General features: G+C 41.9%; 2 protein-coding genes across 5 annotated transcripts; one reads left to right on the top strand and one right to left on the bottom strand.

The window, feature by feature from the left end:
- Positions 1 to 24703: 24703 nt before the first annotated feature.
- Positions 24704 to 65534, bottom strand: LOC148038831 (Protein kinase superfamily protein). 4 transcript variants are annotated; one of them, XM_087674717.1, is made up of 8 exons: positions 65167 to 65528; positions 64962 to 65053; positions 64282 to 64376; positions 64020 to 64178; positions 51074 to 51412; positions 50626 to 50877; positions 50396 to 50529; positions 24705 to 25627 (listed from the first exon to the last, which is right to left on the bottom strand). In XM_087674717.1, the coding sequence occupies exons 3-8, from the start codon at positions 64337 to 64339 to the stop codon at positions 25409 to 25411; spliced, it is 1161 nt and encodes a 386-aa protein (XP_087530843.1). In that variant the 5' UTR covers positions 64340 to 64376; positions 64962 to 65053; positions 65167 to 65528; the 3' UTR covers positions 24705 to 25408. The 4 variants fall into 4 exon arrangements, with proteins under 4 accessions (XP_087530844.1, XP_087530843.1, XP_087530842.1 ...); XM_087674719.1 differs by adding an exon at positions 27265 to 27399 and having other exon boundaries at positions 25491 to 25627; positions 64962 to 65534; XM_087674718.1 differs by having other exon boundaries at positions 24704 to 25627; positions 64914 to 65529.
- Positions 65535 to 123521: 57987 nt separating this feature from the next.
- LOC148038830 (D111/G-patch domain-containing protein) lies at positions 123522 to 128865 on the top strand. Its single transcript, XM_087674715.1, has 8 exons — positions 123522 to 123987; positions 124347 to 124483; positions 124579 to 125617; positions 126968 to 127059; positions 127200 to 127274; positions 127352 to 127413; positions 127744 to 127813; positions 127907 to 128865. The coding sequence occupies exons 1-8, from the start codon at positions 123747 to 123749 to the stop codon at positions 128450 to 128452; spliced, it is 2262 nt and encodes a 753-aa protein (XP_087530841.1). The 5' UTR covers positions 123522 to 123746; the 3' UTR covers positions 128453 to 128865.
- The last annotated feature ends 15314 nt before the right edge of the window (positions 128866 to 144179 follow it).

Genomic DNA, 144179 nt, shown 5'->3' with positions numbered 1-144179 from the left:
ACAAGTGGCTCAAACATGCCATCAATGTCCTTGGGGTTATTTTGGAATTGCAACCCTTGATGATGCCACCGCACCCATACCACTTAATGTGATGACTAGGGCACAAGCCAAACAAGTCGAGATGTCAATACTTGGACCTAGCAATGTGGATGTTTCTTCTGTTGGCAAGAAGAACACAAGAAGAAGAAGAAGAAGAAGAAGAAGAAAAGAGTGCAAAAGAAGATTAATTTGAAGAGTGATAGCACTACAACACTAATATTTGGAAGGTAAGTACTTGATGTAGAAGTTGACACCTCAACTCCAAAAAGTAAGAAGAAGGGAAGCGTTAAGATAGGGGAATACCATGATCCAACTGAGAAGAAGGGAAGTGCTAAGATAGGATAATATCTTGTCCCAAGACACCAAATAGAGATCATAGAAAAGGTAAGGGGATGGGTCAAAGAAGCTCAAGCACATCTTGGACAATATATACCGAAACATGAGAATCATGGCATGTCCACCCTCCTCGGAAACTTACATATGACCAACATCTAGTCAAGGATATGAACCTCACATCCATCCAAAGGATCCACCTTGCCTCAACTAGACCTAGAGATGGACACTCAACCATGTAGTAGGAATGTAACCAACGCAATTGATGCAAGATTGCTAGCAGCTCTTGTATCAATATAAAAGCCGTTGCCTTTAGAGCAACTAATGAGACAAAACTAAGGGTTGTGGAGTACGTTTAAGGCATGGGTTGAGAGGAAAGAGAGAACTAAAACAACAAGGGAATTGGATATTGACACTCACTTTCCAAGTGTAACACCCTCTTCTGTGACAAGGTCACTACAAATCAATACATTCTAGGAAGGGACTAATATGCATACAATCTTATGCATTGTGGCATTGGGACATGTGACACGAAAAGGCATTGTAGACATAGGGGTGAGAGTAAGCGTTCTTAGCTACACAATGTTACAAGCATGGGGAAGTCCACCCATCGAAATTGCTAGATTCAATGTGACCCTTGCTAATGGCATAAAGCTTTGCTCATTTGGAGTATTAAAGGATCAGCTAATTAGGATAGCGATTCTAGTTTTCAATAAACTTCATTGTGGTGAAAGGCATGGATTATGATATCTTATTGGTGGGAAGACCCTGGATGTGAAGTGCCCATGTGATAAAGGATTGGGGTAATGGACTAATGTTTTTCGAAAATAGAAAGGAGGTAGTTCAAGTGGAGATGGGCACTTGGAAGACATCACTAGTCAACCTTGAGGCTATTTTTGACATGCTCAAAGGACAATCACAGAGCAAGCCCAACTAGAATCCATTAAGCAAATACATTCCCTATGATGAGGACAGCATGATTGGATGCATGTGCTAGCAACCATTGACTTGCTGTTCTCTGACAATGAGGATGATTACAAGAGGGATATGGAAAAGGCAAGCACCTTTAACAAAGAGGCTAAGGCCTTTGCATCCAAGAGTGATATCTTACCTATGGTACCTTTGTACATGATGGCATGAAGCTCAAGCAACAAACCGTTGTCTATGACATGCCACATTCCAACAAACTAATTGGAACTACACTGGATCCTTGAGTATTTGACAAGGAAATCAGTGTGCGACCCTACATTGGTTAAGGTGCTACATAGTTAGTCAAGGGATGCTTAGGCCAAGGGATGGGAACTACATATTAGTTAGGGGATGCTTGGTTCAAGAATTACCTAGTCAAGGAATGCTTGGGTTGGAGATGGGAACTACCTTATTAGTCAATGGAAGTTTGGTTCAGGAACTACCTAGTAAGTCAGGGGATGCTTACTACCTAGGTCATGGGGTGCTTGTTTTAGGAACTATGTAGTTAGTTAGGGAATGCTTTGTTAGTAGGTAGTCAAGGAACACTTTATTAGTAGGTAGTCAAGGGATGCTTAGGTCAAGAAATATGTTTGAAGAACTACCTAGGTAGTTAAGGGATGTTTTGTAAGTAGCTAGTCAGGGGTAGCTTGTTTCAAGAACTACCTAGTTAGCCATGGGATGCTCAAGTCAAGGATGCTTGGTTAAGGTAATACCTAATTAGTTAGGGGATTCTTAGGTTAGGGGATGGGAACTACATATTTAGTCAAGAGATTCTTAAGTTAAAGATGCTTGTTTCACAAACTTCCTAGTTAGCCAAGGGATGCTTTATCAGTAGCTAGTCAAGGGATGCTTAGGTTAGGAACTACCTAGTTAGTCAAGGAATGCTTTGTCAATGGCTAGTCAAGGGAAGCTTCTTTCAAAACCCTAGTTAGTTAAGGGATTCTTGGTTATAGTTAGGGAATGCTTCAAGCAAGGAATGATGATTATATAGTTAGTCAAAGGATGTTTGGTTCAAGAACTACCTAGTTACTTAGGAGATTCTTAAGTCAAGGGTACTTATTTCAAGAACTACTTAGTTATTTAGGGGATGCTTTGTCACTTAGCTATTTAGGGGATGCTTAGGTTAGAAACTACCTAGTTAGTTAGGGGATGCTTAGGTCAAGAACTATGTTTCAAGAACTACCTAGTTAGTCAGGTTATTCTTTGTCTCAGTAGCTAGTTAGGGGAAGCTTGTTTCAAGAACCTAGTTAGTTAGAGGATGCTCACCAAAACACATTGAGAACTTACTAATGGCACCTATATTGTCACATCGTGTTAGGATTTGCATGGGTCTAGTAGGGAATGTATGTCCTAGGTACATTGCACCATTGTGTCAAAAGCCAAAGCAAGAAGTAGGAAGCACATTTCATTCCAAATAGAAGCTTGCATCATTTATACCTTTTTTTACTATGATTGTGACTCCATATACAAATAATAGTAAATATGAATTTTGGAATCTTCTTACTCCATGCAGTACTATCTAGATATCAATCAAGGGTAGAATTTGCTAGTTATAAGTTGACATATCACTAGCATTAGCATATTATAGAAGCAGCACTATGCATAATTATGATATAGTAGAACTTGATGTCAAAGCACAATGTATCATGGATATTAGTAGCCAATTTGAAGTTGCCATTTCTTATAGAACTCATTTGTTATCTAATATGTACTTAATATTTGATATGTTTTCTATTGTGTTTTGAGAATGTATACACTTTTTTCACATGTAGTCTTCTCATCTAAAATTTTCATCATTTTCCTTGAGTATTTTATACAATTTAAAAGGGAACATCTAAAGGTCCTTATATAGTAGAGTAGTTTCAAAAAGTTGAAGCTTTATTTTGTGCACAAGTTGAAGGATAGAAATACATACTATTGCATTCAACATGTCCAAATTTTGTACTTGAGAGATGCTTTTAGCCAGCTATGTTTGTTGTGAATAGGCTCCATGGGAAACAATGCCACTAGCAATTGTCAAATATGAAAATTTACTAAGATTGGTACTTGTAGTGTACACACTCAAATTCAACTCAGTGTCACCCAAATATGGGAAAACTTGCTTTGTGCTCAAGCAAAAAACTCCACTTACCACGCGTTGAAGTGCTTGCAAGGCAAATGTTTAGAATGTGATATATGGGTGAATGAAGAATCAAAATGCATCACAATTAAAATATTTGAAGATGTTGATGTTAGGGTTGAAAAGAAGGGAAAGAAAAAGAAGACAATATTTCTTAATTTTAAGGAGATGAGCTATAGTCGATTGATGATAACATTATACAAAATGCACTTGTAGAAGTTTATTGTTCACAACCTCACTATCAAGTGGCAGTTAGATTAGTTCAAATTGTGTGTGCAGACGTTCAACAAGGAGGTACTTGTGTCTGTCATAGACTTTGTAGAGAATTACACTTTCCAAGAACAAAATGAGATATAGTTGATGCATTGGTCCTCTAGCCAAGTTACAATTTTGGATCTCACTACATACTTTCAAAGGGTTAGTAAAGTTCAAAGGCTCTTCATTCTTTTATCTCAAATGATAAGACCCACGATACACTCTTTGTTCAATATTACTTTATGATGCATCATGGTTGGGTGATAGAGCAAGGCTTGTAATCGGAAGAGCACTGGGTCTAGTTAGATGGGCCCACATCTCAATTCAAAGCAAAAAGACTATTTTATTTCATGTTTGGGTACAAAGTAATGACAAATTTAAACATGACACACCACTTCTTTGGATTCGAGCATGGGAAAGGAGAACATGATGGAGTCGGTGACATTGACTCATGAGAAGATTAAACAAGATGGACCAAAGCTACAATGTGCTACTGATGTTGTAAGATAACACAGCAAGGCAAGATGTTGTATCTTCTGCTAAGAAAGACCATGGGAGCATAGCTTTTTGAGATAACACATGAATGCAAGGTGGGATGCCGTGTCTATTGCTAAAAAAGACCATGTGAACAAAGTATTTTGAAAAGTAAAACTTGCTGAGGTTGACATAACTAAATCATGGGATTGTAAACCCATTCTAGGGGCATGCTCCTTGCATGCTATTTGTAGATATTCAAGTAGCACAAAACTAAGAACAAGAAATTTGGCATGCTTTTGTGGTGCTTGTGTGCAAAGCAAGTGGAGATAATGCACGAATAGCTCGCATGTTGAAGCATGGATATATCATGTGCTTGAGCCTTTGCTAGAAGACAACGAGGCTAGATTTGAGGATGATGATGAGCCACTGTATGAAGGAGAAAATGACATCCTTTTTTATGCTTTGAAAATTAGAGACAACTTTGTAGTTGTTGAAGAGGAGAACAATGGGAAAGACATGGAGTTTTATGTGTTGAAATGCATCTCATCAAAGGAGCATATCCCTAATGTATTTATAGACAACTGGAAAAACAAGATTATTGCAAGTACTTATGTGATTAGAGGACACTAGTACAAATAAGTGGACAAGGTCTCTTTCAGGATAATGGATTGGCATGAAGAAGCTTTGATGTACACATATATAGTACATGCCATCAAGTTTCCAATGGAATTCATTAATGCAAGGATGAAGTACTACAAGATGTCTACTAATGTATATGAAGAAATTTATAACAGTTTGCCATATGATGAGTGCTTCTCATTGTGAATTGTGACGACACTGATGCATGATAATGTTGTGCAAAGGCATGTGTTCCCAATGTTCCAATAGCTCTCATTTTCATTAATTGGCTTTCTAATGAAACATGACTTTGCATAATAGCTCTCACTTTCATTAATTTTTACATATAGTTGTATTCACTTGACATATTTGCTAATGAAAAGTTTACATCACACGAGCCCAGACTATAGTAAGTTGACACACCAAAAAAAAGTAGACAATGCTATCTGATACCAATACATATGAGAAAATAAATAACACAAAAAGGGAGACTAAATTTTGTGTAAAGTTCATGTGTTTTCCTGCTCTTTTTCTTCATTTAATTATATCAATATATACATGTAAATACATTCTTCAAAAAGGGGGTGACTATTAGCCCATGATGATGGAGCAATTGCGGGATTAATTTAATGGAAACTGAATGGGAGTAAAAAATTTAATTAATGCACAACAATACTTGATCTCATGAATGAAAAGCAATGTATAATGAGTGACTGAAAATTTTAATTAATGCACAACAATACTTGATCTCATGAATGAAAGACAATGTATAATGAGTGAGAGAGAGTACAATGCTCAAGGTGAACACACTAAATAATGCCAACTTATGTGCTAATGAGGCACAAAGTGTCTATTTATAATAAAATGAAACCCTAATAACTTAACCATCATAGGAAACCCTAAAATAAAACCTAACCATGGGATCACTTAGTGCCTAGGACACTCAGGGAAACAAATGCATTTAACAACAATTTAAATGCCTAGAGAGCTTGGATCGTGGATCAAAGCGCATCGATGCATAGCCCACAAGATGGCTTGCAAATTGAACTTCATGAAATGGGCAAACTAATCTAGGAATATTAACAAAATCCTAGAAAAAATGATATTTGTGGCCATGGTTGCACATGTTCATCTTGATGGAAATAGCAACCTATGACAATATAATGAATGACAGATCATGTTTTAAAAGGTATTGTGACTAGAAATGGCTCAATAGCTTGAAACTCTAACTGACAAATAGCCTTCATAAAAAGATCTATCAAAATGTCTTTTACATAAACAACCCAATCGCAATCCATAAATTCATGCATAAGTGAAGAAATTGCCTTGAAGAAAAGGCTTAAATTGTCCTTGAGGTAAGTGAAGACACCCTTCACTATTTGCCAATGATTCACAAGAGAGCTATCAACTATGATTCTTGATTGACCAATTGAATACTTTATTGGTGATGGAAATATGCCCCCCTCAATGCTGACAAATTGGAAAGCCATAGGTGGGGGAAGAACACCAACATAAATGACAACAAATGGTTGCTAAAAATAATGTTGTAATGCTACAATTCAAACAATATTGATCCCAATAATAAGAAAATCATCAATACATGGAATAAAAATCAACAAATTAGAAATATATGGCACTGAAGAAACATGTGCCATAAAAAGATTACTCATTGAAGAAGCATGATCAAGAGAAATTTCACCATGATGTTGATCGTAAGTATCAAGAGAATGAAGTCTTAATGTAGAGTGCCAATCAATACAAGAGAAGAAAGTAACCGATCATTATAAACCACACAGTGAGGGCCATCAAAGAGGACATGAAAGCATGAAGTAGCAATGGTTGAGATGGAAAGAAGATTCTTCTTAATGCTTGGCAAATAGAAGACATTCTGTAATGTCATGGAAGTGCCCAAAATAGTCTTAGCTTGCATAGTACCAATGCCTTCAATTTCATAAGAGGTGTCGTTTGCCCACATGACTATGCCCCCCTTAAGTATATGAGAAATGGATGAGAATAATTATCGACGACAAGTGATGTGTGTTGAACACCACTATCAAAATACCAAGAAGAAGTTACATTTGTGATAAGAGAACAAGCATCATGTATAGAAGGTTTATATTGACATTCAATGAAGAAAGTATATTCCTTATGCTTAGTGAGTTTGGCAATCTCATTGGTATCAATGAGACCAAACTCCTTTTTCTTCTTTGATACAGTGTACTTACAACATTCAGTGATGCCGTGCCATGTCTTTTGACAATAATTACATCAATTGGGTTTGTTGACTGTATACACCCTTTAAAGGATTGGACCAACATGGAAGGATATACTTGATGAAAAAGGGGTGGATGTAGAAGAATGAGAAATATGAAAGCTTGTTGATTTTTTAGTAGCAGCCTTGTTTTTTACCTTTGATTTAGGTTTTGCATGATGATGGATGGAAATGTCTTGTTTGGTCGCCCAAAAGGTAGAGCTCGAGTGGAAGCACACAAGTGGAAGCAAGAGTAAAGCAAAAGCTATGGAAAATGGAGCAAGAGAGCAAGAGAGAGAGAGACACTGTATGTGGGAACTCCAATAGTCACAATGTGTGACTAGCCTTCCCTTATTCAATATTCACTGAAAGAATAAATAATAAAGTGATAGTAATGGACATCCGCATCTATAGTGTATAGGTGTGCAATCATGGTATGTGAAGTAAATACAGGGCAGCATAGACACATGTGCCTTTATCCCTAGCAACCTCCCACTTAAAGACAAATGTGTCTCTAGAGAGGAGAGAATAAGAAAAAAGTGACAAAATGCAAATATACATAAGTACAACAGGATGAGGAATAGATGTCAGTCTCATCCTATGCCCATCATCTTCCCAAGGAAAAGTAAAGTGTTCCATTGAGAGGCATTTAGTGAGAAGATTTGCATGAGTGTAGGAGTAATAGTAATACCAAGGTCGGCCTAACTATAGGGCCTCCTTGCAAAGCCTCAATGGCTACAACATACTTTGTCTCAGTATAGTAGATAAGGATATGCAATTCTACCCCTAGACATCCAAGAAACAATACCTCCAACTAAAATAAAACATACCCAGAGGTGGATTTCCTACAATCTGCATGTCCTGCATAGTCAAAGTTAGTGTAACCCACGATTGTAGTATCATGACCAACATAGAAAGTACACAGATATGCAATGCCTTTCAGGTACCTCATGATACCCTTCACGATATCCCAATGTCATCGATCCAAGTGTAGCTATATAACATACCACGACTCCCACTGCAAGTGCTATGTTAGGGTAAGTGGCTATCATGGTATATATTAAACTGCCCATCACAGATGCATGAGGGATCTTGGCGATCTTGGCCTTATTCTCATCTAACTGGGGACAATTTTCCTAACTAACCTTTATATGGGAAGGTAAAGAACAACCAATAGGCCTAACAACTTGTATATAAAAATGCTCAAGGACCTTTTGTATATACCCCTTCTATGACAAGTAAAGGAGTCCTTGAGAGCAATTACATGTGATGTATATCCCAAGAATATGTGAGGTCTATCCCATGTGCTTCATCTCAAAGCTCTTCTTGAGATGAGTTTTCAAAGCATCCAGCTCATCATGAACTCTCCTAGCAATCAACATGTCATCCACACAAAGTACCAAGATAATAAGAGTGCCATCATAAGCCTTCTTTGTGTAGAGACAGAGATCCATATCATTGTGGAAGTAAGATTGTGACCACACAAATGCATAAAAATTTTGATAATATTCCCTAGGTACCTAGTTAAGACCATAAAGGCTCTTTCTTAACTTGCACACTAGGCATTCCTTGCCATTTTCTTGAAAGCCCTTAGGTTGCTACATATAAATCTTATCATGCAAGTCCCATGTAAGAAAGCCATCATAAAATCAATTTGATAGAGCTCCAAATCTAATTGAAAAACTAAGGCCAACATCAAGCGTAGGGTAGTCATCTTGACTATAAGAGAAAAGACCTCATCAAAGTCAACACTATGCTCTTTCTTAAAACCTTATGCAACCAATCTCACCTTATATGTTGCCTTGGGGCATCCAGGGGGACTCTTCAACTTGTACACCCACTTGCATGACAATGTATGTTTCTCATTGCACAAAGGAATCAAATCCCATGTATAGTTTTTCTACAATGAGTCATACTCTAACTACATGGCCCTCTCCTAAGAGTAGTTATCACCTCTCCACATGGCTTCCTCATAACTAAGAAGCTCACCAAAATTTGTCACCATAACATAGTCCATGGAGGGCTCAAACCGATCAGGTTGATGTCTATTTCCAATAAAATCTCAAAACAGGTTGTGGGGCTCGTACATTCTATCCAACATCATGATCATGGGCCACTAGAACATCAACTATAGATTGTCTACCCCGTTGTATGGTGACAGAAGGCTCCTCTTGAAATATCACCCTATGTACCTCAACTACCTACTCAGGTTGCTTATGTATCTTCTCCTCATGGAAAACAATATCATGGCTACGGATAACCTTCCTAGCTTGCGGATCTCATAGGTGATAGCCCATCTCATCTATATTCCCATAACCAAGGAAGATGCATTTTAATGATTTAGGGTCCATCTTATTGCATTTGTCCTTCACAAACATGGCCAAAATCCTCACATCCAAAGACATGCAAATGAGTATATGATGGAGGTTCTCCAAACCATACCTCCTCTGTTACATGACAACCAGTGGTAGTGAATGGGGATCTATTTATTAAGTGTACAGTAGTAGTAACTACCTTAGCCCAAAAATGTAGTGGTAAGCCTGCTTAGCTAAGCATACTACTAACTCTCTCTCCTGAATCATCCTATTCATGCACTTTGCAATACCATTTTGGGGTGGGATGTAAGGGACAATCAACTGGCACTTAGTACCTCACTCAAGTATATTATGCAAGACAAAAGTAATATTTGAAACAAACTACAATTTAACATCACCAATATCAATAATATCCAATGCCAAGTCATTTCCCAGTCTCGTACAACCCCTCATGTTGCAATAAGAAACCAATCCCTATGTGGGGGATAACATGGAAAAAACCCTCAAGACAAGCAGCCAACATTGAGAAAAAGTGGATGAGGCATAAGCCAACTAATTAGCGTTAAGAGAAGAAGCTGTCAAGATGTAATCATCATCAAACTTAGGCTCCAAGGAATTTATCTCCTCAATTTTTACATTGGACTTATTAGGAACAATGATGCAATCACTAGACTTATTATGTACTTTGTCCTTATCTTTCTCCTTGCACTTATCATTCTGCATCTTATGGCACTGTAGTCTAATATGATGCTACTTCCCACAATATTGATAGACTTACTACGAGACCATCTACGAGACTAAGATCTCTATGAGTCTCTACTAGGGCAATCATTACCACTCTTACTATCATATTTTCCCCTAACGGTCAATGCATGAGAAGTACATGCTACATCAATATTTTTTCTATTTATCTCCTCTGTGAGTAAGGCACCCTCAACATTCTAGAGTTTCAAATCATCCTTAGGCATATTAGCACACATCACACTACGAAAAGTTTCCCATGACTCACAAAATTGTCACAAGAAATAACAAGGGAGGAAGATCTTCAAACTCAATGCTCTACAAATTCAACTCACTAAAAATTGAGTGAAAATCATTCCAATGTGCGGAGACACTAGTCCCTTCCTTCATGCAAAGGTCCATGAGTTGTTTCAACCAATACATCTATGAAGTAGGATATTGCATGTCATGAAGATTGGATAACTTTTTCCATAACTGCCAAACATTGAAATAAACTTGTTTAGACAATGATAATCTAAGAGTGGATTTACATATCTCATCCATCATCCCAAATATTATGATCAATGCCTTTGGGCTTTACACTCTTGATTTTCAAACACCTAATATGCTTGTTTAGACAATGACAATATAAAAGTGGATTCACATACCTAATCTAACTCATCCTAAATATCATGATCAATGCCCTTGGGCTTTACACTCTCAGTTTTCAAATGCCTAACCTGCTTCATTTGAAGCAATACGTGCCATATCTATATCTTTTAATAGGTGAAATTTGTGCCATTAACTTTTTAATATTAAAAATAGCACTGTCATTTGAAGAATCAGACATAATGGCAGTATGCTAATGTAAAACCTAAGAGAATGGACTATTGTAAATGGCTAAAATCAACTCGTAAAACTCAATCAAAAGAGGAGAAAATACCAAAGTATAGAGCTATCCATCAACTACAAGCAATAGACTGCCAAAGTACAATGCCTGCTCTTTAAAAGAATGCTAAAATTTATAATTATAGCAATGCTAAAATAGAGATAACAATATATATCAATCCAAATATGGAAAAATAGCCAAGAAAGCAAGCTCCCACTACCAAGGATATCCAAGTAGCAATCAAGATATAAAGAATGCAACTATCAGCACCACGAGGAGTTCACTCATAATAAAGAAGGCATGTCACCTGCGTGCAAGGACTTCTAAAAAAAACCCTATTTATGAAGCTTGTAAGACTAATATATCCCCCTATTTAAGCTTATAAGATATATACATGTATGACTTTTTATGTATCCCCTTTCTTAAATGTAAGTCTTCATAGAACATATACTAACTTTCTTTTTAAAAGTTGGAATTATCCTGAGCAATTAAAAGTATCAAAATGGTCATATCACAAAGTGATTTATGTAGTGGCACTTGGATACCATCAAAGTATGTGTCTCAATATTTTTGAGTGCCCGTGCCCCCTTACCACATGAGGAGAGAGAGAAGGGGAATTGAACCCCTTTATACTTAAAGTGACTACACCAAGCGGACACCAAGCTCTCTTTGGAAGAAGGGGAGTTGAATCGCTCTACCAAAACCATGGGAGAGTACCAACTCCCCCCCTCCCACACTATGATTAATTCAATAACCCTACTATGTGAGGGTTTAGGGTTTTAACCTTACTTGTCAAGGTCTCTTATATTCCATGGAGAAACCAATCTATGGAGAGAGGTGATCAAATGCATCCCCCCCTTCTTTTTTCCCTCTATACCCTCCTTAAATTTAAGTTCAATATAGGAAATTAAGAGGGATCTACCTCTAATGTATACAGTTAAGTGTCCCTTTCCAAAAACCCCCTCCCTTACACTCACGTGATACCATACAACATCTATAGTGAACCCCCCAGGACTATTGGTAGTACCAAAGACTATCATGAACTCAATTTGTCAATAAGTCATACATCCCATAAGATTATACATCACTGATAAACTGATAACAAAGGCAAGTGCCAGTGTCCAAAGCATGCATAACTAAATCAGCCCACAAGCGGAGGTAATTACGTCCAATAGTATACAAGAGACTCATATACATGAACCAAGAGTCCCACTGTCTCAAAGAACCAAGCTCTACTGTGAGTAAGTATAAGCATCTCCTATTATAAGAAAATTGAAAATGCAAATTGAGTAAGGCAAAGCTCACGATATTACATCAAAGCATCCAGGAATCCCAATTGTATCATAAATACATCTGAGAGCATAAATGTCCAATGAAACTTCAATATCCATGAGTGAGTAAGCATAAAAGCTCAAATCAACTGACTAAAATCCAAGTACATCAAATGTAACTTAAATGCAAGTTGCAAAGTATATCATAACCATATTTGAGCTCATACATTAATGCTAGATATCAACGTAGACATGTAGCATATCCAAAATATGAGATGTAGACCCTGAGTGAAAGCACATGAGAAAAAGTAAGAGTAAAGTAAGAGCTATGGTGAATGCAACAAGAGAGCAAGAGAGAGATACATTGCATATGCAAACTCCAATAATCACAATGTGCGATCAACTTTTCATTATTCAATAGTCATTAAAAGAATAAAGAATAAAGAATAAAGAATAAAGTGATGGTGACGGGCATCTGCACTTGTAGTGTACAAGTGTGTGGTCATGGTGTGTGAAGTAAATACAAGGTGGCACACGTGCCTTTACCCCCAACATTGCCATGCCATAGCATTGCAGTTGAGTTGGCTTTATTCTTCCTAAAAAAAAAGATACTAGCTGATCGAAACTATAGGTAACTTAGTTACCCATAGTTATCAACCACAAAGTGGGTACAAAACCTTGATATGACTCTAGTAGACCATTAAGAGTAATAGAAATAGGTTGATTATTTGGGACTTCTTTAGAAATATTTAATAATTGTTCAATAAGATCTTTGATACTGGTGAGATAGGCATCCATGCTGCCTCTTTCTTCCATGCGAACATCTTCCAATTGCTTATGTAGGTAAGCAATGTGTGCTTCATTGCACACTTGATATAATGATGTAAGCTTTTGCCATGTATCCTTGGTTTTCATACATGATCTAATGTGTGGAATGATACCTCTCTTCATGGATAAAGCAATTAAGACATTTGTTTGGGTGTCATAGCCACCCCATTATATCCGATCTTGCGTAGTAGGCATTGTTGAAGGAGGAGATGATTTGGCATCATGAGAGCCACCTAGTGATGTAGAGGAGAGAGGTGGTGCCAACATTGGAGAAGCTAGCCTTCACATGGTGTCGTTCACAATATGCCATATTCTTCATGATAAAAACATATCCCATCATGTAAGTCCACATTGGGTCATTGGTGCCGTTGAGCTTGTCTATGATGCTAAGCATGCAGAAGAAATCATTATTATTGCTAGCTATGAGTGAAAATCAACAAGAAAATAATATTTTTTAGGTAAAGAGAGAGAAAATAGATGCTTGAATAATAGTAAATCACTAATAAAAAGATGTTGCTCACCTCTATGAAATCAAATAATATGAACAATAATAAATTGTCATGTTATTTTTCTCTAAGGAGAGAGAAATATATGCAAAACTAATTGTTTTTAAAAATAAAATATTATCAAATCTAGTCAATAATCAACAATATGATGAAATGAGATGTTAATTACTGAAAGTGCTCCAATAATGCAAGCATACCAAGGATGAACTAAAGGCCTTATACATTTACTTTAACAATCCTAAGAAGGATTTTCATCATTTCCAAGGGAAAGGGGGTAAAGTGGTAGGTGAATGAAAAACCGAAATAGGGGTTGAACTTCAAAAGAAAAGGATGAATTGAATTTTCTTCTTCTTTTAGTAAAAAATCTCCATGAAGTTATTGCAGGGAATGTATGGATTGATTCATGTGGACATTTTCATTTCGTGGGTTATACATTTCACCATTTAATAGTGTTTCTATCTAATTACTTTACTTTCTATGCAAGAAATGTCACTCAAGGAGAACTCATTGTGGATTGTTGTGCAATGATAGGAACCCAAATTGTAGGGCAACAAGATAAAATCAACAAGCTCCCATTCTCGAAGGAAGAACACAAAACATGTAGCTTAGCCATGGAGACATGAACCTTCAATCATCTAAAATATTGTAGCATCCATAACCTGAAGGTGTTGGTGACATGTGAAGAGACAGTCATGCAGATAATAGAATAGTGAAAGCTTGCTAAATACCTAGAGAAGGTGGGCCAAGACATAGATCATAGAAAATGCACCGAGTTTCTAAAAACTTTTGGTGTCTAGAAAAACAGTGGCATGGTGACAATAAGACAAAGAGATGCCACTAGGAGTGGAAGTCAAACTTAGCTCGGCGGAAGTTATGGAGAAGGGCTTCGGGTTAGTGAACAAGCCAAAAAAGAGGCCAAATAGAGATGTCTATGGGATGTTATGAATGGATAAGAAGAAAGTTCATATGAATTATGGAACTAGCTTGGTTGATATTTCTGAGCCCACCATTAGACTTCAAGCGAAGATGGTCCACACTCTCTTCTTGAGTCAAAGATATAACATCCTTATGAACAAAATAGGAGTCCCCTTACTTGAAAGCCTTGAAGCAAATGCACAGGATGAGGTAAATTGGAATGCTTATGTTAGAAAATCAATCCAAGCATTAGCAAAGGTGCTAGCAACAGCACCAAGGGAAATAGGAGTAGAGTCTTCAACTATAACAATAGAGTCAAAGAGAAAAAAACTAGTATCCAAGGCATCAACCATAGGGTTCGGAGGGGTGCTAATGGCCATAATATAGGAAGCCATTGGGGAGATGGAAAGAGAAAAAGTAGTGAAGGAGACCCCTAAATGATCACTTAGGAAGAGCATCGCTCTCCCACTCTAGTGAGCCCTCCCACTTCATTCTTAACAATGAATTTGGGAGGGAAAAATTTCAATAGAGTTCAGCAGAGGCAAGAGGACGCAAAATAGGCTACTAAGAATAGAAAAGGCAACTGTCCCACTCAACAGCAAGAGACCTCAAGAAAAATGATGGTCAACAAAGAGGGGGGCTTAGCGCTATCAAGCCAAGGAGAAAGAAGAAGAATCACACTAAAAATTCCTATCATGAGAACCATGGCCACCACCGAAGAAAACAGATAATTGCATAGGGTTAAAGAAGAATCCAAGAAACTCCAAGAGGAGCACAAAAAGAGACAAGAGAAAGAGGAAGAAAAATTGAGATAAAAGGAGAAGCAACATATAGCTCTTGCCATTAGAAGATCAGTGGAGAAACTCTCCCGATCTTAGGAGTTAGCCATCATGAGCCCCACACATGAGGATGTGCCAAGCACAAGTGATGCCGCAGAAGAGGTGGAACAAAGGTTTGTGGTAGTTGGCAAGGGAAAGGTTGCCATGCATCCACCCCCACCAATCATGGTAACCACAACCACTTCAATGTAAGGAACCACCAAGGGGACAGTAAATGAAAGTAACGTCATGGCTTGGGTGTAGTATCTTGTAAGCAAAGTGCAAGAGCTTACATTTGCACCAAGCAAAGGAGCTCCATTCATAGGAACCAAAAGGCCAATAGCAACAGCTCTTGCAAAATCACGCTAAGGGCCGAAGGTCCCCCACCTTGAAATATCTACTACTTCAGTGTCCTCAGCAATGCATAACACAGAAGAGTACGATGAGCTGGTGAAACAACTTTAGAACCAGCATGACAAGATGAATATAGAAAGAAAGGCTACACTTACTGATCTAGATGAAGAAATGAATGCCTTTGCAATCTATCGGCTAGGAAAAATGAGGTAAATGACCATAATAACTAGGGAAGTGATGGCATTAAAAGAGGCCTTAAAGAAAAGGCAGGGTGAATAGAGCTTGAAAGACCTGTATGATAAAGAAATGGATAGTTGCATTGCTCTAGAGGCACAGTGTACTCTCATATCTAAGGGCAAGCAACACCTTGAGGAAGAGATCAATAAACTTGAAGAAACAAAGAGAACAGCTATCCAAAGAACTACAAGAGGCAAAGGCACAAGGTGAGCAAGAAGCAAGGAGAAAGATAGTGGAACTACATAACCAACTTCACGCAACTCTCCATGAGCAAGCTATTCTAAGGGAATAGTAGGTGGAGAGCTGGGCTAAGAAACGGAACAGATGAATACATTATGACGAGAGCAAGAGTAAGTAATCACTACCCTAGCCGAATATCAAAACCAAGGATTGGAGCAAATGAAAAGGAAGGTGGAAGAATGGGTATCTAAGAATGAGGACAAGATTAAAGACTTAGCTTACCACCTGACACATTCAAAGAGTGAATGCATTATGGCAGAAAGCAGAGCTAAAGATGTGGAGACAAGGATGCTTGAGCAACAAAAAGTCTTCTTAAAAATGGTATTGAATGTCGCTCAAACAAGAGAGGAAGAGACAATTGATGAACTCAAAATGAAATTAAAGCTGGCAAGCAGAGCACTTAAATGTGGACTCTATACCAAGGCACCCAAACCTAGCACTAGCTTAGGAGTGGAGGAACAAATAGCTCATTTGATCACGGCTGGATTATCCATGCAAGAACTTCAACTGCTAAGGTTTGGGAAGCATAAACAGAAAAGTAAGGTGAGGGAACCATACCCCCTAAGAGGATGGTGGAAATGAGGCACAAGAAGAGAGAATAAGTAGAGCTAGCACGAAGAAAACTCCAATTCAAGCCACAACAAGTTCCTAATGTGGCCATTCCTCAAGGAGAGGAGTGCGATCCTATAAACTAGAACTAGCAACTTGTAGTATGGGAGTAGTGGGAGAATCGCAGTCAACCCATTGAATTTGCCTTCACTTTCCCTCAAATACTAGGTAGAGTATTATCTCCAAGGGTAGTGGAGGAAGTGATAAAGCTCTCGGCAAGGATGGGAAAGAGATGGATGGAGGAGAGAATTAGACACCCCATAAGGTGGCAACATGAGCCTACAGATTATTGGGAGGATAAAGTGATAGAGGTGCCCAGGAAAGTGGAGGGGTATGAAGCATAACCAAAGTAGCAAAGAAACATCTGGGTCTCTAACTTAGATGCCTAGATGGCATTCTATAACACACTACCCTACGAGAGGAATGATCCTATCTACATGCCCTACCCATAGAGAATTGGAGTTGATTTCAAACATGAGGTGCATGGTAGGCACGATTTTCCTAATATCTATAATGTGAATATCGTATCTTCGGAGGAATGCTAAACCTTCACAGAGAGGAACCTCCACCCATCCATAGCAAGTCTCCTCAAGGACTTCTCTTCTTGCCCAAATTTGCCTTCATCACCACTTAAAATTATCTCCGCCTCTTGAGAATATTACTAAAAAAAAAGCCTATTATAGAGGAAGACCGATTACCACCCCTCTTTTTTGACATTAATGTAGGGATAGATATATCCACAATGGCCTGCCTCATGTTGAGACCCACCCTATTGCAACATTTTGTATATGAGCTTATTAGAATATATGAGTGATAGTATATTTATTGGGTGCAACCACCTGTTTTTGTCCACCACACCCCTCAATGTAAGAATTAACTTGAAGGGATTTATGCAAAGCAGATCTTTTCCAAGCAAATCCCTCAAGCCTCCCCGTAGCTTTTGATCCCTGCTTATGAAGGAAATGCCACTTAACGTATTCCATTGTAATGTAAATTATATATATATATAAGAAAAGAAGTGAAAAATGAAAGAAAATAAAAATGAAATTCCTCCATTTGTACTCTATGAGTGTCACAACCACTACATCTAGGGATCATCCTAGCCTCTACCCCACTTCATGACTTAAAACACATCAAGGATAGGACATTTTGATAGACATGTCTCCCTAAGTCATGCACAACACCTTTTTTTACACAAACTGGGCACTCCCAATTCCACCATCTCTTACATTGTGCATAGTATGATAAGGTAGACACGTCCCCTAGGAAGTGTACTCATTTTTCTTTTCAAGTACATTGTGCAATGGTACAATAAGCCAACAATTGCGAAGGCCTTCTCCAACCACCGATCTATCTTCAACATCAACAACCTTAAAGCTTGCTTGACATAATTCCCAGCATGACCAACCTCCCAAAAGGCTTTAAGAACCATTCCACACCAACCCTCAACATTTTCAGTCCGTATCATCAAGTGCCATGGGACTGACACTTAGCTAGGAGGGGGATAACATTAATCCTCAGAAGACCAAGACGAAAAAAATCTAGAAAATTGGAAGTAGAAGACACTCCCAAGGCAAGAGGAAGACAGAGGACAAAGGTGCACTAAGGAAAATTTGAAGACACAAAATGCAGGAAGAAATTATAAATATAAGAAGAAGGTGCACAAGAATAAGCACACCTTAATGTTTTTACAAAAAGGGCACCATGAACATTGTATTTTATAAAAGAGCACCAGGCTCTCTCATGTGCAAGTTGTAACAAATAAGAGGCATGGATTAAGATCATAGGAAAGGAGGAAAAAGAGTGGAGGAATAGACAAAGGCTAGACCAAAAAGGAGATGGCTAGCCAAGGAGGGAGAGCATGCATAAAAGTCAAAAAGTAAATGAAGAAGCTCATTCTTGGTGTGTGGCCAAACTTTCTCTCTTCTTGTTTCTTGCTTCTTGCTTCATTCTTGTGTATGAGAGAGGGAGAGAGGGAGAGTACGTGTGTGTGGTGAGAGTGAGGGACCATGGAGAAGCTCTTCTTCTCCTCTCTTCCTCTTCTCCTTCTTCTCTTCTCTTTTCTCGTGCACGTGGCTATGGAGCTTGAAGCTTGGAGCTTGGAGATGGATCTTGCTTGAAAGCACATCTTGGATCATGGAGCCACCGATGGCAGATTCGTGAGAGAAGGCAACTTGATCGAATTCAAAGATAAGCTTACTACACTTTTGTGTGTGAGAGTGAGCACGGCTATGTGAGAGGTAGCCATAAATCTCGACTTGAAATGCTTGAAGCAATAAGCAATCTATGGGTCTTGGCAATGTGCTCGCGAGGGCACCAACAAGTATGATCAACATTTAAGGAAATATAGTACTTACAACTACTCAAAATTGTTGTCTTTGTGGAACCCTACACATCAAAATGTATCAATTTAAGTGGCTTCTTACATACATGCTTTCCATATACGTATGCATGCCTTGCTTGCTTTCCAAATGGACATGCTTAACATACCTTGTGCATCCCATCAACTTTAAACTCGGTCAACTATCAACAACATGTTTTAACTATATGTCTTTCAGTCATCACTGCACATTCATATGACCAATTCTCTTATACCAAATTTCAAAATCAGCCACAACACATGAACCTTGTGCAAGCATGGTAGCATCCATTTTAAGCAAACTTGTATCAATAGTAAACAATGTGCCAGCAGGTTTTCCTTTTGCATTCAACCTGCAATCATTTTTTAGATCTACATAACTACCATGAGATATGAACCGACCTTGCAATCCGTGTTCTACTATCTAAACAACAAAAAACAAGTTTTTTTTAATATTCAATACATGCAACTGTTATGAAGCGGAACATGTGGCAAATCTAGCAAATCAAATCTCAATCAGAAACAACTTTATGACACACATAATAGAACTTAGTGGAAAAATCTAACAAATCAAACATCTCAACTATTAAATACAAGGAACATTACAATACATAAGAGAATTTGAATAACTCAATAGATTGAGAAAGACAAGAGAAAAAGAAATGCATGATTGGACCCAACCTCCCCCATGGCAAAAGCCATGGTTTGCCATCCATAATTATATATTATAGTTTTACATAGATATTTACATTCATGTCTTACATAAATTTACAAAGAAAGTACAAATATCAATTGAAATACAAAGTTTTAAGAGTCAAGAGGTATCCTGTAACATGCAACACATCAGCCAAGTACTTAGTTCTATCTTGTGTACTCAAAGAAACATTTCCAACATGAGTAATGTAGTGAGCTATATCATCCCATGTCTCCGCACAACCCAGAGACTCTAGACTGCACATCTCTCTAAACCACTCTCCGTGAGAAGTCATATGGTTAGAGAAACCTGAGTCTACATACTATACATCATTCTTTGATGAACCATCGATAGTCGTAGTATTCATAAAGTGTTGCATAACAAAAAATTATTCACTTCTATCCTCTCTACTGTTAGATACATGATTGCATCGCAAGTTTTTTCCATTTCTAATTTCAACCTCCTTTTTAAAAGCAGTTTTTAGAAATGTGGCCTATTGACCACAATGGTAGTACTCCCTACTATCTCCAGAATTCTATTTCCTATTAGAATTTGTAACTTGGTCTCTTTAACTCCTCCTTCCTCAGGATTATCCTCCTCTATTCTATTGTGAATCATAACTTTGACTACAGCCACCATTTTGGCCTCTACTATGACCTTTATCTCTTCTAGTATAGTAAAATACATATTCAAACTTATTCTTACTTTGAGAAGAAGAGGAATCCAAGCCAAGGTTCTTCTCCTCAAGTATCAATATAGAAATCAAATCTACAAAATCAAGGATATCATCCCTCATATTCATAGATGGCCTGAAGCTCTTGTATTCATCTCCAAATCTATGTAAGCATGCATGGACAAGATCATCATCATCAACTACCACACTAATAGATCTATAAGCTTCCACAATACTCTTGATCTTCAAGGCATGATCATGGACATGTTTCCTCTTTTCACTTGGTTCAGCTTTGACAGAGTTTTCTAGCCTTTGTGTTTACTTCGAATAGCCTTGCCAAATTCTTCCATGCAACAATGGGGGTATCTAATTCTTGCATATAGCCCATCATGTGTGATACTGACAGATAGCCAATACATGACTTTACTCTATGTTTCCTCCCAATCTTTATTAGCTTTTAACTATTTTGTAGTAGCATTTCACATAGGAACTTTGAGCGCTACTACCATGTCCGCTTCAATGTAATTTCAAACAACTTTGCCCTTCAAGAAATTTCTCATTTTGAACTTCCATGAATGATAATTGTTTCTTATCAAGCTTCTTACTAACAATTTGGTTGAAGATCTCAGACATTTTAACAAAACAACAACCTGGAAAAAGTTGCAATCTATAAGCAAGCTAATATCAAGTGTACCACAACTAAACATGCAACCTTTTTCATTGACTGCACAACAATAACTGCAATCTGCAATCCGTAATGCAGATGTCTTTTTTGTTTGCAACCCAACAAATACATAAAACTTTTCAGATTCAAAATCTATAACATGTGCACATGTAAGCGGTCAACTCAGCTGAAGCTATAGTATACCCAAAAAATAATTGTCGGGACTACTTATAGGTTTAGACTGGAGATCAAAATGACCTCAAATGCCAAAAACCACAATGGAAAAGTATTAAAGGCCCAACCTATAGTATAAATGTTATTCTTCCTGCTCACTATGTTTCATTATAATCAAGAGCCTCTTGCGAGTATAACCCAAGGCAAATCAAGCAAGGTGGAAGAGCTTTTTATCCATTGCTTGTTTGCTTTCATACTCCAACGTCTTGACATGATCCTTCAATCAAGCTCCACGTAGCCGTGGGACAACTCTGATGCCATGAAAATAAAGAAGAGAAGTGAGAGGTAAAGGACCCAATATCACACACACAAAAGCAATGGAGACTTGAGAGCATAGAGAAATAGGATTGAAATCTTCTTCTTCTTCTTCTTCCACGCAGAGAACTAAGTTCACAGCATGATAAAATACTAATATGAAAGTACCACGACATATGTACACATGATCACTGAGTGTGAACCCACTAAGGTAGGAAGAGGTGGTAGTATGAATATGCCACAACCAAGAATGGACTACATGGGTGCCAACTGTAGAATCATTGGCATATCCTCATGTCAGTCACCCAACATGCCAGTGAATAATATCTTGCCACATCACCAAGTCATATAATGGATGCCAACTCATATAGAGCTAATCATCCTAATACTAAATATAAAAAAGTCATGTTTCAAATTTGGTGTCTTGAGTGTGAATGCTCGTATAGGCAAGGAGGGCTTGATAGCATATCCAACTTTATACACTTACGCATTAATATAATAGCTCATTGACATCGATTTGGCATATATGAGAAAAAACATCAACATGATAGTCAAAATATTGAGCTTACAAAAGAGAAACTTATGATTAAAAAAAAGAGAAGGTTGATGAAGGTAAGTGTTTCTAGCTTTGAAGCAAAGAACAAGGTGATCTTTGATCTGGTTTCTAAGAGTCTTAGAGACTATGGAAATTTATCAAGGATATTTGTAAAAAGTACTTTGGATGGCTGATGGATATTTTTATATTTCCAAAGACAAGATACTCCATCAATGTATGATTGAACACATGAGATCAAAGCTTCATTCATATCAAGGCTAGGAATGGACTAAATGAAAGAACTATAAAGGTTGGTCATCCAAGTAAAGCATCTATTGAAGATAACAAGCAAATTAACTTACTTGGCTTCTTCAAACCAACTACAAGCAAGAAACTTACTAACACTAGTGAGTATAAGACATTTGTCTTATTTGTACGATGACACATTACTAATATAGTAATATCTTAAATATATTTTTCTTTGACTTTATACATAGGCTCTTGTAACAATGCCATTCTGAGGTATATCACAAAATCTACCAAGTAGCATACCACATGCTTTTTCCATATGACCTTAATTTTATTATCTTTAATTTAACCCATAAAACTTAAAAAGAGAGATTGTATGCTTATTATATATATTTATATATGCAAAAGACAATTTGATTATTGCTATTTTTTAGGAATATTGGCAATATATATATAAAGTTGAAGGCACAATGATCGACTTGAAGCCCTTTTTAAACAACTATAAAGGAGATGTAAGTTGAAATCGTGAGCCAAATACCATGACAACATTCATGTTTGGAAAGAGGTTATAGAAGTTTATAAAACATCCCAACATAAGGAGTGGTATGAGAGTGAATGCTCATGGAGTTCCCTTCAATAAATTTGAATGTTCAAAGTGTGCTACCATTTCCAAGGAGCAAGACTTTCGCATGAACTTGTATAAATAAAATAGAACCAACGAAAGTAAAGGTTCTCAAGATACTAGTGGTGGTAGGAAATTGGATTTCATGACCCACTCCGAAATACTAGACATTTCAAGATCCAACAAAATAAGGGCACAAAAACTGAAGACGAAGATATGTCTTATGAAGGCTAGATTTACAATTTTGAGTATCAAGGTTCAAAGTCTTCACGAAAGCGTGTTTGAAGCCATGGAAAGACGTGTGAAAAAGTTTTCCCGTGACATTGCGAATGCCCACAAGTTTGGTTTATTTGAAGGTAAGAAAGCATTATGGAACTTCCTTGTTGATATTTTTTAAAATATTGGAAGGAAAGATACAGATAAGAGGTATTTTGGGTCAACAAAGAATATTTATGTAGCAGTAAAGTTTTGGGGAGATATGCGACTACACAAGTTTCTATCTTTAAATCTTGATGATCTACATTTGTAAACTACAATGAGAGCCACATGACAAGCTCGTTATTACTGCACTGGTCTTAGAGAGGGCACATTCAAGCATGTTGCAAAAAACTATACTCATCACATGATAAAAGATGGGTTTTGTATTGCAAAAGATGAGATTATGATTTTCATGGATCAAGGATCCAAGCAGTGTCCCTTAGAATACGTAATTAGGCAAGACTACTAAACATTGCTTCCTTGATTTTTCAAGGGGGTAGGTCTCAAAGATTCCATCCTTGTCAACTCTACAAGATACCAAAATAAAGAAAGAAACGTTTTCCAATAGTTCAAAGCTAGAGGTTAGGAATGTAGCTCAACTAGTAAGAGCTCACGACTGCGAGCATGGGTGTGCATACTTGATTCCCAACTATTGTGAAATATCAAGCTATTTGAACATGCCAAAAGGCATATTCAAAAATACCTAGAAAAAAAGTTTGGCACAGCATGAGTGCTACTTTGGATCTGAGGGCGTGTCAACGCCATGTGGTAAATGCATCCCCAAGTAAGGGGCCTTCCCATGGCAGGTACATGTACGAGCCACACAAAGGATACTAAGTGGAGCACACAACATCCTAGTTGCAAAACAACTCTTTTCTTCTCGTTGAATGCCTTTGGGTCCTATTGCATCCTCTCTGAACCCTCCATATTCTCACCAGCAATAGTGTATCAATCTCTATCTCGTCGCCGTGCATCTAATGCTTCATGCCCTCACTTAGAGGTCCATCGTTGCTTAATGGAACCACCCCCCCCCCCCCCCCCCCCCCGAAAAAAAAAACATACAAGCATACAAGAGGAAGGGGATGCCATCAGAATAATAAGGGCTTCATTCAACCTATCACCTCCAATAAGATGTATTTGGAGATGTAACACTTGTTATTATGCACACACGAACATTTCAATATTGACCACCACTTTCCAAAGCATATTTCTCAAGAACCTAAGGAAGCCTTTTAGGTGGTATACATATTTTTTGTCCATAACATTATCTATGCATTATAGTAAATACTGTTTTATTGAAGGGTATTTACTTTTCCAAAGTTCAATTTACAATAGACCCTCTCACTCTCACTCTTTTTATGAAACCTTCATTTAAAACTAGGGCTACTTGATAAAAATCTCAAAATGCCCCAATGTTTTTCGTTTGAGCTTCATATGGCACAAATAATTTAACTATTAAAAAATACATATGAAACTCACTTGGGAAAAAAGTTTTAATGGAGGATTGCTAGATGATACTCTGTCGGCCCGTTTACCCTAATCCCCAAGTTCAACCTTTCAATCTTTCATGGTTACTTGCTCTGCAGATATACATACAATGATATACAATACAAACGTGCTGAGATCACTTAACTTTCTCAGACAAAGTACAGGGATATGTCAATTTGCAAACACCTCGTCACCATGGCACTCTGAACTTGACTTTGAAGCTGCCATGAAAATTTGAAGGAGCGTGCTCACCATTACAATGGTTACACAGGTCTGCACACTCTTGCTTGGATGGTCTTCAGTCAACTCACAGCGACCAGAAAGAGACCCTTCAGCGGTAAAGAAGAGCTCGCACCAGATATAATTTGCAGCTTTGCAAATGAGAAGCTCCATCTTGATACTGACAAGCAGGCAGCGTATGTCCTCAGCATGTAGGCACTTAATGTGTATTCCATAGCAAAGCAACTGGCAGGTGTGTATACTCCGCAGATCTGTGATAGAGGCCCTTCGGTTCCCAGCAGATATCAACGTATATTTCTTTGCAAAGCAGCTGGCAAGTATGGATATTCTGCATATTTGTTTGCTGAGGCATAATGAGCATTCATGGAGGACATTCACCAGGTTGCACTTCTTTCACTGTTCTCATCAAAATCATCAATCAGCCTTTCTAGCATTTTAACTACTTGTGGCATTGTTGGCCTGTGTTGTGGGTTTGGATCTACACATTGACAAGCAATATAAAATGCTTCTTTTAAATCTTCCTCAGAGCAAGACAGCTTCAATTCTTTATCGAACGCATCTGTCACTTGCCCATTTTCCAGCAGTTTTCTGACCTGAAAGGAAAACAATCATGAAAAGAACATGAACAACTTGAACTTGATATAAGTCGACTCAACACCTGTTCAAAGCTCCATAGCCTCCGTGAGGGCTCACATACTATCTCTGACCACCATTCAACAGACAGGTTTGTGGGCTAAGCCACAAGTTCTTTAGTACAAAATTCTAGTTGTGGATTGATACTGTGGAATTGTGTCATGAGACTGAATCATTGAAGAGATGTGCAGTGACTTTAGACTTGAGGCACAAATCTATGAATAGAGGATTTGATGTCTCATCTAGAAAACACGTGGTAGGTCCAATATGGAAGTTCAAGTATGAGTACCTTTTCAAATTCAATGGTTTTTGATGCTCAAACAAAGAAACAACCTACATGAATGCGATTGACAAAAATGGCACACCACATGGACACACATGGTATCTGGAAAGAGCACTCTCAAATTAGTATACAACATATTTTATGAAGATTTACTGCTGTATGGATTTTAAATCTTATCTCTATATAGTTTACAAAATGGGCACACGTGTCTCACTTCAAAGGGTGGTACCCATGCCGCATGTCCTAGATGCAAGAGTATGGCCAAATGCACATAAGGTGAAACATTGTCTTCTTGGGGATTTTTGATCAATTTGGTTGCTATATAATGAGGATTTGAAGCACCAAAGGTTCTCAAATGGAAGCTAAAATCATGTATAGTGAGAAGGAATGTAGAGATGAGGCTCTCTACTAGTGAGCCCCAAAAGAAGATATTTCTGCAACTAGTTTTATTTATCTACATTCCTTCTCGAGGCCAATGCTCTTGGCAAAGGTCTTCTCTTTCTAAACACAAGATTCCAACCCAAAGGAAATAGCAATGGCCTGTCAATGCAACCATTGAGAAGTTGCAGCCATGATTTCTTCTCATCCCTCTGGCAAAGACCAAAACTCTTGGTCTCTAATTACTTGGTACAGAAAACTCTAGTTTTCTTACCTCCTAAGTCGTGAGAAGTTACATCGAATGTACCCCCGTTTATGGCCCACAAAACTATCGCGAGCATTGGATATTTGGAAGAAGGCAAGGGTCTTTGAATTCAAGCACATTTTTCGTGCTAATACTCTTGGAATATTCACTATCGCTTATGATAGGTTTTGGGACAGCATACCAGGTCGGACAAACCTCCACAGCATGTTGAGTACAAAAGCCAAAATTATATGGGCCTGATTAATTCTCACAAATCTGTTGGATCTTCTTTGACTACAAATCTTGTGTACAAAGACTGGCAATGTTTGTACAAATCTTTTGTGCTCATTCCAATTAATAAAGTGCAGGTGCTTGGGGGGCATTCCCGATAATGGGGCCGTTTGAATGGTGTCGGTAGTGGCTTCTCTTGCATGTTTTTATGTTACATCATCGTAATCCGATAGTTTCCATGTATATTCCAAATGATAAATAATTTACACTTTTCCATGTTGAGTCGTTTCTTAATAATAACCAGTTGGATACTTCCTATAGCTGAAGCAATTTCAACGAACAACTTCACAAAAAAGGCAAAGTAAGTAGCCAATGACAAAGCCGATAGACCAGCTAATGCTATAAAATGGAGAAAGTAGTGTCTCAATTAAAAAGTAGATCATTTTGTGGCTAGAACTTACTATTAGTTGTTGAGATGAAAGGTTTGCATAGGGTCATTCATTCAACTTGGTGCATGCTCGTACACTTTGCAGCTCTTTGTTGAGTTTGAAGAAACAACCACCGGTGGATACCTCTTCCATTGTGAAACCACTATCCTAGTACATTAAATTTGCAATGGAGGAGTTCACCAAATGATGATCATTCTTTATATATTAACAATTAGATGCAATGGAATCACACAAATATTGTGCTCCTAATTTATTTGCTGGCAGCTGTAGTTCTAGTTTATCACAAGAATATTGTCACAAAGCATGCAAGATTCAATAGCATGTCTGTACCAACAAAATTGCATTCTCTATCACAACAGCTTCAAAAAAGCTGGAATTTTCTGCAGCGATGACATCCAGGAGTTGTATCAGGCCCGTTCCATGATAGAATACACCAAACAAAAGGGGACAAAAGACCTATAATATGTAACTAGTCTCAAAGACATGATCACAAGAATTTCCTAAGAAGTTTGAAGGATAGATGTATGCTTATGAATATTGCTACCTAAATTTTAGATTGATCCTATAATGAGAGCTTCCTTGAGTATCAATTTGGTCAACTACATGGACCACTTACAAAGCATTGCTTCTTGTAAAGCATGGATAGGGCATAAGTCCACTCTCTGCATGCGCACTCTTGAATATCTAGCCTACACATCTTCCTAAACAGTAGTGTCATAAACTTCACGGTAAGGCAATCAAATGCATTTTAGTAGGGTGTAATAGATGAAACAAAGGAATTTGGGAATCATGTAACAAGCCTTTCTTTAGTGGATGGGTGGTAGTGTCCTAATTACAACTTAATTACAACAATAAGAATTTCTTGCAAGACTGAAAATACAAATTTACCTATTAATCTTTGGACAATGGACACCTGATTGGCCCCAAAACTAGCACCCCTTTCAAAATTCCTTTAGCTTCATTGAAGTAGAAGTTGATTTACAATGGGATTCCCCTGATCCCCCTTCACAATCCAAACTCCCCTTGATGTCCAAAGTGGCCAGCACTAGCGCCCCTTTCAAAATTCCTTTAGCTTCATTGAAGTAGAAGTTGATTTACAATGGGATTCCCCCGATCCCCCTTCACAATCCAAACTCCCCTTGATGTCCAAAGTGACCAAGTCTTCAATCTGATTTGCCCCTTAATTCGGGCAATCAATTGGCCTTCCCCACTTCGAGAAGAGTGGAAATGCCCCAAATTTTATGGCTAGCTAATCCTCCACCAAATTTCAGCTTAAAATCACCTTCAACCTTGAATAATCCAGATCTTAGAGTCTTCAATGGCTGGCACACTTCCCTAGCCAGCTACTAACCCTAATTTTTGCTGAGTTAACAGAAAAGAAAATTGAAATTCCTCACCCTCCAAGGGTCCCTTTAGCGTGGGGTTTTCACCCAGCTGCCTAGGTTCTCATGCAACTGTCAATTGCTCAAAATCTGCAAACACCTGTTGGTAATGGCTGAAACTCGGCTCACAGCGGCTGCTCTAGCTCCTCATGATGTGTTCCCAGCAAGAATGAATGATCCTCTCTCTCTCTCTAAGCCTTCCTTTTTTATCTCCTAGTCTTCCCCACATTTTTGCTAGCGTCCCTTTAGAAAATTTAACAAGTGGTAGCCTTTCCAAATGAATTTCTAGCATTATCTACATTGTTATGTTAATTTTCAATCTAAAATTATTAAAAATTAATTTAATTATTTTGGTGCCCAAAAAAATAGTTCGACCAGCCAGTAATTAAATTGGCAAGGCCACTTCATCTCTGGAGCGTCTAGTCCATTTTTTACCATCAAATTAGCATTGAGTATCATTAAACAACACATCTCTAATATCACCAACTAACAACAAACACTAGGTGGTGTCTAGTGCAAGTTATTGGCCTAAGTCATTTATTTGGCCATAATTTGCTCTCCCAATCTTCCCCACATTTTTCTCAGTCTCTCTTTAGAAAATTTAAAAAGTGGTAGCCTTTCCAAATGAATTTCCAGCATGACCCACATTAGTATATTAGTTTCAGTCTAAATTTACTAAAAATAAATATAATAATTATTTCGATATCCAAAAAAATAGTTTGACCAACCAATAATTAAATTGGCTAGTCTGCTTCATCTCCCAAGTGTCCCTTTTCATTTTTGACCATCAAATTGATGTTAAGTACCATTAACTGCCACATCTCTAGTATCACAACTAATGCTTACGGCCAAATAAATGACTTTGGCCAATTACTAGCACCAAATACCACCTGGTATCTATGCAAAATAACTAGCTGCAACTTTGCCTTTGACATCCACTGATTCCCTCCGGTCTCGGGCTCATTAATTTACACTAACCTCAATTGCACTCCACATGTGGAATATTTACTTAAATATGTGATTATAAATTAATCCATATGTTAAGTGGGGCTTGCAAAAATACATGCCCTCATGACAATCATCAATATCAGCCCATCCTAGCCATGTAATGTTAGTAGCATACAATTCTAAAGCTGCAACTTAATTTTGCAAAATGTGATAGGGAGCTCATTTGAAGATATTTTGGATTTCATTAATTCTTTGTTTACACCCTACATTATCGAGTATAACATGCAATGAAGAGCCCATGGTTTGAAGATACCCTCAATGATAGGCACAAGGTGGCAACATTTAGAGTTCTAGACTATACATGAAAATGGGACAAATCAACTTTGTGATTTAACCAAAGGCATGCCAAAAGACAAACATGCCAATGGTATAAAGTGGCTTTCTAAGCTCAAATGTAAGGATAATTGATTGTTACAAACCTCAATAAGGTCCCAAGGGGTATTCTCAAAAACAACAATTTGCAGCCACTTCTACTAGCACAATTATTGCTTTAACCGAAATTTGCAAATGGCAGTGCATCATTTGGATATCTGAATTACCCCCATCCAAAGTGCTCCATCTTACATTAACACAATACCAATGCATGGGTGATACTAAAGGTTATGCTCAAACAAAATGCTATGCACACTGCAATGGTACCACTTGAGTAGTGGCCTCGAAGGAAAATTGTTCACTTGTTTGAGTGCCCTTTTACAAGTATAATCATTAAGATGCAAATGGATGACGATACAAAGATATCAACAAATCCACACAATGACCAAGATAGACGCCCTCTCTCCCCAATTCTTGAAAAGCCCATTCATTAAGTTCATTTCTTTTCTTGAATTTCTTCTAGTTTTACTCTTACAGCCCCAAAAAGGGTTGGGCACCCACATTCTAGGGTGTCACTCGAGACGGCCAATGTCTATAAATAAGGCACAGACTTCGTTCTACGCATTCATTCACTAACTCTCTCCATTAGATTACTCTCTTTCATCAATCTCCTCTCTATTCCTCAACCTCGAGGACATCTCAATTCGTGGACTATCCGGCGTAGCTGTCTGTGCTCAGTGCCCTATTCCACACATATTAAGCTAGGTTTACAGGTTAAGTGTTGCCACCCAGCTAGTCTACATCATCTAGCTATTAGGTGTCAACAAGACTGCCACAAGCAACATCTTTTTCATCATCCAAGATTTGCATTTTGTAGTCTTGCACCTTTCCGGCATTTGACTCATCTCCAAAAAGCAATTTGCACCCCCAATGGGTTGCATTTCGCTACTGTTGGATTCTCTATTGCTGCATTTCAGCGAGAGGCAAGCCACCCCTTGGTCCTTTTGACTCCGAGTGCGATGGTTGCTCGTTATCTTCTTCCTTCTCTCTGACGGCTCCTGAGGGTTGCATTCCACCCCCTCTATAACTTTCCTTCACCATTCAGCATTTACTTCTATACCCTACTACCCAGAGGACTGCATTTCACTCCCTTCACTGTGTAGATTCCCTACAAGTGTTGCCACCTGATCAGCCAAGACAATGTTGTCATCTTAGAGCTTTGCTCCATTGTATGAGCATGATTCAATGTTCGTCGTTCTTTACTCTTCTTTTGAGTTTTCTTCCCTCAATGTATGTTGTACACTTAGTATTTCTCCCCCACAAACCCTACAATCTATCTGCTATGGTACAAGTGCTTACTATCCTATTACTTTTCTTGACACCAACATGTTTATGTCAAAGAGGGGAAGTGAAGTACGCAAAGAAGAAGGACGATGAGAATGTCAAGTTGAAAACCTATGAAATGAATGGCCTCCATGGTAGCCTCAAGGAAGGTTGTAACTACACTTCAGGAGAAAAAGCCTCCATGCTCGTGTGCAATGTGAAGCCCAACCAAAGAGGGGCAACCAAGATAGAAAGTGCTAAACAATCCAAGTCTCCAGTCCAACCAAAATGGTAGGTCCGGTAGGGGTTAGTTGCAAACTAAAAACACAAGGCGCATAAGTAACACATGAAATCATTGAGCACCCATATCTCAACTTCAATGAAAGAGGCGCATAAGTAACACATGAAATCATTGAGCACCCATATCTCAACTTCAATGAAAGTGCTTCTAGAAGCTCTTATGGATATGTGTGTTTTGTGTTTTTAGAATTTAGTGTAAGAAGATACTCCACTTCCAAAGGGGAGGCAAGCCAAAAATATTAGGGTAAAGACAAGACACAATAAAGTGAGCCCTAAAAGAGGGAAGAGTGGTAGTGGCTTGATCAATGCCATGGGAGAATTGGCAGACCAATTAGAAAACCCCTTAGGTATAACACAGGCAGGCTAAGGAGGCGGTCCCTGTGACTAACATGTCAACATCGCTTAGTGCAGGTATTTTGTTGATGTGGATAGACCATCCGCCAGTTTGGGGCAGCCTTCCCTATTGAGGCAACCCCCCACACACTTGGCAGCATTCAGCTTTTGCAGGTATAGCACTCTTTCCTTCAGCTGGTGCATTCTTCCATGATTTGCCAAATCTAAAGCCCTCACTAACACTTCAGGCTGCATGCACGAAGGACTAATCACTCCACATTGTATTCAGCATTTCATTTCAAATCAGTGCAGATTTCTCCTTCTATTTTCTGTGTTCATATCAGTATCTCTTCCATTCTCCCTCCAAATTCTTGTTCTTCCATGTGCAGTCTCACATGTATGAGAGCTACACATGCATAAACAAAAGTGTCCTAACTCTAGCGAAGAACCCCATGTTTCATGCCTACACAAAACACATAGAGATTTGGTAACATTATGTTTTGTAACAAACCTTTTCTATATCAATTGTTACCAAGACATATTGACTCAATGATTCCAAATCAATTTGATGCCCATGCACTTTGAAAGGCGATTTGTATTAATGAAGTATTTAAAGATATGATTACATGCTCATATTTCTATTTAAGGGTGGCCAATGGCCAGAACGCCCTATAATTATTCTTGGGTCATCATTGACAAGATGCCCAAGAGAAATTAAAAGTTTTAGTCAAGCGGTCAATTTGATCAAAAAGCTCAGATGACTAAGACTTTTACACTCAGATAGTGACAGTGACTAAAAGCCTATATAATGAGTGTTAGCCAGTCATTTCCTGGACAATGCGGATATTAGTGCCACGTCAGCACCTGCAGTCGGACAGGTTGCTGCAGTCGGACAGTATTTACTGCAGTCGGCTGCATTTAATGCAGCCGACCTGTTGCAATTAATTCCTATTTTTTGGCTATTTATAGCCGGTTTTGTGGCATACTTCAGTATTCATTATTCAGATTCTGATCTTGAGATCTGTTGGTTGAGATAGACTGTACTCGGGCTGATGGAGATCGAGGTCATCAAGTCCGAGACATACGCAGATATTTCCTCTGTCCCCTTGTGTATTTCTACACTCTTAAACAGCATACTACACCGCAGATTTTCTACGTTTACACTATCTCCTTTTCTCTCTTTCTCTCTCTCTCTCTCCCTCTCTCTCTCTCTTCTCTCTATGTTCACTCTCTCTCAGTCTTTGTCCTACGCTTCTACATCGCTGCACTCTGACATGGTATCAGAGCGGTGAAGATGGACTGACTGAGGGCTAAACCTATCTGAAGAGGAGATTTCAGCGCGACACAAGGCTGCGTTTCTAGGTTTCGAGGGCGAGCGGATGGGCTGTGCATCAGATCAAGGCTGAAGCGAGCATGGGCGTGCGGGAAAGGAGTCTAATCGGTGAATTTCCTGCAAGTTATCGCTGTTCGAAGGGAAGGAAGGCTGCGTTTGAGGCCTTCGATTGCAGATTTTACCTTTTCATCACCTCCGGCGGGTGAAGAAGGTTTGGGCAGCGGAGGAATCAGTCCTAGAAGCCTGCGTTTTCACAGTTAGAGGGGGCTGCTTTTGCGTTTATGCAGGTATTGCAGGTTAACATGTCTACATAGACTGATTTGGAGTTCCAGGCGATCATGGACAGGAAGGTACCTGTCCTACTACCGGCTCTTCCAACGGATCAAAAGCTTGATGGTGACAATTACCGCATCTGGTGGGTGATGATGTTGGCCATTTTAGAGTCTTATGATTTGGCGGAACTGGTGATGAAGGAGATTAACAGGCCCTCGATGAGGGATGAGTCCCAACTCTCTTCCAATGCTCGTGCGGGGTTGACCAAGACGCAGTCTCATTGGGAGAAACTAAATGCCAGGATTCGATCTTTTCTGTTTCTGTCTTGCACCACAGCGTGATAGCTCACATCGAGCACTTGACGGTGGCTCATGAGATATGGCTAAAGCTCGACCAGATTTACAACCGGATGACCCTGATGAATAGGGTTTCTTTGGAGATGCAAATGCGGACTTTGTCCGTGAATAAGTCTTCTTCGCTTCGGAAACACATCAACAAGCTTCGGTAGCTTCAGATGCAGGTTCAAAATGCAGGGAAGTCTATTTCCTCCGAACACATGGCGATCACTTTGCTATCCCAGTTGCCGCCACGATTCAGTACTTTTTATTCCGCTCTTATTGCTTCAAAGCAGGAGTTGACTCTTTGGTGGAAAGAGTTAATTCTTATGGTCTTGGACCAGGAGGAACAATTGAAGGGACAGAATGCTTCCAAATCGAGGCATTGGCTGGTCAAGCCTCTTAGAAGAAGGGAAAGGACCAAAAGAAAAAGGAGGACAACAAATCCAAGAAGGACAAGGAAAAAGAATCAACTTGCCATATTTGTGGCAAGACCGGTCACTAGAAGAAGAATTGCCCCGACAAAGACAAGAAGGATACCAAGAAGAAGGACACGAAGGACTCTGGAGTTGTAGCTGCACCCTCATCAGCTGCTTTTCTATGCTTAGCAGTCATGAAGGACTCTACACCGACAACTTCTGATGCTGCGCTGACAGCTCCCCAGACTCGAGAGCGGATTGTGGACAGTGGTGCCTTAGGGCACATGATTTCTTCTTCCATTGGTGTTCCCCATTTGCGAAATTCGCGTGGGTAGATTCTCATTGGAGACAGCTCTTCTGTATCTATTGCTACGCAAGGTGAGATGCAGCTTATTCCAGATGGACGTGGTGGTACCCACACCTCTGAGGTGTTGCATGTGCCAGGATTGGGATATCATTTACTTTCGGTGCATAAGATTTGTGCTCTTGGCCTTTTGGTGGAGTTTAACAGTGATACTGTTCGAGTCCTTGATCGTGGATCGAGGAAGGTTCTCTTTGCAGGGCATGAGGAGAATGGAGTCTACAAAGGCGTCACGAGGGTACTTTGTCCGAGGCTTGCCGGACATAGTGGTGTGCCATTAGCCATGTGTCTCTTGTATTCGTGGGAAACTACATCAGGATGCGATTCCTGACAAAGCTTCTAGGCAATCTACTTCACCCATGGAGCTTGTATCTACAGATCTTTATGGCCCGATGAGGACCGAGTCCCTGAAGGGGAGCTTGTACTTCATGTTGATCGTAGATGACTATAGCAGGATGACTTGGGCCTATTTCTTGACTTTGAAATTGGAGGCTTTCTCTCATTTCAAGGATTGGCTTCTTTTTAGGAGAACCGTTTTGGCCGGCGACTGAAGACCTTGCGTTCAGACAAGAGAGGTGAATTTATGTCTAATAAGTTTGCTCGTTTTTGTGCAGATAGGGGCATTCATCTGGAGTTTGCTAACACCAACACTCCCCAAGAGAATGGCATTTTGGAGCGGAAGAACCGAAGTGTGATCAAAATGGCACGCACCATGATGGAGTACCGACAGACATCTCAGTTTCTGTGGGCCGAGGCAGTGGCTACCGCAGTTCACATCCTTAATCGATCTCCTACTTTGGCCATTGACAGGATGACACCTTTTAAGGCTTACTTCAGGACTAAGCCTGATGTCTCTTATTTCAGGATCTTTGGGTGTAACGCCTATGTGCACATTCCGAAGACTCAGCGTGATAAGTTCGAGGCGACTTCCCGACGATAGGTTTTTGTTGGCTATAGCTCCCAATCCCAAGGTTATCGTTTGTTTGATCCCGTTAAGCGGGATGTCTATATGAGCCGAGATGTGCGGTTCGTGGAAGTACCGGCCATAAAGGGGGGTGAGGAGCACCCCGTCCTTGGAGATCCAGGGGAGATTGGGATCCCGAGACAGTTTCTTTGGAGCTAGAGCCTCCTGATGGAGATTCTTCTTCGGATTCAGAGTCTTCTCTTCCACCGGCCACCCTCAAGGAGCCTCCGCCAGTGGATGTTCCTGAGTCTTCAGCAAAGGGAGAGCGACGGTCCTCCTCGTTGGACCCGTGACACCCTCCGAGAATCAAGGATCGAGGGGGTCCCTGAGAAGTGGGAACCACAGGATGGACCGCGGAGGTCACGGAGGAACCAGGCACATTCTTTGGAGCTTGTTTGCTCCAACTATTGTTTATTGACCTGTGTTATGCAAGATCAAGAGCCCACTTCAATGAAGGAGGCTTTGCAGTCTGATCATTGGCGGAAGGCCATGGAAGCCGAGTTGGAGACTATTGAGAGGAATGGCACCTGGCCTCTTGTGCCTCGTCCCTCTCACAAGAAGATGATTGGTGCCAAGTGGGTCTTCAAATCCGAGTATCTTAGCGATGGTTCTTTGGACAAGCACAAGGCTCGCCTTGTTACTAAAGGTTTTGCTCACCGCCCAGGCATTGATTTCCATGATACTTTTGCCCCCACTGCTCATATAGCGACTATTCGAGCTGTTCTTGCCTTGGCTGGCCATAGGAGATGGCATGTTTATCAGTTGGATGTGAAGTCGGCCTTTCTGAATGGTGACTTGCAGGAGAAGATCTATGTTGAGCAGCCTCTTGGATTTATATCCTCGGATGGGAAAGTTTACAAGTTGAAGAAGGCCTTGTATGGCCTCAAGTAGGCTCCGTCTGCATGGAACGAGAAGATTGACTCGTTTCTTTAGTCGAAGTTGGGATATCGGCGCTCCAAGGCCGATCCGCAGCTTTATGTACACACCTCCGAGGTTGGTCATGTGTTGTTCGTGTTATATGTTGCTGATTTGATTTTGACAGGGGATCATGCACAGAAAGTCTGAGAGACCAAGACAGCTTTACATCAGGCATTCGAGATGACGGATTTGAGGCTTCTTTATTTATTCTTGGGTCACGAGATTTATTAGTCTCATAGGGTGATTTTCATCTCTCAACAGAGGTACATTCAGGAGCTCTTGGTGACTTTTGAGATGAAGACTTGTCGGCCCATTACTGCTCCTATGGATCTGAATTGGAAGGCCACTTCACACTCAGATTCTCCCGTGATGCATGCTTCACGCTACTGTCAGTTGATTGGATCCTTGATTTGGCTTCTCAACACTCGTGTTGATCTTTGTTTTGCTGTGGGTCTTTTGGCAGGGTTCATGAAGGAACCCAAACAAGTGCATTGGCAGGCTGTCCTATTCGGTATTTGAGGGAGACCTCTGACTTAGGGATTTCTTATCCCGCAGGTACAGATGCTTCTGATCCGGTTCTTGCAGGTTGGAGTGACTCGGATTGGGCTGGAGATGTGGACCACCGACGGTCTACTACAGGCTATTGTTTTATCTTAGGTACAGGTGTTATCTCTTGGAGTAGCAAGAAGCAATCCATGGTAGCCCTTTCTTCTATTGAGGCGGAGTATCGGACTGCGTCTTCCACCACATGTGAGGTTGTGTGGCTTCGGAGATTGTTGAAGGAGCTTGGCTGCCTCCAAACTCGTCCTACTCTTCTGCAGTGTGACAATGAGAGTTGCATTGCCTTGGTACGGAATCCAGTATTCCATGCCCGGACGAAGCACATTGAGATCCAGTATCACTTCATTCGGGAGAAGCTTTTGGATGGGACCATTTATGTGCAGTACTGCAAGACTAAGGATAATCTTGCAGATTTGTTCACGAAGGAGCTTCCCCAAGCTCTTCTTTGGCAGCATTCCAGGTCCCTCAGTCTTTTCACCTGTCCAGGATTTGAGAGGGAGTGTTATCCAGTCATTTCCTGGACAATGCGGATATCAGTGCCACGTCAGTAGGTACCGCACACTTCAGTATTCATTATTCAGATTCTGGTCTTGAGATCTGTTGGCTGAGACAGGCTGTACTCGGGCTGACAGAGATCGAGGTCATCAAGTCGGAGACATACGCAGATATTTTCTCTGCCCCCTTGTGTATTTCTACACTCTTATACAGCATACTACACCGCAGATTTTCTACGTTTACACTGTCTCCTTTTCTCTCTCTCTTTCTCCTCTCTGTGTTCACTCTCTCTCAGTCTTTGTCCTATGCTTCCGCATCGCTGCACTCTGACAATGAGTGGTTTCAGAAAGTGAAGCCAGATGCTCATGATCGAAGAAACTAACCATGAACCAATAAACCTATATAATGAAGCTCTCCAAAAGCTAAACGTGACAACTCCAAAAAATTAGGAGGTTACTATTTTTTAAAGTTGCTCAAATGGAAATTCTGTTCACGTCAAAGGCTTTGGAATTTCACAAGGAACAATTTTATCTGCAATAGCTATCTCAAATTCTTAACCATTTGAGAGATTTTTGGAGTAGAAGGTTTGGAAGCTTCTCTCTAGAAAAGTAACATGGGGCATCTAGAAGAGAACATGTGTCATTTTGAAGAGACAAGTGTCCCTACACTTATCATTTTCAACAAATACTTGTCATTTATACCCTCTACTTTCCACGTTTGAGCACCCAACCCCTATATATTAAAGGACTCTCTTTTCATTTGAAACAAGCTCTCGTGCTGAAATTTCAGCCATATGCTTTATACTCTCCTATCCATCTCTCATCCAAGAAACACTTTCTACTTAGCTTGATCTAATTCAAGCACTAAAGAAGAGAATCAACTTGTTACCCAGAGTTTGCAAAAATTAGGGTTTCAAAACCCTAGTTTTCAAAATTGCAACAAATCAGTCCTTTTGTATATGGTTCAGGCACTTGGTGCCCATGGTTTTGTTTCAATAAATTCCTGAAAAGGGGGAGGGGGACCGGTTTCCCCTTTGCATGAAATATTACATGTGGTAACCTCATTTTGACTAGAAGTACCAAGGTTGACAACCTATATCCCTTACTTGTATCTAGTTTTGTTCATCATGTTTTTGTCATGACCAATCTTCCACATGTGTCTCTTAGAAGTGCATGTGTCCCTTAAAGGAATGAAGTCTTGACTTGTTTGTAGTATATACCACTCTTGAATACTTATGTTTTGATTCATGTGATCTTTGTGTACATGGTAAGTAGAGTCATAATTGGCATAAAAAGTTTGGCTCTATGCGTGTGGGTGAGCTATTGACTATTATGTATTCAAGCATTTGTGGTCCTGTGCCCTAGTAATCATTAGATGGTGTAAAAAAATGTTTTGTCAAGTTCATTAATGATGACTATTTGCATAAGGTTTGGGCCTATCCCATAAAGTAGAAGTTAAAGGTTCACGTGTTGTCGACTCTCTCTCTCTCTCTCTCTCGCTTTCTCTCTCTCTCTCTCTCTCTCCTAATTTTTCATGGTGATAATTGATTAAGTTCAAAGTATTGTCACTTTCACGTTTTTTCCCGCACTTATATATTCAAGAGCAGATTGTGAATTCCAAGCAAGCAGTAATCTACGGTCCCATAGAGGACAATGCAGCAAATCTCATCATAAAGCCTTTGTCTTACGCTTCTATGCTTCATCATATGAGGTGTTGTGAAGGTATGGTCGCGTGAGCTGAGCTGAAAACGAAGATGCGGAGAGTTGAGAGCAGTAGAGTGAGAGAGTGAGCACGACACTTGATGTTCAATACAATGACTAGTATACCACATTTTAGGTTTTGAATATATATAAAGTACAAAGTGTAAGGGTGCGTTCACACCTGAACACAATAAAAGGCACGGTGACCCTTTATTCCCAACAACCTCCCACCTAAAGGCAACGTGGCTGAAGATAGAGGAAAGAATCAACTAAATCTTGTCAGAAGTGGTGCAGCAATGGAAGCGTAAACATGTGCTGAAGTAAACTGTTGAACACAAGACAAAAGAAAAGAAAGAGAGAACACAATACAGATGAGAACTCAGATGTATGCTCGGGAAATGGAATCCATATACAAAGACATGAGACAGTACGGAAGGAATGTGAGTCACCGGCTGCGGAGGCACTGACATCTGCTCCCTCTCCCCAAAAACTGTCAAGTGATAAAAATGAATGTGGAGAAGGGAGGCTGATAATAAATAGGCCAAAATAAATGCCTAAAATATGACAGGTCGGCCAGTATTAAATGATGGCCGACTAGCTGCAAATAATGCCTAAACCACAATAAACAATGGCAAATAAAATGCCTAAATACTCTCTGACCTTGTCAAGTCCTTGATGAAGTGATACTTTACCTCCACTTGAATAGGCTAAAAACAGCTTCAGCCTTGTTGAATCCAAGTCTTGGAGCTTCCAATTTCTGGCACGCTTCCTAAGGCTGCTGCTAAACCCTAATTTCTGTTGCATATTAGGATTTACAGTAGAGAAATCTGAAATTTCTCAGCCTCCAACGGTCTAAATGTTGAGATCTTCGGAGCAAGGCTGTGAAATAGCTGTAGAGAGAGAAAATTCAGAGTTTTATCGCGAAGAATGACTGAAAATCAATCAAATGCAGCTGTTGCCCTGCCACAACAGCTTGTAGATGCAAAGAACTGAAGAAAATCAATCATTTACTGCTGCTGCCCTCTCTCAACAGCCTGTAGATGCTGTCTTCTGTTGTTGATTGGTCTTCTCCTGCCCTTGGTAGCCTCAGAAGATCTTCCAATGGCTGGAAATCAGACCAGCAGCCTCCCCTCCCTCTCTCTTGCAGCCCATCTAGTCCGCCTGCCTCTTCTGCACATGCCAAACATTGACAGTTGATGCCTGAAGTTCCTGCTCGCCTATCACGCGGCCTGACGCATGTCACTAGCTTTGGGAAACGTGCACAACCTGTGTGCTCTGTTACCAATTTGTTGTGAAGGTATGGTCGCGTGAGCTGAGTTGAAAACGAAGATACAGAGAGTTGAGAGTAGTAGAGTGAGAGACTGAGCACGACACTTGATGTTCGGTACAATGACTAGTGAAACACATTTTAGGTTTTGAATATATATAAAGTACAAAGTGTAAGGGTGCATTCACATCCGAACACAATAAAAGGCACGGTGACCGGATGTACCAATAGGACAGCAAAGAATGCTTGTTAGACAACAGCAAATATATGCTGCAAATGTCCTTGAAAATGTAGGGAATGATGCTATAAATGATCAACAGGATCTTGCCCATGATGTCCCACAAATTCAACAAGAACATGTACACCTAGAATAACCTGAACTAATTATACAGCAAGCTGTACCTGCAGAACAGCAAGCTGTTAATGCAGATTTACAAGTTGAACAACCAGCAAATATTAACCACTAGGTCCGTAGGTCGACTAGAGTGTGAAACAACCAAATAGATTTGTTCCTGGAGTAAACTATGTGGCTGATTACTTCATGTTAACAGATTGTGGTGGTAAACTGTTATGCTTCCAGGAAGCAATGCACAGACAAGATAGTAAAAAATGGCAAAACGCAATGCTTTCAGAAATGGAATCTCTTATGAAAAATGGCACTTGGGATTTGGTATATTTACCAAAAGGACAAAAAGTGCTACCCTGCAAATGGGTTCACAAAATGAAAGTCACTTCTGGTTCTTTGCCAAAGTACAAGGTACACTTGGTTTCTAAAGGGTACAAGCAAGAACATGGAATTTATTTAAATGAAATCTTTTCTCCTATAGTCAAAATGACTACTTTGCAAACCATCTTGGACTTGGTTACACCTGAGGACATGAAACTCAAACAAATGGATGTAAAAACTGCATTCTTACATGGTGATCTGCATGAGGAAATCTATATGCAACAGCCTGACAGTTTTGTTGCAAAGGAAAAAGAGCACATGGTATATAAACTCAACAAGAGTCTATATGGGCTAAAGCAAGCACCAGGAGAATGGTATCACAAATTTGATACATTCATGCAATCGCATGGATTTCATCGTTCTCAAGTTGATCACTACTTATATACCAAGAAGACAGCAGACGACAGTCTTATTCTCTTGGTTTTGTATGTGGATGACATGCTAATAGCAAGCAAGGATGTTCATGTATTGGACTCCTTGAAGCAGAGTCTACACAACAGCTTTGATATGAAATATCTTGGTGAGGCAAATCACACTCTGTAATATTTTCACGCAATAAAAGTTAGTTGGTTAGTTCGAAAGTTAGTTAGTCAATTAATAAGTTAGTAAGATTACTAAATAAAGACTAACTAAGGTAAAAATTGACTAGCATTAATAGCTAATAATTTTCATTCAATTAAAAATATATTTTAAAAAATCGAGTCATAAATCTGACATTTTTCCCGGATTGATAAGGACCGTAGCCACACTTCACGAAAAGTACAATGTGAACGGGACTTATGAGCCATATTAATCACTAGTATTAATGTGTATAGTTTGAATAGTCCAAAAATATTAGATTCTTGGGGGGGGGGGGGGGGGGAAATGAAACTATTATATTTTAGATATTATCCTAAAAAGATAGAACTAAAAGTCATTTTTAAAAAAAGACAAGTGATATTTTAGTTAGTTTTGGAGATTTTATAAAAAGAGAAATAAAGAAAAGTGACTGGCAAAATCGCGCGCGCCACGATCGTAGTCTACAGGTAGTAGACAACACTTCGAACAAAGAAAAGAAGGAGTGAACCAAGACGCTTTCTAACCAAGGGTCTTGGCGTTTTACCCCCCTTTTGAAGCCAATGCAACCATCAGATTTATGATCTGAGCATCAGATCACTGAGTCTTCTAAGAGCCCCTCCACTCTTGTTCTCAGACTTATCCCCTCCTCTCTAATTCATTATAAATATGAGGCATGGGGAGGCACAAGGGAGCATAAGGAGACCTCGAAAGGCTGCAAGAGAGAGAAAGAGAGAGAGTATACCTCTCCAAGAGATTGTGAGAGAGAGCTTGAGTGAGAGAGAGTAAGAGAGAAGAGTTAACCCGAGAGGCTGCACAATTTCCCTCTATCTCAATCCTCGATTTAACCATCTTCTCTTTCGCTCTTCCATCTTGAATCTATTCCACCTTCTTAATCTCTTGAGTCTACTTACGGACGATGGCCTCCAAGCGAAGAATGTCGCGTGCGGATGACAATCCTACAACCAGCAACAGAGCTTCGGACGAAGGTATCACTATCAATCCAATACATTGGAATGATAGGACTTACGTCATGTATAGTATTGGAACCTTTAGCATATGCCTTAGGCTAAAGGAGGGAATATTAAGTAAATTCTACTCTTTGGTCCCAAGGGGGAGAGCGAATATGCGATGGAATTATTGTTGCGTCTATTATTGTATTGTTTGGGAAAAAATACAATTAGTTTTGTTGGTTGATTGAACAACACCCTAAATGTTTTTCTTTCAATCAAAGGATTGTTGCATTGTGATTTGGATAAATATTCCAAAGCTTGTGTTGATGGCAAATGCATGGCAGGGGTCTGTAATGACAAACTGCCATGGGAATAAAGAAATGTTTTTCTAGAATATTATATTAGGGCTGATTGCTTTGATTATGCTTGAATTTTAATTGGATTAATTAAGAAATGATATTTTGCACACGTGAATCATCTCCAAGATCACATTGCGGATTATCCCGAGATTGCACTGCTCGATTCACAAGCCGATGGTCGAGTGGTGAAAAGGCCAACCATGGAAATGGCATCTCACTCCTAGACCGCTTGTGGGTCAGGTGGAGCTCTGGACACCCCTTGCCTATCCAGAATGGAGTTGGAGATTCCCATGAGTCCAACGTCTGGGACGTTGGAAGATCCTATTCTAGATAAAGGATGGAAATTTCGGTGCCATGAGATTTGGACCGGGTACTTCTATTGGACAGAAGGGATACATAATTCTCCTGTATGGACAGGAGACAAAGGTTAACTTAAAGATAAGTTAAGGAACTTGTTTAATAAAAGGACTACTTGTTTTGTTTTGGTGTATGTGTTGTAAATTACGTGAACGAACTCTGTGCCCTAAAAGGCTTAATTAATGAAGCTGATTTTAAATGTTGCACATAAATGTGGTAAGACCTAATTAGACAACTAAAGCTATCGAGGAAAGTGCGATGGACGTGACTTGGGTCCGTCCTACGGAAGGGTGGTCCCGGTTAGCTGGAAACTTTTCTCAAAAGACGTAATAACGAAACTGTGAAGACCTAGAGTCAGTAGAGTTAAAATCCCGATTTATGTTGTTTTAGGGGAGCGGAATGGTACTATGCCTTATGGGCAGAGAGGTTGAGCTTCACATCCCTCTCGTTTCCCATTCTCCATGAACCAAGTGCAGCATAAATCCGCTTCGACTCTGTTGTTCCTACGCAAAGTGGTTCATCTGGAGCTCGACGCTAGTTACTTCCTAGAGACTTGACTGATAGGAAAAAAACCCTGACTTCGGGTCGGTCCTAAGTGGGAACGGCCGGATACTTCCGCTTCGGGGCAGACTCAGGAAGACCTAGATTGCAAACCCTGTGATATTCCTTGTGAGTGCCAGGTGGCGCTTTCTAGACTCCCCTCCCGATGGGCTGCTAAGACGTATCCCACAAGTGGACAAGCGGACACGTTACACATTCTTGGTATGGGTATACTCAGAGACAGATCAAAGGGTCTTCTTTATCTGTCACAACAAGAGTATATTACGAAAGTTCTGCAATGTTTCAATATGGAGGGGGGAAAGCTCTCAGTGTACCATTGCCTCCATATGTAAAACTTATTGCACATGACAGCCCTACATCAAAAGATAGAAAGGCTGAAATGGTCAAGATACCTTATGCTTAAGCTGTTGATAGCTTGATGTATGCTATGGTTGCTATACGTCCTGACATTGCATTTGCAGTGGGAGTGGTTAGCAGATACATGGCATAGCTTGGCAAAAAGCATTGGAAAGCAGCAAAGGGTATCATGAGATACCTCAAGGACACATAGGATTTGTGTATCTGCTTTGGTAAGCAAAAGTCATTTGTTGTTGGTTTCACGGATACAGACTATGCTAGCCATCCTGACTACAGAAAGTCTACTTCAAGCTATGTGTTTATGTTCACAAGAGGAGCAATCTCTTGGATATCTAGGCTGCAAAAGTATATTGCACTTTCTACTACAAAGGCAGAATATGTGGCTGTCATAGAGGCATGCAAGGAAGCTTTATGGCTTTTACATCTGGTGATAGAGATTGGGATTATAGAGGATCCATCCTATCCTCCACTATGACAGTCAGAGTCCTATCACGCTAGCACGGAATCCTAACTTTCACGCAAAGACAAAGCATATACAGGTAAAGTATCACTTTATCAGGGTGTACTTGATAGCAAAAGCATTGAGCTTGTCAAGGTACATACAGATGATAATCCTGCAGACCTTCTTACGAAGGGTCTTCCTGTTGAGCGGTTTGTTCATTGCCGCTAGATGATGGGGGTTGGATAGTATATGTATCTTTCAACTTTGTACATACATAGACTTAGCTGATTCTTTCCTCTACCTTCAGGCATGTTGCCTTTAGGTGGAAGGTTGTTGAGAATAAAGGCTCAAAGTGCCTTTTACCGTGTTCGGGTGTGAACGCACCCTTTCATTTGTTGTACTTTATATATATTCAAAACCTAAAATGTGGTACACTAGTCTTTTGTACCAAACATCAAGTGTCGTGCTCAGTCTCTCACTCTACTACTCTCAACTCTCTGCACCTTCACTCTTAGCTCAAGAACAGACTTCACAACAATAACTGCCCTGATTGCAATCAGCCCATTTATGGACAATCAACTTGTTCCATGCAATAATTGGCCACTTGATAGCTCAGCCAGTTTGGGGCTGCCTTGCCTATTTAAGACACCCCCCATCCCCAAAGTCGAGAGATTAAAGTATGCTCTAATACCATGTCGAGAAATGGTAGGGTTTGCAAGGAGAAACACAAAGTGTACGGAAAAGACTGAGACAAAGAAACTCAAAAACATTGACAAAGATGATGAAATGTTGATTCATGCTAATACAATGGAGTGGGGCTCGCATATAACTGGACTATTCTGGTAGCTGATCAAGTGGCAGCACCTTGAAGGAATCTACATTGTGAAGGCAGCCTAATGCAATCCTTCTCACAAAGGTGCTGATGGCGAGGAAATGGGCTGCTCTATGGAGGGAGTGAAACATAGTCCTCAAGGCAATGCAATGACAAAGGATGCACTAGAGATGAAGAACAATGGTGGAGAAAGTGAAATGTAGTTCTCAGAGGCTATCAGAGATGAAGATCAAACCTGTATCAGTAAAAATGCAGACCTGGCTGAGATGCAATAGTGACCAGCAGCCTAAGAATGCTCCAGAAAATTGGCAAACAGCAGGGTGGGCTGAAAAATGAACACGTAGACAGCTGAGATGGCCTGATTCCAGCAGCAAACACACGGAGCTGCTGGTGATGACAACAGTCCCTAGGAGGCTTCTGAGGGCAAGGCCATCAGTGTAGGCAGCAAACACAAGTGCACTGTTGCTGGAACAGAAAACGAAAGTGGGGCAGCAACCACTAGTCAAGGCAGCAGCTACCTGATCAAGGCAGCAGCTCCAAATAGTGTGGATGGCAGCAAACAACCCTAGAAGGCAGCATAGGAGCCACTCCAGATGGAACCGTCCACAAGGCAACGGAGAGTTGAAGGGATCAGCAATTGCTGAAGAGGGATGACCGAAAAAGAATGAAAGTGAGATTTATGTAGTAAATGGATGAATGCCCATGCCCTATTTATAGGCACACAAGTCACTGAACTGTCTAGGGTGGTGCCCCAGTGCAACCTCTGTCTCTCAATGGAGCAAACTGCAGAGCAGATGGCCATGGAAGCCATTGGACCTAAAAGTAGATGGGGGGAAACTCTATAGCACATTACAATGGTGTCCATGAGGGCTCATCGCCTCATGGGGTCTTAGAGCCTCCTTTTGCTCGCAAGGGCTTAGTGTGCATCGCATGCATCTTATTGCCTTGAGCATACAAAAGCATAGGTCAATGAATGAAGAGGATCTTTAGCTATCTGAGCACCTCTATTCTAATACCATGTTGAGAGACAAAATGGTATGCTCTAATACCACGTCCAGAAACGGTAGGGTTTGCAAGGAGAAACACAGAGGGTACTGCAAACACCCGAGACAAAGAAACTCAAAATCATTGAAGAAGATGGCGAATGAAGAATATTGAATGCTGAATCATCTTGAATGAGTCATGTTGATACAATAGAGTGGACCTCGAATATATTTGCAGTGTCCTAGTTGATTAGGCGGCAACACTTGGAAGGAATTTGCAATATGAAGGCAATGAGCGTAGCCCTTTACACAGAGGTGCCAATGACAAAGAAAAGGGCTGCTCTATGGAGGGAGCGAAACACAGTCCTCATGGCAATGGAATGACAAAGTATGCACTAAGATATGAAGGACATAGTGAACAGAGAGAAACATAGTCCTCAAGGGCTGTCAAAGATGAAGATCAAACCTGATTCAGTGAAAATGCAGATCTGACTGAGATGCGATAGTGACCAGCAGCCTAAGAATGCTCCAGACAATTGGCAAACAGCAAGGCGGCTTGCTGAGCTGAAAAACGCACACATAGACAGCTGAGATGACGTGCTAGCAACAAACGTAGGTAGCTACTCATGATGGCAATGAGATAGGATGGAAATAAGGGGCTTGATATGCACAGGTGGGATACCCTTGCCTATAATCCCCCATAGGCACATGGTTTGGAAGTGAAGCTCCTACCACCGTTGCACTAAGACGGCCCGGTTGTGGGACATGAATGTGACCTATGGGATACATCCCTAGTGGTGGTGGTGTACCCCCTAATGTGCATTATTGTGGAATGGGTGAGTATGTATATGTAACAATATGTAACAAAGGATTTCGTGAAATGGGTGGGATGGGTAGAAATTGAAATCGTAATTGATTTTGATTTAGAGATCATGAAGCACCAAAAGCAAATTCATTATAGTAAGCATCAAAGACAAAGGTATTACTTAATCTCTTTCAATAATCTCCTCTTCTTGCATTTAGATATTGGTAAAGAATTCGGATCTTCACGATAACTTTCACCCATTACACATGCTTCAAAAAGAGCAATAAAAGGAAAACTTGTAAATTTTGAACCATACATACCTTGCAGTGCTTCAACATAAAGCATTGCATCTCCACCTCTCTCTTCTCTTGTTTCCCTTTTTGGGCTTGAGAGGGGGTGTTGAGAAACCCTTCACCCGCAGTTTGAGTTTTTGCGTTTTGCATTTAGGGTTTGAAGCCCCAAAAAGGGACGCCATCCTCGACTGACTATGCCTATTTATAGGCCACTCTCTCATTCATTCCTCACGGCTGATTCATTCAGTCTATCACCTCTTCTCTCCAATCTCTCCACTACCCTCACACCCCTTCAGGAGGACATTGCGGTTCGTGGTTCGCAGCTGTCTTCATCATCTTCCTTATGCTACGGCACCCATTTGTTCCCTTGTATCATATCTACTCCATGATTCAGAACTTCATCATTCCATTCATCAGAGTTTCGTCTCTCTTCTCTTCTCTTCTCTTCTCTTCTCCATGTTTGCCGAGTTCACTCCATGTTCCTCCCCGCAAACCCTACTGTCTCGCTAGTATGTCATCTTTTGACAATATGTTGAAGGTGTTGTGTGAGGTGGCTTAAGAGTGACCGAGCTCACTCCAACTCGATCTTTCCCAATTATATGCATCAAAACTCTCATATATTTTTTACAAAGGACCCTAGATATCCCAGATTGAGAATATCAATTCTTCAAATCTGGTGTGGTAACTGGTCATAAACTCTGAAGCAGACAATTGAAGGTACCAATCCCTTTCACCCTTATCACAAAGGCCCAACTTCATTCTTCAGAGGGGATAGACCCTTTAGCCCTTGGAGCACCACCTCTACTCTGATACCTTGTAAAGAAATGGTATGGAGAATATAGAAACACAGAAGTGTACAACAACACGAAGAACACAGTCTATAGAATGTTGAATGCTAATGAATAAATATGAAGACGATACATGTTGGGAATAAAGGCCTCGTGCCTTTAAATGTGCTCGGGTGTGAACACACCCTTAGCAGTTGTACTTACACATATATATCTATCTAAAAACCTAAAGGTACACACTCGTCATTGTACTTAAAAACGTGCTTACTCTCTACTCTGCTCTCTCTCACACTCTCTATCTCTTCGCAACTAAGGAACACCAACTGTCTCAATCTTCGTGCCTAACCCGTCACTACAAACTGGACTGAGGAGATCCGTAGGGTTGTATTCCGGGAAAAAATACCTTTTGGACAGCAAAATGCGCCCGCTGTACAGCAACAAATACCTACTCTAAATGAACTTGTAAATGCAGAAAATGATGTTGGAAATGACCGACCAGCTATTGCCTATGATAATGAACAACCACATGTGCAGGAACAACCAAGACAGCAAGCTGTTAATGCTGATTTGCAGGCTGAAATGCCAAGACAGCATGCTGAAAATGGAAATTTGCAGAAACAGCCAGCAAACAATGATCATTGGGTTAGGAGATCGTCTAGAGCTACTAGACAACCTGACAGATTTGTTCCTGGTGCAAACAATGTGGCTAATTATGTAATGTTGATTGACTGTAGTGAACCGTCTTGCTTCAAGGAAGCAATGGACAGATAGGACAGCAAGAAATTGTATAAAGCCATGTTGTTAAAGATGGAATCTCTTGAGAAAAATGGCACTTGGAACTTGGTGCAGTTGCCTAAAGGGCAGAAAATACTTCCATGCAAATGGGTTTACAAGATGAAGGTCACTTCTGGTTCCTCACCAAAGTACAAAGCAAGATTGGTTGCAAAGGGATACAAGTAGAAGCATGGAATTGACTTTGATGAGACCCTGTAGTCAAGATGACTACATTGAGAACCATTTTGGGCTTGGTTACAGTTGAAGATATGGAACTCATACAAATGGATGTAAAGACTGCATTTTTACAAGGTGTTCTGCATGAAGACATATATATGCAACAGCCTGAAGGGTTTCTTGAACAAGGGAAAGAGAGATGGTATGTAAACTCAAAAGGAGTTTGTATGGGCTGAAACAAGCACCAAGAGAATGATATCATAAGTTTGATACATTCATGCAGTCTCAAGGCTTAGCAGTGGGCCATGAGAGGGCTGAAGGTGTGGCTGGCTGGAATGAGGGAACAAGGAAGCCAAAAACACGAGACTCCCATTTAGATAAAAAGCCTGTAAATCCACTCATTACCGATCTAGTATCTGATCTCTCAAGACTACTCACTGCTTATTACCAAGCTGCTGTAGCCCTAGTAAAAGTCTCTTGAAGGTAAAACAACTTTTGCATTTCCCTGTTACTTTTAAGCCTTTTCCTCAGAGAGTCTTGGACCCATCTGATGATTTTATATTAACAGATTTTACAGATAGTTCTACGTTTCAATGACCATCAGTCCCTATGTGATTGTGACTTAAAGTGGATGGCCAGGTAATCTTGCTGCAAATTACACTTAAAACAATGAATAAGAAATCCAGCTGTGGCTGAGCTGTCTTAGTGATGAAACAGTAATGCAACATTCTTTTATAGGAATCTTGTATCAGACAGACCAAGTATATGAAACAGCAGTTTTACAAAAAAGAAAAAAATTGTGTGCAGATAACATGCACAGACGCACAATGTGTGTGTGCACGTGTATGTGTGGAGAGAAGCCGCCACTTGGGGGAGAGGGAGGGGAGAGAGCAGACCCATATGACAAGATTGATTCCCTGATCAGCAAAGAACTCATCAGTCGGACGCTTCCCAGTCACGAGCTCCAGAAGTACAACACCAAAACTGAAAACATCACCTTGCCTCGTTGCTTTTCCGGTTTCCATGTACTCTGCAGTTTCAATCTAGATGTTAACTTACTGAATTCATAAGATCTTGTTTTGAACTGCTTTAAAAATTGATTAACGGTAACCATATTTCAATTCACCTGGAGCCAGATATCCAAGAGTGCCTGCAACTATAGTTGTGGCATGTGTTTTGTTCACCTCCAAAAGATTTGCAAGTCCAAAGTCTGAAACGCGTGGCTCAAAATTTTCATCCAGTAATATATTGCTGGACTTAATATCCCGATGAATAATGTAAGGGATACAGTCATGATGAAGATACGCAATGCCACGAGCAGTACCCAATGCAATATTAAGCCGAATTGGCCAGTCAAGCTGGTGGTCACTCAATTTATCTGAAAGGGCAGAAAAGTGATTGAGCAATGATAACCTTGCTCTAGCTAGCCACATACAGTACATAAAAGCAAGACTGCTACCTTGACACACAAGCCATTTAAAATGCACAAATCGAGTTAATTTATCTTAGCATATGCACACGGAGTTTGAGGATATTCTCTTGATAACAGAATCATGATACAATATTGAACTTACCATGTAAGACTGTTTCCAAGCTGCCATTAATCATCAATTCATATATCAAAACGTTGACATGAGATGCTGTATAATATCCACGAAGAGTCACCACATTCCGATGTTTTATATCACTTAAAGCCTCCAACTCTCGCTCAAAACCACGCTCCTGATCTACGCTTCCCCTTGAAAGCTTCTTCAATGCAAAAGCAGTATTTTCATCCACAATCAATCTATAGACAACACCATAGCCACCACTTCCGATAATGTCATCGTTTGTTAGGCTCTGTGCTTTCCTTAAGATGACCTTAGTTGATGGTGTGACATTCCCAGATGACTTAAATAGCACCATCTTCCCACCTGAAAGAATTATAGCAAGAATAAATAATTACAACACAGGGACATAGCTAACAACAGAGGCAGTATTGTGTCTCCTTAAAAATACGAAACAGCCAACTATGTAATAATGTGGTGCTTGATGAAAGCATTTGAGCAAGCTATAACTTCACATTACTTAACCAGGATCCAGCATATATTGTAAGACAACATAAAAAGGATGAGCTTTGCTGCAATGGATGCTACTTTACAAAGAAGGAAAAGAAAAAAAATGTATAAAAATGAATAAGGAGTAGAAAGGGGGATTTTGTGTGTGTGTGTGTTGTGTCTCTTTGTTTTTTGTTGGGGGCGGTTTTTGGTTGGGGGGGTGCTATGGGGGTGGGGGTGTTGGGGGGTTTAGGTTTGGGTTTTCATCCATGGCCAAAATTATCTAATAAGATATGTAACAATAACATATTGTCCATGGGATAGGACCTTGTTATGACAATTTGAAAATGTAACTGAAAAAATGTTATTACTAATATCTATAGACGGCCAAGTTATAGATTGGAAGTGTCATGGACTCCAGAGAGGTTATTTTTCAGGTTTTTTTGCTCTTTGATGTTGGGTGTGTGGGTGTGGGTGTGGTAGAGAGAGAGAGAGAGAGAAAGAAAGAAAGAAAGTTATATTAACGTCTTCTAAAGACCAAAACTGGCCTATGAGACAAACTATGATACAACTGATGAGGTCCAGCTATCCAAAATAAAAGTGTTGAATGAAAAGCTAAAAACTGGAAACTGAAAATACGGTGCTGTGAGTGTGATAAGTGTCGTATATGTGTATGTGCGTATGTAGCTCTAGAGAGAGAGAGAGAGAGAGAGAAGATTTACGAAAAAAAAAAAAAGAGAGAGAGAGAGAAGAGATGAGACTTAAGAGAGTCACATACTCTATAGATTGCTATTGGGTTCCTTTGGGAGGACACTCATTGTGAGTCCTCTACGCTCTTCTTTACGTCAGTCTCTCTTTTTTTTTTTTTTAAGTAAATGATTGCAGAGCCAAATCTCTAGAATTGGCCGTTTTGAATTTACTTGGCAAGCCATCCACACAAGAGAATTCACCTGAGCATCTTGCGAAGGTACAATCTCATCATCACATGAAAACTAGTATGTTATGCAATTGCAAAGTAGGAAAAGTATATGCATTATCCTATAAAATGGTAGGAAGCTTTTGTTGCTAGCACTCCCCGATTGCAACAACTTGCCTTTCAACTTCTATCTCAAGGGAGTTGTGCATCCCCTTGCAAAAGGAATTGGAGCACTTTTGCACTTATACACACAAAGAGAAGGAATAAGCTAAAGCCTTCGCATACAAAAAAGTTGGTCTACATACATACTAACGCGAGACTTGTGACAAACATAAAGGAGAGGCTTCTCACAGGCCCTTTTCTATAGGGGCAAACGCACAGAGCTGCAGCTACTCCACATGGGCAAAGCACATGATCAAGATGGCCTTGTGGCAGAACATTTTGCACATCCATGTTATGAATTGGCCCCTATCTTGTCAAATATCTTCAATAGAGTTGTACGTGAGGGGTTTCCAGCAAGTTGGTGTGATGACCACACAACAATGCCGATTTTTAAGAGCGGAGATCCATTGGTCGCTAACAACTACCGCACTATTATGATTGGCCATATCCTAACAAAGATATATGCCTCTATTATGGAGCATAAGTTGAGTTGGTGGGCTGAAACAAAGGGGATACTGTCTACAAGACAAGCTAGCTTCCGCCAAGGATACAATACATTAGAATGTATATTCACACTGAGGGCCTTGATTGAGGAGGGGCAATCACAAAGGCAAAAAATCTATTATTCTTTCATGGATTTCTGCAAAGCTTTTGATATGGTACCACGTGCAAGACTCATGCAGAGGTTGTGAAAAATTGGGGTCCCAAAGGATATGCAGTGGTGTATTTATACATTATATGAGACAGTGACAAGTAGAGTACGAGTGCCTACAGGCACAACAAACTCAGTGTCTAGCACGGTTGGTGTAAAGCAAGGTTGTCCGCTCTCTCCTTTCCTGTTTGGATTGTACATTGACGAGATTTCAGATTACATACAAAGATGGAGTGGTATGGGAGCTAGTTTGCCTGGGGTATTGGTACCAATTTTCTTGTATGCAGACAATATTGTGCTCATCTCAAATTCACTTGAGGGGCTACAGTGACATCTGGATGCATTGCATCTGGTTTGTGAAGAGAAAGGCCTCAAGGTTAATCTTGGAAAGACTAAAATTATGGTCTTTAACACCTCAGTAGCTTGGGTGACACACTCAGAGCATCACTTTATGTATGACGGTCAATCTGTGGAAATGGTTAGACAACATGTATACCTTGGGGTCACTTTCAAAGGGCTACAATTTTCATGGAAGGAGACTTCAGAGGCTACGCTTGCACGGGCATATGTAGCTTTGGGCACTCTAGAGCGACAATGTGCACACATTGTTTGAGGAGCCCCGTACCAAATTGTGGCTCTTTGACACTTTAGTTATGTCCACACTACTCTATGGAGTAGCCATTTGGGGCCCAAGTCTTTATCATACTAGATAGGTGCCTCTCATGGACTATAATGGACCTAAAGCACAACACTATGATGGCTGGGAGACCACTGGTCATGATGATAGTACGTATGACAAGGGCAAAAGCTGCAATACCACAAGAGATCATCTGAGCAAAGTTGACCCACTGGGGGCACTATTCCAGGCAATCACCTTCCTCCTCCAAAGGATATGACAACTCCCTAAAGATGAATACCCTAAGCTACCTCTGGAGTCTTCAAGACAGCTTGCAGCAGAGGGAGATAGACAGTGTTGGTATGCACATTTGAGCATGTGCCTAAACTTGCATGGCATGAATATAGACACGGTGCCACCGTTCAATTACAACCTTGATTGTCCCACTTTGAGTCTCAATCGTTCAAAGTTGAATAGAGTGATTAGAGCAGACATCACTAAAGTGGAGACAGAGAGGACTTGGTCCAAGTCTCCCTTTCCCATTAGGCACAAAGATGGCACAATACCAATGTCACTTCTTGTAGCTTTCCCATGATGGTTTCATAGTGAGGCTGAGATATATGGATGCTTAACTTTCTCACGGGCTTCGAGTTGCTATTGGACAGATCCGTACCTCATCACATCAGCTGATGATTGAGACAAGTCAATAGAGCCATGTTACAACAAATGAGAAAATGTGCTAGCTTTGTGGATGGGAGCCAAAGACAGAGGAATATTACATTTGTAGATGCATTGTATACTATGATATCTGAGGCTACTACCATTCCCTCTTTAAGGAGGGCTTTGGACCACTAAAACGGGTGATGGACTATGAGGACCAAAGATGTTTGGGCCTCTTCTTATTAGAGCTCCAATGACGCAAAGCAACACTGTTACAGGATCGGAGGCAACCCCAACCACATCCACCCCTCTAGAGAGCAGTTACTGACTTTTTCAGTATAGCTGACCCCCTGATCACTGCCACCTTAGAACTACATCTCCTATTGACAAGTGTCATCGAGGGACATCATCAAGTGGCATCATAGTAGACAGAGCTATAGCATTATGCAAAGCACAACGCCCTAGAGTGCTTGCTCGGCAACATAGACATGCTCATATGCGACACATTCGCGTCATGATTGCTCGTTACAGATGAAGATTACCACGACGACTCAATCAGAGGTAGCTTGCAAAGTCTTGGTGGATTCCATGCGTTGAGAGGCAAATACTCTATACTCTTTCCAATTTTTCAGTTTTCCATATTTTTTAGTTTCCATTTCAATTTATCATGTAGACCTGGATATAATTCTATTTTCTTCTCTAATGAGAGATGATAATACCAGTTGTATAAGTTATGGTCTCATAGGCCATTCTAGCCTTCTAGAGATGTTAATAGATCTCTCTCTCTCTCTCTCTTTTTCGTAAAATCTCTCTCTCTCTCTCTCTCTCTCTCTCTCTCCCCCCCAATGAGCAATTATATTAATCACAAGAAAAATAGATAAGCAAAGGCAGCATTATAGTCTATGACACTTTAAGGCACACATGAAAAGACCATGCATTAGATTTCCAATAAATTAGCTTCTGGCTTCTAAGCAATCCATTGCAACCATTGTCTAGGCTAAACGTCAACACCCAAAGGGTAACCTAGATGCCGCACAAGATTACCCCGTAGAACCACTTTACCCTACCACCCCAAGGCCCACAAATTTGATATATTGCAAGTAATGAGAAAATATTTAGTAGCATTAATATGGAGGTCCGAAGCTTTGACTAAACAAGTCCCAAACATCTAATGCCTTGTGGAGGTTATCCCAATCAACACTCAATATCATGAAAGTGTCATCAGCCCATGCCTACCCAACAAAATGTTGATTCAATGGGAGGGATAAACCAGCCAGCTGCCCACTCTCAACTAGATATGGCAATATGGTGAGAACCAAATGGGTAGCAAGAGCAAAAAATAAGGGGCTTAGAGGTTAGCCTTATCTACCCAACTATGCAAGGGTAAAGGGCTCAATAACACCACCATTCAACATGACACGCGAAGAAGCATCGCTACTAATAGCAAGTATCAACTAACACAACTCCACAAGAAAAGACCATTCCAAATAGTCAAAGGCCTTTTCCAAATCCAACTAGACAAGTAACTCTTGGTCAAAGTGATGCAAATAATCAAAAGGTATCTACCTCGAACCAAGAAGATCCAAAAATTATTGTCTATACATATAAGCAATGGACTCGGGATTCGTGACCATCCGACCATCAACATTTTGCAGCCTCACCATATTCTCCCAAGTAGAGGATGCATGCAACCCATGAAAGAATTTGTGAGACTCAAAGGAGTTATCCTACAAACCCTCTGTCAAGGCTTTCAGCTTGGCTTGCTAATAAGAGCGTAGTTGAAGGTGATTAGCAAGATTTAGCCAAGCGTATAGGCAATGGAGCCAAAAAAGCATCATCGGAAGACTCAACCAACCAGGAACAAACCAAGGCCAACAATTCCTTAGTAGCATGTAAGCATTGTTGGCCAAGTGAAGTATGATGAATCCAATATTGCTTGGCAACCCTCTGCACATGTCCACACATGGAAAGTCAAACAAAAACCTATAGTAGCTGTCACATGTAACGATTGAAAATAGCATGGCTCAAAAAGGAAGGAATTGAGATACAAAGGAAGCCTGCCCAAAAACTATACAAAGGTTCTAATAGGCTATCTAAGCATGTCAAACTATAGAGACAAGTGATCAAATAGAGTAAATTGTTGCAATACCCTCATCTCCAGAATCTTTAGTAAGAAAGCATCATTCTACGTAGGATATATGTGATCCAAATGGCTCCAAGTCATGGTACATCAAGCTAAATGAAAGGTAAATCACAAAATTGATGGACAAAGATCTTGTTTGAGAGCTATCAATGAAAAATCATCCCAAGTATGACCTTCTCGTCTATCAATCATTGAGTGCTCAGAGAAATTAAAATCACCCATGTGCAAGCCCACTCTACCAAGGGAAAGGCTTGCTTTCAAATGATCCCACGAGTCACATTTATGTGAGGTATCATAAGGCGCGTATGTTGAGCTAAAAATGCATTAGTCTAACTTAAATAGCCCCAAAACATGCTTAATTAATAAAGAAACCTTCTTATTTTAAAAAGAAACGCGATTCTAGAGAGTTATTGTGTTCCACATGCAAAACCCTAATTTGGGTCTCCCAAACTTTCTACAAATAGGCATGCAGCCCACCACTCTCCCTCAATCTCATTTTTGCACGTTTCAAGAGCCGTATCTCTTCTACCCACACCCCATTTGCAAAGAACATCGCGGTTACAGCTTCCCCAAACCATCTGCTACCATCTAGCACCTGATTTCAACCTTGCCTTCACTCTACAACCATCGCTTGGTACCCTGGAGCTGTCACCTATAGTCAGATTGCTGTGTTTGATGTTGACATCATCATTTGGTGTTGTCGCCATCAATCTGGAGCTACTGCCTTGATATTCTCTCTCCTCCACAATCATCGTTTGCAATTTTTTGCTGCCACCTTGACTTTCTCTCTCCTCTGTCTCCTGTGTTTGCATCTAACAGTTGTCGCCCAGTTTTTCGCTCCTTAAGTACTTGCATTTTTAGTATCTCTCTCCTACACTGCCATCTACATCAGATCCAGCATTCCTTGGCTACATTTGTTGATGTTCGACACATAGAGACTACCTTGCTACAATTCTGGATCCATTCGAAATACGATACACGGTACAGCTCATAACCTTTGCCTTGATCATAGAGGTACGAGAGTTCGAGATTCAGTATATTCATTGCATATTGTGTTTGTTACATGAACATTGTATATTCATTATTCATTTCACTTCATTATTCATTGTGTTCACTATCTCTGAGTTACCCTAACCCTGACCCTAACTGTGTTCTGTGTTTATTAGTCTGTGCTTTGTCCTGCAATTGGTTTTGTATTTTTTGCGTTTAGAGCATTACTTCACATGGTATCAAAGCTAGGTACTCTCTGAGAAACCTTGGCATTTGATCAGAAAGCTCATTCGCAAAAGCAGGAACAACAGAAGGGTCAGATGACTTCAAACACATTCACAACACTGCTCTAGTTTCCATAGCCAACAGAAGGGTCAAATGACTTCAATCACATTCACAATAGTGCTCTAGTCTCCATAGCCAGACATGGACAGAAACGATTAGAAGTGGGTCTCTCAGCTTACTACTGCCCGATCTCTGGGCAAGAGAACCATGGACTACCATGGAGTCCATAGACCATACCAAATTTCTATCGTCGAGTATGATCTCATCCTTATGCATAGGGCTCAGTAGGAGATTGAAGGTAAGCCTGAATTTTCTCCTTTAGATTCAGTGCACAGAACTAATGATCTTGCAAGACCTTCCGAATATCCACTATGGACCGGCCATTTGCAAGTGGAACTTGCTCGGATTACACATCACTTTCACAGTACTTCTTTTCCCCAATACCACGTACGATTCCTATTATTTCATATTCTATGCATACTGGTTTTGTATTTTCTATTGGATTGTCAAGAAGGCACTCTTCAAAACAAACTTTGGTTTGTTAGTAATAAGCAAGACCGATATTTCTTTATGAACTCAAAACTAGGTAAGAAGCTAAAAGAAAAACTTGTAAGTATTCCATCCCTTCCTTTTCCTTCAAATGATTTTATTTCTCATAGTCAATGTGGATTAGATGCATCTTCATCTAATGCGTTTAATGGAAAAAAGAAACCAACCATGTTTCCCACAATAACATCCATCACAAATACATTTGGGCTCGCACCCATCCCCCCCTCATCTTCCACTACACCTTCCTTTCCACTTCCATTAAGTACACCACATTATCCACCACACACCACACTAGGGGGTTCTATACATTTAGGCATAGCTCTTGGGACCTCTGCATATCCATTTCCAGGTGGTGTATCTGTGACGGAGGTTCGATCTCCCACACATGCACACTTTCGAGTTATCCCTCTGGGAGTGCATCCCAACCATACTCGAGTGGTCATTTTGTTTTGTCCCCAGCCAACATTTGGACAAGGCTATTATGTCCCTGTACATCCACCTCCACCTACGGTATCGTATGGACCTACGTCCATTTCGATACCTCTGCAACAATTGACACTCATTGGATATCAACAGCCTATTTTTGCCTATCCATCTTTACTCCCTCCTCCTCCTTATCCACCACCACTATCTTATTCTCCATCTTACCCCATCTATCCATCTTCACAGATACCTCATGGTTTTAGTTCCTCATCCACCAAGCATGCTTTTAATGACAAGACTCGTTTCAATGGATCGGGCTACACCACTTGTCAAATTTGATGAGGCATGTCTTAGACTCTCAAAACCTATGGGATTCAATGAAGGGGTTAGAAGCCCAACCTAATCTCATCCTTGTTCCATACAAGGTCGTTCGCTCATGGAAGGCTCTTAACACCTCCACTATTGTCGACCTTATGCAAGGCTTATTGCTTGGGGATGTTGAGCTAAAAATGCATTAGCCTAACTTAAACAACCCCAAAACACACTTAACTAATGAAAAAATCTTCTTATTTTAAAAAGAAACGCAATCCTAGAGAGTTACTATGTCCCACATGCAAAATCCTAATTTGGGTGCTCCAAACTTTCTATAAATAGGCATGCAACCCACCACTCTCCTTCAATCTCGTTTTCACAGGTTTCAAGAGTCGTATCTCTACTGCTATGACTTATATGCTCAATAGCACATAACATATCCCAATTATTCCCATGTAAAACATGCCAGATGTCTTCTTGTCTGCTTCGAGAGCAAAACCCACAAACATTCCAAGTCACAATCTTCATATGCTAGCAAAATGAAAATCGGTTTCAAGGCTCATCTTGCCTCGATTGAACTTTTGTTGCCAACACCTCAAGCACTCCATCTAGAAAATCAACACAAGCAGTGCAAAGGCCATCCATCCGTGATGCTCAATCTTGGATGAAGACGACTTATCCTCGTTTTTTGAAGCTGAGCGTGGAAATCAGCAAACCCAAGGAGTAATCATCTTACATTGTTTGTTGAATGCAAGACGTGCAAGAGGATCCTAGGATTGATCAACATGTGATTGCAAATGTGTAGGAAGCCTAGAACCAAAAGTAGCCATATTAGATGCATTTGGCACATGTGAAGACTTATCCTTTAAATGCACATACATACCGAAGGAATCCTGGGAATCTACCAATGGGTCAACTAGCTGCTCAATATCAACCTTCTTGCCTTTTGTATTCTGAACAGCCATCCATCTTGATTCCTCTCTTGAACCAAAGATAGTGCAAGCTACTTACTCGTAGCAAATCTCTTTGTACAAGCTATTCAACAACGGCCAATGCATCAGCCTATTGCTAGTGTCTATATTATGGTCAGTCCTTACATCCATTTTTTCTAGACACTCAACCATGAAGTGGCCAAGCTTGCCGCATAGGAGAAACAGTGACCAGCAAAGGTGCCCCATTTAAGTCTAACCCTCAATGGATGCATACTAGTGCAGTTCAAACACGACCAATTGGACCTTTTTCTTATAGTATTCTACAAGATACACAAGTGATTTCTATTTGTACTTGATATGCACGGATCTGCAAATCAAGAATGGTTGGTATGCTCGATTTTACAGGTTGAGCATAAGCTCTTACTTGAGAGGTATTGAGGTTAATGTGGATGCATTGGTGTTGTTGAAGTTTGAACTACATGAGATGAAAAGTGTTTTGCTTGTTGATATAAAGAATGCACGAGAGTTGGTTGTTGAGAGATTTACTAGTGTTATATCTTGGCCACATGGAATGCTCAAAGACTTGTTTGTTTCACCTGCTGATGATTCATTGTACTTGGAGGTAACAAAATCGGACCAATAGCTGCCATTGCATCCTTTAACGAAGGCCAATTAACTGCCGGGCAGTTTTCAACCTCAACCTATATCAAACATTCCTATTGAAGTAAACATTGAAAATCAGCCATGGGTTTCCATCCACCAAATGTCTATCAAAAAAAAGAGGCACTTGCCCAAAAGATGATATCAGTTCTTTACCAATTTCAACATGACCTCATAGGACACACAAACCTCTCTTCCACACAATCCCCTTGCAAAATGGAGATCAACCACTGGCAGATCTAGGAAAGCACTGGAATCCTAGCAATCACGAAGAGAATGACTCCATGCTCATGAAAGGCAAAAAAGGAGTAAAGCCCTTTCTTCGTGTTCACGTGAGTATCCAAAATTATCCTCCTTATCATGCTGTGGGAGCTTATGATGATCATGTTCAACATATTCACCAAGCAAGGTGTTGGCAAATTCCAACAAATATTCCCAAACTAGATCTTGGAAATCATCAGATTCGGTAGCAACATGTGCAAGGAGTGAGGAGATTCTAAAGGGTTAAGATCTTCAGAATCTGCCATGGTCTCATTTGCAGCATGCTTGCACTGTACTTCGGTGCATGGTACCATTTCCTCTTCTTCTTATAATTGGCTCCCAAACCTACCACTACCTAACCTATAAGGGACACATCAAGCTCAGGCATGATGTCTGAAAATTAGAAAGCTGACCCAATACTCCACAGGTCAGTTGTTCAAATGTCAAAACACAAAATTCAAAAGTCACATGCCAAGTCCCTGATCTGCAATTTTTCTACACTGTGTGAATCATTGATCTGCAGTTTGTGAGACAGTTGTTGCCCATGAATCGCACAATTGCCTGCAGGTCTGCACTTCATTGTCACACTGTCTCTTTCTATATGTGCAGATTCATCTTTGTAGCCCCATGTGACTACAGGTCCGCATAACTACAGGTCCCCATTAGCAGGACTTGAGGCCTGTTTGTGTGGTTGTTTGCATTTTTATCCTGCACCTGCTTGTGCACAAGGCTGTTCATGGACTACGTGCATCCCAGGACTGCTCGCCCATCAATTTACAGGCCTAATTGCCTACGTACAATCTGCACCTTCTCTCTTTTTTTATATAAGAGCTGCACCCTCTCTCTCTCTCTCTCTCTCTCTCTCTCTCTCTCTCTCTCTGTTGATGCAGTCGTAACCCTATCTGTAGGTGCTGCTGCAGTTATGACCCTGTCTAAAAGTGCTGAAGCACTGGGCAGTCATAACCAGCAGTTGGTGACCTTGATGGAGTCGTAATGCAGTCTGTGGGTACTGATGCGTGCATGACTCTAATGGGGTCAAGAATTGATGCAGTCATTCTCTTTTCTCTCTCTGCAGATTTGTCACTGCAGGGCTGCAGTTCCACATCACAGCATGCTTGGCATTAAATCAACCCTTTAGGTCTTAATAGCAATTGTTTTCTCAATCTATGTTAGCCTGCTGTCATAGCAATCGCTGCACCTGTCCTCTCTCTCTCTCTCTCTCTCTCTCTCTCTCTCTCTCTCCATCAAGGTGACAGTGTTTAACACTACAGGGTCAGGAGATCAGCACCTAAACTTACATATGGGCAGCAGGAGTTGGAGTATGTGGATTCATATACATATTTGGAGGTTCTATTTACAGGTCCCACTTTCTCTATGAGGGAGGCAGCACATGCTAGACTGACACAAGGATATGCAATCCAGTCAAGTGAGGCCCGAGGAGCCACATCCACACCAATGGGATATCCCAAGTGTCATGTAATTTAGCCTTTAGAAACAATGGCTCCCTACCAACCCAAAACTTGCATGTCAATCTCTAAACAAGAAATCCGTTTAGATTTCTGAGCATTAATATGAAGCCCCAAAGCTAAACCAAACAAACTCCAAATAGCCATTGGCAGACTCATATTGGTCTGGTCAGCCTTAAGAAACAAAGGAATCATCTAACAAAGATTGACCCAAAAGTTGAGCACCACTAGGAAGAGTCGAATCAACAATCTCCCCTCTGTGGTAGGTGGCTGGCTGTCAAACAGCAATGTAGCATGACCCTGTATATCCTGTGTTGACTCTGCCCCTATATTGTGTGCAAGCCAAACTTTTTTTGCGGCTGTGCTGCAACCTATGCCATTGAGTTGCTTTGGTAACTTGGCCTTTAAGGTTCATCAAAAATCAAATATATTCTGGTCTATAGTTCTCACTTATTGAATCCGACTCTTTTGCTTTGAAGCACCAGTGTCATCTTCCTTGTACAACTTCTTGCCACTAAGTGCTTCTCATTACTCAGTTGGATCATGATCAAAATTATAGGGAAGAGAAGCTTTTTGCAAAATATAGAGACGGAGTTCGATCCTTTCTAAGCATAGAACACTACCAACACCTTCTACTGCTGTTTCTTCCCTCCTCTCCAACTTGACATCATACATGTCAGCAGATTTTATGGGTTTTGATCACACCTTCAGTGGCCCCAGCACTTCAGGCAGGTGTTATAGCTACTACTGGCAGAAGTAGCAAATTTTTCCATTTTTTCTCTAGAGTTTTCATCAACCATGTGTGGCACATGGTGATTCCATGGAACACATGCCAACACAGTTAATGCCATATTGTCGTCAGACTTTACAAGCAGACAATTGAACAAATTTGATTAGGAATGGTGCACATGAACAAGGGCATTGAGAGACCAGGGCATTCCAATTACTAAAAGGCTCCCATGCCCAGAAACAAGTTTCCAATAGCCATCAGCAGAGCCCATACTTGAAGTGAAAGCCCTTTGAGTAGAATATTCAGCCTTTGTAATTGCAGCTTTGGCCAGAGCAACTCCCTAGTCTTTCTTTTGATTAAGTGCAACAAAAAACTACTCTTCTCAACTTTCTCAAGGTAGGTTTTTCTTAATATCAAGGCATCAACAGTTATGCTGCTAATTATGGTTTACCCAAGAGTTTAAGAGTACATCTTATAATGTGCGAATTTTTTATGGGAATTTTTCTCACCTAATTGAATGCTAGAGCAAATGAACAGAAAATTAGGCGTTTCCAAGCTTTTCAAAAAACAAGCACTCCCTCAACATGTGTGACCAGACAACTGAAAACAGACGACAATGTACTAGTTTTCTCTTGAATGCTTATAATTTTACAGTCAGCTGCAGGAAATGAGCTCTACATTTGTTAGCACCAATACTCCATGCAATGTACAAGATCAAAGCAATCACCTGACATCCTGACTTCACAAATCCTGCGACTCCTTGCCCATCGCCAATAAAACAAAATGCCTAGGACAATCTTTGAGGCAAGAAAGGCAACAACACAAATTGTGATAATGACCACCAAGTTTGGTACCCCCTTATGAGCATCACTGTGAGGCGACTGTCCTGCAAATTTTTTAAAAATCGGCATGTTCCAATTTCCTGAGAAGTTCAAAGTGTTTCAAAGAAAAGGTGCCAGAAATCTATGATGTGACACACTACATACTACCTAACTGTGGAGAAGCCACAGGATTGGAACTGTTGCCAAGCACTTTGCGTCCCACCATGTGCAGTGGTAAAATATTTGGTTTCCTACAAGTTCTTCTGCAAAGCACCAGTAAATGTCAAGCATACACTTTGTATGTTATTATCAAAGCTCATTGAAACTCTAAGCTAATAATCTATACCGTGATGCAGCAATCACTCAGTAACTACAGCTCCAACAAACTTGAAATGAAACCTACCCGAGCCGACCATGATTCCTTTTACAGTTTTACATTCAAAAGTGTATGGAAGCACAGTAACATGTTGGGTAAAATGCCAAGCAGCATGTAGAGAACCAATATGCCATGCTCGACACCGCTACAACACGAGTTACTGGGTGAATTTCATCGTCCAACAATCCAATGTATGGCTTCGAAGAAGTAGCAATGTTCAGAATACCGTGCTAGTTGGAAAAGACAATCCATAACAGAGGGAAAATATGCATGCTTCTACTTTGCCTCTCAATGAGAACTGCTTGCAAAGTTACACAATTTCTCCTAATTCTATTTCTTTGTGGAAGCACGTCTACGTTAGTTCAGCAAGCAACGAGTCCCTAAGCCATTTTCACTACAAGCTTAGTGTGTGATTTTGTTATACTTGTCCTTGAGGTCAAAGAATCGATGTCTGGGAATGCAGTTGCTGTACCATTGATTTGAGCTTCGCAACCACGTCCTCCGAGATTGCCAGACCGAGACACAATTTAGGCCTCCTTGAAGATGGGCCTACATCACTTGTCTCTGAGAGAGAGAGAGAGAGAGAGAGGAGTTTCACTTCGTGTATGGAACTGATTGAGCTACCATCACTGTCAAAAGGCCCAATTGGCAAGTCGAGCATGAAAGGGAGTACCTACCATCATTCACGAAAAGGCAAAACCTAACACAAGCCGAAAGAGGGCCACTGTCGCTCTCCCTTCTGACACAGAGACACAGAGAGAAGGATGTATCGTGTACCGAAAGGCGAAGCGGATGGAGAGGGTTGCTCGTACGTGTTGACTTACTTTTTAGGTAGTAAAGCTCTTGGGCTTTCCCTATCCTCTTTGAGAGGCACACATCTGAGAGAGAGAGAGAGAGAGAGAGAGAGAGAGAGAGAGGTAGGGAGGGAGAGAGGGAGTGTGTCGCGCAGAGTCACAAGAGAGAGAGAGAGAGAGAGAGAGAGAGAGGATTGTGAATGTGTGACGTGTCACGCAGAGTCACAGACTCTCACAGCATATGCGTGTTTGCAGAAAGTATTTCTTATCAGCTTCGTGACAGAGAAGACCTTTTTTCATTCCCCCCGGAAATCCGCTAAGGACCACGTCGACATTAATATATCCACAACTTTTTTTGTTGTTTGATCTGTTATATTGCGTTTGGATATCATACATGTATTGATATTTACATTCTAAGTTCTAAGTTCAATCATTGATGACACCGACCATGCACAAATCATGATGTCCATTCTAGTTTAAACACCATGATGTCCATCCATTCTAGTTTATACACCATGGTGCCCCTATCGAAGATTTGTTTAGGCTTAGGACCTGTTCCCACGAGGCCCTAATTCGGAATCAGGTTGGGAACCCTTGGGCAAATCCACATGATCACACTTGTTTGCACCAAGCCTAGTGTGCTAAACGCCCCTAATTTCCAAGTCAATAAATATACTTGGACAAACTTAGATACGTAGTTCTTTTTTTCTTGTCCAATGAAGCTTTAGGGTGGAGGAGGCACTAAAAAACGGTCCCAATAACATTGCATTTTTCTATCTCGAGCATGGCCTAATAACATCACAAAGTGGCTCGTGCTAGTGACTACCAACTCTATCATAAGGCCTTCAAATTACATGGTGAAGACATGTCATGTTATTGGTTTTTTGTTGTGTGTTCTTGTAACACAATAAAAGCCCATTTCTCATTCTACTTCTACATCACTAACCTATCTTCATATTATAGGGTGGTTGGACTATCACTCTTAAGATCAATTTTCCCCTCTAACCAAATTTTTTCTTCATATTGTTCTTCTTTCCACTAAAAACCTAGCAATATAGCAAACTTTTAAAGCTTGGAGAGATGGAGCTTTAGAGCCAACTATACCCATGCACTCATGCATGAGCTTGATCATGCAATACACATATCTAATTTAACACTTAGCCTGATACCCAAAGCTCGACATATTGATGCTTTCTAGGAGGAGCTTGAAATGCATGCAATCTTGCTAGTAGCAGCCTTAAGAGACACAACCTAAGGAGATATAATCAAAACTAGAGCAGATGTGAGTGTTCTAAGTCATGTCAAGGTCTTGTAAGCTTGGGACATTTCTCCTATAGGAACTGAATGGGATGCAATGGCAGTGGAGAAGGAGAAGAGGAAGATGCGGGAGAGAAGAGCAGACACAATGTAGGTGCTGTCCAACTGAACTGATAGCCTTATTGCACTATCATATTATATATGAATAAAGAATGGGCGGTCACAGTGTACACAGGCAAGCCCAAAGGCCTTTTACCCCAACAACCTCCCACTAAAAGGCCAATGTGGCTGGGGAGTGAAAACAAAGAAAAGAAAAAAAAAGACAAGGTGAGGAATCATGACATCTCACCCAACGCCCAATCGAAAAGCGAGCTATGCAAGAAGTGTCGAGAACCTCTACAGAAGAAGAGTAAAGCATCCCGAGTCCATGATATCTAGGAGATAAGCGATCCCGCAGCTCCATACAATGGAGCAATCCAAGAATACTTCTCATGAAGCAAGCACAACTCATCAGTGCACCGCTATAAAGCATCAGAGTCTCGCATAGCATCACTGTGGCACATACAAGACAACGGAGAGCAGTCAAACTCTTCACAGTCAATCACTGAAAGAGAGCCAACATCCCGAACACTCATCCACAACGGGGTTTCAAGGCTACATGTGGCCTCAGCAAAGCGGAAGACTGACATATGGCTTGCTGTCCAGCCTACAAAACTACAAGAAAATAGCTCTCATTAGCCTGCAAGAGGTCTAGCAACTGATCACCAACATCCTAACCCTGACTGCTATGCATAGCTTTGTCATCTGGGCCAATAAGTGCCTCATTTTCACCATAAACAGCTTCCTGTAATGGCACTATAGCTGCTGTAAAATGAGTCATAAAGCGTACTAAACACTCATCAAGAGGCCTAAGAGGTGTCTACATCTTCTAGGTCATGGAGCATGGTTGCATTCAAGGATTTGTTGTCATAGAAATTGATTGCTAGAAATTGTCCCCTTTGGATTGTGTGTAGCCATATTAAAATATTGTGAGATTCTATGTAATTGGTAAACATGTCAATTGTCAATTGTTAAATACTAACTCATCAATCATCAATTATCAATTGATAACTTGTCGATTGTCAATCCATGTATCATCAATTGTCAACTTGTCAGTCAATAACTTTTCAACTAACAACTTGGTCATACAAACCTCAAGACATAACTCATCAACTTGTCAATTGTCAATTGCCGAACCATAACTTGACAATTGACAACTTATTGCTACTAATTAATCACCAATATGTTGATCTGCAATCGTTAACCCATCAATTGACAACTTTCCAATGCTCAAACACATCAAACCTAGCTTCTTAACTTAGAGACCTCATCAACTAATGACTTGCCAGCTACTTGAGCTCTAGAGCTCGTTAAGTACCAACCCAATAGGTTAAACTTGTTGATTATCAATTTGTCAATCATCGATTGGCAACTTGTTGATTGACAACTTTTCAAGCTTCCATGCTTAAAACTTGAACTTTGGACCTCTTATTGTTAGCCAACCAACCCATTGTCCTTCAATTATCTACTCAATTGACAACTTATCAATCACCAACTTGTCAATTGAGATCATCAATCACCAACTTGTCAACCTATCAATTGACAACTTTTCCACTCATAGTGGATAACTTAACGAGGCTCAAATTTGAACTTGTGAATCATCCAGATTCTAGTCTCCCAATCATCAATCCATCAAATCGCCACCAATATGTCAACTTGTCTTAGCAACTCATCAATTGACAATTCATTGATTATCAAATATCAAATTATCCAATCACAACTCGTAGATTGACAACTTCTCAACCCATTACTACTAGACTCAAGCTTTGTTGTCTCTCAATATCACAACTATTGGGAATAGAGGCATTTGTGCCTAGCTACCCATGTATTCATTATAATAACAATACTTGCACACATGTACACTATAGGTGGTAGGCACCCATCACTCTCACAACAGCCTACTTCTGAAGAGGTAGTTGGATGATGTAGGTTATTTTGTTCTTTTGGTGATTCCTCATAAAAGCTTACCTATGGGAATCTTGTCCTAGCATGAGGTGCCAAGTCTGGTACTCTTTATCCCTTAGTTGTATCTGGGTCTATCGACCATGTTTTGGTAGTGGCTGTAGTATCACATGTATCGTTATGGCATTGCTACCTTAGGCACATGTCATTAAAGGGAATGAAAATGCTTGTCCATTTGTAGTATCCTCCATACCTTGACCATAAGTGTTTTGATTCTTGTGATCATTGTCTTTATGGTGGCTGACAGGCTCGTAATTTGCATAAGAAGTCTTGCATTACCGCATGGGTGAGCCTTTGGCTCTTATTCATTTTGATGTTTGTGGACCTATGCCGGAAATTGGATATCTTGGCTACATTTCAGTGTTGGCTTGCTTTTGTTGAGAACCAATCTGGGTATAGGCTGAAATACCTATGATCTAACAATGGGGGTGAGTATGTATCTAAAGCCTTTTAGTAGTTTTGTGATGAGAGAGATATTAAGCATCAGTTGACTATCTCACACACCCTGCCTCAGAATGGTATGGCTAAGTGCATGAATAAGATAACTTAGGAGTGAGTTTGCAGTATGCTTAGCTAGACAAGCTTACCACAATGCTTTTGGACTAAGGCAATTACTATTGTCACACATTTAATTAATGGATCCCCATGCACTGCTCTTGACTATCAAGTTGTAGAAGAAATATAGTTTGAAAAGCCTCCATCATATGCTCATTTTCATACCTTTGGTTGTGAGACTTTCTACCATGTTCCTAAGGACAACTACAATAAGTTGGATCTTAAGTTTATGAAATGTGTCTTTCTTGGTTATGGGGATGTAGATGAGATAGGCTATTGCCCATGGGATCCACAGGCTTAGAAGGTCATCCATAGCCATGACGTTATTTTCCATGAGGAGAAAATGTATTGGCACCCTGAGTATGTCATTGAGGTATGCAATATGATATTTTAGGAGCCTCATGTTATTGTATAGCCAGTTAGACAACCTATAGTAGTTGATGCTCTAGTGGCCCAAGACCATGATGTTAGATAGGAGGTGCAAGTCCCACAGTCTATTTTGTATTGGTCTACTAGAGATAGACATCAGCCTGGTTGATTTGTGCCCTCTATGGATTATGTTATGATGACAGATGCTAGTGAGCCTCTTACCTATAATGAGGCCATGCACAGAGGTGATAGTCACTCTTGGGAGAGAGCCATGTAATCAGAGCATGCCTTATTTTAGAAAAAACATAAGTGGGATTTGGTTCCTTTTCCTAGTGAAAAATATGATTTGCCATGTAAGTGGGTATACAAGGTGAAGAGTGCTCCTAGATACCCGAAGCCACCCTATAAGGTCAGATTCATTACTCAAGGTTTTAAGTAGGAAAATGGTGTTGACTTTAATGAATTCTTTCTCTCCTATCACCAAGATGACTACCCTATGCTTGGTTTTGGCTTTAGTTGCATAGCTCAATTTGGATCTCTATCGGATGGATGTCAAGATAGCCTTCTTAAATGGGGACTTGTATGATGAGATTTATTTATAGTAGACTAAGGGCTTTGAGGAAAAACGTAGGTAACACCTAGTGTGCAAGTTGAGAAAGAGTCTTTGTGGTCTTAAGCAAGCACATAGGAAATGGTACCACAAGTTTGATGCTTTTATGCATTCCTAGGAATATACATATAGATATGGATCTGTGTTTATACACAAAGAAGGCTCGTAATGGTAGCCTTATGGTTTTGGTACTCTATGTTGATGATATGTTGATTGTTGGGAGCACTGATGATGAGCTAGAAGCCTTGAAAAATTGGCTTAAGAAGAGCTTTGAGATAAAGGACATGGGACAACCCTCACATATTCTTGGGATGCGCATCAGATGCGATCGCTCTAAGGGTCTCCTTTACTTGTCGGCAGAAGGAGTATATCTAGAGGGTTCTTAAGTGGTTTCATATGCAAGATGTGAAGCCCCTTTACCTTCTCATGTGAAGCCTAGTTAGGCCAATTATTCACATTTTGATAAGCAGAAGGCCAAGATAGCCAAGATCCCTTACGCATCTATAGTGGACAATTTAATGTATGCCATGATAGCCACTCATCCTAACATAGCATTTGTAGTGGGAGTTGTGGCACGCTATATGGCTACACTTGGCAAGCGACATCGGGATACCATGAAGGATATCATGAGGTACCTGAAGGGTACTACAAATATGTGTATATATTAATGGTGGCTAGGATATAGAAATTATGGTGTACACTGACTCTATATATGCAGGACATGCAAACAATATCAAATCCACCTATGGCTATGTCTTCACATTTGCTAGAGGTGTTGTTTCTTGGATGTCCACGGTGCAAAAATGCACAGCTCTGTCTAATTCAGAGGCAGAGTATATTGCATCCACAGAGGCTCGCAAAGAGGCTCTCTGGTTAGGCCATCTAGCCATAAACCTTGGTATTACTAATGTGGTCTCTACACTACACTCAAATTGTATGCTTGCCATTCAATTGACCAAGAATTTGGTCTTCCATGCAAAAGCAAAGCACATTGAGGTGTGCTATTACTTCATCAAGGGGGTGGTAAAGGACAAATCTATTGAGCTTGATTGACAAGAATCCAGCTCACTAAAAGTCTCTCGATGGAGCATTTTGTCTTCCTTAGGAAGCTGATGAGCATTGAATAAGATGATGTAGTTTCTCATCCTATTGTACTTTTTGTACATTTGTACTTTGTCACATTTTTTTTCTTGTTCTCTCCTTAACTAGGGGCACATTCACCTTTAAGTGGGAGGTTGTTGGGAGGTAAAGGCACACGTGCCTAATCTCCCATATATTTATTACACTAACAGTATATACACACCTGTACACTACAAGTGGTAGGTACCCATCATTGTTACTTTATTCTTTATTCTTTCAATGACATTTGAATAAGGGAAGGTTGATCACACATTGTGACTATTGGAGTTTCCACATACGATGTCTCTCTCTCTTGCTCTCTTGCTCCATCTACCATAGCTCTTGCTTTGCTCTTACTTTTGCTTGTTTGCTTCCACTCGGGCTCTACCTTTCAATCGTCAACCTCTCAATCCATTACCCATCAATCGATAACTTATCAATTGCCAATTTGTCTATTGTCTACCCATTGAGTTTCAACTTTTCAATCATGAAATACTAACTAGTTAGCCTCTCAAGTTAATCATCAACTCATAAACTCATCAATTGTCAACTCGTCAATCATTAACACATCCATTAACAACTTCTCAACTCATCAATTGTCAACCTGTCAATCATCAACTCATTGATTATCAATTTATCGATTGGCAACTTGTCAATTGGCAACTTAATGATCCTCAATTATCAACTTGCCAATCAATCACTTACTTGCTCGTTGACAACTTACCAAATCCTCAACCGTCTATCCTCAAAGCTTGAACTTGTCAAACCAAACTCATTGATCCTAACTGGACAAATCCAACTCATCGATCACAACTCGTCGATCCAAACTAATCAAACCCATCGACTTTGCAATTGTTAGTCATTAACCTCTCAACCTATCAACATGTCAATCCTAAAAGCTTGAATGTGTCAACAATCAAACCAATTGTCAACTTGCTAGCATAAGTAAAACTTGTCAATTGGATATCCTATCAATAAGAAAACTCTTCAATCAATCACTCATTAGGGAAACCATGTTGGGCAATTCGATAACTTGTCAATGCAAACATGTCAATCCATAACTCATCACTTGAGGGAGAAACCTATCAAATCATCAACCTTGAACTCATCAACCATGAGGGAAACCTTGTCAACTAAGGGATGCATATTAACTCATCAACCAAAACATAAACACTTGGTCAACTTATCAATCGAAAATTGACACTTGTCAACCCATTGATGATGAACACACACAAATTTATTAAAAGATAAACTTCTCAATTAGCTAGCTTGGCAACAAGGAGAATCTTAAACTTTCAACTTGAGAACTCATCAACACATTATTGTCAACTTATCACACAGTACTTGATAAATTGTGAAATACCAACTTGCCAAACCATCAGTTTTAGAAGCCCACTCCACTTTGTCACCTCATATAAGTCAAACCATTGACACATAAGCTTGTCAAGTGTTGACACATATCAAAACATATTCTCATCTAACCATCACACTAACGACCGGTAGAGGTGAACTTGTCAATGAAAAACACATTAGCCAATCAACCAAGAGATAAAAAGTTTTCAACTTATCAAAACTTGTTAATTTATTGGATCTTTACATTTTCCACTTTTCAATACATAGTTGGGAAGACTCACTTGGGTTTGAAATTTGCATTGTTGACCTTGCTTCTAACATATTGCAAAAAGTGATGAGAATATCTTGTCAAAAAGCGTGGTGTGTGCAAGTTAAAAAAGAATTGTGAAGATGATTACTTCCTTAAAAATCACAAAATGTTTTCAAAAAGAAAGCATATAGCTTGTTTGAGCATAAGCACACCATCAAGAAAACTAAAATTGCAACATCCACATTCCTTGGAAATGTGTGAAAGCCTACTTAAGCACGAGGCATGATTAGGAACAAATTGTTGATTAAAGCAAATGAAACCCTACAATCAAATGATTGATACTCATATATACAATGATAATGAAGAAGTATCAATGAAACTAAACACACAATCTACTCAAACTAAACAATGAGTTGACTCACTATAATTACACGCATTGTAGCTCAAATAGACAAATCAGTTGAATGGCAACAATGCTCCCAAAGAACTCTTCTAGAATATATATCCCTTTTTTATTATTTATTATATAAGTTGTATGTAGATCTAACTCAATTGTAAGAAGAGAGAGGTAAAGTTACTCCTAACTTTCAAGTATCTAAGAGTTATCATCAGACAAGCTAGACACCCTAATTTAAAGGAGCCATAACTGTTGATACATAACTCTAATTAGTATGATCAAGTATTCTAAGTTATCTACTACAAGACATAAATAATTTAAATAAATAATAATATAAGATTTGGGCATTGTCCAAAAAAGTTATTGTGGTTCAAGTACACCTAAATTTCTTATTATAGAATGTGAGGATTGCTAATTGAAGTTGACTTTTGATACTTCAACATATAGTACAAAGTGTATTGATAGATATCGGTAGAGAAGATTTACAAGACCAAGCATATTGATAGTATCAATAGAGAAGATTTACACAACTAAGCATATTGATATGTACTTAATCTTAGAGTGAATTCTTACAAGATTTTGATCCATCATCTTAGATATCTAAGTGAGCACCAAATAAATAATAACACAAGAGTTTGAGAGCATGAATGATTATTAGTAGCTCAAAATCATGTGTAGCATAATTCTTCTCATACAATTTTAGTTTTTGAGAAGACCTTGCAAAAGCACTCAGCCCAATGCTACAATGCTAACATTTTTTAGACTACTTCAAATTCTTGGGAGAAGTTAGTAAGCTTTAGCAAAGATATGCTTTAGTATTAGAGTTGTAGTGAGACATGCCTTTGGCTTATCAAAGGTCTCTTGCTCCTTAGGAGTCCACACTATCTTGGTATGTTTCTTAATAAGAAGCTCAATCAAGGGGATGGTGATGATACTATAATCCTTGATATAGATGTGATACCATCCAATGAGTTCTAAGAATCCCCTAATTTCTTAGACACTTTGCAAAGGTAGCTAGTCATGAACATCCTATATTTTAGTTGGGTAAACCAAGATGCCTTCAACTAAGATAATGATGCCTATATACTCGGTCTAAACAATGCACATTTACTCCTTTTTGCATAGATCTTTTTCATCCTTAAGGTCTCAAGGATGATTCAAAGGTGGTCTAGATGATCTTTTGAAACTCTTTGGAATAAGCCAGAATGTCATCAAAGAACATAATAGCAAATTAATCAAGGTAAGGCATGAGAATGTCCTGAATTAGCCTAGCAAAAGTAGCTAGGGTATTAATCAAACCAAAGGACATTATTGTAAATTCGAAATGGTTGTACCTTCTAGTACTAAATGTAATTTTTGGGACATTCGTATTTTGTTCAAATTTGGTAGTATCCTAATCTTAAGTCACTTTTTTATAATCTTTTACCTCCTTGTAATCTATCAGCAACTCATCAATTCATGGGATGGGATATTTATTCTTGATATTTACCTAGTTCAACCTATGATAGTCAATGCAAAGCCTTAAAGCCCCATCTTTATTCTTCCAAAAGAGTATGAGGGTACCCCAAGGTGTGTTATTGGGTCAGATCAATTATGCTCCAATAGTTGCTTTAGTTGTTTTTTAAATTTAATGGCTTTGGGAATGGACATCTTGTAGGGTCTTTTTAATAGGCTTGGCTCCCAAGGCTAATTTAATCTCATGGTCTACTTCATAACTAGGGGTATCTCATGGAGGTCTACTGGAAAAGCATTAGTATATTTGCTAATCCATTTTTTATTACTTGAGTTGAAAAAACTTTCTTTCCATTTGCTATTTCAATTGTAATTTCTTTATGCACTTATGACAGATACAGGAGTGAGTGGCACCACAATAAATGAGGATTTGAAAGGATTTACCTTGATGATTTGCAGAAACCTGTAAGATGGAGTATTGTTATCCAACCTTTTAATTGTTTATGGTTATATGGATGGTGCCTCTCTATTTCTTTATATATGGTAGGGTATTCTTCTTCTTCCCCAACCAAGGAGTAAGCATGACCACTTGCACCCTATCTTGCTCATTGTCCTTGGCCATAGTTGTTGAAGTTGCCTCTTTTTGGAGGTTTACAAGGAGCATTTGCATTGGCATTGTTTGCCTTGGTGGGCATTAGGCTCAAAAATGACTAGGCGAATCAACACCAAGATTTGGCTCCTTGATTGGCATTGACATAAAGGGTGTTAGGGTTGTTATTATTGGGTGGGTAGTTAGAGGTTTGGCAAGATTAAGATGACCCCAATTTTGTTGGCTTATTTGGAGATTGACCCTAGCTCTATTTGAATAGGGGAATTGATTTTGAAAGTGCAGGTTTCCCCAAAAGTCATGTTTGAGGAGTGAATCTACTAAGGGCTAAGCTCACAATAGGGTATCCTTAATGTCAGAGTATTTCATTGCTTTTAGCTATCCATTTAGAGCAGTGGATTTAGGCCTTGGCAAAATCAAGCTATTTACTACATCATTGTTATCTTCGGGGCATATTTTAAGAGGGTAACAAAGGATAAGTAGCACCCTTCCATCATCAACCCTTGCTATCTCAAACTAGAGAACTTATCCATCTTTTGAATTTGGTAAGATGGGGATAGGTATCTTCCTTGGACTAACTCCTTAACTTGTTCTTCTGAGGTTTGGGAGGTCTCGATGATGGCCTTGCCATGATGCCATTATTTCCACCAAAGATGAGCTTACTTTGGAAGATGGAGTCATGCAATCATACTTGATTGGATATGCACATCTCAATTGTTATGAAATTATATTAATCATGAATGTATGCATGTGATACTGGTCACATTATGCCCAGTAGATAAATAAAAGGATACTAATGTGCTTTGTGTTGTGGTGAGCAAATTATGAGATAGAGTTATGTGGAATTATTATTTTGAGATGCACATTTTAATGCATGGACTTTATAGCATTGAAATATTATTAAAAATCATATATTACACAACATAGAGATGTTTTGCATATGCTTATAAGCACATGGACTTTGCATGCACACATGTGTAATAAACAGTTGTCAATAAGAACTTAATTTCCATTTAATGCTATTATTTATATTGCAAAAATTAATAATCGCTAACCTAACATCGGTTTTCATCCAAAGAGCATAAGAAAATTTATCTCTCTAATACCACATGAAATGTATCTGACCTAAAGTCATAGAAATGGTAGTTCAGTAATCATCTAGGGGCTTGATCCGATCTATCACCATTCGTGCTACACTCATGAGCATGCAAACTTACGTAACTAGGTGTTTCCTAGAACTATCTCACAAATGAAGTAGCTACTCTCATCCCATGAGGATGGACATGCAGGTTCCTAATGACACATCTACAATCTCTAGTGGCATGCTACCATTGAGCTAAACTTTTGGGAGAAGTCACTTTGCTAGAGACCGTATATGTATCCAGCCTTATCCCATGAGGATGAATCAAGTGGCTTCTTTAAAAGTTTAGGAATCTGCATGAGCCATCAAAGACTTAAGGTGACAAGCACTACACTTTATAAAAAATTCACATACTAGCTACCCACACACTCATATGCAAAAAGTCTAGTCGAATGGCATGATTTGACAAGCACATCAAATAGAGAGATTTCAAGAAGGGTGACTTAGTATTGCTCTACTCCATCAAATGACAAGAGCAAAAAATGAAGCTCAAAGGTCTTGACCCTTTTCACATACACCAAATTAGTAAAACAAGCAATGTGGACCTTGAAAGTGAGGGGATCAATTGCTTCAATGGGAGTTGAACTAATAAATATTACCTATTCACAAGTCCATTACATGAACCTCCCGTGCCACTGCTAGCAATTGCTATTTGTAGAGTATACCTCAATCAAATCCCAATGATCAAGAACTAGTTCAACTTGCTTATCAAAGGGTCAAACTCATCACCAAAAGAGATCATAACCCCAATGCTCTCATTGGTTGACAAGGGAACTAATTGCAACATACTAACTTATGACACCTAGGTGCAAAATTGAACAACCTCAATTGGTGCTAACTACATCCAAAATTAATCCATGTGGGGGAAAACCATATGCCTTACTAGGAAAGTGCAAAGCCATGTTGAGTATCAACATTGAAAGCCTTCCCACAATCTTTTACATGTTATTAAGTGTTGAGGGAGTTGGGAAAGAGAGCCTGTTAGGAATAACTTTTAAATGGTAAACCAAGTAGAACATTGACTATGTTGACATACACATGCACTTAGCTCTTATGAAGATTATCATGGCTTTTAGTAAGGAAATCTTTCTTCCACTAAGCAAGACATGACACTGATGACTTTATCAACCCCAATAAAGATTCTACTTAGGGGTTAAAGCCTTGCTCAAGGACATATTGAAAGCACAAAAAGACAAACAAAAATCAATTAGCAAAATACCTAAAACTCAAGATACCTAGAAGAAGTGGGTCCCTAAGACAAAATGTGATAGTAGTTGGGACACTCCTCTTATAACTTGAGACCAATGCATTGCTACTATTGCAAAAGAATGAACATTGAACTAAGATGGGTCTAGAAGACCTTATTGCATGCTCATGATTACTAAACCAAAAATTGATGGCTCTAACTACTTAAGCTTTAATGACCATCAAAATGCATCTTCGACAATGACTCTATGTCTCTATCCCATCAACAACCAACCTAACTAAAGAACCTGCTCAACTTATGATTGTTCATAGAAAGAAAGAACTTTTAGTGCCCAATAAAGGCCTTAATGCAAGCCACTGCTACCTTGAGTCCTAAAAAGGCACTTGTGGTCCAACCACAAGTGTTACCCACAAAGGAGATAATGAAACAACAACCTCTAATTGTTGCTAAAGCTCTAACTATGTAGGAAAAGGCACAACTATAGCCACTAGCTATTATCTCAACATCCTCTAGCAACTCCAAGAACTAAGAGCAAAAGAAGAACCGATGACCACAACAAGTTTCCCTTTCTCTTCTCAATCCTCAACGATTGCTCTATTCAAGAGCCAAAAGTCACCAAAGCTACAACATATGCCAATTGACCCATTGGCAACTACTAACAAGAACCCACACCTAGAACTAAAGAAGACCACAACCACCAATGAAAGAACAAATCAATCCACAATCAACATCTCCAAATGTATCAAGTAATCAAAACCATTAGGCATGTAGTACTAAACATGAACCACCTCCCAAGTCTACGCTTATCATATAAGAGATCTTCAATTTTGAAACTAGTCACTAATGTGGTTGCAACAAATACAGGTGTAGCTATCATCATGTGCATTAAATAGTTGGATAATCCTTTCACCTTATTTCCTCCTAGCTATATTGGAATGGACTTATGCCTTCTAGATAGCACGACGGGTGTAGTAAAACCCTTCCATGTTCCTAGAAGGGAGTAGGAATGTGTATTTACCAAGCCAACCATCATACCACACATGAGTATGTAGACAATTGGGAGGTCTATCGAAATTAAAATCTCCCTTTTTACAAAAGTGGTTCACTCGGTGAGCATGATGGGAAAGAATTGGCTACCAGATTATGATAAATGCTGCTAAATAGCAATGAGCCATCAAGGCAAATGAATATGGCCATATTCCGTAATAGAATCATCGAAGATAACATTATGCACTAGCATTCATTAGATAGGATGTTGAGTGAGGAAGAACTTCATGTGACCAGTAGATTAAACTCAAGTGACTTTCTCATAGATGCCATGTGACTAACATCACTCATATTGGCATACAACCATATGACATAGATCAGCACACATCACTTGAATATAATCCTCACTTCTTCGAGTGGTCGCTAAAAAAGTTATCCATAAATAAAACCATATCCTCTTGTAGGTAAATAAAATTTTTGTTTATTTTCTTTAAATTTTTAGTTATTTTTCTTTACCACCTAATTGTTTTAAAATCATGCATCAATGGAACATCACACTAGGTCAACAATGCATTCACCCCTTGCGAAGCTAGGAATCATTGCACCTTTTATTGGTAGGGGAGGGGGTTAGATAACATTTACCAATTTTTTGCCAAGATTAAGAGAAAATCTAAATTTACAAATTTTTTTATTACAAGAGAAGATCCAAGAATATTAGGAAGCACCACAACTCGAGTTACATGCAAATTCAGAACCTTGGCAATGTTGCAATTGGAGATCCAAGAGTGAAAGAGCTATTGAAGCAATGTACTTTAAAGAAATATGTGGGAAGATTTGAAGGGGCAATGGATCATCCTAAGTGCATAGAATATGTGGAGAAGACTCTAAGACCAAAGGAGGACATATGAAAGATGGAAGCCATTCTTGACCCTTAGGTGCAAATGTAGACCTAGATGGTCCATACTCTATTCTTTAGCACCAAGCACAATTCGAAAATGAACAAAATTCACATGGGAGTGCTAAAGGACCTATTAATGGGAAATATCATAAAACAAGACTTCAATTCCTACACATATTAGACAATACATGTGGTCACTAAAGCTCTAAGCTCAGTGGCATGAGTGGAGGAGTTAGATGGCATTCTAGGTGCATGCAAAAGGATATCAAAAAATAAAGCAATGAGAAAAACTTCCATTATGGGATTTGGAGAAATCTTAATGATGATCTTCGAGGAGGCCATAAAAGACCCCAAGGTAGTCAAGGAACTTATATTGGAGATAGAGGAATGAGCAATAGCACATTTAGTAAAGGGGGTATCTTTTAGAGTTTGAGAACAATCACTCTAAGAGGGAGAGTCCTTGAACCTTGCACCTCTTGATGTCGAAGACCTATAACTATAGAGGGAAGTGAATGAGATGCATGAGAAGTAAGAAGAAATCCAAAAGAGACTTGCTATACATCATGAATCTACTAAGAAGACATCCAATGGCTCAACAAAATAGAGCCAACCTACAAAATGTGACTTGGATCAACCCATAGGAGCCAAAAAATGATTAGTTCAAATGCAAAGAGAAGAGAAGTTGAAGAAAAAAGATAAGAGATTTGAAGATGCCCAAAGTCTAAATTAGAAGCTATCCAAAAGGGGAAATCCCCAAAGAAACCATCCACAGGGAACTCCACCTACCACAAAATTGGGGATGGGCCACTGGGGTAAGGAAAGTCTAAGACTTACACTAAGGATGGATAGAAGAAAGATGTCACCAATCAAAAGACAAACACTCACTAAGTTGACCAAAATTGATGGAAACTTGGCTATTGAGAGAGCATGGGTGATAGAAAAACTAATGTAGATTCAATTAAAAAAATTTACCTAGATCCCCACCAAAATTACTAATCCACATGAAAGTGAATTAGTGGAGGAGCTCAAAAGGAAGCTCTAGACTACTAGAGAAGCCATTACAACCAAGATATGAGTAAGAATTGTCACTATTGCCACCATCAATGGGTGTTGAGGAGTCGGAAGCACAAGAAGCATCAAAACCAAATCATGGACAAGACATGGCGGCAACAAGTAAATAAGAAGAAGCCACTTTAGTGGACTTAGGGATTGCCCCAAGGCAAAAGAGAAGGGAGAGAATTGAAGATATCATGAGGAAATTTTTGGCATCACCATAATAGATTATTGAGATACCTCTCCACTACACCACAGTTTCTACAGCTACAAATTGTAAAAGAGAGATCTTGACCTTGGGAACATGGGACTCTCAAACAAAGCTGATGACTTTCACTTTTAACCTTCCTAAAAAACTTCAAGCAGTACTACCATTAGGCTAAAAATAGGTACCATGCTAGGAAGGAAGTGGCTAGATCAACTTGTGCAAGACCCAAAGTCACTACTCCATGAACCAAAAGGCTATTGGGATGGCAAGGTATTTGTAGTGTCAAAGGAAACGTATGGAACACAACCCCTTGCCCCATATACCATTCAAGGTTCTCAAGGGCAAGATGATCTAAGAAATTGGTGGACATGTTGCCTTTAATACCAATTCATAGCACTACACAAATAACTTCAAGTATGGGACATACCTATGAAGCCACACCTTGCTTAGCATTGAACCAACTCCTAATTGCATACAATTAGTACCACCCCCCATAGGATCACAAATGCTTCCTTACATGTACCTACCATGTTGCCTTGAAGCACCACAACCTTTTGTGTTTCCTTCACCATTCCACTAAGGTTCCAAGCATTCTACCAAGTGCCATGCAACTAGCACTCATTAGGGGGTGGGGAGGTAATATTAAGTTGTTCCAAGATCAACAATTTTTAAAATTGCTAGAAAAAAAAAAGAGCAAAGTTGCATATGAAGTCTAGGTGTGACCAACAACACTCTAGAAGTAAAGGCACTACAACTTTGGGGTATCTTAAAAGTTGACATTGCTATTGTGTGGTGATACAAGTATTTCAAATATATGCTCATGGGAAGCTTACTCATCATCCTAACATGTTTTTCTAGGATCAAAACTAATCCACTAAAATAATCTAAGATTAATTTCTATTAAATTAATGAGAACTTTGGGTAGATCTAAATACATGCAAGGATTTATCTTGAGTACCACAAGGTATCCAAGCCTAAAAATATAAAAAATCAATGTTTTTTTCAAAAAAGAGCATTTTTGACTATCCTAAGAATATTTTCATAATTCTACCCACATTGCCTTTTTTCAACTAGGTCTATTCACTTCAATTTGAGTACTTAGACAACCATGTTAAAAGTCTGTACATGAAAGTTATGGTGGAAGCAAGTTGTAGCCAAGCTCATTATAGGATTGTTGTCTTAAAGACTATTACATGGACTTCTTAGATGTATGTTGACCTAATGATCAAGGAAAGGTTTTGTGATGTTTTAGAGATTTGATGTTGCTCTTATAAAGGGTACCCTATCTTGGATTTATGAGGGTTGCTTTGTCTTGAATGAGTTTTGTGTTTATACAGATTTTGTTCCTTGCAAAAGGGTCTATGTCTTGAATTTGGATCATGTATACAACATTTGGATTGTTGCATACAAGGTATTTCTAAGCTATCATCTCAATAAAATTATATTGAGCTATAGTCTCAAACTTGTTTGAATTGGATTCATGTATGCTATATAAGATTTGAATCAAAGACTCTCCTATAGCTAGGTTTCCAATATTTCTCGTGTCTCTATTGTAGAATATATTCTTTCTTTTAGATATTTGTTATCTCTCTTCTCTGTGACTCTTCTTAATCAATCCCTATGATTAAGGCCTTTCACTTAGCCCCCCTCTTGACACTGCTAAATATAGTAATGGAAAAATCAAAGGTCGAAATGTGACACAATGGCACCCAAAGGCACATTGACTGTATACAAGCAATGAGGACAAAGGTGAGGAATGAAATAGCACTACAAATAGAAAAAGTTTAAGATAGTGTGAATGTGCCAAGCACTCTAGGAAAAATTAGGGAATTACATTCAATTCCTAGGAAACCTACAAATTTATTATGAAACCATTCTCAAGCACCAGGATTGCTTGTGTGTAATTTGTGATTCAAAACTTGTGTGTTCATAAAAATGTATGGGGTATGTGTAAGTCAATGATAAGTGGGTTAATAATCCCATGATTGTATAAGTGTCTAACTATGGAAGCGTGATAGATATCGACAACGATCATGTGTAAAAGATCTAATTCATATCTAAGGTGGAAGAAAACACTCTAGTGTGTGCAAAATAATCGTGTCTATCTATTCTCCACAATCACCTATCTCTATGCACTTCTTGAGCAATCCACTTGAGAGGGAAGAGCTTGGAGACATTGCATGCAAAGAAGAAGCCTTTCTATATTGATCCCATCTTAGTTTTTATTTGCTTGATTCTATTTCTTTCTCATTGTTTATGGAGAGAGAGAGAGAGAGAGAGAGAGAGAGAGAAGAATAGAGAAGGATAGTGATAAAGAAAAAGCAAGTTTGCATCAACTTGGAGGGATGAGCATTGGAGTACATCTTCTTGCATGTGAGTTCATGGGAAATGAGGTGCATGAGGCTGGAGTGAGGAGCACTTATTGAAATTAGTGGGAGATTTAAAGCTCATCAATGGACTTCTAGACTACACTTAGTGAGTTCCATAGGGAGCCTCCATCACTTTCTTTTTGTGGATTTTGATATTAGTCGAGCCCTATCGTAGATGAGAATCCGTGGTTATGCTTGGATTGTGAAACACCATAGGTGAGGATACTTGCGGGGTGAAAGACATTAGATTATCAATAATTTGAGAGTGTGTGAACCAATATGCATTGATTCACATACTGTGGATTGAGGCATACATCAAACTAGTTAACCCTCTCTTAACACTTAGCCATAAGCAAACACTATATCTCAAGTAAGCTTTGATAAATAGATAAAACATATTGATTCAAGTGTTAGCTCTTGATCTTAAGAGAACCTTACAATACTTAAGAAATAACATAACCAAATTATCCAAAGACTAATTAGCAAAAAAAACTAAGAATCTAGAAAAGTTTGACTTATTAAATAGACTAGCATTGAGGCCCAAGAATAGGTATGCCTTGAAAACCTAAATAATTAAAGTATTATTTGAAATGTAGACTAACATAACATAGATATTCAAAGGAACATTAACACCTTATACTTATTCTTGTTATTCTAAAAAGTGTCTCTATAAATTAGACCCCAATGTTTATTCAAACTACTTAGACCATTCAACAAGATGTGTTGTTGAAAGTAATGCTAGATTAGAGATTCTTTGTTGTTATGTGCTCTTTATCTATTTGAACCTTGAATTAATGATTACATCTAGTAAAAAGCTTAAATGTGATCCCCATTGAGTTAGTGTTATGAAGTGGCTTTAAAGCATTCTTATGGAAGAATTGGTTGAAATTATATTTGAAGGACTGCTTTCCAAGCTTATATCACAATTTGGTTGCCTTGTTCTTGGTGATCAAAAGCTCATTAATTAAATTCTATGAAGAATTATTTATGGCATTATGCCTCCTCAATATCTTTGTTGGGACATCAATAATTGGAGAGGGACTCTCACCAAGAGCTATGAGTAACTATCGAGAACAATGATTGACACTTCACGCATAGGTATCCATGGAGGAAGGTTCACTTCAATGGTTGCATGGGAAATGAATGGGGCTTTCATTGTGGTGGTAATCCCCATTACTAGTTCTAAGATGGAGAAGAAATCTTTGTAAGTTTGATGTTGTGGACATCAAAATTCTTGATTCTCGATGAGGGTAGAGTGGAACCCAAAAAGGGTTGGATATTTTCTATTGAAGAAGCAAGTCATACAAATGGTTTTGCAATAAGAGAACAATGTTGAAAGGATTGTTTGCCTTGTCTTTGTATGTATACTAAAAGAATATTTCAAGGAACTCAATACAAAAGGTTAACAATGATAGGATGCTACTTGTATATGCTCACACATTGGCCAAAAGGATCCATGAGATTTACTATATAACCACATTGATTTATGGCTACATCTCATACCACACTTAAATCTCAAAAGTTTTGATATTTCAATTTATGGAGAACTCCCTTTAAGACATATTCATCTTATATCTTATAAGATGTTGTGATATTGTGTTTTCATTTTTGTATGAAAATCCAATAAGATTCTTCTAGTTAGAAATCATGTGTTCTCTTGTGGTGTACTCTTGTCTTTCTTATTCCCTTACTCTCTTGTGAATTCCCAATTTGTGGTTAATTTTTTATTAAGTGCGTCGAATATGCATAATGTTGGTATCAAAGCATTGATAGGCTGTCATGAAGAGGATAGGAGAGGGAGACTAGGAAAGGAGAGAGAAAGACAGAAAGAGAGAGAAAGAAGCCATGAAAGTTGGGAGAGAGAGATGAAGATGAAAGGAGACTTGTATTATAATCTGATCCCAAAAATCAAGTCTCTAACATCTTATATACCAGCCAGTATAGCTAGTATTTCCCTATTATTAAATCCCCCTCTCTTACATTCCATCCCCAACCGAAGGTTTTTGCCCTCAAAAACAATTTGGGCACTTATGATAACTGGGCAGGAGCATATCAGAGTACTACTCTGCTGCATTATTACAGGGGTATACAAATGAATGAAGAGGTATTATTGTGTATGATAGGTCACTGGGGTATGTACGATACATGGGCGGCCTTATTGGGAAATTATAAAAATGAATTTTGACCCGAATATCTTGAGTAAATGCGAGCTACAGACAGTGGACAGCAAACTGTTTACTACAGGGCCATGCTGTAGTAAATCTGTCATAACTTTCTGTAGGAGACTCCGATCGGGGTGTTCCATATATCAAAACGTAGCTCTCGGGTAGTACTTTCAGCCCATGTATGATGTCCATAGTATAGAATAAAATCTGCTTTTAAACAGAGAGCTGTCTGCAAACAATCTAAGAGAAAACAGGGCCATAGTTAGCTAGATTTCAGCTAAATTTGCTTCTAATAGGTATGGAAACTCTTCCAAAACTTAAGCTGGCCTCCAAGAAGCTTCCTCAAGTGGTAAACTTGCCACTTAATCAAGAACTTGGCCTCCAAGAAGCTTCTTTTCCCTTTGTCCTATGACTTGCTTGAGTATGTATTGAATGATGCCTTCTTCATCTATCAGTGGTAACTCCTCAACACAATCCACTAATGATCCAATGAAGGGCTTCAATTGACTCACATGGAAGACATTATGAATCTTCGTGGATGGGGGCAATGCTAACCGATATGCCAAGTCTCCCACTCTTTTGACAATCCGGTATGGCCCATAGAACCTGTGAGCTAACTTATTGTTGGACCCATCCTTAAGGGTGGCATACCTGGACTTGGGCACCTTCAAAAGCACCAAATCCCCTTCTTGGAACTCAACATCCCTTCTTTTGTCATCAGCATAAAGCTTCATTTGATCCTGAGCTTTCTTCAAGTTGACTTTACACTGCTGAAGTAAGGCCTGCATTCTATCCAATTCCTCCTTGCTTTGTGGGTTTATTTTATCATTGAAGATAATCGTGCAAAGGGGCACCTTATAGCCGTACAATGCCTCAAAGGGTGAAACTCTAATGCTAGAATGTATAGAGTTATTATAGGCAAACTCAGCCAAATGCAACCATGAGTTCCAAGCATTTTGCACATTATAACAGAAATGCCTCAAGTAAGTTTCCAACCACTTGTTAACCCTCTATGTCTAGCCATCAGTCTATGGATGGTAAGCAGTGGAAGGGGCTAGCTGAGTGTCCATAGAGCTGAAAATTGCCTGCCAAAAGTTGCTCATGAACTTAACATCCCGGTCATGCACAATGACCTGTGGTAAGCCATGTAATCTGAAAACATGTTCCATGAATTGGTTGGCTACTTGAGAAGCATTATATTGAGTCTTTGTAGGAATGAAATGGCTGCCTTGGTGAGTCTGTCCACAACTACATAGATGTTATTCCATCCCTTCTTGGTCACCGATAGGCGGGTTATGAAGTGCATAGTAATGTGTGTCCGTTTGCCTTCGGGCATGGGCAATGGTTGTAGTAAACCAGCTGGTTTTAAGGTGCTGTCCTTGTTTTGTTGACATGGCACGCAACTCAAGACAAAATATTTTACATCCTTCCATAAGCCCTTCCAATGACAGCTTTTAGCAATCTTGTCATAGGTTTTAAATATGCTCAAGTGACCAACTGTAGGTGAGGAATGCATCTCTTGCATGATCTTTTGCTTGAATGGATAAGTGTATGGGATGGCAATCCTGCCCTAAAACCATAAGAGACTGTTCTTAAGCTGATATGGAGAGTTTTCTTCCACATGCCCTTACTGTAATTTCTAGAAAATGTGGCTGAAATCAACATCTAACAAATAGGCCTCCTAAAGCTCTTCTATCCAATCATTATGAAGTTCCATGATGGCCGAAACTTTACAAGCCCACATTCTAGATAATGAATCAGCAACTACATTGTCTTTTCCCCACGTATGTGTAATGTCAAAGTCATAGTTCTGCAATGTAGCTATCCATCTGCATTGTTTGGGGGTAAGATTAGACTGAGATAGGAAATATTTGAGGGCCCTATGGTCGCTCTTGACCCTAAATTTATTGCCATACAAGTAGTGGTGCCATTTCTTAATATTGATCAAGCGTTTCAAGCCGAGCGACCATGGCTACCTCTCACATAGCTGACGAGCAATGCCTACCTTGTGGGTGTAGTGAGCTTACCTTGATGCTCAATTGAGTTCCCTCCTCTCTCTGACACTCCGGTAGCTCCACGATCCTTGTGGCAAGCTCAAGCAACCTCAATCCCTCTCTGTCAAGCTCCATCCTCCATAGCCGCGCGAGACGAGAGAAGAGAAGAAGGGAAGGAAAGATGAAGAGAGAAGATGGGGAGCTTCTTCTCCACGATCCCTCACTCACACACACTCACTCCCTCACTCCCTCACACTCCCTTAATCCCTCATTCAAGCACAAGAAAGAAGGTAAGAAGCAAGAGAAGAAGAAGAAGAAGCTTTAGCCACACCCAAGAATGAACTTCTCATTCACTTTTGAACTTTATATACATGCCCTACTTTTTGGGCGGTCATCCCCACTTTTTACATGGTCGGCCATGAGCCTAGGCCCTCTTTTCCTATTTCCCACCATTCTAACTTATCCCGTTCCCACTAATGCATACAATTGGCACAGGAGTGAGCTCGGCGCTCTTTTTACAAGGATTCAGGAGCGCCTTCATATTTAATGGCGTGCTTTTACTCTTTTCTTTTCTCGAGGCGACACCCTCATTCAGATTTTCAGAGTCTGACCTCCATCCAGGATGCCTTTCCTTCCTTTGTCCTGTGCCTTCTTGGTTGTCTCCTTCTTCCATTTTTCCCGCACTTCTGCTCCATTTTTCGTTCCTCTGTGCTACGGTAAACATTACCCCCCTCCTAGCGGAGTGCGAGTCCCATGGCACTGGGGTGGGGAGCAGCAGGGTAGTTGGGATTGGTGCTGAGTGGAAATGGCGGGTAGATGACCACTATCGAAAAGGTGGTGCTCTGATGAGAGATGATGGGATGTTGGTTCCTAGTGATTTGGAGAGGTTCTAGCTTGCTTTGATCTGCACGAAGATGCTCGGCCTTGGTTACACAGTTGGAGTTTGTCGTCGGCAATGATTGTCAAAATCGGGGCTCGGTAATCAGTTGAAGAACACATGGTGCCAAGATGTAGCCAATGGCGGGCCCGGCTGAGTTACGAACAGCGTGCAAGAGAAAGTTGTGCACTCCCTAAGGGGGTATCTGTCTCACGGTGAGGTGTAAGTGCATGTGCAGTGGAACTGGGAGATGGGTCTAAGCCCTCGGTAATGTCTCACACTTGAGGACCCAGTTTGTGCATTGTTGGAGGTGTAGTGCAGTGTAGAGCTTAGGGTGACAGGTCTGAAAGTCCTGCCCTTGATGTGCCCTAAGCGTGGAGTGGGGAGAGAGGCTAGGGGGGATCCCTAGGTGCGGTGAGCAAAGTGTGTGCTTTTTTTTTTAAAGACGTTTGGCTAGTACCGATTACCATTAGCCGAAGCGCAGGGAGGTCACAGGCATTGGGATAGAAAGGCACGACTTTGGAGATATTCTTTAATTGCAGCTCGGGCCTTCAGAGGTGTGGATGACAAAAAGGGGTGGTTACACCGTGTGAAGCGGGTGTCATTCATGTTTTCTAAGAGCTCTAAGCAAAAGGAGGGGAGGAGGGATGCCCTCATCATTAATCGAGTCATAGCTCTACTATCGATGCCTAGATTGATGTCAAAAAAGGGGGGGGGGGGGGGGGGGGAAGGTGAGCTTCTTCAATAGTAGGCTTCTGTAGTAATAGGAATTTGAGCAACCTAAGATAGTTGTAGGTGGTTAGGAAGGCAGGATCCGGGCAGGAGGAGAAGTCCGCGAGGAAGCGGGTGATGGATGGAAGGATATCCTGTTGTCTAAAGACTAAGCATTTCTCGGGAGTTTGGGCATTTACATTATATATTTTAGAAAAGTCAAAATCCCCGTGAATGGCACGGTCATAGTCCACTCCATGCCGGCGGGGGTAGGGCATATAGGAGGGGTCGTTTCGCTCCTAGGGGAGTGAGATGCAGAAGGTGGTCTAGGCGTCAAAATTGGCATCCCAAATCCTCCGCCGCCACTTTGGGTGCGCCTCGTAGCCATGGACGGATTGGGAATCCGGTTCACCTTGTCCTGCCAGTAGTCTGCAAGCTCCTGCCTCCACCTGGTCATAATTAGGCTCCTTTCTTCCACCCATCGGTTCGCTAGGTCATTGGCTAGATCCTTGATTTTGGATAGGATACTGAGCAGCAGTGCCCGGTCCAGCGAGCGTGGGTAGGAGAAGGACATCTCAAAAGGCCGCTTTTGAAACTCTCGGTCATGCCAGATGACCAATTCATGTGGCCAATCAATGGGGTTGGGGTCCCTTCGTAGTGGTACTGGCTCGTCAGAGAATTGTCTTGGCAGTGATCGGGCTTTGCGTTGTGCATCCCCTACCAGTTCCTATCTCCTTCTTGTGGCTGCCACAATACGCTCCGACATGTGGGCATCTTCAGTCTCGTCTAGTGGGAGGTCTGGTAAAGAGGGATTGGGCACTTTCCATAGTTCTTCATCGGCCTCTAGGTCCGAATCCGGGCCTTCCTCGGTATCTTGTTCGACCACGGCTGGGATTGTTTGCGATGGTGGTGCGGGCGGCTCCTGCTCTTCGAATCCCAGGTCCTTGAGCTCAACAGTGGAGAGGCCGACACTGTGCAAGTAGCTGAATTGTTGTTCCTTGGTGAGTCTCGTGTGCTGGCGGGGAGCTCCCGTTCATGAAGACCATACCTTAGCGCCCGGGTAGTCAATTCCAGTTTTCTTATCACCCTTTCCACTGAATCATCGCCCTGTGCTTGGGTGACATATAGCACGGTGCTGAGGAAGGCTTGCCTTTGTGCGTGGGTGCATACATTGGCCGCTTCAGCTCTAGATTCGGCAAGCACTCTCTCGCACTCTACCACCGCCAAGCGCTCCATTAATTGCTTGATTTTGTCAAAGTTATTTGCTTCCCAAGCATTGGCCCTTTCATCCATCTTTTGTCTTTCCTCTTCCATCGCACTCGCCAGTGTGGTCATCATCTGTTGTTGTTCGTTCGTTAAAGCCCAGAGTTGATGCCACTCCCTGGACTTCCGAGCCAGTTGCGCTTCGGCGATTTCCTTCGCTTGAGTTGCGATACTGAATTTATGCTCTGCCTCATTAATTCGTTCTGATCTCTCCTATGCCAGCTGCTCATGGCTTTGGATTTCTGCAAGGTGCAGTCTCCCTTGCATGAAGGCCATGGCCATGAGGGCCTCAGTGTCTTCATTGGCAACTTCCAATGCCCCTTGCAACCATTGTACCTCCTGTTGTTGTTCTTGCACTTCCGTTGTGAGGGTTGTGGACCGGCCCTGTGCCAGGAATTCTCTCTCTCTTTCTAGCCTATTTTGCTCCTCAAGCTCATACTGAAGCTTTGCCATGGCGTCCACCTGCCCCTCGCTCGATTCACCTTCTTGAGTTGCCAATAGGTCGTACCCCTCTAGTCTGGCCGTTCTTTGCTCTAGGTCGGCATACTACTGCACCAGCAACTTTAAACTCTGTTGCTCGGCCACCAGGTTCTGTTCTTCATCCTCTAGCCTCTGTCGTAGGCGGTTCTCATTGTCCTGGGCCTCCTTTTGTTTTGTTTCCAGCTGGTCTTGTAACGCCTTGACCTCCCTTCGCTGGTTAGCCTCTTGCTTTGAAACTTCGAGCTTCAGGGCCACCGAGGTTTTCCTTTCTTTCTCCAGCTCCAATAGGACCACCTTCTTTTCCTCCTTTGCCGCCTCTAGCTGCGCTAAGAGCTCAGCCACGTAGGTGTCATAGTCTGCTCCTGGTGACAGGGGGATGGAAGCTGTGGTGGTTGATGCTTCGAGTTTTTGCTATTTAAGGTCTTTCCTGGATTCAACATCAGCGGTGGTAGGTCTTTTCGCGCCAGGTTCTGGGACAACCTCTGCCACCTTACTGACAGGCATCTGCATCATACTCATCAGTTGGGCCGTGTTCGAAGAAGGCGCGGGCTGTGGGGCATTTGGGGTGTCCATTGGCATCGGCACGAAGGAGGGAGGCAAGGGGTGTAACGGTGACTTTCCCTTGCCTGCGGCGGTCATCAGGGCTGCCCTCGCGCTGCCACTCGCTTCAACTTTATGGTGAGGACCATAGGGGTTGATTTCTCCTGGTCTGTGAGCTTCTTCAACAGACCTGCGAGTGGCCTTAGTCAACTCGGCCAGTTCCTTCATGCTCAGTTCGTAGGCTTCCTCTTCCGCCCTTCTCTACCGTTCCTCTTCTGCCCTTTTTGACTCCTCTTTAACTCTTGCGAGTTCTTCCTCCTCCTTCTTCTGCAGTTGTTCTTCCAACCCACATGACTCTTTTCGAGCCCTCTTCACCTCGGCTCACTCCCTTTTGCTTAGTGTCTTCGCCCTCTTTTGGCCATTGTTGTCCTTCGTTTGCATTTGAGGCACGGCCTTTTGCAGGGGTGGTACTTCAGGGTCCCCTACATCGCTAACCATCCTTTCACTTGAGACTTCCTTCTCTCGACGTGGTGAGTCTTGGTGCTCAATCTGCTCTCCCTCCACGCCAGCACCCTTGATGGCCTCGTCAATGATTGCTGTAAGTATACCTCCGTACCTGATCGTGGAGGCCTTGATGGCAGGTTTTTTCCTCATGGATCGCACAGTGGAGGCTGGGGATTCCCCACCGACTGGCGTTGCGGCTGGAGCTAGAAGGGCGGCTGAACTCTTTATAGTCTTTTGGACGAAACTGTTCCATAGTCCACCTCCTCTGGGACCCCTACCGCAATACTTTCCAGCAGTGGTACACTGATCTTGTTCATGAGGGTGTTGTACCTGTGGTTGGAGAAGAGAGAATGGATCATTTTAGCATGCATCCTTGTCGTTGGGTCTGGAATGTCAGCTACACTAATTTCATCAATTGTGTGTACATCTTCCTTTTTTACTCCCAGCATGGCGTATACGTTCCTTTTTGGGCATGAGTCCCAGGGCTCTTTCGACAGTGGCGGCGTCAAGGGGCACCTGTACCCATCTTTCTTGATTACCTTCCCTTACCGTGACCGTGCTCCAGCTTCGTTCTTCATTGAAATTTCTCAAGAACTCTGCGCACATTCTGTAGTCGACAGCTTGCCAGACTTTCTCTATGTACTTTTGGAGGCTGCATTTGTTCACCAGCTCTCTTATGGCCGGCTCCTCCGAGATAGCCTCATCCAGGTTCATGGTATGCTTGAAATTAAATTGGTTGATTCCCCGTGTTTCGATGCTGATTCCATATTTCGTCATCTTTGCTTCCGTAAATGGAAGTCTGCCTTGTCCTGCCATGGTATATGCATGTCATTACCCCAGTCAATGTTAGAGTTATGATTTGATTCATTCCTAGCATATACCAAGAAAAAACATGTGAGCCAGTTTACTGGGCAGATTTAAGGAGATGAAACTTTTTTAGAAATAATTAACAACCGACATCTTTTCCTCCTTGCTTCCTTTCCTCTTTTGAATTTAGTAGAGCGTTGTTAGCCTTCACCCTTTTGCTACGTCACTCGATCAGTCCCTTCATCGTCACTGGCTCTTTTTCCCTCTTTTCTAAGTGGCAAGGGGGAGGGAAGGCTCGCATGGGCTGTGTGGGGTGGGCTACTTGGCCATAAGCCAGGTATATAGGTTAGGGTTGTATTCAAACTAGGCTTGGCGATCAAGTTGGCCTAGTTGCAGGGAAGCTTGAGTGATGTAGGTTAAGACGTCATGGAATATGTCTCCCGAGTTGAGGCAACTAGCAATGTGCAACTCCTCCTCTGTGAGGAATTGGTCGATGTACGAGTGGGCCAGTATCTAATCATCTAAGTGTAAGTTGTGTGTGATGGCCAGAACTCTGAATGAAAGAGGTGCCATGTATGTAGGGTCACGTTCAATTGTTTTGATTGCCCTCCTTTGCTCAGCATTAATCATGATCTGGCGGCCTTTTTTCTCCCATTGGAGGCGTACCACAGTTGCAGGAATGGAGAAGCAGAGTTGGCAAGTTGCACAAACTCCTCCAATTCACGTTCCAGCATAGAGCGAGTGGGCTTGCAGTATGAGGTGACTAGTCGTCTGAGAACAGCCTGTTCCTTCGAGATCTCTCCATTAGCAATTAGCTCGACCGCAATTTTGGGAAACTTGATGATCATGAACTCATGGTCCTCCCAAGTGCATGGCAATGAGTGAACATCAGAAGTGAGGGGCTCGTCAAGAAGTCCTAGGTCAAGTCTCTCGTAGCTTCTAGCGAATGTAGTGAAGGTGTCGTCCAACTCCTTGATGCACATCACTACGTCATTCCGGAGGTCTCAGCGAGATCCTTGGCCGCCGACAGGAAGGATCGTCTTTCGTACGAATGTTTCAGACCCGCTAGTGGCGATGGAGTAGTTGGGATGGATAGTAGTGACTCCTTTGCAGGGGTCGTTAATGGAATTGTACACTTTGGATCATTTGGAAATGCTGCGGCAAGCTCCCATGCCCTAGGGAGCGTGCTGCAATTTATTTGAGTGGGCATGGGGGTGTGCACCTTGTCTGACCTGGATGGTGCTGGATCATCCAGTTTGGGGCATTGAAGGTGCTGGGTGGCCTTAACCATCACCGTTGTTGGTTTGACATTCTGTGCAACTTGTGCTTGGCATGTGCCGGTCTGTCCAGCTGGAGTGGGGCTGCCCAAAGTTGACTCTTTCGGGTGTCTGACCTTAGGCACCCATATCCAGGGGTTGCCCTCATAGTATCCCTGCGCTCACAGGAGATCTTTTGGCGTCCATCGTGGCATGGCAGTGCACCCATGTCGATGGCGCTTGGGCTACCTCTTAGGCCGCGACTGATAATTTTTGTGTTTAGGAGCGTGTTTCTGTGGTCTAGCAGGAGGTGGCACTCGTCGTTTTGGCACCCATATGTGCGTGGGCTCCCTAACCATGTGGACGGCTTGGGTGGGTTTGCCTCTGGCGGTTAGGATACAAGGTAAGGCATCCCTACCCTTTTCCTTAGGCTTGGCTGCGAGGGTCTCCATCGGTGGCTCTGCAGTTGTAGAAGACACAAGATGGCCCTTGCTGAAAGGAGTTACTATACGCACACTGCCCATGGTCAGGTGAATGCGGTCTAGGTTGTAGTCCACATTGCAGCTTGTCTGCTTTTTTAAAAGTGCGCCCTAGTAGTGATTTATCACCGGCCCCTTTAGTGTTTGGCAACACATAAAAGATGACTAGGATACTCCCAGACTCGACGGAGACAGCCGCTTGGCATTTCCCTAAGAGAGGGCAAATGTTGCCCCCAAATGGGCTAAGTTTCGCATTCGTGGGCTATAATTTGGGTTGACCAATGCGTGTCCAATGGTCATGTGTCAAGACATTCCGGTCGGCGGTCCCTTCATCGATCAAAGCATCAAAAGAATATGTCCGCTCTCCGGTGACCGTGATTCGAAGGTAGGCGGGTGCCACTACTTCTTCATCGTGATCGGTTAGTTCGGTGATTGTGGCCATGCATACAACGATGGGGGGTTCGCACATCGGTGGTTCGTGCAGTGGGTGGAAAGGGGGGTAGTATTTTTTCATGCGACTGCCATTGAAGAAGCCTATTCCTTCCCCTTCGAGCGTCTCCAACTCGACATCGCCCGTTCTGCTAATTGCACGCACCCAGAAAGGCCCCAATCCTCGAAATTTCATTTTCTGTTTGTGCCCTTTCACTGAGTAGAGTAAAACGAGGTCCCCGTGATCAAAGTTGTGCTGGTTGACGTGCTTGTCATACCACATCTTTCGTCATGCCTTTTCGCAGATTAGAGCATGGGTGGCTAAAAGCCGAGTTTCTATGAGATGCTCTAGTTCCTCTAAGTAGTTAATCCAAGCCTCTCTCCCCTCCCAATGCTCCTGCACTGCTATTCTCAAGCTAGGGACAAAAAATTCTAGAGGTAGAATGGCCTCTGTCCCGTAGGTTAGCCTAAAGGGTGTTTGCCCGACAGCCGTCTTATAAGTTGTCCAATAAGCCCACAAGGTAGCCCATCAGCTTATTATCCCAGTCTTTTCATGATGTGGATACTACCTTAGTAAGCACGTTGACCATGATTTTATTTGTGGACCCCGCTTGGCCATTTGCCTATGGGTAGTAGGGGGAAGACCTTCTATGAATGATTAAAAAGGTCGAGAGCAGGTGGGATATTACTTTGTTAACGAAGTGTGCACCTTGATCACTCACTAGTTCGATTGGACAACCAAACCGTGAAAAGACCTGTTCCCACAGGAACTTCGCAGTGGTCCTAGCATCGTTCCTTTTGGTGGCTTACGCCTTTGCCCACTTCGTCAGGTAGTCCGTTGCCACAATGATGTAGCGTGCCTGGGAGTATTGAGCCGCTGGACTAATAGGTTTGATGAAATCAATGCCCCATTTCTCGAAGGGCTGTCGAGCTATTATGGGGGTTAACTCCATCTTATCTTTGCGCATAGGTATCTTAGTCCTCTGGCATTTATCGCAGTGTTTGACGAACTTAGCGGCATCGCGGAATAGGCTGGGCCACCAGAGTTGGGATTGTAATACCTTACGAGCAGTCGTGTCCCCATTAAAGTGCCCGCTAGCTATCCCGTCGTGCGCCTCTCTCAATACATCGTGCATCTCGTGCTCGCATACACATCTACGTAACAGCCCGTCCTATCCCAACCTATAGAGTTGGCCAGCAATTAATTGGTATGGCTGGATTTTTAAGATGAGTCTCCTTAGCCTAGCTTTCTCAATAGGTCTCTCTGGCAGGCCGTTTTCTAACACTTGGACAACATTGTCTACCCAGTAGGGTGTCAAATCAGCTCTAAACAAGTCCCTTTTGCTAGACAGGCCAAAGAGGTGCGCGTCCGGTAAATCGTCAGGGATGCCTTGGTCAGCAGCTTCCCCAGTGGGTATGCAGGATATGTGATCCACCATGTAGTGTTGCTTCCCTTTACGCACAATCACTGAGAAATCAAGCTCCAGCAGGAGAAGTAACCACCTTGCTATGCGGCCTGTGGCGCATGGCTTGTTTACGAGATACAACAGGGCTTGATGGTCCACATAAAAGACGAAGGGTGTGGCCAACAGGTAATGCCTAAATTTCTTCACGGCGAACACCATGGCTAGCCCTTCCCTTTCTATAATGGAGTAGTTCATTTCTGTTTCGGTGAGCTGCCTGCTAGCAAAGCTCACGGGGTAATCAAGACTATGTTCACCAGGTTGGCATAGAATGGCTCTGATGGAAAATTTGGAGGCATCTATGTGTACATGGAATGCTACACTCCAGTCATGGACTTGTAAGATGGGTGCAGTGGTGAGGGCCTTCTTTAACTGTTCATATGCGCGTTGGCATTCCTCAGTCCACTTGAATACAATCAGTAACTTGTACAATGGTCTAGCAATCAACGGGTGGTTTAGTACAAAGCGTCGGTAGTATCCTGTGTGGCTTAAGAAACACTGGACGCCCTTGTAATTGGTGGGCGGTGGGAGGTCGATAATGACCCTGACTTTTGAAAATTCAGTGACAATGCCATTCCGTGACACTATGTGCCCTAGGATGCATCCGTGCTTCACCCAGAACTGGCACTTCAAGGGGTTCAGCGAGAGTTTGTATAGTCGGCATCGTTCAAAGACAGCTCCCCGCCTCTCTAAGTGTTCGGCCCAACTGGAGTGTATGCATAGGTCATCCACAAACACCTCCAACTCGCATCGCAGCATATCCTTGAAGATCGTTCACATTAATCGTTGGAAGGTTGCAGGAGCATTCATTAGCCCAAAAGGCATAACGGTGTAGGCAAAGATACCCCACTCCGTGGCAAAGGCAGTCTTGTGCCTGTCGTCAGGATGCACTTGCACTTGATTGTAGCCTGAGAATCCATCTAGAAAGCTGTAAGCTTCTTTGCATGCTACTCTCTCCAGCATGTGCTCGGTATATGGCAAAGGGTAGTTGTCTCTCTTCGTAGCGGCATTCACCTTATTGTAATTTACACACACTCCAATCTTGCCGTTCTTTTTCATAACTATCACTATGGGCGATACCCAATCTGTGTGCTCAATCTCATATATAAATCCCGCCTTCATGAGCTTATCGATCTCTTGCTTCACCGCATGAGCATGTTTGGGATTCATAGGGTAAGGTCTCTACTTTATTGGCACCGCTTCTAGGACCATGGGAATGTTATGGGTCACAACCCTAGGATCGACTCCTCTCAGTTCCTCCAAGGACCAGGCGAACACATCGACATACTCCCATAGGAGAGCAACCAGCCTAGCCTTCTCCTCCTTGGTCAGGTCGTCAGCAATGAACACGGGTCGTGGTTTCTTGCCCTCCTCTGCCAGGTCGACTTCCTTGACTCTGGTGGGCCCCTCAATTGGTTCCCTGGCTTGCCCTTGTCTCTTTGCTCCTAGCAGAACCACCACTCTATCACCCTTCTTAAACTTTGTGAAGCGTTTGGGTAGGTCCTGTGGTTTCTTTTGCTTCTCTCCTTCTGAGTCTCTAGTTTGCTTCCTGGTCCCCTCCTTAATCCGCTTGCGCCTTAAATGGACTGGCAAGTCCCCTTTAGTGCGTCTGACATTAGAGGGTTGGGGTATTTTGAGATCACTCTTTGTACGGACTTCAGACTCCGAGTTAAACTCGCATCCCTCGCTTGAGGAAGGGGTTTCGCCTAGGGGTTGTAGTTCAGTAGTTGACTCCGTCTTCAATATTGGGACTACCAGTGATTGTGCCACCCCTGCCTGCTCATAGTCCATAGCTCCCACCTACTCCATCCAAGTCCTATCGCATTCCATCTGCACGACTCCTTTTCCATCCCTTTCCCGTTTCAGCCTAGAGTCTGCCTCAATCTGCTCGATTGCTCTCCCTTCAGTGTCATAATCTATTCTGTTAAACCCTTCCTCGCTCTCATCCATCTTAGAGCGACAGTGCTCATACTCATCACCGGAATCTTGCCCCTCCGACTGCTCGTCATCCCCTAGGTTTTCCTCTCCGATCTCCTCTTCGTTGGTGATTAAAGCCCAGTTGTATGATAGGTTGAGATCGTGCACTCTGGTCCATTCCCATTTAGGCCGAGCCAAGAGATCGCTTAGGGGCTTTAGATTAGCTGCTTTGCTGCCTTTCAGTTACGTGGTTAGGTACTCTACGATTCCCTCAAGCTTGAGCTTGTTCGTGGGGGTGTGGAATGGGACCGGTCTCCCTGGATCTTGCGAGCTCCCCGCCATCATGCAGAGTGGCACAGTGGGCTCCTCTACTGGCATGCTCGATGACTTAGCCACTTGCTTATACAACTCTTCCTCATCTAAGAATGGCAGGTCAATGGTTGTCAAGACGTGCATCCAATCCCTCTCGTCCTTAGGGCAGGGAATATACTTGGTCAGCGTCCCATAGTGCTTGCGTGCCTGGGCATCGCCTTTTAGCATGGTCGAGATGGCATCGAGGTTGGCTGGGGTAGTCTTCCATGTGTCCATCTCAACTCTCACCACCTCCGTCCTATCCCCCAAGAATATGAGGTTGTTTCCCCAGTCTTCGACCACTCGTGCATTCCTCATCCATGGCCGGCCTAGCAGTATGTCATAGTCCACCCCCTTCATGACAATGAAGTTTACGAAAAACTGCACTCCTACGATCTTCGCTGGCCAATTTTTTAAAACCCCGAATGGTTTGACCTTCATTCCATTGGCCAATGTAACATTGAACCTAGCCGCTTCCACAGGTGGGTTTCCCCAGGCCTGCAGAACTGCGTGGCTCAAGACACTGACCCCTGCGCCGGTGTCCACGATTCCTTTCCGTGTTGCGTCCCCTAAGGCTAAGACAGGTAGGACTGCATGCATCTCTGTGCCTTCCCAGAAAGCGTTGATGTGCAGTGACCTTAGAGCCGAGTGCAACGTTAGGCTTGGAATTTGTGTGACTGCGTCCTAGTCGCGCAAGTCAGCGGCGGCAGCATGCTCCCCCTTTCCCTCCACCCAGTGCCTTAATTCTTGCCACAATGGAGGGTGCTGCCAAAGCAGGTTTCCCAAATTAATGGTCACTGGGGTGGTTACTACGGTGGTGAGGAGGTTGCTGGGTAGTTGGCTTTCTCTTCAGTCACCACTCTTCAGCCACATGTCATGGCTAGCTTGTTGATAAGCTTCTTCCTGGTCTTGCCTTTGTGGCATCTCTCGTGGTGTTAGCGCATTCCCTGATTGAGGCCATGATGGCGAATCAGGAGTGTTTGCACCAAAAAGGTCCTCCATCAGATCCTCCAATATGGGTTCTACATCTTTAAGGTGTTCTTGGGCATCCTTGACCCACTCCTTTACCTTGGTGATAGCCTCGAGTTGCCGCCTGGGATGAGGGTATTCCCCCACCTTGGCACTACCTAGTTCCGCCGTCTTGGGGGCGGAGGTCTCTGCCTCAGTGTCTGTGACCCCTCTTCCCACCACTAAGGTTGTATCTTCCTCAGTCTTAAGAGTGATCCTTGCGTCTGCTCTCTTTCTCCTTCTCCTCTGGCTTTTCTTTCCCAACGAGGCTGCGTCCAGGTTACTTGGCCCAGGCAGTGAGATACCTGTTCGTCTTGTTTGCGCTCGTGTCATGACATGCAGCGGGATGGGTGTGTCCTCTCCGCCAAAGGTCTCTATGCCAAATAGCCCCAAGGGCACAGAGGGCACGTTGGTCAAGCTGGCTGATGGTTTCCGCCTAGGGCAGTCAAGAAACAAGTGTGTGATCCCACATTCGGTGCACCTAAGGTCAGCCTTGTCATGATTTGCATGTTCCCTTTCTGAGCAACGTGATGATATATGGCCTGGATGACCACAGGTCCAACATGAGATTGGGTCATGGCTTGGTCCTCCAAAGCCTTTGCCTCTTCCTCTGCCCAGCACCATCACCGGCACCGGTCGATAGTCCATCAGGACTGGATTTCCTTCCTCGTCATAGGAGATGTATGGGTTTACGTAGCTTTCTTCTTCACTAGGTTCCTCCACATAATGAACATGAGCGTCACTCAGTGGTTGGGTTACGTAGGGTCCTGGTGGTCTAGGTATGCTTGTTGGGTTCATCTCTAGCCTAGGGATGACTGGTCTCGTGTCGTTTGGTGCTGGGAGTGCCAGCTGGGCTCCCCTGCCAAGGAAGTTAGATGGCCTGTTGCCTAGGTAAGGAGGGTTGTATTGCTGCGCATACGGAAACCTCCTGGGCAATCTGCAGTGCAACGCATCATGTCCAAACCTACCACAATTTGAACATGGTCTAGATCTAGGATCTTGACACTAGGTTGGGAGGTGGTTTCCACCACAGTGTATACACTACACGTGGGCTCGTGTGGGCTTCCTTATTTTTTCCTGCAAACGTGCAAGATCCATTCTCACCTCAACTAGGTCCTGGCCTTGATCGATTCCCTTTCCCTTATCCCGTGCGCTAGAGCTCTCTCTCTCACCCAACATCGTTGACTGCTCTGAAGCCCTCTTGCCAAAACCGTCCTGACTGGCATTCCTCATGCTTCGCTCCCTCAGCTGGTCGTTTACCATTATTGCTTCATCAAAAACCCTAGCCATCACGTCTCTATGTAGTGTGGAGTTACTAGCCAAGGCCTTGTAGAGTTCCTCGCTAGGGATTCCATTTATGAACACTATAGACACAACCTTTTCGTTAGGTTGCTCATTGGCCGGGATCCTCTTGAAGAGGCTACGTACATGTGTGGCATAGTCTCTTACGTCCTCCTTTTCTCTCTGGCTGACATTCATCAAGCGGACGATGAGGTTGTCGGAGTATCTTGCCTTAGAGAACCTCTTGATAAAGTGGTCCTTAAGATGGGCAAAGTTCCCGCACTCGGCTGCATCCAGGCTGATGTACCACACCCTCCCCTTGTCACCTAAGCACAGCCCAAAAGCTTGGGAGCGTTGTGCAAGGTTTGAGAGGCCGTTTGCTTCAGAAACCTTTTCGAACTGCTCCACAAAGCTATATGGGTCGTTGCTAGGTTCGTACTTGTCCAGTTGTTTCGCCACTATAGGGATCCTAGATTGCCCCTTTGCCCCTTGTGTGACCCCTAATCCTAAGAGTAAGGCTGTGGCTAAGGCTGCCGCACCCTACTCAATGAACATGTTGTCCATGAGCCGCCCGGTTACAAGTTCACTTAATGACAAGTCAGCCTCCGCTGCCCGTTCTCTGTCCGCATTTGGTCCTGCCTTTGCTGCTCCAACCAGGGCCAACACGCATCGGGCCTCGTACATATCCACGTCTTGTTGGAGTTTCCTAGCCTTTTGCTCGTGATTATAGGCAATCATGCTCTCTAGCACCCTTCTGATTGCCTTTCGTTTCTCTTCTAGGGTCACTACCACTTCCTCTACTGGCCTACCCTGAACTACCGTCCTAGCCAGCAAGTCATACTCGTTGACTAACTCTTGCACCATGACTGGGAATTCTCCCAAGTCCAGTCTATCCTCTCCTGATCTGCCTTGGGATCCTGACATTGCTTCCACTTCCCGTTTCACTAGGTCGTCGATCAACTTGAGTAGCTCTAGCGGCGTCCGATTCTCTATGTTGCGGTCCTCCAAATCTTTGTGTCCTCTCAGGGCCCTACAGATGGAGTTTCCTAGTAGCCTGCTATGCGTTGGGATCTTCTCCTAGTAGTGGGTTCCTTGATATTATTATGTTTCCTGTTAAGCTCCTTGTTACTAAAAATCGTCGTTAATCTTATCCACAACTTGCGCTGAGTGCTTTCTAGTGCTCAGTGTGGAAGCAGGCTTTTCCTTTCCTTGTAGTGCACCCTAGGTGATGAAATCAGAAGGTAAGGTGAGGATGCACTAAATGCCTGATGCAAGCTCCACCCCACTGCCTACGGTCGTGGCCTGATGTGGCCTTTGGTGCAGGTCCTAGCCACTCTAAAGTCTTACAGAAGGACCCTGCTGCATTCCCTATCCTACTTCAGGGTTGGTTAGTTGGTTGGCATCGCCGAACGTCGCATCCAATTCCAAATTATGTCCGCCCGTTGTCTAGCTATTCGGGGTGAATCTTCGGTCACCTTGTCTGGTATCCAACTTCCAAGATCACACTGGGTTCCCTGGGGGGGTCAGAGACGTGACCAGGGTACCCAAGACTGTGGCCTAGGTGAACTACCTTCTATTTAAGCTCTGGTGCTCTCGTCCGATTTTGGGAATAGGACGGGGTTGGTCTGATTCTGGGAATCGGACAGCGGGTCCAGTCTTACTTTGGTTTGGCTTCCCTTAGTCGGACGGGGGGTGGTCCGCGACCATTGCAATGGGTCGAGTGGCTCGTGGCCCGACTTGGTGGGCTGGTCCGATTCTAGGAATCGGATTCAACTCGTCTGTTTTTCAACTGGTCCGATTATGGAAATCAGACGGTCTGACTCTCGAAATCAGACGATCCAATTCTGGAAATCGGACAGATTGGTTCGATGATGCGGCCGACGACCCGCAAGTTGCACATGGCGCCTTTAGGTTAATACCTACTCTATCAAATCATGCCGCACTTTCCAAATCAATGTGAGCAACATAGGGAAACATCTGGCATACCTCGAAGCGATGGGGCGCTTGATTGGTCAGCACTTCACGATCTCCTGCAGCTCTCTCCCTCTCTCGCTCTCTCCGGGGCTCCCAGTCTCATAGTCGTCTCAGAAAACAGGGTGTCAAATGTGGGCACCCTAGTCTACTGTGCCCCTTATTACCTCCCTCAATCTGTTGTAGACTCAGACACTAATCTCATACACTCCACTAGCCAGATGTTTGAATCTGCTCCCCAACTTCCCTATCTCCAGTAACAACAGAGCCCTTCTGTTCCCTTTTTTTTCCTATCCTACCCTTAACCTATTGCAACAGAAAACAGAAACAGAAATAAAGACAGATGGTCCTACTCTACATTCAGCAGCAAATCAAAATACTTACTTGCTCCAGGGATTAAAACCTCCTAATCCTCCTAACTATCTCGAGCACTGGTTCAGGCTGCAAACCCTACTGCCATGCTCAATACGATGTGTGTGGTGCTCAAGGCTCGATTCCGTTAGTCCTGGCAACGGAACCAAAATGTAGGGGAGCTACGGAGCTCTACCCCGAGACCAACGGACCGCTTATTGATCAAGCATTTCAAGCCGAGCGGCCATGGCTACCTCTCACATAGCCGACGTGCAATGCCTACCTTGTGGGTGTAGTGAGCTTACCTTGATGCTCGATCGAGTTCCCTCCTCTCTCTCACACTCCGGTAGCTCCACGATCCTTGTGGCAAGCTCAAGCAACCTCAATCCCTCTTCCTCAAGCTCCATCCTCCACAGCCGCGCGAGACGAGAGAAGAGAAGAAGGGAAGGAAAGATGAAGAGAGAAGATAGGGAGCTTCTTCTCCACGATCCCTCACTCACACACACTCACTCCCTCACTCCCTCACACTCCCTCAATCCCTCACTCAAGCACAAGAAAGAAGGTAAGAAGCAAGAGAAGAAGAAGAAGAAGCTTTAGCCACACCCAAGAATGAACTTCTCATTCACTTTTGAACTTTATATACATGCCCTACTTTTTGGGCGGTCATCCCCACTTTTTACATAGCCAGCCATTAGCCTAGGCCCTCTTTTCTTATTTCCCACCATTCTAATTTATCCCGTTCCCATTAATGCGCATACAATTGGCACAGAAGTGAGCCCGACGCTCTTTTTACAAGGATTCGGGAGTGCCTTCATATTTAATGGCGCGATTTTACTCTTTTCTTTTCTCGAGGCGACACCGTCATTCAGATTTTCAGAGTCTGACCTCCATCGAGGATGCCTTTCCTTCCTTTGTCATGTGCCTTCTTGGTTGTCTCCTTCTTCCATTTTTCCCGCACTTCTACTCCATTTTTCGTTCCTCTGCGTTGCGGTAAACACTATTGAGCATGAAAATGAGCATTCCCATGACCGTGTCACTCACATATGAGCATCATACATGCACTGTTTGTTGCATTCGCTATCATAACTGCATACATGACTGCATGTGGCATTGATTCTCGGTCATGCATCATTGCAAGTACATTAGTGGTACATCAATATGCCATATACATCAGTGGCATAATCCCAAGTACATCAATATGTCATAGACATCAATGGCATCATCATGACATGCCAATTCTCACTGTCCCTAAAATATCCCTGCACATGCAAACAAGTTCGGGCTCGGGATCACTGGGAGGTGGGCAAAGTGCCCCCCGAGCTAGGTTGTGCACCCCTTTAGGTTCTTTGATGGCAAGGGGGGGCCAGCTCTCTTTTGTCTTGCCACCTCGCCTGGCATTAGGCTTTTTCCTCGCCCGAAGTATACATTGTAGACATTTATCAATTAAACAATCAGCATGCTATGCATGGGAGCTTGGAAGTAATTCTTTTCATGAAGTGCATGGAATTGAGTTGGGAATAAGGAGAGGGCTTACCGAGTAGTGACTCACTGCTATCTCACCTCATTTACAATGGATTTCAGAGATTAGTTTATGCTCAAACAATCATCACAAGTCAAAAGATTAGGGTGAGGCAATCAGTAAACAGTAGTGAGATTTTTCAGCATAGAATGGACCATTTTCAATGCAAGGAAGCCGAAGAGAGGACTGAAATTAAATTGGCAGCATATAAGCATTGAAACCTTCAATAAAATGCATGATTGACTACTTGAATCTCTTCCAACAATAGGCTTTTAGGCTTAGCAAGAGGATGGAATTAAAAGAGAGTTCAAGAGTCAATTACCTCTTTGATTGGTGAAGACAGGCTGAGAATCAATGGCCAATGTCCCATGGTTGCTCTCCAATGCTCCTCTTAGCTCCATGATGACAAGTTCAGCCAAGAATCGAGTCTTCAAGCTTGATTCTTCAATGGGAGGAGGGGGGGTTGAACTTCAGTAGCTCTATGAAAGGTGAGAAGGATCGAAGCTTGCACGCGAGCTATGGCGGGAGAGCAAGAGCAAGAAAGAGAGAGACAAGAAATGGGAACTCCAACAGTCACAATGTGTGACCGGACCTTCCTTTATTCAAACTGTCACTAAAAGAATAAAGAATAAAGTGATGTGACGGGCGCCCACCACCTGCAGTGTGTAGTGGCGGGTATTGTCAGTGTAGTAATACACGGGGCGGCACAGCGGAGGTGCCTTTACCCCAACAACCTCCCACTTAAAGGCCAATCTGCCCTAGTGAGAGAGAAAATAAAAAAGAAAAGATAGTACAAATGTACATAGGTACAAGGGATGAGGAAAGGCGACATCTCATCCAACGCCCATCAACCTCCTGAGGAAGGCAAAGCGCTCAGTAGTGAGGCTCTTCATGAGTAGATCTGCAGGATTCTCGTCAGTGGAGATCTTGACAAGGTCAACAGACTTGTCCTCCACGACACCACGTATGAAGTGATACCTCACCTCAATGTGTTTCGTCTTCGCATGGAAGACCGGATTCTTAGCCAACTGAATGGCACTCATAGAATCCGAATGCAGTGTAGGTGTAGCATCAATCCCAAGGTCAGCAACTAGACGGCCTAACCATATGGCCTCCTTGCAAGCCTCAGTGGCTGCAACATACTCGGCCTCAGTGGTAGACAAAGCCGTACACTTCTGAACCCTGGACATCCAAGAGACAGCCCCTCCAGCATAGGTGAATACATAGCCAGAAGTGGACTTCCTACTATCTGCATGTCCTGCATAATCGGAGTCAGTGTACCCCACGACCCCTGTATCCTGGCTGCCATAGCAAATACACATATCTGTTGTGCCCTTCAGGTACCTCATGATACCCTTCACGGCATCCCAATGTCTGCTGCCAGGTGTAGCCATATAGCGTGCCACAACACCAACTGCATGCGCAATATCTGGACGAGTGGCTATCATGGCATACATCAAACTGCCCACGGCTGAAGCATAAGGGATCTTGGCCATCTCGGCCCTCTGCTCATCTGTCTGTGGACAATCGGCCTGTGATACCTTCACATAAGAAGGTAATGGACAGCCAATAGGCTTTACGTCCTGCATGCGGAAGTGCTCAAGGACTTTATGAATGTACTCCCGCTGTGAGAGATACAAAAGCCCCTGATGCCTATCGTGCTTAATGCGCATCCCAAGTATATGTGAGGCCTGTCCCAAATCCTTCATCTCAAAGCTCTTCTTCAGCTGAGATTTAAGAGCATTTAGCTCATCATGAGCTTTCCCTGCTATCAGCATATCATCAACATAGAGTACCAAGATAAGCAAACTGCCATCACGGGCTTTCTTCGTGTAAAGACACGGATCCATAGCACTCCTGCTGTAGCCCTGTGACTGAATAAAGGCATCAAACTTATGATACCATTCCCTAGGTGCCTGCTTCAAGCCATACAAGCTCTTCTTCAACTTGCACACTAGGTGCTCCCTGCCAGGTTCTGCAAAGCCCTTAGGCTGATCCATATAGATCTCATCATGCAAGTCCCCATGTAGAAAAGTCGTCTTGACATCCATCTGATATAGATCTAAGTCAAGCTGTGCAACCAAAGCCAAGACTAAGCGCAGGGTGGTCATCTTAACCACAGGAGAAAAGATCTCGTCAAAGTCCACACCATGTTCCTGCTTAAAACCCTTTGCTACCAATCTAGCCTTGTATGCCGGCTTGGGGTGTCCAGGGGTACTTTTCAGCTTGTACACCCACTTGTATGGCAAAGCCTTCTTGCCCTTAGGCAAGGCAACCAAATCCCAAGTTTCATTCTTATGCAGGGAGTCTATCTCAGACTGCATAGCCCTCTCCCAGGAGTGACTGTCACCCCCTGCGCATAGCCTCATCATAAGTGAAAGGCTCTCCTGCATCTGTAACCAAAACATAATGCATAGAGGGCTGAAATCTGTCAGGTGGACATCTGTCTCTAGCCATCTCACTGCAGGCTCTGCTACCTGTCTAACTGCCTGTCCAACACCTTGGCCCTATGGAGGAACTGCTGCAGGCTATACTACTGGCTGTGCTGGAGCTCTAGGCTCCTCCTGAAAGATCACTCTGCGGATCTCAACCACCTTCTCAGGCTGCCTGTGCATCTTATCTTCATGGAAGACGACATCATGGCTGCGTACTATTGTCCGTGCCTGTGGATCCCATAGGCGATAGCCCATCTCTCCTGACTCACCATAGCCAAGGAATATGCATTTAATGCTCTTTGGATCCAATTTACTCCTCTTGTCCTAGGGCACATGGCAGAATGCCTCACATCCAAAGACACGGAGATGCGCATAAGAGGGTGGCTTACCAGCCCAAACTTCCTCTGCAACCTGGAAATTCAATCCACTGAAAGGCGATCGGTTTATGATATGCACTGCCGTACTAACTGCCTCAGCCCAAAAACTCTGGGAATAGGCCTGCATGGCTAAGCATAGAGTGCACACGCTCCTGAATAGTCCTGTTCATGCGCTCAGCCAAACCATTCTGGGGTGGGGTGTAAGGGGCGGTCAACTGACGCTTAATACCCCTGTCATCACAAAATTGCTCAAAAGCACGTGAGACATATTCTCCCCCATTGTCAGTCCTAAGGCATTTCAGCCTATACCCAGTCTGGTTCTCAACAAGAGCAAGCCAACGCTGAAAGACTGCCAAGACATCGGACTTTTGCTTTATGGGATAAGCCCACACTTTCCTAGAAAAATCATCAATGAAGGTAACAAAGTACTTCGCGCCACCCATAGACATGCAAGGCATAGGCCCACAAACATCGGAATGCACCAATGCCAAGGGCTCACTCATGCGTGGCCTACCCGATTTCTTATGCGTAGACCTATTCTGCTTACCATAAAGACAATGATCACACGAGTCAAAACGTGCATAGTCCAAAGGCGGAAGATACTGCAAACCAGATAACATTTTCATTCCCTTCAAAGACATATGCCCCAAACGGGCATGCCAAAGTGATACATGTGGGATAGAACCCACTGCCAAAACATGGTCAACTGAGGACCCAGATACAACAAGAGGATAGAGGCTGCCAGCCTTGGTGCCTCTAGCAAGCACAAGTCTGCCACGAGTAATCTTCTAGGCAGAATCCCCAAAACATACATGAAATCCTGCATCATCCAGCTGTCCTGCAGACATAAGACTGCGCGTAAGCGCAGGTACATGACGTACATCCCTAAGCAAAAATGAACTGCCAGTGGAAAACTGCAACTGAATATCACCCATGCCCACAATGTCAAGAGACCTGTCGTCTCCAAGTCTGACTGAACCAGATATAGTGCGGTAAGAGTGGAACCACTCACGGTAAGGCGTCACATGGAAGGATGCTCCTGAATCCAATAACTAGCACTGTGCATACATACTAGATGTCTCAGCCAAGTGTGAAGCATCAGAAGAACTAGCTGCAAGTATAAACTCATCACCACCATCAGACTCCTCAGTCTGCGTGACATTAATTTCCCATGACTCATTCAGAGTCCCAAGCAAGCAAAGAGGAGTTACTTCCTCTCCAAAGGTGATATCCTACGAAGTCAGGTTCTTCAGTATAGCATGGAACTGGCTCAAGTGAGCAGACATAGTCGCATTATCCTTCATGCGCAGATCCATAAGCTGCTTCAACCAGTACATCTGACTCGCCGGACTTTTCTTATCATAAAGATTCTTGATCTTATTCCATAGATCCCATGCACTCTGTGCTTCCTCAAATACATTATAATGTACATGTTCAGTGAGAGACAATACAATCGTGGACTTGCATAGCTCATCAAGTTCAAGCGAGTCGTCATTGTCCATAGTTTCAGGCTGCTCCCCACTCAACCGAAGTGGCTTAATCTGAGATTTCTGCACCAAGACCTGCCAAATTTGACTCTTCCAATAAGAGTACTTGGTACCATCCAACTTTGTAATGTTAAAGATGGCACTATCATGCGAAGATGACGCCATTATGCAGGCTGGAAATGCCCAAACAGTCCAAAACTGCTTGCTGTTTTACTGCAGAAACTACCCAAAAATGACCAAAACGGGGTCCAAAGGGTGAGCAAAGTGTGCCAAAAGTTGCTGCCCATGTAGTACTAGGTGTGGTACACCAAATCAGGATATTTCAGCATGAAAAGTACACCTCAGTCCACCAATAACTGCTTGCTGTAATAAATTGCAGGTATGTAGTCTAGAGAGCAAACTGTCCCAAAATAGGATCCAATGTCAAGCAAACAATGCTAGGTCCAAAGCCGGCATGAAACGGACATAAGCAAGGCCAATGACAGTGAAAAGAACATGAGCTCAACATCGAAGCATGTCAAAATAACATCTGCCAGTGAAAGGCACACCCCCAGACACTCTAGGCAAAGTGTTCCTGTAACTGCTAAAACCTGACACAAATAGGTGTCTGCTCAAAGAGAAAGATCCAAATATGAGACTCAGCTCATAAGCATCCTGTGAACCAAGAGTACATCAATGCATATCCATAAAGATCGGAGTATGATCCCAAAGTCTCAATGCGTATGTAGCTGCTCAAGACATAAACTGCTCCAAATACATATAAGTGCTCCAATAGCATGCAACTGTCAAAGGTCAAGCAAGCATGTAAAATGCTCCCACTGGCACAAAAGGTGTACAAAGCGAGCTCAGAAGCTCAAACAACCCAAGAGAAAGCACCAGTGATAAGTGACCCTATCAATGCATCAAGCGCATCCAAGAGAGCATGACAGACACGAAGCACCGGTCGTATTAACCATGAAGCAATACATAAGCCCAAATAAGCTCTCGGTCAACTCAATGACATCCAAATAGCAACCAAGATCAGTGATCAAGTAAGCCAGGAATGCTCAAATACATCCAAATCCAAGCTCCAAATGTCGGTATGGCATACACGAACCAAATAGCATATGTCACGAACCAAAGCATGTAATGCAAAAGCCTAACTGTCAAGCAGAGACATGAGGCATAGGCGGTCCACGAGCATGCCAAGTCGGTCCAAATGCCAGTGAAGACGGAGCTAATGCGAAGCTCAAAAGCATCCCATAATCTCATACATATGCTCCAAGTCGTCCCCAAATGTCAAAGACATCATGCCAAAGCTCAAAGCATACATCCGGTATCGGTAGGTAAGTGCCAAAGCATGTAAAGTACCTTCAGCCCACTGTTATTCCAGCATGTATTTACTGTTCTAAACAGTAGATTTCAACCCCAAATTCAAGCCAAAATCATGGTCAAACCAAATGCATACATCCCCAATACATCCGGGTAGGAAGTAGACCGCATACGGGCATCAAATAAGGTAACCGGAGTAGAGTATAAGCATCAAATGCCAATGCCAAGTGTGGCTGCCCTATTTCCAGCACTGTATAACAGTAAATAACAGTCCCAAATCAGCCAATATTTCAAGCCAAAATCATGGCATAATCATGTGCATACATTCCCAAGGCACTAGGCATCATGTAGACCGCATACGGGCATCAAATAGCACAACCGGAATGGAGTATAAGCAACAAATGCTAATGCCAATGGTGCTGCCCTGTTTTCAGCCTGTTATGACAGTTTATGACAGTCCCAAATCTGAAGAAATCAGCCCCGAATGATCAAGACCAATGCCCAAAGCTTGAATGACATCAAACATGAAGTCTATAGCCCTCTTGATCAAGGTAGAGAGCAAGAAGCAATGGCCAAGTGTGGAGCTGAAGTAGATGAGTGCTCACAGCCTGGAAAAAAATGATGCAATCTGCCCTGTTGGTACTGAACTTGCTGCTGCTCCACATGGGCTGAAAAGGGGGTAATGGGGGGCTCAAGAAGGGCCTATCAAAGGCCTATGACAAGCCTCTTTGAGCCTTGATAAGTGTAAGGCACAATATGAGGGGAATAAGCTTCAAGAGTTTGAAGCCATGGCTGTCCTTGTTGTTTGCAACCTGTAGACTGAAATAAAACCCTGAAAGAATGATCAAATACCTCAGTGTCAATGCCTTGAAGGTGCCTCAATAGGCTGGGAAGGTGCTCGGGAAGCTGGGGAGTGACGGGAGCTCGGGGAGATCGGATATGGCTGCCGCGATGGAGATCCAATGCGTGAAGTGAGTCGATGCGAAGGTCGGGAAGCACCGAGTCGAGCTCGAGCAAGAGAATGCCAAGCTCTGATACCAGTTGAAAGGTGAGAAGGATCGAAGCTTGCATGCGAGCTATGGCGAGAGAGCAAGAGCAAGAAAGAGAGAGACAAGAAATGGGAACTCCAACAGTCACAATGTGTGACCGGGCCTTCCTTTATTCAAACTATCACTAAAAGAATAAAGAATAAAGTGACGTGACGGGTTCCCGCCACCTGCAGTGTACAGTGGTGGGTACTGTCAGTGTAGTAATACACGGGGCAGCACGGCAGAGGCGCCTTTACCCCCAACACTCTATGCATGCCTTGAAGGTCATAAAAGAGGAATGCCCCAAAATCTCACCCCATAATGCCTTCCCGTACTCCAAAGCTCTTCCAGATGGGTAGGCAAGCTCCATTGATGGCAAGGAGTCCAATCTTGAAGCCCTGGGGCCCAATCTTGAAGAGAACTTGAAGAAATTGAAGGTTCTTGGTCTATGGTTATGGCTACCCCAAATGTCAAGCTTGCATTCTTGCCTCCATCTTCAAATACGGGCTTCTTGATGCTTGCTTCTTCAAAGATACTTGTAGGCATAAGTTCTTGGCACTAAGAAAGGCAAACGTCCTCAAGAATCAGTGAGTTTTGAAGAAGAATCCATGGCTGTCCATGGCATGCACTTGTTAGGGTTTCAGAGGTTAAAGGAAGTCCAAGAAGATGAGAAGGAGGCTTTAAACTTGCAAGAACCAAATGTTAGATGGTGGGGAAGAAGGCCAAGATGAAGGAGAAGCTTGATATGTTACTAATTTTGCCCAGATTCATGCCTGAAATTTGCGCCGCAAATCACGAGCTATACACAAGAGGGAAGAGGGCAACTCAAACAACCAAATAGGTACTTGACATGAAGTATGAGACCTCCTACTGTGGTAGAAGGCATCTGACCATTGGAGATGGAAGGAAGAATATCTATGTTGTTTCTCCTCCATGGAAGCTTGGCAGGAGCTTGAGAATGAAGAGAGAGAAGACTCCATGTGAAAAGTAACTAAGACTAACTCTTCCCTACTTCTTGTGACCACTATTTCTAAAAATTTACCTTCAAATTTGGCCCAAAATGACCCACGAGCTCCCAAATCCAATCTTCCAGCCTCCAAACTTGGTCCAAGGACTCCATTAATGCTCATGACTGCTTTCCTCCCAATCCTTGGCCTCTGGGTCCTTCAATGCTCCTCCATTTTAGTGCATGTCCCTGTGTACCTAAAGCTTCTTGGATTTTTTAACTGAAAAGGATGGTAACTGAGCATGTAAGGTAACTAAATGGATCAGAACTAGAGCTCTGATACCACTTGCCATGAAGAGGACAAGAGAGGGAGAAGAGAAGAGAGAGAGTGCAAAAGAGAGAGAAAGACTGTAGGAAGAGAGAGAAAGAGAGTGATGAGGAGAGAGAAAGACTAGGAAAGGAGAGAGAAAGACAGAAAGAGAGAGAAAGAAGCCATGAAAGCTGGGAGAGAGAGATGAAGATGAAAGGAGACTTGTATTATAATCTGATCCCAAAAATCAAGTCCCTAACACCTTATATACTAGCCAGTATAGCTAGTATTTCCCCATTATTAAATCCCCCTCTCTTACATAGCCATCCCCTCTTTGTTCAATGGATAACTGCAAGGTACAATGGGTTCATAACTCAAGAAACCCCCTCTTCCAACACAAACAAGGTGGGAGCACCCTCCATAAAGGGTCAAACCCCTTACTTTTTCCAAATCCATCCATCGACCTAAAAAATCATACGATATTTAATTTTCACAAAAATAACAATGTAAACTTATTTTACGATTTTTCATTATTATTTTCTATTTGTTGCATGATAGTTACTTGTTACACACATATGCATGTAGTTTGTCACATTGCACTAGACAAATAGGCATGGAATTGATGCGTTTTGTGTTTTTGATGAGCATATTATTACTAGTCAAAGTGATGTAAATGCAACATTTTTTGTATTTACAAGTGGAGTGCCATTATTACATGGGATTATTATTTTGGGTGCTATTATCATGCAAATTTATTTTTGTACTTATATGCATGACTATTTATTATTATTGTAACCTTAATATTATGGTCTTAGTGCGAGCATTATTTTTGTAAATGCATGGTGTGTAATTCGACTAAGAGCAATCTAACCTATAAGTCCCATAATGAGTAGAGTTGAAGTCGATACCCCTTGAAGACACCAAGTTTAGACAAATGCCATGATTCACAAATGTTTATGCCTTTGACATGTACAAGTTTAAACAATTGCCATGACTCACGTAGGTCAACAAACTAGTAATAATAGGCATCATGAATTGCAATGGTCAAATTGATCGATTGACACACAAATTGTAAATTTACAAAGAGAGCAAGGGAATAAGAGAGACAAGAGTGCACTACAAGAGAAAGGGTATAGTCTCCCCCCATGCATGGGTGAGCACCTGCTTGCCCATTCGATTGCCCAAGTGACTTTAATTTGCAGATATCATACCAATTTGTGGTGCATGGTTTTAGTGATGTTTTTGTGGAATCCATAGTTTTCCTTTTCCTACAAGACCTTGATGAGGCCCTAAGATTTGGCATCTACATGAAAAGCATCGATGTTGTGTATTTTATTAGCATAAAAATGTACGCTCATTCATGGCAATAGTACCATTCTATAATTATATATACTTTTATATCTTAATTTATGTGTTTAAAAAACTATATGATTTTTAAAATATTTTGATTGAGTTTAGTTACTCACAAACTATGAAGTTAACCAAATTTGGCCAAAAACTTGTTGTACAATTCAAGTTATTGCGTCAATGAATAATAACTTACAAAACATAGAATGAAAAAAAATAAAATTACTTGGTCAAAGTCCGAGATGTGGTGAGTTTCACATTTCACTAATTGTTTTTTGTGAAGACTTATAATTTTGTAAAAGCATAGCAATAGTATGTCGAACAACTAGTACAAGTCTCTTCATTAATTTATCATACTACTATATTATTTTCATACCATATGTAATTATTTTCCTTTTCATGTCCCTCTTAGATACTAGACATGGATGGCTGTGTTGGCAATTTTTGTCTCATGTTGGAATCATTTTAGGATTAATGACATTTTGGTCTCTAAACTAAAATTTATTCCTGAAGTGTCAAAGAAAGATTGAGTTCGTAAGGTTTGTACCTTCTGGAGTAAATCATATCAAACACCATCAATCACAAAACTCAAATGTGTGGTACTAGCGTCTTGGAAAGCTATGCCTTTTGGTGAGTATGATTAGGTCCTATGAGAGTAGATATGAACAAATTAGTTTTACATATATGGTTACATAGTCTTTTATGTACATAGTTTTGTTTAATTATGTACATAGTGTTACTACATAGATAATTAGTTCTGTACATTTAGTTAGTTAAACTAAAACTAACAATTTGGATATTTATCATTAAATAGTTTACAATTTATCTTACTACTATATTATTTTAGCTATAGGTTCGGAAAGCCGCGAACCTCCAGAGGGCTTCCTGAACCTACCCCCTTTTCCAAACCTCCCTTTTTCAATCAAAACCCCCTCCCCTCCTCTCTTTCTCACGTGCAATATCTCATTTTCTCTTCCCCTTGCCTTTTTTCATTAAAGCCTTCCCTCCCCCATCTCCCTTTTTAAAATTAAAACCCCCTCCCCTCTCTCTCACTTATAATCTATCTCTTTCTTTTTCCCATCCCTTTTTTAATTAAATTCTTCCCCCTTCCCCCCTCTCTCTCTCTCTCTCATGTGTAGGGCCTAGGTTCTCTCTCTCTCTCTCTCTCTCTCTCTCTCTCTCTCTCTCTCTCTCTCTCTCTCTCTCTCTCTCCTTTAATTAAATCAAACTTATTTTTAAATTGAAAGTTTCTCTCTCTCTCTCTCTCTCATAGTTAGATTAAACTTTTTAATTTAAACTTTTTAATTGAACATTTTAAAAGTTTTTTTTAATTTAAAGTTTTTCAAACATAAATTTTCACATACTTTGAGAAGGAGATAGAATAAGAGAGAGAGAGAGAGAGAGAGAGAGAGAGAGAGAGAGAGAGAGAGAATAAGAAAGATAAAAAGAAGAAGACGAAGAGAGAAGTGGGAGAAAGAGAAAAGAGAATAGTCTTTTTTTAATTAAACATTTTTCTTCTCCCCCTCCCCCCTCTCTCTCTCATGCGTAGGGCCTAGATTTTCTCTCTCTCTCTCTCTCTCTCTCTCTCTCTCTGTTCAATTAAAATAAGGAGAGAGAGAGAGAGAGAAAAAGAGAGAGGGAGATAAAAATAAGGAGAGAGAAGGAAAGGAGAGGGGAGGGGAGAGAGAGAGATAGAGAAGAATAAGAATAAGAATAAGAAAGAGGAAAAGAGGAAGAGAGATGGGAAAAAAGAGAAAAGAGAAACTTTCTTTTTAATTAAAATAAGGAGATATATATATATATATATATATATATATATATATACAAAGAGTAAAAAAGAAAGAAGAGGAGAGGGAGAAAGAGAGGGGGGAACAGAGAGAAAGAGAATTATAGAGAGAGAAAATATAAAATTTAAGAGAGAGAGAGAGAAAGAAAAAAGGAAAAGAGAGGAGAGAGGGGAGACAAAGACATAGAGAAGAAAATGAGAGAGAGAAAATAAGAAGAAGAGAGAATTTGAACAGATAGAGAATTATAGAGAGAGGAAATATACATTTTAAAAGAAAGAGAAAAGAAAAAAAATTAAAAAGAAAAGGAAAAAAGAAAAAAGAGGAGAGAGAAGGAAAGGAGAGGAAAGAGGGGAGAGAGAGAGAAGAAAAATAAGAAGAAAAAAGAGGAAAAGAGATGGGGAAAAAAGAAAAGAGAAATTTCTTTTTAAAATTTAAATATTTTTTGAGAGAAAGAGAAAGGGAGAGAGGAGAGAGGGGGGAAGAGAGAGAGAGAGAGAATATAAAATTTAAAAGAGAGAGAAGGAGAGAAGAAAAAGATAAAATTTAAAAGGGAGAGAGGGAGAGAAGAAAAAAAGGAAAATTAGGAGAAAGGGGAGAAGAAGAAAAGGGGGACGGAGAGAGAGAGAGAGAGAGAGGAGAAGAAGAGAGATAATATAAACATAAATAAAGAATTATATATAAAAAAAGATAAAATTTGCATACTTTAAGAGAGACTGGGGGGAGGGAGAAAGAGAGTGAAAGAAGAAGAAGAAGAGAGAGAGAACATGTAGAGAGAATTCTAGAGAGAGAAAAGATAAAATTTAAAAAGAGAGAGAGAATAAAAAATAGAGGAGGAAGAGAGAAGGAAAAGAGAGGAGAGAGAGAGAAAGAGAGAGAGAAGAAAAGCGCAAAGAGAAGAAAATGAGAGAGAAAGAGAAAAGAAATTTTTAAAAAGAGAATGGAGAGAGAGAGAAGAAGAAGAAAAAAATAAAAGAGGAGAGGGAGAGAGGGGGAGAATAAAAGGAGAGAGAGAGAGAGAGAAGAAAAGCAGGGAGAGAAAAAGAGAGAGAGAGAGAACCAGGAGAGAAGAAAAAATAAACTAAAATAGAAGGCAAAGAAAGAGAGAGAGAGAGAGAGAATTAGACATAGGGAATTTGGGAGAGAGAGAAAGAGAGAGGAAAAAGAGGAGAGAGAAAGATGAGAAATGGATTGTTGAGCGAAGTTACTATGCGATAGCATGACAATTTCGCTTGCCGCTTCAAGGCAGTGAAGCGGCCTAGCGTTCTGTGTAGTTATTATTATTAAACATAAAACTAATAGTTATTGCACTAAGAATAATTAATATAATTGTTTGTTTAGGTTTGTCTCATCATTGTAGGCTTCACCTTAGCAAAGACAACTACAATCTTTATACATACAATCTCTCACAAGGTTAGAATCTATCTTTTGTCTTTTTTCTCATAACGAGTAGTAAAAGAAAGTAAAGAACGATACATATCTTTTTTTAACAATATGGGAACAACACTTTCCCCAATAATTATAAACTAACGTTCCGTGCACGGAAAGCTTCGCTGTCTCGAAGCGAACTTCGCTCAACAATCCATTTCTCATCTTTCTCTCTTCTCTTTTTCCTATCTAGTTCTAATTTTTTAATTTACTCTCTCTCTCTCTCTCTCTCCCCCCCAAATTCCCTATGTATAATTCTCTCTCTCTCTGTGTTTCTATGCCTTCTATTTTAGTTTATTTTTCTCCTCTCCCAGTTCTCTCTCTCTCCTTTTTCTCTCCCCGCTTTTCTTCTCTCTCTCTCTCTCTCTCTCTCTGCCTTCTATTTTAGTTTATTTTTTCTCCTCTCCTAGTTCTCTCTCTCATTTTTTTCTCTCCCCACTTTTCTTCTCTCTCTCTCTTTCCTTTTATTCTCCCCCCTCTCTCCTCACTTTTCCTTCTCTCTCCTCTTTTTTCCATTTTTTTCTTCTTCTTCTCTCTCTCTTTTCATTCTCTTTTTAAATTTTGTCCTCTCTCTCTCTCTCTCTCTCTTTCTCTCTCTTCTTCTTCTTCTTCTTCTTCTTCTTCTTCTTCTTCTTCTTCTTCTTCTTCTTTCACTTTCTTCCCCCCCCTTAGTCTCTCTTAAAGTATGTAAATTTATAATTTTCCTATATATAATTCTCTCTTTATGTTTATATTCTCTCTCTCTCTCTCCCCTTTTCTTCTCTTCCCCTTTCTCCCAATTTTCCTTTTTTTCTTCTCTCCCTCTCTCTCTTTTAAATTTTATCTTCTCTCTATCTCTCTCTCTCTCTCTCTCTCTCTCTCTCTCTCAAAAAATATTTAAATTTAAAAAAGACTTTTCTCTTTTCTCTTTTTTCCCATCTCTCTTCCTCTTTTCCTCTTTCTTCTTCTTATTCTTCTTCTCTCTCATTTTCTTCTCTTTGCGCTTATTTTCTTCTCATTTTCTTATTTTCTCTCTCATTTTCTTCTCTCTATCTCTCTCTCCCTCCTCTCTCCTCTCTTTTCCTTTTTTTTCTTCTCTCTCTCTCTCTCTCTCAAATTTTATATTTCCTCTATAATTCTCTTTGTCTCTCTTCCCCCTCTCTTTCCTCTTCTTTCTTTTTTGCGCTTTGTATATTTCTCTCTTTCTCTCTCTCTCTCTTCTTATTTTAATTAAAAAAGTTTAAATTGAAAAGTTTAATCTAAGAGAGAGAGAGAGAGAGAGAGGGAGAGAGAGAAAACCTAGGCCCTACACATGAGAGAGAGGGGGAGAATACAAATGCTAATTTTCAAAAGACTATTCTCATTCCTCTTTCCCCCTTTCCTCTCTCCGTCTTATTATTATTATTATTATTATTATTATTCTTCTTCTTCTCTCTTTCATGTTCGAAAAACTTTAAATAAAAAAAGGTTTTAAAAAATAGTTAATTAAAAAGTTTAACCTAACAGAGAGAGAGAACCTAGGCCCTACACATGAGAGAGAGAGGGGGGAAGGGGGAGGAATTTAATTAAAAAGGAGAGGAGGAAAAGAAAGAGAGAGATTGTAAGTGAGAGAGAGGGGATAGGGTTTTAATTAAAAAAAGGGAGGTGGGGGGAGGGGAGGCTTTAATGAAAAAAGGGAGGGGGAAGAGTGAAAGGGAGCGACGGATCGAAGGTTGGACTCGAGAGCTATGGCGGGAGAGCAAGAGCAAGAAAGAGAGAGACTAGAAATGGGAACTCCAACAATCACAATGTGTGACCTGGCCTTCCTTTATTCAAACTGTCACTAAGAAAATAAAGAATAAAGTGACGGTGACGGGCGCCCGCCACCTGCAGTGTGCAGTCGTGGTGACTGTCAGTGTAGTAATACATTGGCGGCTAGGCGAAGGCGCCTTTACTCCCAACAACCTCCCACTTAAAGGCGAATCTGCCCTAGTGAGGAGTGAAAAGAAAAAAAAAAGACAGTACAACATGTATACATGTACAACAGGATGAGGAAAGACATCATCTCATCCCACGCCCATCAACCTCCTAAGGAAGGCAAAGCGCTCTATAGAGAGGCCTTTCATGAGCAGATCTGCAGGATTCTGGTCATTCGAGATCTTGACAAGGTCAACAAACTTGTCCTCAACAACCCCACGTACGAAGTGATACCTCACCTCAATGTGTTTCATCTTCGCATGGAAAACTGGATTCTTGGCTAACTGAATAGCACTCATAGAATTCGAATGCAGTGTAGGGATAGCATCAATACCAAGGTCAGCAAACTAAATGACCCAACCAAATGGCCTCCTTGCAAGCCTCAGTGGCTGCAACATACTTGGCCTCTGTAGTAGAAAGGGCCGTGCATTTCTGCACCCTGGACATCCAAGAAACAGCACCTCCAGCATATGTGAATACATAGCCGAAAATGGACTTCCTACTATTTGCATGTCATGCATAATCAGAGTCAGTGTACCCCACGACTCCTGTATCCTGGCTGCCATAGCATATGCACATATATACAGTGCTCTTCAGGTACCTCATGATACCCTTCACGACATCCCAATGCTTCTTGCCAGGTATAGCCATATAGCGTGCCACAACACCAATTGCAAAGGCAATATCTGGACAATGGCTATCATGGCATACATAAGACTGCCCACTGCGGATGCATAGGGAATCTTGGCCATCTCGGCCCTCTGTTCATCTGTCTGCGGACAATCAGCCTATGATACCTTCACATAAGAAGGCAATGGACAGCCAATAGACTTTACGTCCTACATGCGGAAGCGCTCAAGCACTTTATGAATGTACTCCCTCTGTGACAAGTAGAGGAGTCTCTGATGCCTGTCGCGTCTAATGCGCATACCAAGTATGTGAGCGGCCTGTCCCAGATTTTTCATCTCAAAGCTCTTCTTGAGTTGAGCCTTAAGAGTATCTAGCTCATCATGAGCTTTCCCTACTATCAGCATATCATCCACATAGAGTACCAAAATCAATAAAGAACCATCACAGGCTTTCTTCATGTAAAGACACAGATCCATAACACTCCGGCTGTAGCCCTGTGACTGCATAAAGGCATCAAACTTATAATACCACTCCCTAGGTGCCTGTTTCAAGCCATAAAGACTTTTCTTCAATTTGCACTCTAGGTGCTGCCTCCCAGGTTCCGCAAAGCCCTTAGGCTGCTCCATATAAATCTCATCATGCAAGTCCCCATGTAAGAAAGCCGTCTTGACATCCATCTGGTATAAATCCAAGTCAAGTTGAGCAACCAAAGCCAAGACTAAGCGCAGGGTGGTCGTCTTAACCACAGGAGAAAAGACCTCGTCAAAGTCCACACCATGCTTCTGTTTAAAACCCTTTGCTACTAATCTAGCCTTGTATGCCAGCTTGGGGTGTCCAGGGGTACTTTTTAGCTTGTACACCCACTTGCATGGCAAAGCCTTCTTGCCCATAGGCAAGGAAACCAAATCCCAAGTGTCATTCTTATGCAAGGAGTCTATCTCAGACTGCATAGCCCTCTCCCAGGAGTGACTGTCACCCCTGCGCATAGCCTCATTATAGGTGAAAGGCTCTCCTGCATCTGTAACCAAGACATGATGCATCGAGGGCTGAAATCTATCAGGTGGACGTCTGTCTCTAGTAGACCGTCTCACGGCAGGCTCTGCTGCTTGCCCAGCTGCCTGTCCAACACCCTGACCATGAGCATTTGCTGCAGCTGTAGGCTGTCCAACTGGCTGTGCGAGAGCTCTCGGCTCCTCCTGAAATATGACCTTGCGGATCTTAACAACTCTCTCAGGCTGCCTATGCATTTTGTCTTCATGGAAGACTACATCATGACTGGGGATGACTTTCCGCGCCTACGGATCCCAGAGATGGTAACCCATCTCGCCTGCATCCCCATAACCAAGAAAAATGCATTTGACACTCTTGGGATCCAGCTTACTTCTCTTGTCCCTGGGCACATTGCAAAATGCCTCACATCCAAAGACACGGAGATGCGCATAAGAGGGAGGTTTTCCAGTCCATACCTCCTTTGCAACCTGGAAATCCAAACCACTAGAGGGTGATCTATTTATGACATGCACAACTGTACTAACTGCCTCAGCCCAAAAGCTCTGTGGTAGGCCTGCATGGCTAAGCATACTGCGTACACGCTCCTAGATGGTTCTATTCATCCGCTCAGCCAAACCATTTTGGGGGGAGGTGTAGGGGGTGGTCAACTGATGCTTAATACCCCTCTCATCACATAACTGATCAAAAGCACGTGAGACATACTCACCCCCATTATCTGTCCTTAGGCATTTTAGCCTATACCCAGATTGGTTCTCAACCAATGCAAGCCATCTCTGAAACACAACCAAGACATCGGATTTTAGCTTAATGGGATAAGCCCAAACTTTTCGTGAAAAATCATCTGTGAACGTAACAAAATACTTTGCACCACCCATAGACTGACAAGGCATGGGCCCACAGACATTCGAATGTACCAATGCCAAGGGCTCACTCATGCGTGGCCTACCAAACTTCTTATGCATAGACCTAGTCTGCCTGCCATAAAGACAATGCTCACATGAATCAAAACATGCATAATCAAGGGGCGGTAAGTACTGCAAACCAGAAAGCATTTTCATTCCCTTCAAAGACATATGGCCCAAACGGGCATGCCAAAGAGATACATGTGGGATAGAACCCATAGACAAAATATGATCAAGGGAAGAAGTTGATACAATCAAGGGGTAGAGACTGCCAGCCTTGGCGCCTCTCGCAATCACAAGTCTGCCATGAGTGATCTTCAATACAGAGTCTCCAAAACATACATGATATCCTACGTTATCAAGCTGTCCAGCTGACATGAGACTGCGTGTCAAAGCAGGTACATGATGTACATCCTGCATAACAAAATTGTTGCCAGAAGGAAACTGCAGCCTAACAACACCAATGTCCATAATATCAAGAGAGTTGTCATCACCCAAGCGCATAGAACTCGAAATATTACGGTATGAATGAAACCGCTATTGGCGTACAGCAGTGATTTATTGTTCAAAACTAAGAATCTCAACACCAAAATCAGCTTCAAATGGTTGCCAAACAATAGGCATACATTCCCCTAACGTCCGGGCATCAAACGGGACCAACTGGGCATCAAATGACAATGCCAAACAAGCTATAGCATCAAATGTTAGTGTAACACTGTCATAAACTGCCTGTGGACTATTATAATAGTCCCAAAACAGTGTTAAATCAGTCCAAATGCTATGCCAACACATCAACCATCAAAACCAAGCATCAAAGCATGTTCATATGCCCGAAATGGAGCCTTTCCAAGTGCCAATAGAGGGGGAGAGCTGCTGTTGCGACTGTCAATGTTGAAGACACATATGGGAGGGCTGCATGATTCCGCCAACTATAAATGCTGGTCGTGGGGCTGCAAAAAATGGTGGCCAAGCTTTGGAGGGGTCTGGTTAAAGCCAAGTAAGGCCTCAAACAAGCTCCAACAAGTCTTGTTCAAAGGCAAGTGAGGTATGAAGCAAGGGAGCTTCAATGGTGGATGCCCCGATCTTGTTTACAGCATGTGAGACCTGAGAACGGAAGTAAACCCTGAAGAAAATGACCAAATACCTCTGATGTAATGCCCTAAAGGTGCCCAACAATGACAGGAAGATGCTCGGGAAGCCGAGGGGAGTGACGGGAGCTTGAAGGAGTCGGATATGGCTGCTGGGAAGGAGACCCAATGCAAGTAGGGAGTTGATGGGATGCTAAGAATGCCACGAACCAAGCTTGAGAGTTGGAAAGCAAAGATCTGATACCAGCTGAAAGGGAGCGACGGATCGAAGGTTGGACTCGAGAGCTATGGTGGGAGAGCAAGAGCAAGAAAGGGAGAGACTAGAAACGGGAACTCCAACAGTCACAATGTATGACCGAGCCTTCCTTTATTCAAACTATCACTAAAAGAATAAAGAATAAAGTGACGGTGACGGGCGTCCGCCACCTGCAGTGTGCAGTGGCGGTGATTGTCAGGTGTAGTAATACACGGGCGGCTAGGCAGAGGCGCCTTTACCCCCAACAAAGAGAAAACGAGAGATTACACGTGAGAGAGAGGGGAGGGGAAGGGGTTTTGATTGAAAAAAGAAGGTTTGGAAAAGAGGGTAGGTTCGGGAAGTCCTCTGGAGGTTCAGGGCTTTCCAAACCTATAGAAATGTGAACATTCAAAATCACGATTAGTGACTCGAACTACATATGTATACATATTCTCCTTTCGACATCCTTCACGTATTTAAACAATGCAAAAGCTTATCTACAAACGTACTTTGCTTTGAAACACAACGTATGTCTAAACCATAAAAAAAACTACTACATAACAAACATGCAAGAACTGCATATAGAACTTCAAATTCCTTTACTAAGCTACAGGTATCAACCTAGTTCGATATAAATCGATTTCCTATTTAAAAGAAAATTCTCTTCATGGTCTTCATGTGGTAGACAATAGATGGCATAAGCGCCCATGTCTCACGGCCAAGGATAAGTTGGCATCCAATCAGAGAAATGGGCATTTACTCTCACTCACGTTTGCCAATTGCCTGTTCGCCAAAATTTTACCGACAGAAGGCGCTCTCCTCAAGAGAGAGGAGAGGCCGACTAAACGCAGAGAGGGGCGGGCAAGATATCCTTTGGAGAAGAAGAAGAAGAAGAAGAAGAAGAAGAAGAAGTCCCGCAACAGATCCATCAGTCGATTGCAGGGCTAGCAATGTCTCGCAGTAGCAACCAAAAAAGGCGCAGAGGCAGGGGCGGCAGGCAATCTCCATCTTCCTACAATGGCAGCACAGGCGGTGACGGAGGAAGAAGGGACACCCATGCCCAGGGAGCAGCACAACAGGGCAACAGCAGAGGAGGGTCACACAGAGCCCGGGGACGAGGAGGGCATTTGATATTTGTCCGTGGCCAGGCTCTCGCTGACTGGCAATCCCCTGTCCCTGCCATATCTCCAGGTGAGAAGGTTCTTCCGTCCTTTCAAGTTGCAATTGTACATGGTCTTGCTGTGTGTCTTAAGGGAATATTGTGTGTACCATCTTTGAGTCATTTCTTTGCTTTCATTTCAGTATTATGAAATGGCTAGCATGTTAAAATACAGGAATTCAAATATTGAGTCTTATTTTGGATTCTATGTTTGTGGGAGACTATCAGGAATATACTGCTTGTACAGTTATGTATGTATGACATAAGATTATTTATGAACGAGCAACCTATTTTCTATAGGTTTGTACGGTCGTATGGTTGTGATAAACTGTTTATTAAGGAGCAACACAGACCATTTCCTTCAAATTCAATGATGGAGCTGTTAATGCAGACTTTCACAGGCCAAAAGGCTCACAAGACAAGTTATCAAAAACAAAGGGGAGGCAAGATGCTTGCATGAATAGAGCTGTTCCATACATGTATCCTGATGTGCAGCTTTCACACTATGGCAAACTCAATGTTGAGGATGTAGGTTTCATTTAAAATTCCTCATAAGGCTTTATGGGTTCAGGTGTTTAAATTGCAACTGTTAATCTCACTCGAAGGTAACATGGCTTTTTCAGGGTGTGGATGCTGGGTCTCCTGTCGTTTCTGAATCAAAATTGACACCAGCAGCTAATATTGTCATGGGAGATGGGGCAGAAACACGTCCAGGGCTTGGATCTACTGATTTTGCAACTCCAAATCTGGCCTTCAAATCCAGGAAAGTCAAGATAAACAAGGAGGCTGATGTTTGCATGCCGAAAGCAGATTTGTCAGGTTCAGGTGGAGGAAAGTCAGAGGTTTCTCTACATCAGTCAATGAGTGGAAAGCCACGTAACAGCAGAAGGCAAAGTCATGGTAGAGGTTTTGGCAAGGATTCAAACATGTCTGCAAAGCAAAAGAAATCACAATATGTAGCTAGTAGTGTAGAGAGGGGATTTTTATGTATTGGGGGTGTTAGAATCTATGGAGATGATAGTGAAGAGGTGTGCCAGCAAGATGACTGTAGTCAGTCAGGAGAAGAGGACTATATCTCATTGGCCCCGTTCAACCGCAGGAGGCGAGCTCAAAATGTTAAGAAATTAAAGAATAGGCAGGCGACTCTATCTGCTAGTCTTTCCAGAGAATCAGATGAACATGATTGTAGCAGCTATGATATCGAAGAAGATATTGTAAGAGATTACATGGAAAGTGGTGGAAGCGACTTTTTGAACACAGACTGGCTTCTTCAAACTGCTGGTCTTAATCAAGTGCCTGTTGAAAATATAGGAGCATGTTTGAGTGCTTCAGAGAGTAGCTCCATACCAGATGATAAAGTGGTGGAATCAGATGATGGATCTGATTCTTTAGAAGATCTACAAGAACAACTTATCTTTGAATGTTCTTCAGGAGATTCGTTTGAAGATGAATCAGAAAGTTCAAGTGTTGAGGAAAGAGCAGCAAAACAAGAAGTCAAATTTGACAATCTGAGGCTTGATTGCAGTAGTGATGATGATGATGATGATGATGTGGTGTGTGGGATTGAGAATGTGAAAGCGGTTGTTGCCGGACAGCAATTGAAGAGACATGCATCTCAACGCCATTCTTGTACAGAACAGAAAGTGAGAAATGGAACTTCTGGTAAGTACTGAAAAACTTTTGGAAGGTTTAATTGTTGAACTAGCACATAGGCATAATTGAAAATGCCAGAAAGTATTCTTTTCAATTCAATTGATAATGAAAATGATAACATCCCAGTCTGTTGTGCCTTGTGATTTGTGCCTTCTCATTTGTAGATCTTATTGCAGTGATCTGAAATGAAAACATTCTATTTCTATTAGTTGACAGTAATTGAAGTGCTATTGGTTGACAGTAGTTGAAGTAGTGAATGAAAACAGAGTCTGTTGTTTGAAACAAATTGAACCCTATCTTTCTTGGAGGTTTTTGATGATACAGTGATGCAGTGCTATTCTGATGTGTCATTTTGTCACTTCTTATATAGGATTAAAGATTTTTTCTGGTATTCCTAGAAAGCTTGCAAGGAATGAATGTTTGGCTTGTGCTTGCTCAGTTGAAAGATGTGCTTTTGCTTTGAAGATGTGGTGTAATGTGGAGATGCATCAAAATCTCAGTATTAACGCTGTCACAGTAAGGCAGCTTCATTCTGACAAACCTAGGAAGGGTAACATCTGAAGCTACTTGCCTAGGTGAGCAAAGCCTCCCATCCGGGCCCATCTAGGCATCCACTTTTACATCTCCTACATCTGGAAAACTGGTCAGTGTAATAATATCTCATCCAGGCATCTACCTTTTACATCTCCTACATGTGGAAAATCAATCAGCATAATAATCAGGCATTTCTATACATGTGATATTGTAAGGGAATAGTTCAAGCTGAATGACATCCAACAATGCTTGCCGTTATAAATCTACCTTTTTCAATGCCTTCTATTGAACATCTCCGAAAAAGGTTAGCTGCAACATACCAGGACGACTTTTAGAACTGGAAGTTTTGAGACTTCAATGCATGAAAAGTACAACTTCATGCACATTCAAATGAAAACTCGTGGTGTGTTCTGTTTGGTCTAGACATTCAGACTTTTTGGAAAAATAGTGGGAAGATGTAACCCTAAGAAGGCAGTGCTAAATTTCTCTCAAAGAAGCCCTTCCACTTTATATGGCTTCACTTTTTACTAGCTAAATGGTGTGAAGGGTTATGGGACAACAAAAACTGAACCTTATAATGAGGATGTCTTTGGTTCCTGGTACATATTGTATTTTGGTTTCAGTCTGTAAGTTGAGGACTTGTTAGGCTCCTTCCAGTTTTGCCCATTTTCAGTCAATATTGTAAGGATATGCTACAAAGCTGTTTGCACTTTTGACCAGAATTGTTGGTACTTGGTTGTGTTGGCAGTGAATGTATGGTTAGATGTATCAGGATGTTGATATTGCATTTTCCTTGAGTTTACAGTGTGCTCAAATTATGTGCAGGCAGTAAAAAAAGGCAGCAGAAAGAACTTGTAGCTCTAAAGCGTCGGCAAAGGGCATTGATGCGTGGTTTTGATTTGACTGTAGTGAACAAGGTGATCATGTGTTGCAATACATTCATCCATATTCATGATGTGTAAGAGATGGTGAAGTGGTGGTGGCCCCCGAATGTGGTACATGGACACCACACTGACTTGTAGCTGTGAAAGTTAATTCTTGTGATTGGTTTGTACAGAAGCTAGAAGATATTGTGCTGAAGGAAGTTGACATGTATGCTTTTGAACCAATGGAAAAGAAAGATTGTTTGCAGGTATGCTTTTTCCACTTATTTTGTAATCCTTAATTTGCACTACTGTCGGTTGTCATAATTTGAGCATGTGTTCACAGGTCCAGAAGTTGGCTTCAATTTACCGCCTCAAAAGTGGGAGTCAAAAGTCTGGCAAGCGCAGGTCTGAGCTCCGACCTTTATGTTACTATCTGAATGTTTGGTTCACTTGTAATACTATGAGTTTAATGCTGAAGGCATGAATTTATATGCCATATGAAATTGGGCCTCGCATGGTGCACTGTTCCTTTAGAGAAACTTTTACCCTTAACTTGATTAAGAAATTTGTGTGTCACTTGGGCAGCAACATTCTGTGGTGCTCTGGTAAAGAAGAGCTTATCAGGGCTGTTCTTCTGGAGGAGCTTTTTACCCTTAGCTTGTTCAAGAAATTTTCAATGCACATTTTTATCAGACCTTTCCTCACCTCTTCTCTATTCTTTTGCTGTTGATACAGGTTTGTGATGGTTTCACGCACAGCACATACATGCCTTCCTTCCCATAAGGACAAGGAACGTATGTTCAATGTGAGTTCCATCTTCATTTCTCTTTAGGGTGGTCTGGGTCACACATAGAAGACTAAAAAGCTAGGCCAGTTCTAATTACAATTTATTTTACAGATGCTAGGCCTACATGACCATGAGGTGGAAGATCTGAAAAAGGGTAGTATGTTTTTTGAAAGTGGTGAACGGAGACGCATGGCAGCCAAATCCAGAAGGGCAAGTATACAGGCTATGCAAAGCTTGAAAAGAGCTTCAAATGCTAAACGAGTTCCAGTGCCTTCCTTATTGAAGAAGTCTACTGGGAAAAAGAGCCAAAGATCTACCAATTATGCAAACCAACCTTTATCTTTCATTTCCAGTGGTGTTATACAATCAGAAGTTGATGTTACCATTGAACAACCCACTGAATCTGTGGATAATGACTGTGAATTGGGAGATACTATAAATACTCCACAGTTGATTGTTGGAGAATTGAGAAGGGAGAAGCATTCTGGAAACTCTTGCATGATTGGGCAGTTTGAAGCACATACGAAAGGGTTTGGATCACGGATGCTGGCCAAAATGGGGTTTGTAGAAGGTTCAGGGTTAGGCAAAGATAGTCAAGGAATTGCTCGACCCCTTGAAGCCATCAAAAGGCCCAAGTCACTTGGATTGGGAGCCTGACATGTGTCTCTCATCTGTTGTACATACTGTACAAATGTATTCCTTTGACTTGTAGCCTTGCTCCTTGTCTGGAAGGAAAGCTTCCATTACTCAGTTCTGCAGGCAGCTCCAAGTTCTAACATATTCTGAAAAAAATACACTAATGTAACAGATTTGATGGCCGAAGGGTCAATCCACCTGGGCCTAATAACATGTCTGATCAAATAAAGGTGGATAAGTTACATTTGAAGCTTTATTTTGGATGTTTGAGGGGCTAGAGGAATGGGTCACAGTTGTCTGAGTTTACTTCTAGCAATGGAAATTAAGGTGTATGTTTAGTAAACTTGTGTAGGGTGTTTTCAAGGATTATGCGGGGTATATACATGGGCCAGGCAACTTGTGCAGGGCTGGTTTTCCTTACTGCAAGACACATAAGGCATATACCTGCTGTCAGCTTATATTAAGAATAGATGACTTTATTTCACACATGGCTTAGAGTTGATTATAGTTCAGGTATCTGTGAAGGGAATCTTTTGTGCAAAGCCTTTGGTTTTTAGATGTACAAATATGTTTTTCTTGATCCACTTGGCCCACCCAAAAAGAAAACAGTTTTACGTAAGGAGGTGACAGCTTTAAGCATGACCAAGTATGCCCTTATTTGACACTAGTTCAAATTGGATTCATTAAAAATGCAATATTTTGTTGGTTAACAGTGTCAACATCTCGTTCCTTGTGAATCAAAGGATTACCTGAATCTGAGACCAAAGGTCTATCAATTTCAGGCATTCCATCAAATTGGGCCAAACATCGCCCATGCTGCTACAAGATGTATTCCAAATTTTACCTTGCAAAATTGAGAGGTGAGGGAAAAGATGTGCTCGTTTGGGATTGTTGTGTTGTTACGGGTGTACTATGCACTCAAGGTTTAAGATTCCCCCTGAGCTCGAGTACTTTGTCATGCAACATTCCGGTGCAGTGCTAGCTTGCAGAATTGTTGAGGGTTACATGCCTTATTATTGGATAAGGCACCAATGATGCATCAACACGCTTTCTAGAGACATTGGATAGAACATTGAGGGATATAATGGAATGTGACATGCCTTTTGGAGAAAAAATCATTCTCTTTGGTGGAGTCTTCCGTTAGATCTTGCCAATGGTGCCAAAGGGTAGTTGTGAGGAGATGATTGATGCAACTCTTTGTTATTCTCCTCTGTTGAATCATATGCATGTTTTATGTTTGTCTCAAAATATGCAAGTTTCCATGCAAGATGAGAATCATGGTTTTGTTGAATAGATTTTCTCTATTGGTGATGGTCACAATCATTTGGATGGTAGTAATTGTGTTGCTATTCTAGCACATATCGTTTTGCAAGATGCAACCATGGACGGTCTCATTTCACATGTTTACATGGACATCCATTGTGAGCAAGACCATGCATCTTTTTTGAAAGGATGAGCCAGTTTGGCCTCTTAAAACAAAGATTTTGATGTGTTAAACATTGTTGCCTTGTGTGACATGCCAAGGGATTGTCATATAAATTATGTTGTTGATTCTATAGTCGAGACATGTAAATTCATTCTTTTACTCAAGTGAGTATTTGAAATCTATAGATTTGGGAGGTGGTTTTTCTCCACATTGTTTGGACTTGAAAAAAAACGTGCTAGTGATACTACTAAGAAACTTGAATCTTGCTATGGATCTTTGCAATAGTACAAGATTGATATGCAAATAGTTTCATAGAAAAGTGTTTTAAGGATGAAATTATCGTTGAAACTAATGTTGGTGTTACTATCTTCATTCCTAGGATAATCCTTATCTCGATGTCAGTAGGGTTGCTCTTTGTCATGCGTAGAAGATTGTTCCTATTAGGCTAGCTTTCAATATGACTATTAAAACAAGTCTTAGGGACAAACATTGACCCTCTTAGGTTTATACCTCAAGACATCGGTATTCTCTCATGGGCAACTGTATGTTGCTTTTAGTTGAGTAAGATTTGTCAATTCCATGAAGGTTTTGTTAGAAGATTGGAGTGAGAACTCTCATTCCGAAGCAACCCTTGTGTACCTTGAGGTGTTGTAGAAAGCTACATGATTTTGTGTTTTTCCTTAGTGATTCGATTCGAATAATTTTCATTTTGCATCATGTGAAAAGACTTATCACTATGTGAGTGTATATGTTGTGTGCCTCGAGCTTTTTTTTTTCCATAATTTCAGAGGGTATCTTATAATTAACCTTTTTTTTCATGTCTATCTTGTGTGCCTCGAACTTGCATATGTTGTGTCGATTTCGTCCCCTTCATGTTAATTGCATATATATATATATATATATATATATATATATATATATATATATATATATATATATATATATATATATATATATATATATATATATATATATATATAAATTGTCGAGTTTTCTTATATTGATTAGCCTTTTGCATGGCGATAGAGCATGGGGAATCCTCTGTCCTTATTATGCATGTTGCAATTTCTAAATTTATGCTTGCAACATCTCCCAATTCAATGAATTTATGTAATGTGAAAGATGTTGGGAAAACCATGTCTTTATGATGCTTAGCTTCTTGGTGCCGTTCAATAGGGTATCTATTGCTTCCTTTTTTTTCTGTGTTTGTTTAACATTTTTTTGTTCAAAGCTATGCTAGCCTTCTCTATGAAAGGCTGAGATCTTACACTTAAATATTTCATGGTTCATGCACTGATATCTTGGAGTTGCTTTTGACCTGAGCTTGGGCTTTGCACTCTTGTGAGCATACACCTACTGGTGTCAGGTCTTGCCCATGTTATGTATACTTTGCCCTACTGTCCAAGGGGTATGCCTACTCACTGATGGATGCTTTGGTGACATGTTTGGGTGTTTGCTAAGGGTCTTGATGACTGTTTGATGCTGATTTATGTCCGTTTATGGCTGGTCATGTCTTGGCTGTCATTTATTGACTTGGTGCAGTGATTTGATCAGCAATTGACTCTCACAGTACCTTGCTGTCATTTATTACAGCAAGCATATAACTCCGGACTGACATGGATTTTTCATATTGAAATATTCTGAAATGATGTACTTTCACTAGTACTTGGTGGGCAGCGGCTTTGATTACACTTTTCTCGCCATTTTCTCTCGATTTTGGTGATTTTTTGGTCATTTTCTGTGGTAAACAGCAAGCAGTTTTGAACTCTCTGCAGTCTTTCAGTCTACATTATGACGAGTTTGTCCACTGATCATGCTATTTTCAACATCATTAAGCTTGATGGTACGAATTACTCTTTTTGAAAGAGCTAGATTTGGTAGGTATTGGTGCAGAAATCGCAGATCAAACTATTGAGGCAGTCGCCTGTAACTATGCCAGATGAGGAATGAGATTGATGAGTTATGCAAGTCCACTATTGTATTATCTCTCACAGAACATGTTCATTACAATGTATTTGAGGAAAAACAGTGCATGGCGGTTGTAGGATAAAATCAAGAATCTCTATGACAAGAAAAGTCCAGTGAGTCAGATGTATTGGCTGAAGCAGCTTATGGATTTGCGCATGAAGGAGAATGTGACCATGTCTGCTCACTTGAGCCAGTTCCATGCTATACTTAAGAACTTGACTTCACAAGACATCACTTTTGCAGAGGATGTCACTCCTCTTTTCTTGCTTGGTACTCTTAATGAGTCATGGGATGTATTTCGCACTGCATTATGTGCCTCTACTGCTACCTTGAAATTATCTGATGTTGAGAGTGCTCTTCTGCAGGAAGAGGTTAACCGTAAGAATTTGAATGCCTCTCGTGTGTCGCATGCTATGACAGTTAGAGGCATGAATGATGGATATGGAAAGCATGGCAGTGGCAGTGGCCGTGGACAGGATTCTCAGAAATCTCGGTCCAAGTCTCATGGAAAGTCACGTAGCAAATCCAGTGGCAGGAATGTAGATGTTACTTGTCACCATTGTGGGAAAAAGGGCCATATTAGGCCACAATGCCATGAACTGCGCAATGAAAGGCGCAAAGATAAGGGGAAAGACAAAGTGCATGATAAGTCTTCTGATCGTAGCATAGTGCCTGCAAAGTCCAGTGTTAAAATTGAAGAGATCAATGTTATGTAGCCTGAGGATGTTGACGATGATAATTGTATCCTTACAGCTTCTTCTAGTGCTTCATAGATGACAGAGATACACTCTATGTATGCATAGTGTTGGCTCTTGGACTTAGGTGCGTCCTTTCATGTGACACCTTACCGAGAGTGGTTTCATTCATACCGTACTGTTTCGGGTTCTGTGTGCTTGGGTGATGACAGCTCTCTTGGCATTGTGGGCCTTGGTGATGTTAGGCTGCAGTTTTCTTCTGGCAGCAGTTTTGTTATGCAAGATGTACGCCATGTACCTGTTTTGACACGTCATCTCACGTCAGCTGGATAGCTTGATGACGCAGGTTATCATGTATCTTTTGGAGACTCTGTATGGAAGATCACTCGTGGCAGACTTGTGATTGCGAGAGGTGCCAAGGCTGGCAGCCTCTATCCCTTGATTTTATCCGCTTCTTCCCTTGATCATGCTTTGTCTGTGAGTTCTATCCCATATGTATCTCTTTCGCATGCCCGTTTGGGTCATATATCTTTGAAGGGAATGAAAATGCTTTCTGGTTTGCAGTACTTACCGCCCCTTGATTATGCATGTTTTGATTCATGTGAGCATTGTCTTTATGACAGGCATACTAGGTCTACGCATAAGAAGCCTGGTAGACCACGCATGAGTGAGCCCTTGGCATTGGTACATTCGGATGTCTGTGGGTCCATGCCTTCTCAGTCTATGGGTGGTGCAAAGTATTTTGTTACTTTCATAGATGATTTTTCACGGAAATTTTGGGGTTATCCCATTAAGCTGAAATCTGATGTCTTGGTTGTGTTTCAGAGATGGCTTCCATTGGTTGAGAACCAGCCTAGTTATAGGCTAAAATGCCTAAGGACAGATAATGGGGGTGAGTATGTCTCACGTGCTTTTGAGCAGTTATGTGATGAGAGGGGTATTAAGCGTCAGTTGATCGCTCCCTACAAACCACCCCCCCCCCCCCCCCCCCCCCAAGAATGGTTTGGCTGAGCGGATGAATAGAACCATCCAGGAGCGTGTACGCAGTATGCTTAGTAATGCAGGCCTACCACAGAGCTTTTGGGCTGAGGCAGTCAGTATAACTGTGCATGGCATAAATAGATCACCTTCTAGTGGTTTGGATTTCCAGGTTGCCAAGGAGATATGGACTGGAAAACCTCCCTCTTATGCGCATCTCCGTGTCTTTGGATGTGAGGCATTTTGCCATGTGCCCAGGGACAAGAGAAGTAAGCTGGATCCTAAGAGTGTCAAATGCATTTTCCTTGGTTATGGAGATGCAGACGAGATGGGTTACCATGTCTGGGATCCATAGGCGCGGAAAGTCATCCGCAGTCATGATGTAGTCCTCTATCAAGACAAGATGCATAGGCAGCCTGAGAGAGTTATTGAGATCTGCAAGGTCATATTTCAGGAGGAGCCGAGGGCTCCCGCACAGCTGGTTGCAACCGCAGTAGATGCTCATGGTCAAGGTGCTGAACAGGCAGCTGGGCAGGCATCAGAGCCTGCCGTGAGACGGTCTACTAGAGACAAACATCCACCTGATAGATTTCAGCCCTTGATGCATTATGTCTTGGTTACAGATGTAGGAGAGCCTTTCACTTATGATGAGGCTATGCGCAGGGGTGACAGTCACTCATGGGAGAGGGCTATGCAGTCTGAGATAGACTCCTTGCATAAGAATGAGACTTGGAATTTGGTTTCCTTGCCTGAGGGCAAGATGGCTTTGCCATGCAAGTGGGTATACAAGCTGAAAAGTACCCATGGACACCCCAAGACGGCATACAAGGCTAGACTAGTAGCAAAGGGTCTTAAACAGGAGCATGGTGTGGACTTTGATGAGGTCTTTTCTCCTGTGGTTAAGATGACCACCCTGCGCTTAGTCTTGGCTTTGGTTGCTCAGCGTGACTTGGATTTATGCTAGGTGGATGTCAAGATGACTTTTTTACATAGTGACTTGCATGATGAGATTTATATGGAGCAGCCTAAGGGCTTTGCAGAACCTGGCAGGGAGCACCTAGTGTGCGAATTGAAGAAAAGCCTTTATGACTTGAAGTAGGCATCTAGGGAGTGGTATCATAAGTTTGATGCCTTTATGCAATTATAGGGCTACAGCAGGAGTGCTATGGATCCGTGTCTTTATACGAAGAAAGCCCGTGATGATTCTTTATTGATTTTGATACTCTATGTGGATGATATGCTGATAGCAGGGAAAGCCCATGATGAGCTAGATGCTCTTAAAGCTCAACTCAAGAAGAGCTTTGAGATGAAAGATCTGGGACATGCCTCTCACATACTTGGTATGCGCATTAGACGCGATAGGCATCAGGGACTCCTCTACTTGTCACAGAGGGAGTACATTTATAAAGTCCTTGAGCACTTCCACATACAGGATGTAAAGCCTATTGCTGTCCATTGCCTTCTTATGTGAAGGTATCACAGGCTGATTGTTCGCAGACAGATGAGCAGAGGGCCGAGATGTCCAAGATTCCCTATGCATCCGCAGTGGGCAGTCTTATGTATGCCATGATAGCCACTCATCCAGATATTGCCTTTGCAGTTGGTGTTGTGGCACGCTATATGGCTACACCTGGCATGAAGCATTGGGATGCCGTGAAGGGTATCATGAGGTACCTGAAGGGCAATGCAGATATGTGTATATGCTATGGCAGCTAGGATACAGGAGTCGTGGGGTATATTGACTTTGATTATTCAGGACATGCAGATATTAGGAAGTCCACTTCCAGCTTTGTATTCACCTATGCTGGAGGTGTTTCTTAGATGTCCAGGGTGCAGAAATGCACGACCCTTTCTACTACAGAGGCTGAGTATGTTGCAGCCACTGAGGCTTGCAATAAGGCCATTTGATTGGGTTGTTTAGTTATTGACCTTGGTGTTGATGCTATTCCTACACTGCATTCGGATTCTATGAGTGCTATTCAGTTAGCCAAGAATCCGGTCTTCCATGCGAAGATGAAACACATTGAGGTGAGGTATCACTTCGTACGTGGGGTTGTTGAGGACAAGTTTGTTGACCTTGTCAAGATCTCAACTGACCAGAATCCTGTAGATCTGCTCATGAAAAGCCTCTCTACAGAGCGCTTTGCCTTCCTTAGGAGGTTGATGGGCGTGGGATAAGATGACGTCTTTCCTCATCCTATTGTACATGTGTACTGTCTTTTTTCTTTTTCTCTTTTCACTCCTCACTAGGGCAGATTCGCCTTTAAGTGTGAGGTTGTTGGGAGTAAAGGCGCCTCCGCCTAGCCACCAATTTATTACTACACTGACAGTCACCACCATTGCACACTGCAAGTGGCGGGCGCTTGTCACCATCACTTTATTCTTTATTGCTCTCGAGTGCAAGCTTCGATTCTTCTCTTCTTTCAATTTATACTCTAGATGTACCCTACTGGAATTTGGCATGTCTGATACTATGTATTCGATGTACTAGAGCATTGCTTGCTCTCTTTGCATCTGACTTTACTTCCAGTGGGAGCCTCTTGGCATATTCGGATATGTACATGCAGTTTTACTTACACTTGAGCTTGAGCTTGTGGGATAGCTGCATGCAATTGCTCTCTTGAGAGCTTTATGTCTGCAGTCAGTCTGTAGTGGGCTGATTTTATATGCCTATTGGGGCAGGTACCTATCTCTGTCACAAGTTTGACAATTTTGTATGCATCTTGGATGGTTATGTATTGAGCTTCTTGCTCTATCAGTTTTGCTTGTGCTTGGTCTCTTCTCTTACCCCGAGACCCATTACATGCATGACTTCTAGTCCTATGAGATGTCTCTTGCCTGATAGGTGATTGGTGTGGGAGCTTTCGCTCAACCGCCAAGACCCACGGACCGCTTATTGTTCAAGCATTCCAAGCCAAGCACTAATGGCTACCTCTCACATAGCCGATGCGCCATCTATATCTATGAGTGTAGTGAGCTTACCTCCATACCAATTGAGTTACCTCCTCTCCTGTGCACTCCGGTAGCTCCACGATCCAAGTGCAAGCTTCAACACGCTCCAAGCTCCATTGTCGCGAGCAAGACAAGAGAAGAGAAGAGAAGAGAAGAAGAGAGGAGAAGATGGAGAGCTTCTCCTCCCCGGTCCCTTACCCTCACACACTCACTTCCTCACACTCTCACACTCCCTCTCTCAAGTACAAGCTCAAGCAAGCAAGAAGAAGAAGAAGAAGAAGAGGAGAGCCACTTTTGGCCACACACAAGAATGAGCTTCTCATTCACTTTTCAACTTTATATCAAAACCCTAAATCCCTTTTGGGCGGTCATCCCCTTTTCCCCTTTTTTACATGGCCGACCGTAGCCTAGGCCCTTTTTCCCATTGTCTCTCTATCTTCCTAGCTTCCTTTTCACCGCCCGTCTACATCTACAAATTGCACGGGTGAGAGCCCGGCGCTCCTTGAATTAAACTATGATGCGCTTGTGCTCTTTTACTAAAGTATTGACTTGCACTTTTCCTTGTGTGCCTTTCTCCCTTATTTAGGACTTTTCTCCTTGTACGTCTTTGTCTTCCGTTTCTCCTTGTTTGTCTTTGTTTTCTGCTTTAGCTTTTCTGGATTTTCCACCTTTGTTCATTTGAGGGTTAACATTACCTCCCTCCTAGACGAGTGCCAGTCCCATGGCACTCATCGTCGTAGGTAGCAGGCTTTAGTGTGCACCAAAGACGTGGGTGGCAAGGACATCTGTGGTTGCCATGGAGGAGTGTTGGTAGTGGTGGGGAGGAAGGTCATTTGGGGCCTAGGTTGTTGGTGGTAGGGCTATTGGAGTTGGTGGTAGGGCTGTTCTTTGTGGGGATTGCATAGATGGAGTAGAAGTGTCAGTTTGTTGGGGATCTGGCACATGACGATTCTTGGCGGGCTTGCCGAATGATAAAGGATAGTAATTTTTGTGTTGATGAAGAGCGAATGACATTGTCGTTGTAGTCTTCAAGACCTGCAATTGAAAACCTGTCCTAAGTGGTCTCTCCCTAGGGGTAGTGCTAGTCTTCTCTATCGTGCACAAGACATAGTTTACTTAGTTTGGGAGACATGTCGAACTCTAAGCAAGCTGAGAGTACTGTCCTGCACTTGAGGACCCAAACCGTGTATATATTTTGGTGCAGATATTATATGAGTGCTCGTGAAAACTCAGATATTACGTAGTTAGAAGACCGCGGGCTGGTTTCTCATAACGACGTATGGATAAAGCAAAGTTGTCCATGTTGAGAAGAAGTACACGTGAAGGTGTATGCGACATCCTTTGCATTGTGACTGCACGACGTAACATAATTGAACACAGGGATATCGCACTACCGGTAGCTGGTAGCTATTGGACCTGCGTGATGAGGAGCCATTCGTGCAATGCTTACCACAATTGATTGCAATGGTATTAAGGCAGAGTGCAAGAGGGAATCGTGTGAGTGGGTTAGGGTGACAGGTCTAACCAAAGGCGAGACAAGCTCCCTAGGTATGTCCTGCCCTTGATGTGCCCTGAACTATTATGGGTGATGTTAGGGGGCTAGGGGACGAGGGACGGAGCCAGCCGACCAAGGTCACTAGACGCACCTAATTTGAGGACCCCTAGGTGCTGTGCTGTGATCGTGGGTGCTTCTTATCGTTTCGTTCTTTTCTTTTCTCCTTTTCTTTTTTCGTTTTCTTTTTTGTTTCTTTTTCTTATGCTTTTTTTCTTTCTTTCTTTCTTTCTTTTTTTTTTTTGATTTTGCATGAGTACAACCATTGCAATATGTTGAGGCTATCAGCCTTTCAATGGGTTGGGAAATGTCAAGCTTTGAAGGCTCAGTAAATGGATATTACAGTGATGATTGTGCCCTAGCCTCGTTGTTAGAGAAGCAGTTATTGAGATGGGGAGATACACTTGAGATACTGTAAACCTCTTTGCGACATGTGATGTTGGTACAATTGAGGTAACAACCGTCATGAGCCCATCGTAGAGCTTGACCCAGGAAGAGAGTGTAGCCCATGACTATGCTTTGGTTCGTGCGATGTGGGCACTCGCAGGGGTGATTTGTCTCGTTCGACATCGTGGCTTTGTCGCGGTTCTTTGTGAGGTTGGTAGTCTTGCGGTGGCTTGGGCATTGAACATGTTTGCACGAAGACCTGTGTCATCCTGCATCCACTTGTCACTTCATGAGAGTATATGTAAGTCGCATGCGTCAAGTACAACGAACAAATGCAATCATGTCAAGATATAACTTTTTCAAAATCCTATGATGCTGATTGCGATGCCTATTCCAGTGCTTGTTAAAGACGTGGCATATATTAGCGATAGGTAAGGGAAATGTGTACAAGTGGAGGGCTTGCCCCTTTAATCATCAAAAGACAAAAAGTTATGGTAGGATGGCTTGTTAAGTTGCTTGTATATCATAGGGGCTACTCTATTTGCACAAGGCGAGGTGAGGCCGGGTGGTCAGGCGTGTGAGGCTTTGCTGGTGAGGGGCTCCTGTGAGGTTGGGCAGGGAAGATGTCGGTCGGGACATGAATGGTGTAGTCTCTGGCCGCAATCGTTTCCAAGATGCTTTTGAACAATGCATCGAATTCTTCCTTGTCTCAAGCTGCCCTTTCTGCCTTTGAGCACCTAGTACCCGAGCATTTGTTGGGGGCTTGCACAACCGGTGTTGCCACACCTTGTGTGCTTCTTTGAGCTTCTACTCCCCTGACCTGGGGCTTCTTCGGCCTACATCCGGGGCGGTGTCGCTTGGGACCTCGTTTCTTTGCATACCTTTTGAGGGTAGGCACGTAGCGCACCGACGGAGGAGCTTGTGCTGCCTATTTCCTTTGACAGCGGAGAGCATCTTTGCAAGCCAGCTGCCCTAGGTACTCCATGTCTTCCTCGTAGGGGGACCTGCAAAATGCGAACCAAGGATTAGGCCTTGATATAGGATAAAACCATTCGCATGGAAGGGATTATAGTGTGGGTTATCAAGCACATATGACGAGGAGGGGAGAGATGAGGCATGCAATGTTTGTTGTAGGGGGATGGCCTCCCATGATGGTGTTCATTTTGCCTCTAGCCATTAGCAGATCTTGGCTTATGCTAAGTTGCGTGGACTGGTTGCCATGGAGTGGGGCAAGGCTTGTCCTCAAAAGGATAGACCGGAAAGGGAGAAAGGTGTACAGAAAGGGATAATACCCTATCTACACCCTCAGAGATGTTGGTCAAGGCGTCCTATGGTGGTAATGAGGGTTGCATGCCCTCCACCTGGAGGTGGAAACGGTCACCCAACTTGTAAATGTGTGGTGAGAGGAGGACTTGAGGAGCTTAGCCTGTTGAACCCAACTCTTCTTCCTGCACTTGACTATCATTGCTTGTATGTGTTGATATTGTCTATACAGGGTCACAAAATTTATTGTTTATTAATGTACATATTTACGAATCCTTGTCACATCGCGAGGGTAAAAGCCAATTGTAGAACTTTGGATTGTATTGGAGCATGGCACATGCATCTAGTACTCATGGCAGCTTACTCAATACCGATAGATATTTTGCAACATCGAGTAGCATGGAACCTTGTCCGAGTCTACTGGCAACATGTAACTCCTCCTCAGTGAGAACCTTATCAAACAGAGAGTTCACTTGGCTAGTTTCAGCTAAGTCCGTACCCCGAATGGAGTTAGCACCCGAAGGGAAGTTGGTGCCACATAGGTTGGGTCTCTTTGAGACCGCCATTTGGCCAATCGGTCCTCTGAGACTGTCATGATCTGGGCTCCTAGTTCGGCCATTGCAACACAGGTTTCACACCAACGTTGTTCAAATTGACATCGACCCTCTGACAGTCGCTTTAGTTGCTCGATCTCTAAGAGATTTGGTTGACAGAGCACATCATTGAATGTGATAGTTAAGCGCAGTTCGTCGGCTTCCTCGTCAGAGGTGAGTCTCATGCGTTCACACAGGAGCTTGTTATAGTGCTTGTCAAGATGTTCTTGCTCTTCCCAGGATAAGGGAAATGGCAAGTATTCTTCGAGCTGCTCTTTAGGGAATGCGCCCATGTCTGCCATGACATAGACACGTGCGAACACTTTGAGCTTAGCATCCAACTCAGTTAAGCACTCTGTGGCACTTCTATGTTCAACGAGGGCTTGCTCGGTTGCCATCTCATGCAAGGTTCTAGGAGTTTGCCTGGGTTTCAACATTGCTAGGGGCTCAGGCCCAGACGAGCAAGTTTGGCCAATGCTAGGATTTCTTATGCTCTTGGGATTTTCATGTTTCTCGTGAGGCTTTGTCATTGTGTCATGGCTCTCCTTGGATGTGACTGGTATAAATTTGTCACCCTGTTGTGACAGCGTTGTATCCACTCTTAATTGGTCAATGCGAGTTCTATTGTCAGTGGATAGAGTGTTGCAAGCAGCCGTTGATGGTAACGACTGCTTTGATTTTTCAGAGCACACGGATATGTCTGAGGTTTCACTGCTAATGGGAGAGGCATCAATTGGTGCAGTGATGGATGGACTCGATGCTTTATTCCTCAGCTCTCCAGCGCTCTTCGTCTCAATATTCTTGGGGTCCACAACCACCTGCAACAACTGCTGTTGTTTTCGTTGTTTTCTCCTCTTTTTCCTGGTCAGTGTAGGTGTATCTCTCAACGACTTAGGACCCTGGACTAGGTCAACCGTTGATGTGCTTGGAGCCTCAGCATTCTCTTTCTCTAGCGTGTCCTTATGGGACATAGCCATGGCCTGCTGAATAGCCTGCCAGGTTGTGAGGGCAGAACTGCCTCCCTTTTCGGAGAGTCTAGCTCTTTAGCCAATTCCCTTGTGTTTAACTCCTCTAGCCTAGACTTTAGGCACTTTGGAAGTGCTGGAGTTGTCAAGGTAGTTGGTTGCGACACCTTCTCCACAGGTAAACTACTAAGGATACATTCCGCAAGGGGGCATTGTCACGGCCCAGGGTTGTGACTACTGTGATCCCTAATTGGAAGTAGTAGTGGCTAGTCCAATGGGCTGGCTACTCTTGGTGGATTGCGGTGTCAAGTCCTTAGGTCGATTGGAAGTGGTCGTGTCTTTTGTTGCCCTTTGAGCATTCATCTGTGTAGATTGAGCATCAATTGAGCTAGTCACATTAGGTTGCACAGGCATATCCTTGGGCCGAGAGTTAGGGATGGTGTCATGTCCCACCTCTTGGACATTTGGAAGCTTTGATGAAGATAGAGATTGGCAGTGAGCAGCGCTTCTAACGATCGTTGCTGTGCTTCCTGTGTCCGTTTGGAACAAGAGGGTGTAGAAGATCTAGGACTCTTAGGTGGACCTGACACTGACTGAATGATTTGCTCGAGGCTATTAGACGATTGTGCCATTTGCTTTATTGAGCGATCAGCCTTGCCATGAGCAATGTTGTGCCTATGATGCCTGTTATCCTCTTGGAAAATCAGAGGCTTTTTGGGCACTAATGGCTTTTGTGCACGCTCAATGGTTACATATGACATCTGCTTATTAAGCATGCTAGGCTAAGGCTCTTTCTTTTAAGCACTCATGTTTGGTTTCTTGCCTCAAGACCTAGAGTTTCTCTTAGATTTCCTCCTGTGCTTCGTTGCTTTTGATGCAATCTGGCCTTCAGCTGATAGAGGTGGTTTAGCAGGGGGTTTTGGTACCCAAATCCATCGGTTACCTGCGTAATACCCTTGAGTACGTAGCAACACTTTGGATATCCATTGTGGCGTTGTGCTGACCCTCCATCGATGCCTTCGTCTATAAGGCTTGGGCTTCTTTTGGGGTCTTCTACGATATTTGTAAGTCCAAAGCCCGTCCTTGGCATTGTCTCTTGACCTTCTTGTTTCAGGCATGGCCTCACTCACTGGTTCTTGTTGTTCGACCTGTACTTGTATCAACTCTTCCAACAAGTCCTTGCTCTCGTTAGTAGGCTTGACTGTTACGTCAGCACCTTTCTTGCCTTTCCCTTGAGGTTCGATGAGGTCACCCTTGCTAAAGGTTGTGACTATCCTCACACCCGGTAGTGTCAGGTGTATCCTCTGTGCTACATAGTCAGCCTTACACTTGGACGCCCTTTTGAAGGGTCTTCCTAGGAGGGTTTCCTTCCCGGAGCTAGCACTATTTGGAGGAACATGAAATAGGATAGACAAGCTTTCAGTTTCAATTGTTGCAAGGATTCTGCACTTCCCTATGAGCGCTTGTGGGTGTCCCCCATAAGGGCTAAGAGTTGCACTAGTCAGTGTGAGCTCTAGTTGGCCTAGTAGGGTCCATGATTCATAGGTCAATATATTGAAATCTGCTCCTTCATCAATCAGAGCATTGATATTATGCTCTCTTTTAGCGGTGAGTTTAACCCTAAGATAAGCAGGTGGTACTATGTCTTCATCTTCCGGGTCTTGGCTTGTAAATTTAAGCCTTCTGACAAATGCCCTTGAGTCCCCAACTGCACGACCAGATGTGGATTCTCCACTGATGTCTTGGATCATTAGTGCAATGCTATTCAAGGAGCATCTATCGTCAGGACAGTCATATCTAGTCATTCTCACTGTTGTAGCTTGATGTTGTTGCTTTCTGCTTTGACTAGATGCAGTTCGAATGCAACACATATGTGTTTTTACAGTGTGGCCTTTTTGCCCTTGTTGGCTAGATTGGCCCATCGATGTTCTAGGGTCTCTGTTTCTCTCTGTTCGGGTATGGGCTTTTGGTTACTCTTTTGCAAGTGAGAATCCATGCTCGTGTAGAGCCATTACTACACTAGGGTCTGATTTGGAGGACCTGTCATGGCGTGCGTTTTCTCTCCAACCTACTTGGGGGAGGTGCAGAGGGGGTAGACCCCCCTCTACGGGGGTCGGGGGGGGAGGGGGGGACAGTTCCCCCTGGCCTGTAGGGCCGTTACAGTAAATGCCATGCGCAATTTGGAGGACCGTTTATAGCCAAATTTTGAACTACTTGCTCTAAGTTTTAGCCCAATGATGGATTTGTGATGTGCCTTTAGCTCTACGTAGCCTTTGGGGTCAATTTCGGGGTTTAGATGTGTCAAAATTTGTGTCCTAGATACCTGTCCGATTTTGAGAGTTTTTTGTCCGATTCTCAGACGTTCGATTTTTAGGAGTTCGATTATCAGAATCAGACGTCCAATTTTGGGTTGGTCCGATTAGCCTAGTGGTCCGATTTTGGTCACGTCCGATTTTGGGGGTCGGATCGAAAAAGTGGTTCGATTCTGGGACTCGGATCGGACAGGATGGTCCAATTCTAGTAGTTGGACAGTCCGATTCTAGGAATCGGATCGAAAAAGTGGTCCGATTTTCGGAGTGCTCCAATTTTCGGAGAGGTCCAATTTTCGGAGTGGTCCAATTTTCGGAGAGGTCCGATTTTCGGATTGGTCCGATTCTGGGACTTGGATGGCCTGGTCCGACGGCGCGGACGACGGTCCGCGAGTTGCGCGCGATGCCTCTAGGTCAACGTCTATTCCACTGAATCATCCAGCGCCTTCTAGATAGGTGCAAAACACTACAAGGAAGTGCCAGACATGCCTGGAATCACTGTGGTGCTCGAATCAAACGACGCTCCAAGGATTTGTGCCCCTATTTCCTTGTTTTAGCCTGTTATACAGCAACAGAAAACCCTACTATTTGCTTCTTTTTCATTGTTTTTTCCTACCCTAAGTGCATACAAATCACAAAGCAATCACCTACACTACTCCA

Source organism: Lygodium microphyllum, chromosome 3 (genome assembly GCF_053477565.2).
Source record: "Lygodium microphyllum isolate KBCC chromosome 3, Lygodium_microphyllum_v1.1.10, whole genome shotgun sequence".
Taxonomy (NCBI): Eukaryota; Viridiplantae; Streptophyta; class Polypodiopsida; order Schizaeales; family Lygodiaceae; genus Lygodium; species Lygodium microphyllum.
Note: the sequence above shows the minus strand (reverse complement) of the source record. Positions and strands in the feature narration are given on the sequence as shown.

Coding starts and splice junctions, on each gene's coding strand:
- LOC148038830 (XM_087674715.1), top strand. CDS start 123,747: ATGTCTCGCAGTAGCAACCAAAAAAGGCGCAGAGGCAGGGGCGGCAGG. Junction 123,988..124,346: donor TGTCCCTGCCATATCTCCAG/GTGAGAAGGTTC, acceptor CTGTTAATGCAG/ACTTTCACAGGCCAAAAGGC. Junction 127,414..127,743: donor CAAAAGTCTGGCAAGCGCAG/GTCTGAGCTCCG, acceptor CTGTTGATACAG/GTTTGTGATGGTTTCACGCA.
- LOC148038831 (XM_087674718.1), bottom strand. CDS start 64,339: ATGGTGGGACGCAAAGTGCTTGGCAACAGTTCCAATCCTGTGGCTTCT. Junction 51,413..64,019: donor TTGTGAAGTCAGGATGTCAG/GTGATTGCTTTG, acceptor TAATTCTTTCAG/GTGGGAAGATGGTGCTATTT. Junction 25,628..50,395: donor GAATCAATCTTGTCATATGG/GTCTGCTCTCTC, acceptor TTTTCCTTTCAG/GTCAGAAAACTGCTGGAAAA.